Genomic DNA, 144,179 nt, shown 5'->3' with positions numbered 1-144,179 from the left:
TATATTTTATTATAAAGTTGTTCTATCCTCCTGTTCTTTTTCTGGGAGTAAACATCAATAACACGAGATATGAACTCCTGCCGTTTGATTGATGATTTCACGGTTCCCTTCTCTATAGCCAAAATCGCCAAGTTTGGCAGACTGTCACTGGTCATTGTGTTGCGAAAATGGGTTGTAACGCTTTTTAATGTACTCATACCTCTTTCACAAGACGTGGTGGTTGCTGGAACTGCAAGATACAACGACAGTAAGTTCAAACAATCAGACAACACGTTTCTTAATCTATTGTTTACAATAGATTTAACGAGGACCAGAGGCTGTGGATTTTATCCTCTCTCTGTAAATAAACAGAAGGTCTCCTTTCAGTTTTTCACTCTCAAAGAAAGGAAATATTTTAATTAGTTTCTCAACTTCACGTATCGTGAAATTGCTTGGCCTAATATAACCTGAAAAATTTGCTCGTTTACGAGTTCTGTAAAATCTGTGTACTGAAGGTCTTGCAATCTAGTTTCAATGTATACTACTACTGTGTCAATTATTTCGAATGCTCACCTTCTAAATCTCTTAATACTTGCTTCTGTTTCGTTAAAGTTAATTTCAGATACTCCTGGTGAGATTTTGAGGTCCTCAACTTCCACTACGCATTTCAGAATAATTTCTACACATCTAAATCTTTCGACAGCCTTAATGGTATTTTCAGTTGCTACCTTACATCGTCTTATTTCCACAGTTTTACTTCCAACATGTCAAACAAGGTAGTTCTGTGCCGCAAAATCGAATTGTACAGCTGTAATAGGGAAAGAAAGGTTTAACCATTCAGTTTACTATTGCGTAGTGAAGAATAATGGTTTATACAGCGCGTGAATGAAAATACCACCTCGTTTCACAAACCTTTTGTAATTTTAATTCCCTTTTCCTCCTAAGTTCACTTCTTTTACTTGAACGACTAAAAAACGCGTGATATCCTGGTCGTTTTGCCACAAAATTTTTTGCTTGCGTAATTGTTTTACAAGCATATACGGGGACTAGGTTCAATTCATGTGCGTAGCGGAGCACAAAGAGTGCATGAGGATATGCAACTAAAAATTCCACTCATTTGTTTTCTAGTCCAGACATCGGTTGTTTCGTCGGCTTGTACTGGCATAAAAGGACTATTTTTAACTGTGGATCAAATTTGTTCTTTAACAACATTCGTAATACCAGCTATTAATTCATTCTGTGTGTCAGACGATTACCTTTAATTACTCCACCCGATGCTAAATAGTCTTTCATGTACAGTTTGTCTTCGGTCACGAAATCCGGAAGTTCTAAATAATTTTCTTTATTTACTGACATCTTAGATTCGTATTGACCTCGAACAGCTAGCTCTTGCCACTTGGAAGCTCTGAAACATAACGAGAAGGTAGGTCGAAACAGACGTATAATGAAGAGACTCATTTCGACTATCTGCTTGGATAGTCCAAATAAGCCTCTTCATAATACTTCTGTCCCAACAAACCTTCTCGTTATATTTCAGAGCTTCCATGCGTGTTCCTTCTGAAAGAGCATGGTGAATTCTTACTGTACCTAGCTGATTGTATTTAACAGCTGCTGTGACATGTGAAATGGAACATTCGTGTATTTTAGTTTGCGAAAGGAAATTTTGATAACTCCCTTCGCCTACTCCCCACTTACACCATTCCAAACCGCCAAACCGTTATTACTCATTCCAAATAGTGCACAATAAGAACAAAAAGTTTTTTCTTTACAGCGCTGCCACTTAACCACTGGCTAGCGGCAACCGATTTAAACATTTCTCTTGCGGACATGGGAGCGGCGTATGACGCACCAAGTGCGGTCGACGAAGATAGATTCAGTACCGAAGTAGGTTTCTGCAAGTGATCTTACTTTCAATTCCATAATGAAAAAACGTTGGGTTGTGCACAGTTAGAGGTACTACACCAATGATAAGTGTAAAACATGTTAAAGAAATAATTACAAGGGTGGAAAATTAACGAATTATGGGTATCCATATCGACGAAAATTTAACCTGGAGAAACACATTTAGAAGTAGTAAAGCAGCTTAGTTCAGCCGCAGTTATGCTTATTGCACTTCGTATTATTATAAACCTTGGGCAGAGATAACTCAGTAAATGAATACATTTTACGTATTTTAATTCAGTGATGTCATGTGGTCTAATGTTCTGTGGCAACTAATCTTTAAGAAAAAAGCATGCTGTAAGGGTAGTATGTGGAGCTTGTTCAGCATCATCATGTACATATCTGTATAAGAAATTAAGCATTTTTGCTATTGATTCACTGTATACCTTCTCCCTCTTGGAGTTTGTGGTAAAGTTCGAAAGGGACAAAGATGTACATAATTACAATACCTGAACAAAAAATGACATTCGTTATTGCTCATTAAGGTTATCATTAGCACAAAAGGGATACACAATGTGGCCACAATAATCTATGATCACTAACCTAATAATATTAAATACTTCACAGTTAGGAAAGTTAATTTTGAAAACAAACTAAAAAACTTTCTTCTCAACAAATTGTTCTGCCCCATAGGAAAACTTCTATATATTTATTATGTAAAAGAGTGGGTAGGGTACATTATTTTATACTAACACACGTTTGTAAGTCGTCAACTTGTGGCCATGAGCAAATATGAATGTAAAATGAAGCGTTCCACATCATTACCATTAACTGTACAAATTATCCTTGAAACATAAAAGATACTAATTTCACCAACGATTTGCACTACTGATTTTTCGTTTTCGCTTACGTACTTTTCTCGTGTACCGACGTGTTTTAGATGAATTGTATGACGTATGATGGGCATTTGGGCGGATCAATATTTGAAACTTTATACGAAATTATAAGCTCACATTAAAGTCAATTAAAATTAATCTTGTAATATTTAAGTATGATGCACTGAAATCTGGAGTAATTACTTAAGATTAGCACATTTTATTTCTGTGGAAATTCCTTCATCAGGTAAATTTTTCTGTATTTAATTTGTCTACACAAAGCAATGTTTAAAAATGCAGTTAGTTTTTTTATTATGATACGTCTTAATCACAAAATATCTTTATGCACCCCTTATTAACTAAGAATGTTAAAACTCCAATGGTGTTTACTAAACTTTTCGAATGAAGTTTGTCATTGGCCCCAACTCCAGCGGTCATAAATTGCCCGTATTCCTGATTAATTTATCCTTCTATTTTGTGACATCAGGATTGTTTTATCGTGTGATATTTCCTGAAGAATGTGTCAGATTTTTGATACAAGCTAAGTGGTTGTTAGGGGCTGAGTAATCACAATGAAGGCAATTTATATCTTTACAGAAGTAGTTACGTGTCAGTAATGTGTAAGTAAGCATAATGAAGGCAATTTACAGCTTTACTGATTTAGTAATGGGTCATTATTCACCAGTTTTCAGAAACATTGTTATTTAGAGTTCATTAAATGCATTGTAAAAAAGACATAACTGTTATATATCTATTTATGTTGCATAGGTGAATCCGAATGCAGCCCACCGTGCGTAAAGCGTTCCTGCTAACTCTGGTGTCCTTTTTTTAATCTGATGTTCCCTGCTATTCTACGATGCACGCTAACCTTGCTTTTTCCACTACACAGCAAAGTAACTTGTGTTCTCTAAATATTTAAGTAGGTTATATCAGGCCACGTAACTTCAGCGTCAGTTACTCACAACAGAAATTTACATCGATGTCGAGTAAACACCTCATCCTCAAAGCTGTAAGTCAAGGTAGTGGTTAGTTCTTAAGATAATTAAGAGAACACTGAAGTATCCTGTGGGCGAATAGTTAGTATACTAAGGATCAGCAACCCTAGCTTTTGGGTTAATTCATAACTTTCAGGCATTATCGTATAACGCAGTTCATTACTATGGCATTACGCTACAGCCATAGTGCGTTACCCGACAAATTCCTATACAGGAGTGACCGTTGACTTAAAAGTTCCCATCAGCACTAGCATACTCGATGCTGAGTCGTCGTCACGCATTCTTAAATGACAGACATCACTAAGCGTCACCTAAAACACACAATACAGCAATCAGTGATTTTATTGATATTCCCACAGCGCTCACAAGATTCTTTCTCGAACCTTATTTGCCTTACACACAATTTACTTTATAGACATTGATATTTCCTGCCTGTGTTAAACATTGCATTAGCGTTTCCCATAAATGTGCTGTAATTTCAAACAAAGTTATGACATGCATGTAGTTACTAGATTATTAGAAGGAATAAATAAGCGTTTTATTAAAATGATGACTGTACAGCCTAGGTAAAAGTGTATTAACACAGACAACAAATGAAATTATATTTTCTGGTGCAGTCCTCACTGTGATCCACATGTGTCAGCTTCATTCAAGAACGCATGAAAGATTGCGTTTTGAGTGAAAAGTATGGTGCAGTTGTCCACTGCGAAGTTACTGTTTGCAATACATGACAATACATTAATCTGAAACCAGACATTTCAACAAAGTCTAACTACGTCAAAACTGGATTTAAATATGAAACAGACATACCTACGCTTTGTCTGGTCACAGCTTCTTTTTGCACATATAGCATCCTCATTCGGCAAAGCACTGAAGCGTATTTCTCCGCGCAGATATCTCTTCTGAATTTCAAATTATGACGCTTCCTGATTTCTCCCTTTTCTTTAGAGTATGTACAACTAATGAGGCCGTACTTGACGGCCGAATTTTTTACTGCAATAAACACGTGGCCACCATTGGCGACTAACCTATCCTTACGATAAATATTCCAGTCTGAACTTAGGATTTAGTTGTCATTGACGTCTGGCTTCAACCAGCTTTCTGTTCCCAATACTATCTGTGCATTGTAACCTTCAATAAGCGATACTAATTCTGTGACCTTTCCTTGGATGCTCCTTCAGTTTACTAAAATCATATTTAGCTTTTCTGTTTCTGATGTGCGAGGACCCAGATTTTTCTGAGGTTGCTTTGGCTGATTTAACAGGCAAATCGTGTTTTATCCCAAGGGAGGGGCCCTCTAACCTATAAAAGCCCCATGTGCACGCCACACGTACTCCGCTACCCTAGTATCTGCTTCCTGCGTGTAGTACACGCCTGACCTATTAAGGGGAACCCTATAATTCTGCACCCGACAGTGGAGGTGGAGAAATGCGCATCCGATACCGTCGCAGTGCCGTCTGAGCCTTTGGTTAGACCTTCCACTCTGCTCCAACCCAGAGGACCGCGATCAATCCTGGGTACGACACTACAAATACACTCCTGGAAATGGAAAAAAGAACACATTGACACCGGTGTGTCAGACCCACCATACTCGCTCCGGACACTGCGAGAGGGCTGTACAAGCAATGATCACACGCACGGCACAGCGGACACACCAGGAACCGCGGTGTTGGCCGTCGAATGGCGCTAGCTGCGCAGCATTTGTGCACCGCTGCCGTCAGTGTCAGAAAGTTTGCCGTGGCATACGGAGCTCCATCGCAGTCTTTAACACTGGTAGCATGCCGCGACAGCGTGGACGTGAACCGTATGTGCAGTTGACGGACTTTGAGCGAGGGCGTATAGTGGGCATGCGGGAGGCCGGGTGGACGTACCGCCGAATTGCTCAACACGTGGGGCGTGAGGTCTCCACAGTACATCGATGTTGTCGCCAGTGGTCGGCGGAAGGTGCACGTGCCCGTCGACCTGGGACCGGACCGCAGCGACGCACGGATGCACGCCAAGACCGTAGGATCCTACGCAGTGCCGTAGGGGACCGCACCGCCACTTACCAGCAAATTAGGGACACTGTTGCTCCTGGGGTATCGGCGAGGACCATTCGCAACCGTCTCCATGAAGCTGGGCTACGGTCCCGCACACCGTTAGGCCGTCTTCCGCTCACGCCCCAACATCGTGCAGCCCGCCTCCAGTGGTGTCGCGACAGGCGTGGATGGAGGGACGAATGGAGACGTGTCGTCTTCAGCGATGAGAGTCGCTTCTGCCTTGGTGCCAATGATGGTCGTATGCGTGTTTGGCGCCGTGCAGGTGAGCGCCACAATCAGGACTGCATACGACCGAGGCACACAGGGCCAACACCCGGCATCATGGTGTGGGGAGCGATCTCCTACACTGGCCGTACACCACTGGTGATCGTCGAGGGGACACTGAATAGTGCACGGTACATCCAAACCGTCATCGAACCCATCGTTCTACCATTCCTAGACCGGCAAGGGAACTTGCTGTTCCAACAGGACAATGCACGTCCGCATGTATCCCGTGCCACCTAACGTGCTCTAGAAGGTGTAAGTCAACTACCCTGGCCAGCAAGATCTCCGGATCTGTCCCCCATTGAGCATGTTTGGGACTGGATGAAGCGTCGTCTCACGCGGTCTGCACGTCCAGCACGAACGCTGGTCCAACTGAGGCGCCAGGTGGAAATGGCATGGCAAGCCATTCCACAGTACTACATCCAGCATCTCTACGATCGTCTCCATGGGAGAATAGCAGCCTACATTGCTGCGAAAGGTGGATATACACTGTACTAGTGCCGACATTGTGCATGCTCTGTTGCCTGTGTCTATGTGCCTGTGGTTCTGTCAGTGTGATCATGTGATGTATCTGACCCCAGGAATGTGTCAATAAAGTTTCCCCTTCCTGGGACAATGAATTCACGGTGTTCTTATTTCAATTTCCAGGAGTGTAGATACAAATAGACAGTTTAGCCTGCACCCCACGTGCGTTGCTAGTTGCCTTTACCAAATAAGCCAGCTGCCGAAAGGAGCCGAGGATGGCCTCAGAACCCAAGCGGCAGGCGTCATTCGTGCCGACATGTGCCACTACATGCAGCCGGTTGCACCCAGTGCGCTCGATAGCCGCCGACAGGGCCTCCTCCACATCACGGATGAGACCTCCCGGTAAACAAACCGAATGCACACGAATTCTTTCTCACCTTGCCTGATATCTCCCTGAGGGGCTCCATCACCCGCGTAACATTGGAGCTCCCATAGACTAGCATACCCACCTTCTGTACGTGTCCGTACTGGGCAGGAAAATCGAGCGCTGGCCCAACAGGAGAGGCATCCCGTGCTGGCTCAGAGTTATCATCAACACTGGGAAGGACCTAGTGCCTGTTACTAAGACGTAGGGAGCCAGCCGCACGGGCCGGCCGGTGTGGCCGAGCGGTTCTAGGCGCTTCAGTCTGGAATCGCGCGACCGCTACGGTCGCAGGTTCGAATCCTGCCTCGGGCATGGATGTGTGTGATGTCCTTAGATTAGTTAGGTTTAAGTAGTTCTAAGTTCTAGGGGACTGATGACCTCAGATGTTAAGTCTTATGGTGCTCAGAGCCACTTTAACCACTTGAAGCCAGCCGCACGGCCTGCTCCCTTTTTCGCCTTCCGCCCAGTGACACGAGAACCCATCACTGTCTGCCACCCACTCTGGAGTGAGGACGGACCGGTCAGATGTTGCGTATCGGAAGCCGCAGTGACGTCCGGTCCACCAGGGGATTCCAGTGACACCAAAGGTGTCGTAGGTCTCGTCACTGGCACCCCGATGTCTCCGCAACTTCGAGCATTAGCTAGAAGCTTATAGACTGTAGCCAACGGAGCTTCCAGCTGTTTACAGACAGCACCCAACTCGCCTTGTGTCCGCTCACAACAAGCACAGTCCCTAACCATATCGTACTGTGCATGAAATAGGTATAAGGTTTCAAATAATGCTACTGAGTTTGAAAATATTCCAAAGGAGAATAAAGTAACGCTAAAAGTTGGTGTGCAGATTTCTCACTGAACTCTGAGACCTGAAACTATTAAACAGAAATAAAGTTCTCTACACGGAAAATTTACACTAGGTAGCAGCCCTACACAACGTTATTCATAAGACTTACTCTAAAAAGAAAAACTATTAATTTTCTAACCACCAGTCCACACAGTAAAATACACACGAACAGTTCACTTCTTTGGAGAAGCACGTGAACAAGTAACAAAGACTAAATTAATTTACAGTTTATCACACGTTGCAGCTGCTGCTCAGCTGCGCGTGCTCTGGGCTCGGCGGTTGCCGCTACATATAGGCTATATCGGCAAATACCACACATAATGTAATGTTGTAAATTTCCCGTCTTACTCTCCTACCCCATTTTTTCCTTAACCTCAGTTGCTATCACTTCTTTTCTCGTTTAAAAAAATGCTTTCTATAGTCGCGGATGCTTCACTTACTTGCTTAATCACACTAGTATATATTAGCTGATTGTAATTTTGGGCTTGGTAAAGACACGATTATCTTGTTCAGCCACACTGTAGGACCATGTCACGTAGTTTTATTGTACAAGCTATTTTCTTCTATTAAGGGTCGTTTTAATTTGTTTTATAGTTCGTTAGATAACTAGTAACATATTTTGCCTTAGTTAAATACTCTTACATTGTATTTTCATTGAAATAATTCCTTTACTTTTATTCCTAAATCCAACATTAACATTTTTCACCCCTGGAAACTGAGATACTCTGTAGATGCACCAGTATGAAATCTTTAATCCGATAAAAATTTCACTACACTACATATTCACCTTTATAGCTCGTGATGACATAACAGTCGAAACCCGGTTTGTGAAATAAATAATAAATATTGTAGAATATTACGCGAGTGTCGTGTGTGTTTTAAATCATCAATCTGATTAATAACTGAGTCATGTGTATCCGCTTTGGTTGTTTTCACAATCTCTTGTGTATATATCATCAGTTGTCAAGAAATGTAGAAGTATAGACATAGTAAATCATTAACAGAAAGGGGTCTAGGATGTGACATCGTTCTCCAAGTGAAGATGAGTGACCAAATTCCCAAAATGCCTCTACTGGTACTTATGTGGACAGCTTTGTATTTGTCATTTGCTTTGTAATAGTTGTAGACTTAGCCGAAAATCCGGTGTGGTATGAATGTGTATCTGCAGTTTAAAGAAAGCTGGTTGCTATGCAATCCTTTATACCTGAAGTCAGTGAAAGAAGAAAAATGTACTTGGAATCTGGAGAGAACGCGTTTCTGAAGGCGGTGTCTGCAACAGCAGGGGCAGGAATCACTGAGGGCTGAGCTCTTCCCAGCGTGCCATCCGTTTATCGCAAGCTGTTGTACGACGGGCTCCAACGCGACGGCCTTGTCGGCTTTGAAGAATCGCGGTAAGTCGTGAGCGAACATTATCTCCGGAGGAGAGATCCGTGGGCGGAGGGACTGCAAAGCTGCTGCCCGGGCCGTGAGCTCCTGCTGCCGGCTGCCTGCTCCCTGTCCGTCTCTCTCGCTCACTTCCCAGTTTTCTCTCGCTACACCATAAACACGTATTTAGTGGAAAACTGGGACTGAAAAGCCTTAGCGTCGAAATTACACGGGTAGTAGAGAATTATAAACTGTTTTGTTGACATAAGTAATTGGTGGTCGCAAATAATTATTTGATTTCTCTTTCGCATAAACAGTGTAAATAGTCAAAGTAACGACTAACTATCTGAATGTATATCTAGCAACGGTACTTGAATCTTCTCCAGCCCCATTCTACTTACGAACGGGTTCTTGTCGAGAACATGGAGCAGCTCTATGGGACCTGAACGACCCAGTTTATCGTTAGTTTCTATCAATGGCGATAAGTATCTTTCATTTAATGTGAAGCCTTATATCAAACTTTCGTCTGAACATTCATTCGGCGTCTGCCCGCCATACTCTGCTTCAAGTCAATAACACGACTGTTGACCTCCGACCCTCGTGCAAGCAGTCATTCGGTTTGGCATTGATTGACAGAATTGTTGGATGTCTTCCTGAGGGATATTGTGCCAAATTCTGTACAACTGGCGGGTCTGATCGTCAAAACCTCGAGCTGGCTGGAGGGTCCTGCCCACAACGCTCCAAACGTTCTTAGCTGGAGAGAGATTCGGTGATCTTGTTGGCCAACGTACGGTTTGGAAAGCACGAAAACAAACAGTTGAAACGGTCACCGTATGCTGATGGGCATTATCTTGCCGAAATGTAAGCCCAGGATAGCCTGGCATGAAGGGCAACAAAAACTGGGCGTAGAATATCATTGACGTACTGCTGGTGCAGCGGATGAGAACCTGAGAGGTCCTGCTATGAAAAGAAATGGCACCCGAGACTATCGCTTCTGGTTGTCGGTCCACATGGAGGGCGACCTAATGTGTGTGGAGACGCCGCAGACAGTGGTGGGATGCCAACCGTCACCCGCCATAAGGCCTGATAGCCAGGACTGATGGTCTGGGATGTCATCTCTTTCATAGTAGAACGCCTTGGTTGTCAACTGCAGCACCCTTACTGCACATCGGTGGGTCGACTATTTGAAACAGTTTACGCAGAACAGGGAATCAGCGACCATAAAGCGGTTACTGCATCGATGATTTCAGCCGTAAATAGAAATACGTATTAAAAACAGGTAGGAAGATATTTCTGTTTAGCAAAAGTGACAAAAAGCAGATTTCAGAGTACTTGATGGCACAACACAAAAGTTTTGTCTCAAGTACAGATAGTGTTGCGGATCAATGGACAAAGTTCAAAACCATCGTACAATATGTGTTAGATGAGTATGTGCCAAGCAAGATCGTAAGAGATGGAAAAGAGCCACCGTGGTACAACAACCGAGTTAGAAAACTGCTGCGGAAGCAAAGGGAACTTCACAGCAAACATAAACATAGCCAAAGCCTTTCAGACAAACAAAAATTACGAGAAGCGAAATGTAGTGTGAGGAGGGCTATGCGAGAGGTGTTCAATGAATTCGGAAGTAAAGCTCTGTGTACTGACTTCGCAGAAAATCCTAAGAAATTTAGGTCTTATGTCAAAGCGGTAGGTGGATCAATACAAAATGTCCAGACACTCTGTGACCAAAATGGTACTGAAACAGAGGATGACAGACTAAAGACCGAAATACTAAATGTCTTTTTCCAAAGCTGTTTCACAGAGGAAGACGGCACTGTAGTTCCTTCTCTAGATTGTCGCACAGATGACAGAATGGTAGATATCGAAATAGACGACAGAGGGATAGAGAAACAATTATAATCGCTCAAAAGAGGAAAGGCCACAGGACCTGATGGGATACCAGTTCGATTTTACACAGAGTACGCGAAGGAACTTGCCCCCCTTCTTGCAGCAGTGTACCGTAGGTCTCTAGAAGAGCGTAGCGTTCCAAAGGATTGGAAAAGGGCACAGGTTATCCCCGTTTTCAAGAAGCGACGTCGAAAAGATGTGCAGAACTATAGACCTATATCTCCCACGTCTATCTCTTGTAGAATTTTGGAAAACGTATTATGTTCGAGTATAATGACTTTTCTGGAGACTAGAAATCTACTCTGCAGGAATCAGCATGGGTTTCGAAAAAGACGATCGTGTGAAACCCAGCTCGCGCTATTCGTCCACGAGACTCAGAGGGCCATAGACACGGGTTCCCAGGTAGATGCCGTGTTTCTTGACTTCCGCAAGGCATTCGATACAGTTCCCCACAGTCGTTTAATGAACAAAGTAAGAGCATATGGACTATCAGACCAATTGTGTGATGGGATTGAAGAGTTCCTAGATAACAGAACGCAGCATGTCATTCTCAATGGAGAGAAGTCTTCCCAAGTAAGAGTGGTTTCAGGTGTGCCGCAGGGGAGTGTCGTAGGACCGTTGCTATTCACAACATACATAAATGACCTTGTGGATGACATCGGAAGTTCACTGAGGCTTTTTGCGGATGATGCTGTGGTATATCGAGAGGCTGTAACAATGGGAAATTGTACTGAAATGCAGGAGGATGTGCAGCGAATTGACACATGGTGCAGGGAATGGCAATTGAATCTCAATGTGGACAAGTGTAATGTGCTGCGAATACGTAGAAAGAAAGATCTCTTTTCATTTACCTACAATATAGCAGGTCAGCAACTGGAAGCAGTTAATTCCGTAAATTATCTGGGAGTACGCATTAGGAGTGATTTAAAATGGAATGATCATATAAAGTTGATCGTCGGTAAAGCAGATGCCAGACTGAGATTCATTGGAGAATCCTAAGGAAATGCAATGCGAAAACAAAGGAAGTAGGTTACAGTACGCTTGTTCGCCCACTGCTTGAATACTGCTCAGCAGTGTGGGATCCGTACCAGATAGGGTTGACAGAAGAGATAGAGAAGATCAAACGGAGAGCAGGATCATTTAGTAAATTTAGCAATCGCGAAAGCGTTGCGGAGATGATAGATAAACTGCAGTGGAAGACTCTGCAGGAGAGACGCTCAGTAGCTCGGTACGGGCTTTTGTTGAAGTTTCGACAACATACCTTCACCGAGGAGTCAAGCAGTATATTGCTCCCTCCTACGTATATCTCGCGAAGAGACCATGAGGATAAAATCAGAGAGATTAGAGCCCACACAGAGGCATACCGACAATCTTTCTTTCCACGAACAATTCGAGACTGGAATAGAAGGGAGAACCGATAGAGGTACTCAAGGTACCCTCCGCCACACACCGTCAGGTGGCTTGCGGAGTATGTATGTAGATGTAGATGTAGACGATATTCTACGCTCCAATATTTTGCCCCTCATGGCAAGCCATCCTGGGCTGCAACATAAAGCCCGGATGCACACTGCTTGAGTTTCTACCGTTTCTCCTCGTGCTTGGCAAATCCTGCCTTGGTCACCAAGGTCACAGGATCTCTCCTCAATTGACTACGTTTGGAGCATTATCGGCAGGTTTCAGTAGGTATCTTGGAATTTTGACGATATGACGCTTCGGTTTGACAGAATTTGGCACGATATCCCTCAGGAGAACATGCAACATCTATATTAACCAGTGCCATGCCCAGTAACTGTTTGCATAAGGGCCAGAGATGCACCAATGCCGTCTCCTTGCCTCGAAAATTGGTGAGGTTGGTGGTGGTGGCTAAAAACGAGCGGTGGGCTTCCAGGAAGAGATACGTAGTTGAATTATATTTTTATTTCTGTTAGCCGTAGAAGTCTGGTCGCCACTGGAGGAGAGGCCATCGGCCCTGGGGTGACGCTGTGAGCCGAAGAGCTCAGTGAGCCATCGTCACCTACGCCTTGGCAGCAGGGAGTTACTTGTACAACTCATCAGCTTGGAGGAAGTTTCTTTCTCTCCTCCTCTGCAGCAGGACGTCAGAGAAGGGTGTCTAGTTTGTGAGTCGTAAGGAGCTTCTGACAATGAGTCTACACTACTTTCTTTGCGCTGGATGGTTATATTTAATGTGCAGCTACTGACACAAATCTAGTGTGGTCTGACAACTATCGTACGACAGCGACATTTGGTAGATATGCTAATGCGTTAATGAGAAATCGATTTACGCTGTAAAAAACATTAGTTTAATTTTTAGAAACCAAGTGCAAATCTAGTGCTGTCAATGCAAGAAAGACCTATAGCAGTGTTTCATATGTCACGAATTAGGAACGGGACGTGGGTAGAGAAGGTCAACCAAGAGAGAAAAGCATAATGTTGATTTTAGTATTAATCAGTGCTTACACAGTTTGTTCAATATGAGCACCGGAGACGCCGACGTGATGCTGCATCCGTAAAATGGCGTGATCAACAGTTGCTCGCAGCAGTTCCGGAGGAGTCTGAGCAACCTGTCCCTGCACCCTGGCCTTCAAATCAGATGAAGACCCAGAGCCTAAAGTCATATGGATTCAGATCAGCTGATCTTACCGGCTAATACATCTGGAAAACCTTTGGAGATAACACTTTCGTGGAAGGTTGCATTACACGGCTCTTTCTACTGGGCGAATAACATGAGGTGTTGACCCGTCTTGCATGTTGTACAAGTAGGTCTCGATAACATACATACGTCACGGAACACCTGACAGGCCCTCTGAGTCTGAGTGAAGAATGGACCGAGAAATATAGACGACTTTGAATTCTCACCACACAGTAGCATACGGCGATTGCAATAGCTCTGAGTGCACAACACACTGCTTAACAGTACACCAGATTTGACAGTTCTGTGTATTCACTTCACCCTGTAGTGTAGAATGTGACTCTTCACTCTATAGGATATTGTCAGGCCACAGTTTATCAACTCCGATCCGCGAGGGAAACGGAAAAGGAAATTGAGAACGTTGCTGCGGATCATGAGTTTTCAGTTGCTACATCGTCTGGATCGGGTATAGGTGCCACTATAAAATAGACTGTAATGTATTCCGTGCTGTTGACCATGGTGTGGGCAATTCTCGTGACACTGCAAGAGCACTAGCAACACTCGGGGCACGTGCTGCAGCAACAGCAACATCGCCAATAACCTCAACTAGAATAGGACGCCTTCTTCTTCCAGGTACCACCACAAGCTGTCCCGTGCTTTCGAATTTCATAGTCTGCAACAGTTTCCCAATGCAGCACTACAATTGCGGCGATTCACATAAAACAGTTTCACTGACAGCGCGCTGTCTCTCTTCTCGACAGCCATACTGTTCACTCACTTTATGGTTTGTAAAATGACAGCATGGATGTCAGACCATCATACAAACAGTTTACAGTTCCAGATTTACAACTGGTGCCCACAACTGGAACTCACTACTTTTCCAGTGTAAATCGGTTCCGCAGTAACGCATTAGTATATCTATCAAGTTTCGCATCCATACAATAGTAACAGCCCACACTGGATCTTCGTGAGCAGTTGAACTTTAATTATAACCGTCCGGTATTATTCAGCTCTCATACAGTTTTTTACACATTGCGATACGGATAGTGACAGTGTTTCTTGTGTGCGGAAGAGTGTGGATTTGGCCACCGGCCGTAAACAGCTGGAAGCTACGTTGACCACAGTAAATATGCTTCTGGTTATTGCTCAAAGCGGCGGTGACATCGGGGCACCAGAGACGAGACCTATGAAATCTGTGATACCTTTGAAGTTCATTGGTGACACGATTGTCGCTGCGACTTCCGGTAGCCAACATTCGGCAGGCCGGCCTCCGCTCGAGATTGAGTGGTGGATTTGCTTGTCTCTGGGAGAAATGTGCAAGTGGGACTGGCCTCACGACTGACTTCTTATGCCTTAGCACCAGGTACAAGGTGTTTGTAACACTTCTCAGGCAGCAGAGAATGCCTCTCCAGTTAAGGCAGTGCCTTTCTTTCCTAGCCAGTCCGGACACCAACAGAGGGCGAGTGTGCTAATCACTGGGAGCTCGAACGTTAGGCGGCCAAATAGCAGGCAGGTCGGGAAAGAATGCTGAAGTGCACTCGGTATGTTTGCCAGGGGTTTAGTCCGAGACGTGGAAGACGCTTTGCGATCGGCTGTCGAGCATAACAGGTGAAACGGCTGCACATCGTGGATCATGTCGACTAGTATGGCGCTAGGATTCTGAGGTCATCCTCAGTTCCTACTGGCAGAAGCCTGATTTGTTGAAGACGGCTATCATCGAATGCTCGGTGAAGATGCGAACTTCTCGACCTCCGTTATCGGGTGGGAAGTTTAGGGATCCCCTTCATAGGTCAGGGTGCACTACAGGCAGGAAGTGCCTACTGAGGCTACTAATGGTTTGTTAGGGTAGCGGAATACGTGTGGCCCGCACGTGGAGTTTTTTATAGGTTAGAAGACTCCTCCACCCCCTTGGGACCGTAGATAAATTACCTGACGAAATGTAGGATGCACCAGCCATATTATTCTCGGAGAATAATCATCCCCACAGATCGGAAATAGAAACGCTTAATACGTCATTAGCAATCTGTGAGCGTCCTAGGTAAGATCCCAGTATTAGTATCGCTTATTGAAGTTCATGATTCTCACATTGTATTAGGAAAAAAATGTGGTTGAACCCGGAAATGAACAGCAACAAAATCTTAAATTCTATCTGGAATATTTATCATAAGGCTGGTTTAGTCGACAATGGTAGCTGTGTATTTGAATGAAATGGCTGTTATTGAGATAACTGATCAAGGAATAGAGAAACACCTGTAATCACTTTGTAATGGATAGGCATCAGGACCAGATGAGACAAGAGTAAGATTCTACAGATATTAGGCGAACGACCTTGCTTCACATCTAGCAGCAGTTTACCGTAAGTCGTTGGAGCACGATGGGTACCTAGCGACAGGAAAACAGGGCAGTTGATTACCGTTTTCAAGAAGAGTCGCAGAACAGTTACAAATAATTGCAGACCTACAACGTTGACATTAGTCTGTTGCAGAATTATGGAACATGTTTCATGCTCAAGGAGTATCACTTTTTTGGAGAACGGAAACCTCCTCTATAAAGATCAACATGGATTTCTTGCGAAACTCAGTTTGCTCTGTTTCTCCATGAGAACCACAGCGCTATAAACATCGACGCTCAGGTTGATGCCGTGTTCACCGACTTCATGAAGGCATTTGACACTGTCCCTTACTGCCGTTTAGTGCAAAACATACGAGCCTAGCCGACCGGTGTGGCCGCGCGGTTCTAGGCGCTGCAGTCCGGAACTGCGCAACTGCTACGGTCGCAGGTTCGAATCCTGCCTTGGGGATGGATGTGTGTGATGTCCTTAGGTTAATTAGGTTTAAGTAGTTCTAAGTTCTAGGGGACTGATGACCTCAGATGTTAAGTCCCATAGTGCTCAGAGCCATTTGAGCCATACGAGCCTACTGAGTATAAGACAACATTTGCGATGGGGTTCAAAACTTACTTACACATAGAATTTAACACGTCGCTTTTAATGGAACAAAATAGGCTGATGTAGAGGTAATTTCTGATGTACCCCAAGGTAGTATGATAGGACCGTAACTATGTACAATGTATACAAATAATCTGTTAGAATGCGCCGGAAAATCTTAAAGTCCGTTTGCTGATGATGCGATAGTCTGTAAGAAGGTAGCAATGCCAAAAGGCAGTAACGTTTTGCTACGAGACCTACAGTGGACTGATGACTGGTGGAAGGAGTGACAGTTGATCCTGAACGTTAACAAATGTAGCATATTGGTTCCCTCTTGGAATTAGCCTGATCAGAAAGAAAACAACACATAACGAATTTGAGGCTGTGATGGCACTTGGCACAGAGGTGCTCAGAATGATCGTTATTTGCCGTTGCCTTCTCTATACTGAGCGACGAGTTGCACAAGCTGTTCGGCAGACATGCGCCCCTCTTGCTCTAAAATGAACTGGTTTACGGATCGCAACACACCTGGCTCCAGAATTTGATTTAACAAGGTCAAATTCTGCCTTGGCAAAAATTCTAAAGTGCCTTCTACAGCTGTGGCTGCGTAACATTCAATGGCATGACTCCTGAAATTGACGGTGGCTGGTGAAAATTTGGTCCTATTATGTTACACTTAGTCCCATTGATTAAAATTCCGCTCCCCTCCAGTTCTATACGTTTCGCTTCTGCAAACACTCCCCGCTCAAAACAACTTGCTACTACTACCAAATTCTTATAGGTGGAGAAGATCCAATGCACCCCGACCCGTTGCAAGCTCGATTTTGCCTCCGCGATGTCCCTGGACAGTCTATTCCTTTCCCCCTGGCTAAAAATAACTGCACCATGCACGTGTCCGAATTGGTACTTACCACCCTGGATGGACATACCATTACCTTCCCTCTATGGCAGCTTCGTAATTCCTCCCTTCCCATCTCGGCGTACCGGTTTCTAGTTGCCGAGATCAACAATACCTCTCTTGTTTTCACTTCCACAAACTTGCTCGACGCTCCCCACTTTACTGGATATGGGAGGACCGTGTAACACTGAAACCTCGCATTCTTCCCCCCAACCGAGAATTGGACCAAAATATGCACTAGTGTGTGGTCGGTTGTTATCCTTACTTTTGCGACATGGTAGAAAAACGGCAATTTTTCCTCGCTGGGCTCCATTATTAAATATAACCCTGACGGTAGTTCCTTCTGCACCTTGCGCAACCGCGTAAATATTGGTCCGGCGGTAACAAATCGGTACTTATCTGGCCTTGCAATCCGTGATTCAACGCTTTTTGCAGATTCGTTATTATGCCCTGCACATCCCGCACACAGCCAGCTACTCCTTGCAAAAGTCTGGTTAACAGCACCCTGCTATCTAGCACTTCTAGATGCCCCTGTAGGGTTCCAGGTTACGATTTATTACGCCTTCCGACGCCTTAGCGTATTCTACTACCTGCCCTGCTAATGCGCGGAGCAACCCTGTGTTATTCAGGACTTCCCCTTCCAATGTCCCTATCTGAGTTGCACGCCAAGCTTCCGTTGCCCTACTCTCCTCGGCGAGTTGCTTCACCACTTAGACCGTTTTGTTCAGTTCTTTTATATCGCTTTCGTCTCCGGTTCCAAAAACTGTCATTAAAAATTTTCCCCCGGTTTCAGCCATCCTCGTTTCCGTGTTACCCGTGGCACCGCTTCCTCCAGCCGTCCTACCTGCTTCCGTAGCGCCTGATAAGAATCATGCAATTTCTTACACTCCCCTGCAACTTCCTTCAGCATTCCCTTGCCCTCTGCACATTGCCTAAGCTCTTCGAACACTTTCTCAAGCCTCCTTACTTCATTCTGCATTTCCCACACGTTCCATACCAACCTTAATGACCACTGGTGACTCGACACCACCACATCTTCCTACCTCGAGTACAGCACACCCCCATCCAGGTGCTGCACCCGTAACGCGTCCACCCCGATAACAAGGAGGTGAATCACCACCAACGCTCCCCATTTCAGTAGCCTGAGGACAAGGATCACTATCACCCTTCCTCCTTCTTCAAAACGACTGCTGTCTGCAGCAGTCGCTATTCGAAAGTACATACAACATATGAAAATACAATGCGTAATTACTCTATACAAACCCGATGATACATGACATGAAAACAAAAAAAAATTACAAATTCTCTACTATTTTCTGAGTCGCAAAGCATACAGTACTTCATGTTGCACTACATCTTCCAGGTTTTCTATTTGCTTAGCGCCCCTCTTCACTCTCTCTTTCTTCCTCTTTACTTCCTGTGACACGCGTGGAATCACATCCGAGCAACCCTTAAATGGCCGTAGCCGTCCAATGCGTACTATCGTTGTTCTAGTTGGCAGCCGAAGCTTAACATTAATGGGGGATGTGGTTTCAACACCTTGGCATCGCCCTTGATACCTCGTGAGGAACTTCTTCGTTTCCCCTTTTTGCGTATAGGGGCTGGACAGTATTACCCATTGCCCCACTCTATACTGCGGTAAACTTCCTTTCCGCCTTACTGTGTCTTCCTGCCTTTCCAAAGCCTTTGTATTCGCCTTTTGTTCCCGTATCCAAACATCCCGAATTATCCTTGCAAATTGCCGTACAGATTCACCGGTCATTCCTTTCTGTAGCCTCACCAAATCAAACGCTGACGGCATTTGTCGCCCATATACTACCTAATATCGAGAGAAACCGGTATTTGTATGGACTTTTGCATTGTACGCGCTTACAATATCCTTCAAATACCCCTCCTACTGATGGTGATGAGAATCCACATAAAAACCCAGCATCTTCCCGATTGTTCTGTGTACCCGTTCTGTACTTCCGTTGGCCAGTGGACGCAACGCTCTCGTCCTCAACTTCTTTACATTCAAAAGTCCACGCAAGTTACTTCATTAAATCCGACATGAAGTTGGTCCCTTGGTCAGTAATTATTGTCTCCGGTACACCAAACTTCAAAATCCAGTTGTTTACTAACACTTGCGCGAACATTGCTGCCTGTTGATTTGGCATAGACACCATCTCCACATACCTCGAAAAAATGGTCTATTATTGTCAGAATGAATCTGTTCCCCGATAGTGTTTGCCTGAAAGTTCCTAAGACATCGATCCTCAGCATAGAGAATGGTCATGTCGCTTCCGGCAATCGTCGTAGCTATATTTGTTTCCGGATAAAATCTGCTCTCTGCGCACATGGTATACAATTCTTGACAAACTGATCCACATCTACTTTCCCACCTCTCCACCAGTACCTCTCCGCCACTCTTCTATTCGTCGCTCTGCACCTTCCGTGACCAGATAACACGTGATCATGTGCTTCCTTTAAAACCTCATCCCTCAACTTCGCTGGCACTACTACCCTAGGCCCTAACTTCGTTTCCCTGTACAGAAGACCGTCGTACACATTAAATTGTGGCTATGTCCGATACAATTTATAATCGTTGTCCGCATCCTGTAATTCTTGCCATACTGCTAGGTCATAACCTATGACTTCTACTTTTGTCACCTTCCTATTTAGTGCATCCGCATTACTGTGCCTCTTCCCAGGCTAGTGCACCACCTCGTAGTCGAATCCACCAAGCCTCACAGCCCAACAACCACTTCAATACAGCATGATCTGTCACTACCCGCTAAGCATCTTCCTCTCAGTTGTTAAGTAATTCCTCTCTGCTGCATTCAACTGCCTAGACGCATAGGCCACAGGGTGTCCTTTCCCGTCAATTTCCTGACTAAGAACACACCCTAATGCTTGATTCGATGCATCGCATGCTAGCATAACTCCTTTTCAAAATCTGGAAACACAAGAACCGAACTTGATGTTAACACTTCTTTCAGTTTGTCAAACGCTTTCTGACACTCTTCTGTCCACTCAAATTTCACACCCTGCCTTAACAATCGTGTCAACGGCTGTGGTAAATCTGCAAAACCCTTGACTAACTTTCGATAGCAATTGCAAATTCCGATGAATGACTACATCTCCGTAACTGTTTTCGGTTCCCTAAAATCCCTTACAGCCTATACCAACCTTGGATCTGTTCGCACTCCGTCCTTACTGATAATATGACCCAAACATTTTACTTCTTCTAATGCAAAATGACACTTCTCCAGACTCAACGTCAAATGAGCTGCTCTTAATCTCATAAAGACTTCCCTTAACCGCTGCCTATGTTGCTCCATACCACTTGAAAACATTATAATGTCATCCAAATGGAGAAGACACTGCCGTGGTTTCAAACCCCTCAAGACACTGTCTAGCAACCTCTGAAACGTTGCTGGGGCGTTTTTCAAACCGAATGGCATTCCAATGTACTGGTAATAGCCTCCAGCAGTAGAAAAAGCAGTTTTCGGACGATCCTCTGGAGCCACCTCTAACTGATTATAACCACTTGTGAAATCCATCGTAGAAAAATACTGGCACTGTCCTAAGTGATCTGAAGTCTTCGATATGTTTGAAATGGGGTATGCGTCCGTTACTGTCTTATTATTGAGGTATCGGTAGTCACAACAGAACCTGTATTTTTTAGATCCATCCACAGATTTTTTAGGCACAACGACAATGTACGCTCCCCAGCAACTATTACTGTGCTGTATAATACCGTCTGCAAGATGCTGATCAATTAAATCCTCCACAATCGGCTGCAAATACCTCAGTATTCTGTATGGTTTACGGTAAACAGGTGCTGCATTCCCTGTTGGTATCCTATGTGGAATTAATGGAGTTGCTGGTAGCGGCCCTTGTGGCAAAAACAAATCCTTAAGTTCCCACAATAATTGTTCCATATGCTATCTTTCTCCTCCTTTCAAATGCTTAATTTTGTCACGCTATGCAGTTCTATCGGCAGTTAGTGGTTGATCGCTACGCCTACCTCTCGAACACCAGTCTTCGTCATCTGGCACATCCAAATTTGCTACTAAAACTCCTTTCCTCAAATTCGTGTCTAGAGCGTTAAAATTATCCACGTTCACGGGAACTACTCGCCCGTCGTTCCCCTCCTGTACGCTTATAACACTACGTTTTACAAAACAACCCAATGGAACCAAAACTTCATTATCCTCCAATGGTTCAGTAACTCATACTGTATCCACAGGTAGATTTGACTCCACACTTACCCAAAGCGACTTCCCGGTGCCACTAGACACACACATATGCTCATCAGTATGGGACCCTTACCAGGTTGGATTAATAGAAGAGATAGACATGATCCAGCGAAAAGCAGCGCGATTCGTCATGGGGACATTTAGTCAGCGCGAGAGCGTTACGGAGATGCTGAACAAGCTCCAGTGGCGGACACTTCAAGAAAGGCGTTACGCAATACGGAGAGGTTTATTATCGAAATTACGAGAGAGCACATTCCGGGAAGAGATGGGCAACATATTACTACCGCCCACATATATCTCGCGTAATGATCACAACGAAAAGATCCGAGAAATTAGAGCAAATACGGAGACTTACAAGCAGTCGTTCTTCCCACGCACAATTCGTGAATGGAACAGGGAAGGGGGGATCAGATAGTGGTACAATAAGTACCCTCCGCCACACACCGTAAGGTGGCTCGCGGAGTATAGATGTAGATGTAGATATGCGACTTCCCGGTGCCACTAGACACACACACATGCGAATGAAGCATTAATGCTAATGTACGTGGTTCAATTGTTTTGTTCGTTACGTTGAACGCCCCTCGCGAGAGCTCTGCATTGACAACAGTTTCCCCTAGCTGAAATAACATTCCACCAAGTTCCACAGATGGTTATCCAAGGTAAATTTAGGCATGATGTTGATGCAAGAAATCTACTCTTAGGATAATGTCGTAGACCTCGCTTGCCCATGGTACTACCTCCATGCATGCATTAAATAGGACTTTCTCTATTCGAAAGTCAACTGTCACCGACCCCAAAGGCGTGACCACCTTATCCTCCACTCCATGCAACCTATAACGTGGAGGGTCTAGTTTCCTTCGTCCCATTATATTCCTAGTAGCACTGACACTTGCTCCCCTGTCTCCAACAAAATCTTAAACTTTTTAGTTCCTATGGATCCTGCCACTGAACAGTCCACCTCTGCATACGTATTCGTAGCATTGAAATTAAACAGGAACTCCCTTAGGTTGGTCTTGGGCCCCTCTACCGTTTAACGCTTGTCCACCTCTCCAGTCTCCACTTCTACATCCTCCCCGCTGCCGATTTCCACCTCTTCCATTACTCCTTGGTGACTGGGTATAGTGACTCTGCACATGTCCCGTACGACCACACTTAAGACATTTCACACCCGCTGTAAACACTGTTTGCCTCTCGGGTACCCCTGTTGCCACGTCTGTTTCCTAACTTTGAACTGCCAGCTGAATGGCCAAATACAAATCTTTCGGAGTCCCTTCACACACTTTCCGTGACATATGCGCCGGTAACCCTCTCAAAAATACATCAAGTGCCTTTTGCTCGGCCTCCTGCAACAGAACACTATTCGTTTCATCGTCCTGACCCAGCTGGTAAGTATACTCATTAATATCCCTTATCCTGTCGGTAAATTTTTCCATCGTCTCCGCCTGTCTCTTAGGCATTGTATTTAACCTCTCTCTAAAGTACCCAGCGCTATTCTGTTTTTTGTACCTTTGTAAAGGCCCTTCCTTTAACTGCTTAAACTGTCCTGTCTTCCTTAAGGCCTCAGAACACCTTACATATGCTTTCGCTTCACCCGTTAATCTAATCTTGGCTATACGCAACAACTCCTCATCAGACCAACCATTCATCACCGCTGAAGCCTCCAAGTCCTCCACAAACGAACGCACATCCTCAGATGCCTTGCCAGAAAACGGAATAGCCAAACTCATGGCAACTGGATCAATGTCCTGCATCCTAGGCAACAACAACTGATCAGATGCGATTTCCTACTCACTTCTTCTAGATAATTCATTTCTCAACTGTGTATTGTCTGCTGTCAACTGTGCTACTTTTTCCAACAAAATCCATACCGCTTCTGGTTCCGACACATCTCGCGTCCCTGACTCTGCCGTACTGTTGATTTCGTTCCCAGTTAGTCCCAAAACAAAACATTTAAGTACAAGAATAACCCAACTCCATACACCTCAGTATCATCATACTCGGTAACATCATACTCAAACCAATACACAGGTACAAAACTGAAGACCGGATTTCTTCAGAGAGGGAATGAGTATTGTGCCATTCCTTAGTCCTGAGCATAGAACTGACAAAGCAGCAAAAAATTATGAGGTAAGAAGACACATTTGGAGCGCAAGAGCACTTATTCAAGAAGCTGATGAAGCGGTAAAGCTATCCAGCGCCTCTGGAAGGTGAATTTGGACAATACTACAGCTGCGGCTGTGCTCCTACAGGAGCTGATCAAACAAAGGGAGCAGAACGAATGAATTCCCGGTGGGGCCAGGCACTTTCACCTGCCACGAGATGACTGGGTATTGTTGTGTCGTCATTATCATCATCATTCATCCCCATTGCGGTTGGAGGAAGGCAACGGCAGACCATCTCCATTAGGACCTTGCCTAGTATGGCGGTGAGGGTCTCCCACATCACTCCCCTACGTTATGTCCTACATTATCTGTGTAACACAATGGTAGCATAAAATTTCTAAATCTCTTCTTTCTCAACAAATTCCTTTAAAAAATCATTTAACTGAAAATATTTCTATTTAAAGTTTCTTCGTGCTTGGTATCCCTCCATTTTAACCAGGCGGTTCTTATTTAATTGTCGTTTAAAGGAGGAGGAGATTAGTGTTTAGCGTCCTGTGGACAACGACATCGCTAGAGACAGAACACAAGCCCGAATTAGGGAAGGATAAGGAGGAAATCGTTCGCCCTTTCAGAGGAACCCTCCCGGAATTTGCCCGAAGCGATTTAGAGAAATCACGGAGAACCTAAAGCAGGATGGAAGGACGCAGGTTTTAACCGTCGTCCTCTCGAATGCGATTCTCATTTAATTAGTCATTATTTGCTAAGGGTGCCCTAGTCCCATGGCGGTGGGCGGTTTATTATGGTTGACCCAGTGGTGGTAGCTGGGAGACAGAATGACATATCCACTATGTTATAGGTTGTACCATCAACGTATATTGCAGAGTTCTGTAATAGTAACTTCATCATTCCCACCGGTAATCCATGGCAGTAAACTGTTACAGTTTTTACCTCCAGGGTAATTTTTGGAAATTTATGGTAAGCTCCTATGGGACCAAACTGCTGAGGTCATAAGTCCATCGGCTCATACACTATTTAATCAAATTTAAACTAACTTACACTAAGGACAACAGACACAACCAAGGTCAAGGGAGGACTCGAACCTCCATGAGGTGAAGGGGGGGTTGGGGTGGGGGGGGGGGGGGGGCAAGGAATCGCGCGAACCGAGGCAAGGCGCCAAGTATTGCAACCATTTGAAAGAATGAGTTTGTCGTTAGCACCTCCCTCTGCTATCCTACCACTTCCGTTTTACCCGACAATAATTGTATTCCAGACGCTCTTGTTCCAACCTGAACCATCCAAGTTGGACACACCGTAATTCTCTTTCTTCTGCAGAAGCGCAGCTCGTCTGTGGACAACGATACTTACCTTCTCCTCTCCTTGGAGTCTAAAAATACCTACTGAACGTTCACCTGTAAAGATCTCTGCATGGTTTTCAATTTCACAGGGTAGAGTTGGATCGTGGAGCACTGGTAATGCTCATCCACGCATACCACAGGTAATCGAAGCAATACATGTAGCCTAGCTCTCTCGGTATTAATCTCGTTGGTTTCATGTGATAAAACAATGAAAAACTCTGTTTCGTTCGTTCTACTATGTGCTGCAGCTCTGTCGCTAAGGCCGGACGCGGTGGTCTCGCGGTTCTAGGCGCGCAGTCCGGAACCGCGCGACTGCTACGGTCGCAGGTTAGAATCCTGCCTCGCGCATGGATGTGTGTGATGTCCTTAGGTTAGTTAGGTTTAAGTAGTTCTAAGTTCTAGGGGACTGATGACCACAGCTGTTAAGTCCCATAGTGCTCAGAGCCATTTGAACAATCTGAAGCTAATTTTTGCTGCGCCTTCCTCAGGACAGCTCGGTACTGCTGTGGAGGTATCAACTTAGGACTTCCGCTGAGCAACAAAATTAAATGGTCACATTTTTGTAACCATATAATTGTCACCCATTGCGACACAGAGCTTACAAATTTGGCTCAAAAGTGATAACAATATTCCGCTTTAATGGTGCAAAAACCTGCTTTCCTTGCGGCGCCACCCTTGGGCTCGGGGATGCCTCAAAAATCAAGGTGTTGCCACGTGAGCAGAAAAAGGCCAGAGCTCAGAAGTTTATGTGGGATGTAAGGTGGTTGATGATGTCACATTGACGCCAGATTTCACCGAATTTCTGCCCAACGCCACTGCGGACGTCTCACTCAATGGGAAGGTCGTTTCACCCCCTCTTGTCCACATTCAACTCTGCGGTGGAGGTCAGAACCGCGGCGCCCAGTTCTGAAGTAACGTGGTTTCTTCGTGGGACACTGAAAAAAAAAAAAACACTTAAGACACACCGTCTCTGAGAATCGACACGGAAAGGCCTCATGGGGTGGCATAAAGGGAATCAATGAAACAACCACGTCCCTTGGAGCGTTGATTCCCACGCATTTCGCTGTCGAAGACGACAGTTCGCAGTGCGGTGGGCAACATGAAAACGTTCTTGACAACCTTGGACACTGCTGCCAGCCCCTGAATAATTCAACCCTTATCTAAAGAGATTTTGATTGTGCAACCACATTGAATGTGAACCGCAGGTTTGGCTCTGACACACAGGGTGGAACCACAAAAGACTTTTGAAGGCCATTCGACTAAAGATGGACGCGATCTGAAGCACTAAACTGCGTTTGTACTTTTTCAGCGCTCTTGCGGCGTAACCACGGGGTGTGTATGTGTGTGTAGAGGCGGGGGTTACGACACTGACACGTGCGTGAATAAAACCGCAAACGGTCCGTCTAGGATCCTTTCGTTTTGTAACACCCTCGATCTCGTTATGCACACATTGTTCGGTGATTTCATAAATGTTCCTCTGTGCAGGGTAGTCAGAAAGAGTCTGAAAAGCTTGCAAGAATATTGCAGGTTAGGTTGCGCAGCGAAAAAATACTTAACAATAATTCGATACGTTTCGCCGTTTTCGAGTTAATTAGCGTTGAAGTTCTCCAATCAGGCCGTTGCATGCGCGATTCAAGCGGCACGATAGATGCAATTAGTGTCAGCAGTGGTCATAGCGTGGAGGATAACGCGCGAGACTGCTTAGGCTTTGGCTCGGGTTCGATTCTTACTCCCATCCCAAGTCCTATTTTTGTATTGCTCACATGTTTGGTTTTACGAAACCAAATGAAGACCAAGTCGGGCGACACTGTCTCTGACGTTTCGCTTGACTCTGGGCGTGTAACGGTCTGATTGAGTGACTTCAACGTAAGTTAAATCGGAAACGGCGCCACGTATCTAATTCTTCTCTTAACAATTATTCATCGTACAACCCACCATGCAACAAATTTACAAGCTTTTCACACTGTTTCTATACACCCTGTTGAGATGGCCATTCATTGATTCCTGGGCGCCATTTCGACACTGCTTAGATTGGTTGTTTGCTTGATTTGGGGGAGGGGACTAAACAGCGAGGTTGTCGGTCACGTCGGGTTAATGAAGGATGGGGAAGGAATTTGGTCGTGACCTTTCAAAGGAACCATCCTGGAATTTGCCTGAAGCGATTTAGGGAAATCATGGAAAACCCAAATCAGGATGGCCGGACGCAGGTTTGAAACAACGTTCTCACGAATGCGAGCCCAGCGCGCCAGCCACTGCGTTACCTCACTCTGTACACCCTTTAGAATTCATATGCGGCCAGCAGACGCTAGCTCAATGACATAGAGCCAGTCAGATGAGGTTTTTTGAAGTGGTAGCCTGTCACACGCCTAGGAATCAGTGAATAGCTGTCGTGTGCAGGAAAATTTTTAAAGTGCTCAACAAAAGAGCACTCTTGAGGTCACACCAAACGAGGACTCTGAACAGGAGGGCTGAGAAAGCATAAACACTTCACTCCAAAGTGGTCAGATCACTTTTGGTGGGTTTGCAGCATCACAGTGTCCTTATAGAACGGTTGAATCGTCCAGGCAGGGAGCGGGTGGGTGGGGGTGGGGGTGGGGAACAGCAGTGTCGTCAAAGGTTGCCAGGACCATCATCCTGTTGCTCATAGAATTGGGAATTGCCGAATTCGACAGCGAAATGTGTGGGAAACGACAGAGGGGAAGGAGTGATTTCATTGGCGCCCTTTATGCCCCAGCCTCAGGTCTTCTCATGTCGATTCTGAGTCATGGTGAGTCTGAAACACATTTTCTCGCCCATCCATAAGAAAATCGCGTTATTTCAAGGCTGGGTATATCTGTTTTGACATCCATCACAAAAGTGCCAAAAGGAGGGATGAAGTGTGGTTATCAGAGGGTGTGATGAATTTCAATTCTACACTACTGGCCATTAAAATTACTACACCACAAAGATGACGTGCTACAGACGCGAAATTTAACTGACAGGATGAAGATGCTGTGATATCAAAAATGATTAGCTTTTCAGAGCATTCGCACAAGGTTGGCGCCGGTGGCGACACCTACAACGTGCTGACATGAGGAAAGTTTCCAACCGATTTCTCATACTCAAACAGCAGTTGACCGGCGTTGCCTGGTGAAACTTTGTTGTAATGCCTCGTGTAACGGGGAGAAATGCGTACCATCACGTTTCCGACTTTGATAAAGGTCGGATTGTAGCCTATCGCGATTACGGTTTATCGTATCGCGACATTGCTGCTCGCGTTGGTCGAGATCCAATGACTGTTAGCAGAATATGGAATCGGTGGGCTCAGGAGGGTAATACGGAACGTCGTGCTGGATCCCAACGGCCTCGTATCACTAGCAGCTGAGATGACAGGCAGCCGGCCGCGGTGGTCTAGCGGTTCTAGGCGCGCAGTCCGGAACCGCGCGACTGCTACGGTCGCAGGTTCGAATCCTGCCTCGGGCATGGATGTGTGTGATGTCCTTAGGTTAGTTAGGTTTAAGTAGTTCTAAGTTCTAGGGGACTGATGACCACAGTAGTTGAGTCCCATAGTGCTCAGAGCCATTTGAATGACAGGCATCTTGTCCACATGGCTGTAACGGATCGTGTAGCCACGTCTCGACCCCTGAGTCAACAGATGGGGACGTTTGCAAGACAACAACCATCTGCACGAACAGTCGACGACGTTTGCAGCAACATGGACTATCAGCTCGGAGACCATGGCTGCGGTTACCCTTGACGCTGCATCACAGACAGGAGCGCCTGCGATGGTGTACTCAACGACGAACCTGGGTGCACGAATGGCAAAACGTCATGTTTTCGGATGAATCCAGGTTCTGTTTACAGCATCATGATAGTCGCATCCGTGTTTGGCGACATCGCGGTGAACGCTCATGGGATGCGTGTATTCGTCATCGCCATACTGGCGTATCACCCGGCGTGATGGTTGCGGTGCCATTGGCTACACGTCTCGATCACCTCTTGTTCGCATTGTAGGCGCTTTGAACAGTGGACGTTACATTTTAGATGTGTTACGACCTGTGGCTCTACCCTTCATTCGATCCCTGCGAAATTCTACATTTCAGCAGGATAATGCACGACCGCATGTTGCAGGTCCTGTACGGGCCTTTCTGGATACAGAAAATGTGGATGTTGCAGCATTTACACAGAGACGATGAGGTTTTCACAAGATAGACAGGGGTGGAGCAATGCATCAAAGATCACTTATGCTGAATTATGTTTAATGCAGATATTAGGCCTCAGTTACTTGGTTGTCCACTAAGACAGGCCTTTTGCCTTGAGAGGAGATTCGTAATGAAATATTGATGTATGTGTACTAAAAGACTACACAGCTGCCTAGAATTATTATTAGGAAATTTAATAAAAGTATGTACCAAGTAACTGAACAAACGGCTACATGTTTGTACTTCAGCTCACGAAAAAATATAAAAGAAGAAACGTAATAGTAAATATCACGTAGTAACTACGGAGTACCTCACGAAAACCTACCCAGCTATCCTAGAAACTTTTTTAGCGTTAAATCTATGACTGTTTTTGTTCATTCTAAATACCGCCCCTGGGTGTTGTCGACATAAAGTAGGTGTAATAACAGTTCGCCTTTGCCCTACATTGATGTGACAGAAGTCATAGGATACCTCCTAACATGATGTCGGACCTTCTTTTGCCAAGCATAGTGCAGGAACTCGACGTGGCATGGACACAACAAGACGTTAGAAGTCCCCTGCAGAAATACTGACACATACTGCCGCTATAGCCGTCCATAATTTCGGAAGTGATATCCCTGCAGAATCTTGTTCACGAACTGACTTCTCGATTTTGTCCCTGAAAATGTTCGATGCGATTCATGTCGTGCGAGCTAGGCGTAAGCGGCCAATCCATTCGCTCTAATTGTCCAGTCACGAACAACTGTGGCCCAGTGACATAGTGCATTGCACCTATCAAAATTCCATCGTTGTTCTGGGTACTTGAAATCCATTAATAACAATGGATGGTCTCCAAGCAGCGGAACATATACATTCTACTCATCGGTTGCTTCAGTTTGCGGGCTTTCACACAGAAAATGTGATGAGTGGCTCTCAACTACGTACCCTCCGACTCAGAGTTGAAATATTAAACGTTTTGACTGGTTTCGTTCTCTAGGGGCTGGGATACGTAGTTGCCGCATTACAAGCCACATAATGCTGAGTCTACAGTATACAATATGAATATATACATGAATCGAACGGTCGAAGGTTCCCATCACTTGGCAAATGCGAATTTTGGATGTCACATAGAAATTCGCAAATGAAAGATTGCAACTAAATAAAATCTGTAGGTACTATTTCAACGACTTTAAATGATGAGTACGAAAGCAGAAGTACCTTTAACAATGACACTTATTACTGTAAAACACTTATTGGTGTCTATGGTCGAGCAATAAAATAAAAGTTGAATAACAGGGAAACAATAGATTCCTACTTCACGTAATTGGTTATGAACTACAACATAACTCGCGAGATATTCACTTCTAAACGCATACTACGTCTTCACTGCAGAATCCACAGAAGACTCACCATTGCACAAGTCGGCACTACGAAATATTTCTATCTCCCACGACCACTCGCAAACTGCTCCACTCTCCAAGTAGTTCCCGCGACCGACCGTCGCTGCGTCCCGTCCAGCACTCCCGAGTCCAGCACTTCCATCCAGTCTCCGCATTACCGAGCGCTGTGATTGGCTAGAGCGCTCCCGCCGTATCCTCAAGCCAACGCACACTCACAAACGTATTGAAACACACACGAAATACTGGATTTACATTTAAATAACTTGAAATTAAATAATTATCCCTGCAGCTGGACCATAAACACGCTGTAACACACATTATTAAATACATAAACACATCAAATAAACATACATCAAAGGAACCGCAACAAAATGTAGGACAGTAGCCTAATGTGTCTGTGCTTTTTAAAACACAGTAAATATTTAACCAATTTTTTCATGAATAGTATATATCGGATATAAACAAAGACAGAGACGAATAAAAGTTTTTGTAAGCATTTTGATGCATTTTTTTCGTGTAACTGTGGAGTATTTGTGGCCTGACGCTATCAGTAGTAATCGTCCACTTTGATCTCTAGTAACCCATGTACTATTCGAGTTACACGCCTGTGATTCATACCAGTTTAGGTTTATGCTAATAGCTTTCTAAAGACATGTCGATCGACAAACTCGTATCAACCGTTTAGATTTGAAAATTCGTTGCTGGGTGTTACTTGTACAATTTACGGCCAGATACTAAACTTTAAACTAATAATGATATTGAAAATCTGACTACATCATCAGAATCGTCGTGCAAATAATGGTAATGTCCATGTTTCTCTTTAAGGTATCATGATTCCTCTGGCTGTTATTAATTTGTAAATGAGTTGGGAAATTTCTGCTATTGTGGTTTCACAAAGTCCGCCATCTTTGGCTCTCCCGGCATACACATCTCCTTCATCGACACAACGCACAGTCCTCGACACCGCGGCAACATGCAATTCCCTGCCACGCGGTTGGCCTGGGGCTACCCCTCTTGCTACGGCCGATGCTGGGCACCACGCAGCCGCTGACGTGCCACGGCCTGCCGAGCTGCCCCGCACGGCCACGCCAACTCCGAACTTAGAAAATTTTCAGGGCGCCACAACTCGCTCGTTACCTCACACACCTTCGCTTATTAACATTCTGGCTTGCTAGAATGTTCAGAAATAGCACGCGTCAGTTCATAGAAGTACATATAAAACAAATTACAAAGGACTTAAACTAACACAAATTGTGAACGAAACGCTATATTAAATAAATGCCTGCATTTCAGTTTTGCATAAACAATTTTTTTTGAACAATAAATGAAATATTTTAAATGCACTTTCACTTATGTGCGATGTTGTGAGCACTTCTTGTGACACTCACTCAGCACTAAGGCGCCTCCTTGCACTAATTGTTTCCGTCGCACTACACTGGCTCACAACGATTTTATCACCAAGTATTGATCAACTCACATCAGTCTTTTGACCAAGTGCCACGCAGAAATCGTGTCTTCCTCTGAGTTTCGAGCTGCACCGTTTATCGTGGCAAATCTGTCTACAACGAAAACCATAAGCAGAAATCTGCCAACAAACCATTTCCTAAACCCAACCAGGATCGTCGCTAAAGTTTGCCTCCAACGGAAAACGATACTTTAGGAACAAAGTCACAAGGCAAACGACTGAATCGCAGTAAGCTTAAATTACCACAAGTTCTATTTTAATTGACTTTAATACATCCTTCCTACCTCTATGCACCAAAAAATGCCTGCAACATACAATTACAATTTTAATACCCTTCAAATTGGCCACTGAATTCTTTGCCCCACTCATATACAAAGTATAAATCAATACATATTTTAATAAAAACCACAAGGTCACTGACCTCCACAAACCCTCAGTGCCTAAACTTCCCCCTCTTGCACACGTGCAGTGGCAAAATGAACTCCCCTAGTAAAACATAAAATTATCCCTCCAAAATACTACCACTAATTATAAATTAGAACAGCTTTTCATTTCTCCCCTCTCTCTATATACTCTTGACTGCATCAGTCACCTCCTTCATTCTGTTTGCATATCGACGTCCTCACTCCAAACCTCAGTAACTATGGTATGAGCCATCTGATTTTCACCTGTTAAAAGTCTTTTAAATTTTAGTTGCCTTTTTTCATTCTGAAATTCAAATTCTAGGCATTTCCCTACACAATTAAGCGAAGTATTGTATTTGCACAGGAAGTCAGTACCTGGAACTACCTCTTTTACTAGACCACTCACTACAAAACATTCTATCTCGATTTTATGTTCTCCACATTTAAATTCTAAAAGAATTTGTTGTCTTATTGGCTTACTCATACCACCAACTGCCGTTTTAATTTGAACGCCAGTGACTAGGAAGATTGCTAGTTTCCTATTTTTGATCATGTTCATAAAACTTTCCGACGCCGCTGACACATTACTACCGGAATCTAGAAGTACACCTACCGTTTCTCTGCCCACTTTAATTTCGATAATTGGCTGTACATTCACCAAGTCCTTTTGTTCTAAATATTTCTCCCGTTATAAATCATTTTCTACGTCTCGTCCCTTCTCTTCCAATTCTAGCGCACACACATCCTGTTCTATCCATCCCTCAATCTCAGGTTCATTCCAAAATAATTCATTAAATATTTCCTTCGCCCCAAATTCATTCCTTCACTTTTCTAAACCTCTAGCAATTTTAAACTCCTCTCGTTTCCACAAATGCAACAGTAACGACCGTAACGTTCTACCGTACCAACGCCAACCAGTCACAGTAAAATCACACTCCTTCGTATACCAATTTGTACGAACATCATTACATAAACTATCCCCGTCCACACTATTTGCTTCAGCCCCCTCTAAATTTTCTGTTAGTTATTCCACACCTTTCGCCGATTCACTACCCACAGCATACCCAACTTCCCTCTTTTTCCCCTCCAAATATCGACACTTGCAGCTTCAACAAAGCTACACATCAATTCACTGTTAAATACTTTATCTTCCTTAAACAATACATCGATGCCTATGCCATCATAACCATGAACACTCATCTCAGCAACCTTATCTGCTGATACATCATTTAAATCACTACATAAATTCACATCAGAAACCTTACTTTTCTCCGTCGACAAATTAACTTAACGTGAATCGCACACAACTTTATGCTCCGCCGCTACATTACACAAATTGCTGCTACCTTGTCGTACAATTTTGGTACTTCCTGACTTTCTACATTCCGCTGTGATCGGACAAAAAGCAGTACACATTGCCCTTTCTACACACTTTTCATCCAGATTAACCCCCGATCCTACTCCACATACAGTCTCACATTCATACGCTGATAATCGTTTTAGATCCACACATTCATCAATAAGTTTCCTTTCGCCTTCGTTCGTGACTAGAAACGCGTAAATTTCTTCCTCCGAAGTATCAATACCAGAAGCTTTTACATCACTACATGATTTAACAGTACTCTGTTCCTTTAAACAGAAATCATCTTCCTCCGCCGATACGTTATTAACTTCAGCTGCTGGCGAGACCAATGCTAAGCCTCCCTGAGTAACACTGACGCTTTCCGCCGAAACACAATCACCCTCACTTGCAGCTGGCGAGACCAAAGCTACGCCGCCTTCACTAACATCGACGCTTTTCGCTGACTCACAAACACTTGATACTACAACACCTTCCTAAGTACAATTGCTACTATTTGCTAATACCTCTTCAAAACTTTCCACACAACTTGCTTTCACAAAATTCATCTGCTTTTTAACTTCCTTTTGAGCCACTGAATCTTTCCATTCATCACCATTCACACATTCATTCATTACACATTCATAACTTACATCATTCCCATTATAACTTACATTATTCCCATTATTTTTACTTAAATCTCTCGCAAATCTATGCTTCCGCCGTTCGCGGCTGCTTTTATTGAAAGAGGCACCTATATAGCCTTCGTCTTTAACATAGGCCATATTACATATCTGTTGCCTTTCTCCAAACCTGTTAACACTTCTACCATTACCATTATGTCCAGTCCTTTTCAGATCGCCACCCCCGGAACTGAGATACGGCGAACATCAGTTTCCCGACCGGTTGTTACGCGACTACACTTCGCGTGTTCTTTACTTGGGTCCCGTTCACGGAAGTTATCACTCCCGTTGCCTCTCCGACCATTCTGCTCCTTCCAGCTACTATATCCCTGAGAATTCCTTTGATTTCTCTTATGATTATTATTTTGGTGATGATTATTTGGATTCCCATTTAGATAACTACTAACCGGTTTGCTCTGAGGTATGAACTTCAAAGCCCTCTCTAATTTTTCCACAAATTCTAGAAATTCGTCCACGGAGTCACATGGACTATGGACAAGATCCCACCGCATATTTTCGGGTAATCGTCTCTAACGTGGTGATTTCCGTTAAAACCCCCAATGGATGTTTCACATGCATAAGCTCTTCAAGTTCGCGCTTGCAAAAATCGCTCAGCGTCCCATTACCGTACTTGTAAATCAGCCCGTTTAAGAATTCATTCTGGATCCGTGTCTGTTTTGCCTCGCTCCAAAATTTATTCAAAAAACACTTTTCGAACTCTTCGTACGATTGGCACGAACTACATTTAACATATGCCCAAGACTATGGGCCTCCCTCCAAATGTCGATTAACGTATTTTATTTTCGCTTCGTGCGACATGCCGTGAACAAAACCGTCCCTACATGCAGCCAAGAAATTTACTGGGTGATATCTTCCATCATCTGTGTAACATTTCACAGATCCGATATTTGCCCAAGGGATATTTATAACCGGTTTGGCCTGTTGGGAGGCTAACGAATTTAAATCACTCCTCATCTGCTGCATTTGCTTTTTAAATTCATTTTCACTAGTGATATTGGACTCTATTTTATCTTTAATTTTGACCACTTCTTTCTCCTCCTCCCCTACGCGACTGGCAATGTCACTAATTGCTAAATTTATATCGCATTTATGAGCATCTTGAACTTTTAGACAGTCGCTTACCTTGCCCTCAAGTTCCGTTTGTATCTTATCCATTTTTTCTCAAGTTCTTTTTCAAAAAAAAAAAAAAAAAAAAAGTCTCTGAGCACTATGGGACTTAACAGCTGAGGTCATCAGTCCCCTAGAACTTAGAACTACTTAAACCTAACTAACCTAAGGACATCACACACATCCATGCCCGAGGCAGGATTCGAACCTGCGACCGTAGCGGTCGCGCGGTTGCAGACTGAAACGCCTAGAACCACTCGGCCACCACCGGTCGGCGAGATCTTTTTTCACTGATTCGATATTAGATTTTAGTATTATAACTTCCACCGACCGGCGAGATCTTTTTCCACTGATTCGATTTTAGATTTTACTATTACAACTAATACTGTAATTTTCCCCATATCCACTCGGACATATTTTAATTTATCATCAATTGCTTTTTCAAGGTTTCCCATAATTTTTTCAACTTCCTCTTTCACAGAGGAACCTCTTTTAGTTCGCATTGTACCCATATCAGTCCGAATTGTATTTTTAACCGTTTGCAATGCGCCCATATCTGTTCGAAAGTTACTGGTATTATTTGCCATTGTATCCACCTCAGAGTTAAACACTATCTCACTATTTGCGCAGGCACTTATCTGATCTGAGATGGTTCCCTTTGCCATGGTGATGCCATCTGTTGTAGTGGAAGTCGACACTGAAGATTGCCCGGGAGTACTCGAAGCAGCTGCCGTCGTACTGCTGTTGATCTGCGTCCGCCACTGGAGAAGTCGCCTGATTTAACTGTAGCTACAGCCAGTTACCGCGTGTTCCAACCGTCTCCGATACCGCTGTCCATTAAACGCGCTAACCACTTCTGTTCCCTGCACTCAACTTACTTAGAATCTGAGGGCCCAAGCAAATAGTCTTTAACGTCATGGATTAGCAGCTCTATCGAGAGCTTGAGTTAGTTGTAAAGATTACTGCGTAACTTCACTATTTCCAGAAACCTACTTGAGAGAAAAAAAACCGATCTCACACTGTGTTTCATGAGAGGTTCACTCTACAGAAATCTCTACGCGTTTTGCAAAGATTTTACACTTCGCATAGTACCCTGAATAACAGAGAGCAAAGAAATTACCACTTTGCAGGGCACAAATCCCGGACGAGAAACCTGGAATTGCGAGCTTCCAAATAAAAAAATGTGATGAGTGGCTCTCAACTACGTACCCTCCGACTCAGAGTTGAAATATTAAATGTTTTGGCTGGTTTCGTTGTCTAGAGGCTAGCATACATAGTTGCCGCATTACAAGCCATATACTGCTGAGTCTACAGCATACAATATGAATATACACTTGAATCGAAGGTCGAAGGTTCATATCACTCGCCAACTGCGAATATTGAATGTGACATAGAAATTCATAAATGAACAATTGCAATGTAATAAAATCTGTAGGTACTATTTTAACGACTTTAAATGATGAGTACGAAAGCGGAAGTACCTTCAACAATGCCATTTATTACTGTATAAAACTTATTGGTGTCTATGGTCCAGCAATTAAATAAAATATAAGTAGAATAACAGGGAAACAATAGATTCCTACTTCACGTAATTAGTTATGAACTACAACATAACTCGCGAGATATTCACTTCTAAACGCATACTATGTCTTCACTGCAGAAGCCACGGAAATCTCACCAGTGCACAAGTCGGCACTACGAAATATTTCTATCTCCCACGACCACGCGCAAACTGCTCCACTCTCCAAGTAGTTCCCGCGACCGACCGTCGCTGCGTCCCGTCCAGCACTCCCGAGTCCAGCACTTCCATCCAGTCTTCGCATTACCAAACGCTGTGATTGGCTAGAACGCTCCCGCCATGTCTTCAAGCCAACGCACACTCAAACGTATTGAAACACATACAGAATACTGGATTTGCATTTAAATAACTTGAAATTAAATAAATATTTCTGTGGCTGGACCATAAACACGCCGTATCACACAAATGAAATATACATATATCAAAGGAATAGAAACAAAAGATAGGCCAGTGTCCTAATGTGTCTGTGCTTTCTAAAACACAGTAAATATTTAACCAATTTCCTCATGAATAGTAAATATCATATATAAACAAAGACATAGACGAATAAATATATATATAAGCATGCTGCAACCAATTTTTCGCGTAACTGTGGCGTACTTAGGGCTTGACGCGATCAATTGTAATCGGCCACTTTGACCTGTAATAACTCCTGTACTATTCAAGTTACATGTCTGTAATTCATACCAATTGAGGTTTACACTAATACCTTTCCAAAGACACGTCGATTGATCAAATCGGATGAACGGTTTAGATTTTGGAAATTCGTTGCTTGTATAATTTACAGTCAGATACTAAACTTTAAACTAATAAAGATATTAAAAATCTGATTACACCATTAGAATCGTCGTGCAAATAATGGTAATGTACATGTTTCTTTTTAAGGTGTCATGATTCCTCTAGCTATTATTAATTTCTAAATGAGCAGTGAAATGTCTGTTATTATGGTTTCACAAAGTCCGCCATCTTTGGCTCTTCCGCAATACTCATGTCGTTCATTGACACAAAGCACAGTTCTCGACACCGCGTCAGCACGTAAATCCCAGCCGTGCAGTCGGCCTGGACGACGCGCTGGGGCTACCCCTCATGTAAATATATATTTACACTGTGTACATCAAGGATAACAATTTGACTCAATGTGAAGGGGACAGTAACTAAAAATAGTAGTACTCTACTATACTATAAATTCGTGAAGCGTCGGAGTGCGTTACAAACCGCTGATTGAACAATAAATTTGAGGAAATGCCGTTTGTCCCTACCTATCTAGCACAGAACAGTGTAATGCAAAGACAGCATATATCTCCGGACAAAAGACTACCGATTTCTCTTAGTATTACACCAAAGCCACGAGGTTTCTCCCAGTACGACAGGGAAAACTAGATACTTAATATGGTACCAATGCGCCTGTATATTGCAAGCTGTTAGTCACATGAAAGTCTGTCTGTCCCGGACAGGTTGTATTACGATCAGGCTGCGGGTTCGCTGCAAAATTAATTGCAAAGCGAAGTATAGCGGCGTGGTCGTTCCTACTGCTTTCCTGCCCGGAATTATTTACTAAAGAATCACAACTTTCTTTCTAATCAGATTTGTCTCCTTGCTGTAAATTCCCTGCAAAACGAAGGTAATAACGTGGCACATAGTTTCACTAGCAATAATCGAGACGGACATGAGAAAACGAGTATTACAAGAAAGCTCTTTTGCCATTTCAACGCAACCTGATGGAATGAAAAGAATTTAAACTACTTAAAAATTTAATTGAACTCTTGCATGTGTTGTTGAACATATTTTAATGTTATTACTGCTAACAGTTGTGATTTATCAGAGCGATTCACTTTTAGTCAGATGCACGTGATGTTTGGAATTGAAAGTTCTTTGAAAGTTCATTATTTCTCCTCCAACTACGTTATGAAAGTACTTGCTCGAAATCATATTTCCAAATATAGATAGTATAGATTCGGTCACTTTTCCTAATCGCCATGATGCTGTCATATGTCGATTCATCGTTACAAAGAGGTAGGTTATAGTTCATGAAGTAGCAACTGCATAGATCGATGATCACTCTATGTTGTCGAGGAGACTATATACTGGACAAAAGTGCCTATAGGAATCTATGAACCATCGGCTCTTTAATGAACGTGCACAATCCCAGGAAGATGGAGAAAAGTTCATTATTTCTCTTCTAACTACGTTATGAAAGTACTTGCTCGAAATCATATTTCCAAATATAGATAGTACAGAGTCGGTCACTTTTCCTAAACACCATGATGCTGTCATATGTCGATTCATCGTTAAAAAGAGGTAGGTTACAGATCATGAAGTAGCAACTGCATAAATCGATGATCACGATGAGGACGCTTCACTCGGTTCATCAAAATTTCGGTTCGTAGCTTTCACTGTTTGAGTATTGTGCAAATCCCTGTTGTGATGTGGTAATGTCAGGCTTATTTTGTGAAATTATTTGGTTTCGATAGTGATATACAAAGAACCAATCACCTAGAAGTTTTAGGGGAACTAGATATACTTATCGATATAACGTACCAAAGACTAAGCTTCTCAGGATGACACTGTGCCGTGTGGTCAAGCATAAATAGTTCGTTCTTTGTTTGAACAAAGAAGTAAAATATTTCATTTAGTGATTAAGCCACTTGGATTATCAGACATAACTGCGATCCAGTGTCTTGGCAACATGGCACAATAGTCCACATGTGTCTGGAACATTCGTCCTGTATCAGCCACGCAATTATGCGAGCGACAGACACTCACAGGTTGGTACTAGACTCTACATATACAACTACATCCATACTCCGCAAGACACCTGACGGTGTGTGGCGGAGGGTACCTTGAGTACCTTTATCGGTTCTCCCATCTATTCCAGTCTCGTATTGTTCGTGGAAAGAAGGATTGTCGGTATGCCTCTGTGTGGGCTCTAATCTCTCTGATTTTATCCTCATGGTCTCTTCGCAAGATATACGTAGGAGGGAGCAATATACTGCTTGACTCCTCGGTGAAGGTATGTTGTCGAAACTTCAACAAAAACCCGTACCGAGCTACTGAGCGTGTCTCCTGCAGAGTCTTCCACTGGAGTTTATCTATCATCTCCGTAACGCCTTCGCGATTACTAAATGATCCTGTAACGAAGCGCGCTGCTCTCCGTTGTATCTTCTCTATCTCTTCTATCAACTCCTAGCGATAAATGGAGGCTCCTCACAATTTGAGGTACGTATCCAACAACGATGGTACGTCGTGAGTTTCTAATGTTGTCAGTGTATAGTATTGCTGTGTTTGGTTGTCGCTCATACTTAAGTGTCGGCTGCAAGTTGACACGGCAGTCTGACGCAGCAGTTACTGGCGGTGGTGGGAAACTTAAGAATCCCTGATGGTAGATAGCTGTGAATTCAAAAATGCGATATGTTAAAAGTGGCCATTGCGGTGCCAAGTTCAAAAATATTCTATAGATCAGAAATTAGTACCATGTTCAAAAATATTCTAGCGATAAATTTTTTTGCTCTGCGTTCAATATCATCTGAATACTTTGAAATTAGCACCATGCTGAAAAATATCTAAATGATCTGAAACCTGCAAAATGTTGAAAAACATCAAAATCATCTGCTTTTTTTGCCCCATATTCATAAGTATTTATCGAAAAATTACATAATGGTTGTAACTTTTAGTATTTCCACATCTAGAATACGTAACTAAACAGTCACACACACACACACACACACACACACACACACACACACACACACACACACAAACCTATACACATAAAATTGTTGCGTAAAACATGGCTGTGGACTGTCAAATTAAAAGCCCCACATGATTTTCCAAATCGATTATGACCACGCCCATAATTGCGCTAAGCACGGTTTGGCAGAAATAGTATGCTAAGCAGACAATCACGCAACATATAGCCAGTCTGAATTACTGTCAGCTCTTGGAGGAAAGAATTGAATGTGTGATGGCTTAAGGTGTCTATGAGCTCTCAAATTAATTGCCAAAACGTTAATTGCAGATCTCAATTGTTCTGCCAAACACATGATGCTAGTCAAGTGTCTCGATAGTGATTCAACACCTAAAATGTCTACAAAAATACATCAGATACTGGTATTAGAAAACAGTTTTAAGAACAAGCAGCTGACACCGTAAACCTCCATAGCTGAGTAATCAGCACAGCTGACTGCCATTTTTATTCCTTGTTCGATTCACAGTAGTGCCAGGGGTTTTCTTTGGGGGGGGGGGGGGGGGGGAGCGATGTGCACTCAGAGGAGTTACTTGACCAAGTAGTAGCGGCCGCAGGTCACGAAAACTGACAACAGCTGGGAACGTGATCTCTGGATTTCCGGAAGACTTTTGACATTGCACAACAGAAGCGGCTTGTAGTGAAATTGAGTGCTTGTGGACTATCGTCTCAGTAATGTGACTGGAGTCGTGATTTCCTGTCAGAGAGTTCAGAGCTCGTAGTTACTGACGGAAAGTCGTTGAGTAAAACAGAAGTGATATCTGTCGTTCCTCAAAGTAGTGTTATAGGCCCTTTGCTGTTCCTTATTTATAGAAACAACTAGGGAGACAATCTGAGCAGCCGTCTTAGGTTGATTGCAGACGACGCTGTCGTTTATCGACTAGTAAAGTCGTCAGAAGACGAAAACAAACTGCAAAACGATTTACAAAAGACATCTGTGTGGTACGAAAACTGGCAGTTGACCTTAAATAACGGAAAGTGTGAAGTCATCTACATGAGTGCTAAAAGGAATCCGTTAAACTTCCCTTACACGATAAATCAGTCAAATCTAAAGGCCGCAAATGCAAATAAATACCTAGGAATTACAATTACAAAGAAGTTAAATTGGAAGGAACACATACAAAATGTTATGGGGAAGGCTAACCAAAGCTTGCGTTTTATTGGCAGGACACTTAGAAAATGTAATATATCTACTAAGGAGACTGCCTACACTACGCCTGTCCGTCCTCTTTTAGAATACTGCTGCGCGGTATGGAATCCTTACCAGATAGGATTGACGGAGTACATCGGAAAAGCTCAATGATGGGCAGCACGTTTTGTACCATCGCGAAATAGATGAGAGAGTATCACTGAAATGATACAGGATTTGGGATGGACATAATTAAAACAAAGACTTTTTCGTTGTGGTGGAATTTTCTGACGAAATTACAATCACCAACATTCTCTTCCGAATGCGAGAATATTTTGTTGATGCCGATCTCCATAGGTAGAAACGATCACCATAATAAAATACGGAAAATCAGAGTTCTCACCAAAAGACATAGGTGTTCGTTTTTTCCGCGTGCTGTACGTGATTGGTATAACAGAGAATTGTGAAGGTGGTCTATGTACCTTCGGCTATGCTCTTAAATGTGATTTGCAGAGTATCCACGTTGATGTAGATGTAAATACTTGATAGACCCACTGCTGCTATGCCCAGTAGTTAACACACTCAAGCTGACACCCCCAGTATCTGACGACACTGTGAACTGACTATCGCTGCGCCCAACGATTTTTTGGGTAATGGTAGTCACCCTGATATTTAACTATCATTGCTCCTGTTCTTCCAACTGGGCTTGGACAATGATATTCACCATGTACTACAGGCGTACAAAGTAATGCAACACAGATTTTTCCTTGGTAAATTACAGTTGGAAAAATGGAGAACATGTTGTCGGACATCGTCGAAAATTCCCGCTTCAGTCCCTGTAGCTTCATGAAGTTCCGATATGTGGCGCCGCTATACGTTGCCTTCAAAATGGCTTCTGTAAAGAAGGTGCGCTCCAAGCACAGAGCTGTCATTGAGTTTCTTTGGCAGAAAACCAGAGCATCATAGATATTCATAGACGTTTGCAGGATATTTACCGAGCCTTGCCAGTTAACAAAAGCACAGCGAGTGGTTGGGAAATATTCTGTCATCATCGCAACGATATTGCGGAAACCTGTTCCATATCCCGCGTGCTAGCTGGCCGCACACAGCTGTGACTTGCGCTATGTGGGATAGTGAGGACACATTCATTCGAGGTACAGTCATGGCGACGGTGTTCTGGGACTCTGAAGGTGCAACGATCAACTCTGAATTGTATTGTGCTACTCTCACTAAACTGAAGAAACGCCTTCAGCGTGTTCGTCACCACAAAAATGCAAACTAGCTTCTCTGCGACAACGTACGGCCTTCTCCGTGACAAAGTAAGGCCTCACGCAAATCTGCGCATCCGAGAGGAGCTCACAAAACTTCATTGGAGCGTTCTTCCTCATCCACCCTACACCGTGGATCTAACACCTTCCGACTTCCGTCTGTTAGGCCCAGTGAGGGATCCACTCTACACGAAGCAGTAAGTGGACATAGGGGAGGTTATTGATGGAGTAAGACACTGGTCCTGACGTCGACCAGTAGAGTGCTACCATGTAGGCATATAGGCTCTCCCAGTAAGATTGTATAACGACGTTTTATTGAACGGATATTATGTTAAGAAATAGGGTTTTGTAGCCGACAGAGTGGGGCATAATCTGGTGCACTGGAACCCTGAATGAAACCAACCACATTCCACAAAAATAATGAGTTGTATTACATACTTAATGCCCCTCTCAAACTGTACAATACTGCTCCATCCTGCAAACTAACCATTATTGCTCTAGTACTAGTCACCTTTGCTGTCACATTTCGAGGTAAAGGACAATTTGTTATAATTTTGCTGTAACTTTATGTTGTACCTAAACTGACCATCACTGCCCCGGTTTTGCGCCCTGTGTAATGATAGTCATCCTGGATATTGACCGTCATAACACCCCCTCCTGAACTGCATTCAGGGGGATGATAGTCACCAAAAGTCAGCTGACCATTATTGCCGCTCCCAGTTGTGCTTTGAGTAACTGAAATCACATTCTAAATGGTGCATCATTGCCCCCAATTGTCTTCAGGGCAATGGAAATTACCCTGTAAATTAAGCATCATTGGCTCCATTTATGTTCAAGGCAATGGTAATCATGACATGTCACCTTACCATCACTGCCCTAATTATATTTGGGGCAATAGCAGTCACCGTATAAACTGACTGTGACTGCCCAAGGGGACAGTGGTGGTCACCCTGTAAATTTACCATCATTACTCATCAGGCGTAATTGTGGTCGCATGTAAACTGACCATCATTGTATGAGGGGTAATGCCCCCCACGGCATTATGGTGCTACCTCTGTAACCTGATTATCATTGCCCCAAGTTTGTTACAGTTTCGTCTAACAGTGTAGATGTGTGGGCTAAGTCTTGTTACAGTTTTGCTGTAACCATCAATGCTCCAGTTTCTTACAACATGAGAATGTTTCAAACAGTTCGTTACATTTTTGCTGTGAAATGATGATGTAAAAGGAGCGGGGGGAGACACATGAAGTGTCCACATTATGAGTATGGAGTTCCTATAACATTTGTCTGATTTTGACATTGGTTTTGGCTGAAGTAAGATGGGTAACCGAAAAATTTTGGTCAGTGAATAACATTGTTTACATTGGTAATTCTCGTCAACAAGTGCACTTTAAGTCTTAAGTTAAATCAGCAGTAGTGCCCATGTGTGTTTTGTGATGATATATAACCCATGTGTGTTTTGTGACGTTAGATAATAAAACTTTATGTGCATTTGTTTCTTTAATGGATTGTATGGGAATCAAATAAAACTCATTTCTTAGTTAATAAATTGTTTCAGTTATGTCAATAAGCCAACTCTGTGTATTTTGATAAGTAATACAGACAATCTAGGCGCGGACGTATTTAATTTGTGGGTCCATTGTGCTTGCAACATGTAGTACGCATACAGAACTTCGATCATCAACATGTGCTGCTTGACGTGTAAGTTATATCGATAGTGTACTCAGCAGCGTACTTGGAATTGCAAATTATAAAATGCCCTTAAAAGACATCTAGTACTCAAAGACCCAGAAGAATATAAAAAAAAATGTATATAAAGAACATCTTAACATTTTAGGCGGGACGAGAGGAAGAACAGTATGTAATTTGTAGATTTCGGGCTAGCCTCGAGCTCCCTCTCGATTAGTAGTCGACGTGTCCCAAAAGAAAGGATTAAGAGGTAAATAAGCGAAGATACTGCCAGTGGGCAAGAATTCTGTTGCCATCGTGACACAGTGGCCGGAGCGGACGGTGGGAAGTTAAAAGGAAGACGGGAGTTAAAGAGGCGATTGTTGTCCGGACTCTACGAGCGGCGCACGAGGCCGGCGGCGTCGGCGTCGGCGAACATTGTTGGCCGAGGCTGCGCGTGCGCCTGGGGCGGCGGGGCGGGGCGGCGGGGCGGCGGGGAGCGCGTGGCGGCGTGGCGCGGCGCGGCGCGGCGCGGCCGGCGGCCGGCAGTCGGTGTCGACATGCCGGCGCTGGTGGTGGTGGTGCTGCTGCTGCGGGCCGCGGCCAGCCCCGGCCGCGCCAGCGAGTTCCCCGAGCGCGAGTGCTGCGACCCCGTGTACCCGCTGGCGGCGCCGCCCGCCTCCACCACGCCCTACCCCTCCGCAGCCACCCCTACCGGACGATCAGGTACGGCCCGCCCCCCACCCCCCCACACACACACTATCACATGCGCGCCTCCGCCGTGCACGCTTATGTCCTTTACATTTTTCCCTCAAAGTAGGTGGGGAGTAGTGACGCACCTAGCTCAGCTTCCGCACTCGTTTTCCCGTCACCGGTACATTTTTCCCGCTCCAGTGCAGGGAAGGCGACGTAAACGCGACCGGTCCCCGATCTTATTTCTGACGCCTGCCGGCGTCGTCACCCGGCCCCACAGGACGCGACACACGCACGACTGCATCCTCGTCGCGACGTCGACGAGTCCCCCAGCCGCCCCGGAGGAGTCGTTCCCGCGGCTCGCGGATGCGCGACTAGCCCGCCTCGCGGCCGCAGCAGCCGCGACACGGAAATCGCGTTTAAAACTCGTTACCTGGCGTCGGCGCGCTCTTAATCCCGCCGCCAGCTCGTCGCTCGGCGATACCCACCGCGATACGTACCTCCTCCGACAGCCGGTGTTTGCGGGAGCGGCTTTCCCTTTTTAAAATGTAAATCGGAGCACCGGCGTCGATTCTTCCCGGATGGTGGTTCTGTCGAGGAAAATTCTTTGCGGTATTTTCGTGGTAAATAACGCGTCGGATCGATGGTACGAAAATGGAACTGGTAAATATTCCGGTGGCGCCGGCGGGTCCGCGACTGGCCCGTCCGCCGGCTGAAGCGCGCCGCGGGCCTCGCCGCCGCCGCTTCGCCGCCACCGGCCGCGGGACGGCCAATAATGGCTACGTCGTTACTGACACACGTAGTCTCTTGCGAACAGAGCTATTCAAACTAACCTTGCTACAAGTCTCGTAGTTGCCACTTTATTCGCATACGCTAAGCTATTAGAAAGATTGATAGATGTCAGGTAAAACTGTTAATCATCAAAATTGCTTCCCACTTGAGCTACTGAAATCTCATCGGCATCTCTAAACAGTCCAAAATGATTTTCCCTACTTTGAACTCTTAAAATAGCTTGTGCCTTTTAAGATACAGGAATACATCTGGTTTATATAACAGATGCAGGTACATAAGCTCCGGAGCTATCCAAAATATTTAATAGAAATTGTCAGCCTGAGACACAAATAACACAAAAGGCGAGAAAACTTGCGAGGTCCCCAGTACGTCCTCTCTCAAACAAGCAACATGGATGCATTGCAAAAGCGGCAGTGTCGACAAATATTTTTAATCGCAATTTCTTTTTATGGAGATGGCAGACATTAACATCAGGATGTCCGCGTATTATCCAGGATGAAAGTGTCCGGTATCGGGGCGCACAGGCCTCCGGAATCTGACATGCAGCTGTATAACTCATCATATGTTGCAGCCAGATTCAATTTAAGAAAGTAACTCAGCAAAGAGCTTCCGTTTAACACTGCACACATTTCAGTTACCTCATTGTCTGACAGGAAGTACGCGAACGAGCGTTTACTTATAACTGGATTGCACACATTAGTTAGATCTGTTTCTTCGTCAAGATCGCTGCAGCCATTGAGAGCATGCAGTTTGCAGGTCATATCCGAATAAAACGTGTGGCGATGTAGGTTGTGGATGTCACTTCGGTGTCGGAGGCAACGCGAGAGAAGAGATGCCAGCGGCTGTACTCCGCGCCCCGGTCATCCCCCCTCGCGAAATGAATTCATTACGGAACTTCTTGAGCTCTAAGCAAGTGCTAACGCCACTGCCCGAACTGTGCGCCTGACAAATGGACGCACAGAGTTTATAAAGGCTAATATGAATACATGTCCTTGGAGATAGCGCGGCGTGCATCGGCTTATTAAGATTACATGTATCGGTTGAGCCCAGGGGGGCGGTCAATTCTGCGTACAACTGTCGTGCCAGTACCTGCAGTGCGCCGGCTGTGTCGCCGCCAGCACACTACTGCTACCAGTTCCTTCATCTTCGCATTAAAATCTAAATTATGTTTTATTATTCAGAAATCGTCATAGACAGGCAACAAAAGTTAAAGTCTCAAATTCTGAACGTACAGTTTTCAACACCGTTTCGCAAAATTAAATTTTTAAGCGAGAAATGATTCTAACGAAAAGAATTCCTTTGGTTACAATTTTCAGTACAGCTACAAATCGTAACCAGTACGCTGTATGGTTAGAGCCGATAGCCTGTACGCAGTATATTATTAAATGCAAATAGGGCAGGCACTGTTACTATGGAGTCATGCGAGTTGTTAAACAGAGAAAGAAGATCAGTGATACGTCCCTTCCGTACTTTTGCGATTCTTACAAGAAGGACGATTTGCCCCTTTGAAATACCTCGAATTCACTCGATATCACTGTTATTATACTTTGGAAGTTTTATTCTCGATATGAAGTACGTAACTCCGCTTTTCTGTTGGAGGTTGTTTTGCATATTTCACACAATTCGAAGAGTATCTCCAGCATTCTATGAATACGTAGTTGGAGGTCTTTACCTTTCTATTATGACACAATTTTCTTCCTTAGTTTGTCTACTCTTTATCTACAATATCTGACAAGGTAATCGATTAAAAATTAATTCTTCCCGTACAAAAATGCTGTGAAAAACCATATAAACGGCTTCCTTCTAAATGTGCGTTATATTTTTAGGTGCAGGATGAAATGAAATTAGTTTAGCCTTGACGGTATATGCCCTTTTGTCTCTCAGAAGTTGCTTTTTGTAAATGCAATTACGGTGATGAGGAGTACCATCTCTTTCAGGGGTGATGGTAACTTTTACCGTAACAACGTATTTTCTATTTCTCGAAAATTTATATTCAACTTTTTGAGAAAGAATATATATTATTTTATCCACAGATATTTTATCTTCATGCTAAACGTCAAACTGTGCTGCCCTTTAAATGTCGATTTGATTTTGTGTATGGTCTCGTTTACGCAGTTCGATTGTTTAGGCACGTATCCCAAAATTTAGTGCAATTTCCCCAATCGGCAATTTTTCACTGTTAACCTGAGGAACATTGTCATAACCCGTGCCGCTTTCTAACATTCAGTTGTTTATCAGTTTCTTTAATTGCTGTACGTATTCTCGTCTGAACTATAGACTTCTGTGCTTAAGATGGAAATGGCAAAAATATGTCTGAGCCACACAAAACAAGAACTAAGTTAATAGTCTGTGTTTAGTTTACAATGACAGAAGCAACAAGAATGAAAATACGTGTAGTCAGCAATTGCCAGTGAATAACGTTTCAGGTTTTACCTCCAAAAAATAAATACTACGCAGCACTACTCGGACACACTTAATAGTGCCAGGTATGGTAATGCGCGGCAGCTCATCCTTAATCATTTGGCCAGGCGTACAGATAATGCGGTGAATAAATCATGTTAAGAGTACAGGCTCTTCCTTTGACGGCAAGATGAAAGAAGCCTCGCGTGTTGATTACAGATTGGTGGCTATTAGCTTAGACCCTAGTCGCTCAAAGGGAATGGGAAGAGACCAGCCTCGCGCATACATAACCAAATGCTCACTCACAATGAGCACCGACTCCGCCCCTCAGCCACTTCCCTCTGCATTATCAAAAAAAGTCGCACACCCGCAGCATGCATACCAAGTTGCGGGAGGCTTCTCGCAAACGCCTTCGGAATTCTTATTTATGCGGCCAGCGGCCAGTGACCATTCTGTGTGTGTGTGTGTGTGTGTGTGTGTGTGTGTGTGTGTGTGTATTCGAAAAGAGGAGAGCAGGGCGAGAAACGGTTATTTATGACGATCGAGAGGACTTGTCACACGCTAAGTTTGTTGTATTCCAGTAGGAGCCAAAACCGGTAGCATACGTAGTCTTAATTCTCTATGCATCTGTATTAAAACAATTCGCATTTGGGCTTTTGCGAGGGAATCAGACGAAAAACTTTTCGTAGATACTACGATATATTAATTTTTCATTATTTCAATAATAATGTTTCGTTTAAATCAGCATTTTGCTGTAAGTTGCTCGACCACACTAACTGCACACTACAAAGATTTAGCGGCACTTTATTTTATCACTTAAACAGGAAATAGTGAAACTTGTTTAAAAGCTCTCATACAGTTTGCAGCATTCTTTCCCGTCTCCCACAAACAAACTATTAAAGGTATTTCGTTACTGGTTATGACAACAGGAGAAAGGTGCACTACACGTAGTTTACACACTGACAATGACTATTCACTTCTCAACATCAGTGTTCATTTATTTTAAGTAGTACGTAAATTTAAATGTAATTAGAACTAGTTTTGAGTTTCATCCTTTCTTCTGCTACTACCAAGATAATTACCAGTGGCTATTAGACCTGAAAATAAATACAAAGAAAGAAAGAAATGGAATAACGTAATGTGACAAGACAGACGTGTGTTGATTTCAGAAATATAAGAAAACTCTCAATTCATTCCAGTCAGCTTTAAGAATTGCGTATACGATATACAGCAACGCCTATGATGCAGTGCGTCAGCGTGAGGTTTAATAGGAGGATTAGGACGTTTGGAAGAAGAGTGCCATTTCGGACCGTAGGCAGCAGGAGATAGCTCGAAGAGAGCAGGTTAAGTGGGCGTCGGCCAGATGACCGGTTCAGGACACGCGCATGCAAAAAATAAGTCGGCCGTCCACTTCATTTATATTCCGCGAGCACGCGTCATTCGTCCTTTTCGGAGTAATGTTTAACTCCCCCGTTCCCGGCACAGGCACCTGCACCGAAACAAATCCGCGTTTCGACACTCTCATTTCGCATCGCTCTCTCCGCATCTCTTCAGGAAGCACTTACCAAATACCGTGGACGTTACCTTTGCAACATTTTTATTCGCAAATAATATCTGTTCATTGCTTTCCTCGAATAATTTTTTCTGCAGCCACAGTAGGTCTAGAGCACGCCTTAATTACTAGCGCGGTAAATAGCAAACCACATCTGCACACGGAACAGCTAACGTTTATACGAGTAAATATGGAACTGTTTTACAAACTTGACCTTCATAACAAGTAAGTTTATCGGAAACGAATAATATAAAGCTGCGGGATATGTCACTGCAATTAACAGAATTTCTGTAGTTGTAAGTCGTATAGAAAGTATTCCCCTGAAAACGCGAACAGACGTTATGCCCGATCTACATATGGCGGTTGACGTAGAGGTTGTTTATTAGAGCAGTAACATAGAAATATACAATGTGTGTTTGAAGAGGATAACTACTTCATGCATTTTTGGCTACTCAGTGTTTTCAGTAAATTCATGACATGAATTTGAAGAGTGCTTGATACCTGTTTTGGGTTTTCTACTACACGTAAGCTGTCCACTTCTGCAGTACTGTTTCATATATAAACCTCAGCAAAACATTTGAACACACGATTTTTTTAAAGTGTCTGTTAACTCTGAAATACGTAGCACACCTTAATTCAAAATGGTTCAAATGGCTCTGAGCACTATGGGACTCAACTGGCCACTTCGGCCGGCACACCTTAATTCAGAATACTGTTCAAATCGAACGTTACTGTAGTCTTAGATAACTGTGCTACGTTTGTTCATCACACATGCAGTACTTACGATGGTGTCAGAAAATGCGAAATGCAAGCTCTATATAAGGTACCACTTTACTTGACGAAAATGCACTCAATTTCGTTTTATTTGTACTTCTTTTTTTACTTTAATAATGAACAACAGTAAAGAGGAGAGAAGCGCTGGTTTTTACATATAGGTTGAATAATGGCAGTAAGAGATCGAGTGGAAATTCGTTATGGATATTTATCTTATATTTTCATCTGACTTCAATGCGCGTAAAGAACTAAGGAGGAAGACATTTTCCTGTTCTCACGTAGTTTAATGTACGTAACATTTAGGTACTGAGATATCCTAAGGCGAGGCATTTGTGTCTGTTTACACACTAGTCCCGGTTCGTTACATGCCTTGTTGTCAGGATAGGAAAATCCTCTGTGTCAAGATGATAGATGAGTGAAAGATAGATGACAGCGCTCAAGCATCGTAAGTTAGCACTTCCCTTCACTAAATACTCTGAGACCAATAATGTCAAAAAACGAACAATTAATTCATTATATGCAGCACTTAAATTTGATCATTTTCACAAACACGCCAGCTTTTAATTTTCTTATATTTAAACTCACCCAGAGGTGCTTTCTGTGACAACAGTTTGACACAGTGTATTGTTAATAGCGTTAGTGGACCATGCCAGATTTATTCTGTTGTTCAAATTTTATAAGAGGCTAAACGGAAGAAAATTTAACAGAGGGCAACGAATGCAATGGAAAAAAGTATATCTTCAAATAGGGAGTAAGTTGTCCACGGTAGAGTCTTTGTTAACTGTCCCACGACCTAATCGAAACATACGGAAGGCTGAAATAGTCTGAAAGGAAGTATTCATAACATAATGCAGGATACACAGAAAAATCCATTAGGTATAGTTATGTACCGAAGATAAACATTCTTAGAAGAGGTATAACTGTCCGCGTCTTGCCTGAGGAAGTGAGAAAGTAGTGAGATAAGCTAATAATACATCCCCAATTAGCTTCGAAGTAAAAGACACAATGAAGTGACTCCATCTAGACGAACTGTTTGATTACTGCAATTCTTTAGTTAATTTTTTTCTTCGGTCCAATACAAGCTGTGTCAAAAATCTTGAATCAAAGTCTGTGACGTACGTTCATTCCCGTTTCTTTGGCTGTCGCCTGCTGGTACCGTGGTTAATTTCTGATAGTAATCAAAACGAATATTTACAAATAGTTATCTTTAAAAACAACTTTTTTGCCGTCTCTGTCCTTTAGAGAGCATTCCAAATGATGATTCTAGCGTATGATCCACAATATTTTATGCAAACGATACGTAAACAAAAATTAGGTAATTGTTTTTCATATGCTAATCGACATTGCCATTAATAATCCATCTGCCGAACTTTATTCAAACTGGCGACCATAATTCTACATGAACGGAATCTATACAATGAAGGGCAATGTACCGAACTTGCGAAACGCTTCCGGGCTTTGCAATCTGTTTTTAGGGGCTAGATATGTTCTTTCTGTCAACTTTGACGGATCGTTTAATGAGGCTAGATGATAATATTAAAAAGGAATGTACTGTTGGTTAGCCTGTGAAAACTAAATTCCAAGTTAATATAAATTATTTAAATAGAAGACAATCAAACTGTAAATTAAAACTCTATATTAGAATTTGAAATCCTATCTCTGAATGTGTATTTCATCATCTGTACCATATGAGCTAATGATTTATACAGTACATAATGAAACTGCAACAAATATACCTGCAGAATAGCTACTGTTTAACCAACTGCATCTTCATGTAATAAATAGTCGTCATGAACTCTAGTATAGTTTTATCGCTGTGCAGGGAATATTTCCATAATTTATGTAACTATTCACACTGCGATTAAAGAAAGCCTCCAAGAGAGTGATCTAATAAAGTAACGAAAATGATTTTCTGAAACATGTGCGTAAGAAGAGCAATGCGGTGTTATGACGGTATTTGACGGTACGAGTGAAGTATTGTGTGGTGCTTTCATGTTCCGATATTAAATGGGGGAGAGGCACCGATTGAAGACGTTTAGTGATTAAGGTACTAGACTCACATTCACGTTTAGCTCCTCGACCGGCGAGTTTTATTTCGTATTTGCGTAGTTTTTCCAAATTTGTTAGACCAAAATTGCGATGGTTTCTATGAAGACCACACAGTTGTTCCTCATCCCTCATGCATCCGGACCTGTGCTCCGTCTCTGCTGTCTTTGTCGTTCATGTGAGACTAAAAGGTACCTACCTACGTAATGCGTAGTCAATCGTTCCATATTTACATCTATTCTCTCAAAATCGTTGTGAAATGCGTACTAAATTAGACGTCATATTGCACCAACTTTGTCGGGAATTCATAGATTTGCACTAAATAACAAACGTAGTATTGATTTTAGAGACTCTATTACAATAATATTTCTCATTAGTGGTATCCTTTACATATTTTACTAGCTTAGAGAATAAAAATCTATCCTTATTTTCTTTGTGGTGGTGTCGGATATTATTCAGTGTTAAATCCCAGTGCACTAATCACCAGTTTTAGTATCCATAATGGGTTTTGAGAGCCCGGAAAATAGTACTTTTGAAGGCACGGATGCACTTATCACTTAAAAAACTGATGTAATATGAAGTACGAAATCGGTTGCCCACCGTCAACGGCAACGACAGACTTTTCCTCGCTTCGATATTTTACAGCAACTTGTTAATCCCAGAAGGCGATGGCAACTACTGTTTACACTGTATAACCCGAGGGGTTTGAACCGTGGCGGCTTCTTAAGCCGCGTACACACATCAAAGAAGTTCCGCATTTGAGAAGCAACGATTCTAAAGAGGATGCGAGCGCGTCGCCCGTGGGCGGCCTCTCTACACACTCAGACATCGCAAAGTTTGTCGAGACTCCTGGTCGGCGCCCAGCTATAGATTTTTACCGGGCGGTAGCTGCGAAAATAAGAAAAGCCCGTGAATAGCGTTTAATCTGAACGGCCGGTGCGCGCACCTCAATGCGCCGCGTGCGTGCTCGTACAATGAACAGACTTCGACAGCCGACACCGAGCTTTGTTTTCACTTGTGAAAGCATATGCGCCGTGACATTTTTAATTCATGCAGTCCTCCTGTATTGGTGGGCGCAATCGATAGCAAAGATTGCTGCGGAATGGGACTCATGATTATTCAACGAGTCGTTGGCCAGGCTGGCACTTGGCTGTCGAGCTGGCCACGCGCGCATCATGCGCGCATCTTACTCAGCACTAAAGCCGCTCCCTTTGTTTCTGCTTCTCTCCGAGCGTCCCTGGACAACGGATGCCGCCACGTCCTCTGACTAGGCAGAGTACTCCGTGTAGCAGTTTGCCAACTGGGATTGCGCCCCACAGCTCTTCTTAAATCCTCTAGGATTCTGATGTAACACTTACCGTGTTACTGATTTTAGTAGACATTTTACACCTGTTGTATAGCATTTAAAATTCTCTCTTAATCATAGTGAAGCATTATCACCCATTTGTTTCACCCCGGGTCGAGGAAATAGAAAGTAAACATCTGAACGACTCGGAAACACATCTGGCCGCATTTACTTTTCGTCCTTAAGCTCCAGTGGAGCATTTTGTTAAACTAATGTTACAGTTCTCATCCGGTAATCGAAATTTGTGTTTACCGTGGTTTCCCAAATCGAAAAGGTGACTATCGAGATGGTTCCTTTGGCAAACACACGGCTGGTTCCCTTTCTAAATCTGAATCATCTTACGCCAACGTCGTCATACTCTTCATTCCTTAAGCTTCGGATAGGGTAATGAAACGAAGCCATGTCAGTTAGTCAAGTCAGTATTTACCTCCTATCTTATTTCCGACAACCTGCGTCCCGCTCTATACAGAGTGTATCTTTGCACGACCGGCATGTCTCGTACTTCATTTTTCTGTGCGCCTGACAAGCCGCGTACGGCTCTGCGCGAGGGCTAAAAGTGAAGAAATCACCGTGCAGTAATATCAGTAATCGTCGGCCACATCGCTCGGTGAGTGAAATAATAATTATCCTTCAATTTAACTCAGATTACAAGTACATATTTACATCGTGTGCATTTCAAGTCTTGATATGAGTTTTGCCCACACTAAAACGCATATAAATCAGGCTGTTCCTCGCTTCTGTAAGCATGTCCGTTACTCAGTACGCTAGTTCGTGCTAAATATCTCCATTAAAATTAAAAACGTAGTATGCTAATGCTACTAATGAAAAAGTTCAGCAAAGGTGTTGCCTTACCTATCAGCAGCATAAATAGTCAATGGATGAACGTAATTTAGGAATCTAAAGCACTTCGAGTGTACTATTCGGAAATAGTCCTCACTTGTCTTACAATAAGCAGTTATTGAGATACGAGATTTATTTAATGATGACTTGTAACTAATTTCAGTCGCTTTCGTCTCACTATCCGGGATAGGTACAAACAAAAGAGATTCTGAAACTGAACGAAACAAACCAAAAAACCATGCATTAGAGCAGCAGGAGATCGAATAAGACATGTTATCTGCGTGTCAGCAAAGGATACGCTTTGTGCAGTAGAAGTAACGCTGTAAAATGTTTAAGGTAATCTGCGCTCAGCCCAATATAAAGCGTAAGCCTTTTAGTTATGATCCAAACTTTTGCAGATCATTATAAATACATGCTAACTTTTATTTAAAGGTAATATATTTTTTTGCCAGATACTAGTTCTGAACAACTATAAAGAGTAGCAGAGTCGCGAAATGTAGTAGACAGATACATTGCTCATACAATATTTAATGAATTCTTGCCGATTTTAAATACATATATGAATCACTGGTAGTCAGTGAGAGTTTCTTCTAGTTCACTGAAATACGCCAAGCGTATTAGGTGACATATAAAGTAGTACATGCGAATGTGCTAAAATTATTACAGTGTAGTATTACAGCTGTATAGATTGCCTAATCTGGACACACGGTTACTTATAAGCAAGGACAATTGCAATGTTCAGCACCGCTACCATCACACCATCTTCATGATCGTAATTATCGTATCATCATTATCATCATATCGGACGTGTTCCAAGTAACTGCATTGGGTTAGGTATTCGGCTATGGTAGTAAGCTTGCGACTTAAATTTTTTAATTTATGAAAGATATATACGAGAGAAGAACTGCAGCTTTAAATGGCTAGTACCGTTTCAGCCAACAATGATTTGGAAGAACCTAGCTATGCTTGCCAGAGTGATACGTGAGTGACGGATTTAGGACGATGACGCGATTGATTTATGGATATTCAGATTATAAAAATTTCAGAAAATCGTGTAATCCACCTGTGTGTATATTACCTGTTTGCTGTTGTTTACTATGTGACGATCCTAGCAGTAGTTATATTATTTCCACCCGTAAAATTTTAGATGTCTCCACCACTGGTTATCCTATGGGATGAAAGATTTACATCTGTTTGGTATTATATGAATGCGTGGTGTCTGTTCTTTCAGACATGTCCTAATGTCATGTAACTGATTCACCTCGATGGGCAATTAATCCACAATCTTCGGTGCGCATGCGCATTAACGTTCGATCTCCTGCGGGAATCTACAATTATCGAGCATGGACGACATGGAGGAGAGTGCCGATAGGTGGCGTTAGGTGTGAGTCGGCCAGGGAGCTCGTCGAGATACTCCATGCATTCGCGCTAAACACAGTGTCCGGATGGCGCGTTGGTTAACGCAACTACGTGGTAAATAGGAGATCCCTGTTTCTAGTCCCGGTCCAGCACACACATTCGCTCCTCACTGCGAATTCCGCGTTAAGTCATGATCCAGCTGCTATCGTTAGTTCTTTTCCTATAGTCTGCTCTCTTCGCCCTCCACCTTAAGTTAACGTAGTATGTATTTTGTAGGTGGATACAACTACCAGCCAATGAAAATTTTGTATTCAGTTAATGATACTAAAGCAAAATAAGAGTTTGTACAAAGGATATTTGTGTCATCAACTGTAGAATTTTATGTTTATTCTCGACCGGTTTCGGTTGTTACACCGAGCGAGGTGGCGCAGTGGTTAGCACACTGGACTCGCATTCGGGAGGACGACGATTCAATCCCGTCTCCGGCCATCCTGATTTAGGTTTTCCGTGATTTCCCTAAATCGCTTCAGGCAAATGCCGGGATGGTTCCCTTGAAAGGGCACGGCCGATTTCCTTCCCCATCCTTCCCTCACCCGAGCTTGCGCTCCGTCTCTAATGACCTCGTTGTCGATGGGACGTTAAACACTAACATCCTCCTCCTCCTCGGTTGTTACAATCATCTCCAAGGAGGAAAACATTGTACATCTATGGATCAACCATACATTTCCGTCATATATGAGCCATACAAATCTATAACATACACTCCTGGAAATTGGAATAAGAACACCGTGAATTCATTGTCCCAGGAAGGGGAAACTTTATTGACACATTCCTGGGGTCAGATACATCACATGATCACACTGACAGAACCACAGGCACATAGACACAGGCAACAGAGCATGCACAATGTCGGCACTAGTACAGTGTATATCCACCTTTCGCAGCAATGCAGGCTGCTATTCTCCCATGGAGACGATCGTAGAGATGCTGGATGTAGTCCTGTGGAACGGCTTGCCATGCCATTTCCACCTGGCGCCTCAGTTGGACCAGCGTTCGTGCTGGACGTGCAGACCGGGTGAGACGACGCTTCATCCAGTCCCAAACATGCTCAATGGGGGACAGATCCGGAGATCTTGCTGGCCAGGGTAGTTGACTTACACCTTCTAGAGCACGTTGGGTGGCACGGGATACATGCGGACGTGCATTGTCCTGTTGGAACAGCAAGTTCCCTTGCCGGTCTAGGAATGGTAGAACGATGGGTTCGATGACGGTTTGGATGTACCGTGCACTATTCAGTGTCCCCTCGACGATCACCAGTGGTGTACGGCCAGTATAGGAGATCGCTCCCCACACCATGATGCCGGGTGTTGGCCCTGTGTGCCTCGGTCGTATGCAGTCCTGATTGTGGCGCTCACCTGCACGGCGCCAAACACGCATACGACCATCATTGGCACCAAGGCAGAAGCGACTCTCATCGCTGAAGACGACACGTCTCCATTCGTCCCTCCATTCACGCCTGTCGCGACACCACTGGAGGCGGGCTGCACGATGTTGGGGCGTGAGCGGAAGACGGCCTAACGGTGTGCGGGATCGTAGCCCAGCTTCATGGAGACGGTTGCGAATGGTCCTCGCCGATACCCCAGGAGCAACAGTGTCCCTAATTTGCTGGGAAGTGGCGGTGCGGTCCCCTACGGCACTGCGTAGGATCCTACGGTCTTGGCGTGCATCCGTGCGTCGCTGCGGTCCGGTCCCAGGTCGACGGGCACGTGCACCTTCCGCCGACCACTGGCGACAACATCGATGTACTGTGGAGACCTCACGCCCCACGTGTTGAGCAACTCGGCGGTACGTCCACCCGGCCTCCCGCATGCCCACTATACGCCCTCGCTCAAAGTCCGTCAACTGCACATACGGTTCACGTCCACGCTGTCGCGGCATGCTACCAGTGTTAAAGACTGCGATGGAGCTCCGTATGCCACGGCAAACTGGCTGACACTGACGGCGGCGGTGCACAAATGCTGCGCAGCTAGCGCCATTCGACGGCCAACACCGCGGTTCCTGGTGTGTCCGCTGTGCCGTGCGTGTGATCATTGCTTGTACAGCCCTCTCGCAGTGTCCGGAGCAAGTATGGTGGGTCTGACACACCGGTGTCAATGTATTCTTTTTTCCATTTCCAGGAGTGTATGTAATTTCCATAACAGTCTGTCTTAAGACAGCCTATATAAATTGTAATTCTGCCGAGGTACAGTGTGTTTATATGGACTGTGTTAAGACAGACTATTATGACAATTATGTATGAGTAATTTCTACATTTGTGTAGCGCGTATATGACGGAAAGGTATGTCTGTTACATTGATGTACAATGTTAAATTGTATAACTGATGGCATAAATATGTTATTTCCTAGCCGGCCGCTATGGCTGAGCGGTTCTAGGGGCTTCAGTCCGGAACGGCGCAACTGCTATGGTCGCAGGTTCGAATCCTGCCTCGGGCATGGATGTGTGTGATGTCCTTAGCTTAGTTAGGTTTAAGTAGTTCTAAGTCTAGGGGACTGATGACCTCAGTTTTTAAGTTCCATAGTGCGTACAGCCATAATTTTTTAAGACCTGCGGAAAATCATCTACGTAAAGCTCCTTCCTTAAAGGCTAACTCTTGTCTCTATTTGTGAGATAGTCAGACAGTCGAATAGTCACATCGACTAATGTTATAATTGTCAATTATTTGCGGATTATTTAACACGAAGCACTTATGACTGTGGCTAGTGGCTAGGTGGGTCTATGGGTAATTTCAAGACTGCAAAGCCAAAGATACAGGGTTTGGGGCCCAGAGGCTCATAGGGTTCAGAACAACTACAATGCATACAGTTATGACTTTTCATTGTATTATTTCGTTTTAAATCGTGGACTTTTTTTAAAGATTGCTTCTGTTTGCTCTAAAAGAAAAGATGTTACAACATAAATATTAGACAGTTGTTAAAATTGTCAATTTGTGCTTGGTTTGATTCGTGACAATGTTACAATGCACACGGAATTTTTCAGTGCAATAAGTGTATAATTCATAGAAGGTGGAGTAGTAGTTTTATAAGATGAGCCTGAAAAACTCGTAACATTTGACCATTGCACTTAAGATGTGAACGTTGTATTCAGCACTTTCTCTCTCCTCCCCCCCCCCCCCCACACACACCCTTCTTCCCTCTTTCTCTCTCTCTCGCTCACGCACACAGACACACACACACACACACACACACACACACACACACACACACACACACACACACGCACGCACGCACGCACACGCACACACACGAGAGAGAGAGAGAAGGAGAGAGAGAGAGTGAGAGAGAGATAAGAGGGCGGCACTGTACGGTGGTCCTTGTACTTAAATATAATCTTTGACGTACGACTCAGAATCATGTTCTATATTGATTTTACCGTATAACTATGTTTGATACATACATATATACTCTACGAGCCAATATAGTACGTGTGGAGGTGGATTCGACAAAACAATGATGGCAGTTCTCTATCCTGTTCAATCTGCGTATAAAGAGAGGAAAAAGACTCGTAACACGTCGTAATCTCTATTCACTTACAACGGGAGCCGCCAAATCTTCATCGCCGATTACGTTCAAATGTGTGCGAATTCCTAATGGACCAAACTGCTGAGGTCATCGGTCCCTAGACTTACACACTACTTAATCTAACTTAAGAACAACACACCCACCCATGCCCGAGGGAGGACTCGAAGCTCCGGCGGGAGGGGCCACTCAGTCCGTGACATGACGCCTTAAACCGCGCGGCCACTCCACGCGGCTATCGCCGATTACGTTCGAATTTATGATATATGCAGGGCTTAACAATAAATGAAAGTGACATACGTGGGAGTTCCAGATGACCAAGCGTTTAGAAAAAAATTGCATTTTTAGAGTGGTTCGGGTAAGGAATGAGCCATTTATGTTATCTTAGTTTCCAGGAAGCAGTTGGCGTAGCTGAAAGCTGTTGTTGTTGTTGGTTGTTTTTGGGGAAGCGAGGTCATCGGTCTCATCGGATTGGGGAAGGATGGGGAAGGAAGTCGGCCGTGCCATTTCAGAGGAACCATCCCGGCATTTACCTGGAGGGATTTAGGGAAATCACGGAAAACCTAAATCAGGATAGCCGGACGCGGGATTGAACCGTCGTCCTCCCGAATGCGAGTCCAGTGTCTAACCACTGCGCCACCTCGCTCGGTGTAGCTGAAAGCGTACAGGTCAGTAATCCGAGGGTCGTGAGGTCGAGTCTGTATGTGGAATCTTCTTCTCTTACTTTCTGTTTTTGTGTTACTTACACTGCAAATAATGCTCATTATTTTGTATTTAGTAATATTTTCACAAAATGCAACCCACGTAGGTAATCCTGATTTAGGTTTTGCATAATTTCCATAAATCACTTCAAGCAAATGCCAGGATGGTTCCTTTGAAAGTGCATGACCGAGTTCCTTCCCCATCCTTTCCTAATCCGATGGGACCGATGACCTCTCTTCTGGTCCCAACCCAAAACCAACCAACCATAAAATGCATGAAAAGGAAAGGCACAGGATAATTTGAGATTCCAAATCAATTTCCAGGGATGGATTGTAAGGCGTACACGAGAACTTCGTTTATAAAATCAGATAGTTTTGTTATTTTACAATTGATGATATACTCGTGCTGGGTTGATAGTCATCGTAAAAACAGGGGAGCAGTAATTTTATCGACGTATTGCATGCGCACGCCTTAATTTTGCACTTACTAGGTTGTTTTAAAGTTTCCGGCAAACCACCTCCATTAGGAGGAGGAGGAGGAGATTAGGGTTTAACGTCCCGTCGACAACGAGGTCATTAGAGACGGAGCGCAAGCTCGGGTGAGGGAAGGATGGGGAAGGAAATCGGCCGTGCCCTTTCAAAGGAACCATCCCGGCATTTGCCTGAAGCGATTTAGGGAAATTACGGAAAACCTAAATCAGGATGGCCGGAGACGGGATTGAACCGTCGTCCTCCCGAATGCGATTCCAGTGTGCTAACCATTGCGCCACCTCGCTAGGTGCACCTCCATTAGCACCTTGCCTAGTGCGGTGGTGCGGTCTCCCGCATTGTTCCCCTACGCTCCGCCAAGAAGCATGGGACTACATTTCCTTTTTAAAGTTTTCTCTCATTGCTTAATTTGACAGCAAACCACTCATAATGTGTCACTTTGCCAAATATTGCCGATGATTTCTGATGATGTACAGTGGAATGTTTTTGATGCAGTCTACTCGGGATGTCATTACTTTTTGTCTCTCGATAAGATGAAAGTGGTCTCGCAGCTTCTTCATTATAGTCTTTCGCTGATGACAAAATCAGATGTAACAGGGTTGCACTAGCGGATCTCACTTGGGGGAATCACTTTATACTGCACAATGGCCATCCATCTTTATCTTGAAAAATCTCCTCGTGTAATTGCGGATTTGTTTGTCCTCCCCGCGAGTCAGTTAACAAGAAGCAATTTTATCTCCTGCACTTAGATCTTCATCACATCGGTGAAAAAGCATTTTGTATACCACTTTTGTTAAGTTTCCCAGATTTTGACGAAATAATGACGACATTCCTATATTTTGACGGTTTTTTCAGTCCTCGTCTAAAATTACTCTCTTATAAGTACACGTAGGCTCTTGGTAACCATTTTCCGGAAAGTGTTATAGGATATCGTGCTGTATACGAGTGAGTTGCTTTGTTCGTCGAAACAATTTTGCTCCTTGTTAGTCCACGATCCACTTATAAGCCAAATAGTACTGAAAATCTGGAAAAAGAATATATGAATCTATATATTGTAATATACGTGACGTTAAAAACCGTATTTCGATACACGTCGACGAGTAAGATATCTCGATTTACCTCACACTTGAGTTACTAATTCTTGGAAAGTTATTTTCAGAGCCCTCGTGGACGCTGTAGGTACTATCCCTTCTTGGAAATTTATTAGTAGTTCCAAATTTTCCTTCGTCTCCTTTGCATACCTTTTATAAAATATTAATAAAATTAAAATACTGACCATTATTTCCTTTCATTTGGAGCGTAAGTAACGTAAGAATTGAAAATAAATAAAACATCACCGAATAGGGACTCGAACTCACGACCCCCAATTACTGTAATGTACTCCGCCGCGCCAAACGCTGCCTAGAAATTTCGACCGATCCGCGCCAGAAATGCTATTTTTATAAACGTTTGTCCATCTGTAGCCTCTAACTTTTGTCCTTTTCATTTCTTGCCAAGCTCTGCATACAGCATAAATCTGAACGAACTCGGTGATGAGGAGTGGCGCGCTCTCCTTGTTAGTCTCATGATGCCTACTCGAGATACGCGATGGAACTGAGAATCGATAGACACTGATGTTGGTAGATGTCCTATCACTGGATACAATCACCATGTGACACTCATGTTAATGGTACTGGTCTGTTGTATAAAGTTGTTGTTACAAAACCTCACCGTGCATACTGCGCGCAATAAAATGCGAACCATGTGTCTGTCTCATCCTGCGAAAGGTCAGATATATATTCGTGGCCAACATCGTAAATGCAAGTCAAGTGAAAATTTTCAACGGAGGGCCGCATATTTTGTAGTCGTATAAAAAGTATGCGTATGTTAGAAAATTTATGCGTACTGGTGCCTGAATGTTGAATAAAAATACAGTGAGTGTCCCATATGTGTTTAAGCACGACAACCTTGAAATTTCGCTCGAAACTTCGATATGGGTCGTAATCATGAGACAAAATATGATCAGTAACGGGAGGGAGAATCAGCGTTAATTCGGTCCTAACTATATCTATATCTCGGTCTACTTGCACACACTGCGAAACCTCTGAGGAGCATGACAGAGGACACATCCCACTGTGCCACATATTCTATTATCGTACGCTATGTAAGTAGTCTCCTTTCCAGAATGGCTACATTATCCCAGAACCCTACCAAACAACCATTGTCTGCCACTGGACTGATGTACGACTGATCCTGTCTGAGCAAATAATGTCATACCGCCACTAACTACTACAAGATGAGTTTTTCTGAGTCGATTGATACTGAATGTGACTAATTGGTATTTGAGTCATAGGATACAATGTTTTAACGTTTTTTAATTACATTTTTTACATAGTACTTCATCACAGAGCTTCCGCGTCATCTGCAGAGTTTGAGATTACTATTAATATTATTTGTGAAGTCATTAACATACGACATGTAAAGCATAAGTCACAACACCCTTTCCTAGGGTAAATCTAACATTACTTCTAGAACCGTCGATGCTTTTCTAAGCAAGCTAACATACGGCGTATTCTCTACCAAGGAATCCTTAAGCAAATAGCGCAATTTATTTGTCATAAAACTTGTTCAGGAACCCATAAGATCTTTTGATCTTTTCGTTGATAACGGTTCGTGTGCTACTGAGTCAACTTTTTTTTAAAGAAAAGAAATACTGCATCTATCTCATTGTCGTGGTCCATGACTTTCAGTATGTCATATGAGAAAAGCAGGAGTTGAGTTTCATTTGACAGATGTTTTTCAAATTCATTCTGATTGGCATGGAGGAGGACATTCTGTTCGAAACACTTCATTACGTTAGAGCTCATAATTTTTTGTAGGTTTCTACAAAAAAATGATGGAGGCCAACTACAGCAGACTGTAGTTTTGTGGATCATACTGCACTAGTGAGCTATATTGCGTTTCCGTGCTAGCTGCATTATGGATAACTGAAAAGTGACATTTAAAGTATAAATAGTTTTTAAATGTATTTAATTGATAAATGTTGTCGGAATCGAGAACCCATGTGAGCGTTCTCCTAGCATAGTTTTAGATCATCTACAGCCAAGCATTGAATATGTTAATTTGCGGTACCCGATAAATTCACATATAGTTTCACACCATCTCTTTACGGTCTGTTCGCCCATTAAGCAAGAGTGACCAGTTTATATGGTGTTTGTATTACTGTTTTACACGATTACAATGAAGAATGCCTTCCTGCTGGATGTGTTAAGCAAATGTGCGACAGAAAGAGAAAGGGAGGAGGGTTGCGAAGGCGTGGCACGCATTAGAGTAGCTGGCGACGCGTGTACCGGGCCGTGATTACGGCCGAGCGCTTCTTCGCATTTATGCACGCTCTGGGAGCAGTCCCAGGCCCGAACGACGCCGTAACCCGCCGCCTGCTCAAACTCGCTGCTAAAATTGTTAAGGAACGTATAAAAATGCCCTAGCTATATTTTACGTCGTTGTTTTTAACAGTTTTCGCCGACACGGACAACGCAACCTGCGGAAGTTCTTAAGGGCCGCAGTGCGGAGCGACAAGCTTGTAGGCAACTTGTATCAACGTTGCTTATAAGTGGAGCGGCAACCTTGATAGCCGCTGACTATTGACTATCGGCATCGAACAGTAACATTTAGTTGCATATTAAATGAAAGCAAAACTTTTCCATCTTTTTCTTTAAAATATACACCTATTTGTTAATTCGTAACGTATTTCCAGTGCATTCGAGAAGATCCAAGTCCTGTTCCCCCCGCTTCTCTAATATGCTTAAAGAAAATACCGGAATGGTTCACTTGGTCAGGAGACATAAAATCTCCTTCGAAATCCTTGTCCAGTGTTTGAGCTTTAACTTCGTCTTCATTGACATTGCCGTCGAAGATACATTAAGTTTTCATCTTCTTTCCTTCCTTTTTTACTATGCGTGTAATCGGTAAACAATCAATAGGGCGAAAATATTTGTAAAATTTATGAATAATGAACGCGCATTTCCATTTCATAATAATAACGTAAGTGGCACCTGTTTGCGAAACATTCGTTTGTGCATCGAATAGAGACTTCTCTCAAGTATCGTTGGACCACCTCTTACAACAAGAAATCATGCAGGTCATTTCTTAGCACCGTAATCGTAAAATATAAATTTTAGTGTGATACGCTAGAGCATAGACTCTAGTCGAGTTTTACGTTTCTGATTTTAAAGTGTTTTAAGATAATGTTACTCTTCATGAAAACAGAATACAGTGTTGATGCGTTGCTCTGAGGTCATAACACGATTAAGTGTAAGGCGGAAAAATATTATGAGGATTACAGAAATATATATCTATGACTCTGAAAGTGTATTTGATGAGAAGTCGCTCCGTGTTGCAGTCATTACCTACAATCATTGCCGCAAGGAATCAGGTCTGGATTGTTCCTGTCGAAGTTCTCCCTACACTGTTTACTGACGAAATGCCGAAACATCGACAGTGCATGTTGTAGGACTATGACGAATAAGTTTCTGACGAACGATATTACCCATATGTTCAGTTAGTTCCATTACAGGCTTGTATGCTAGATAGAAAACAGACCAGCTCGTGTAACATAACGCGCAGCGTGATAGTTTGCGAGACAGGGAAATAAACCAGAAACAGATCGAGTCCGCGCGGCAGATTAAGGAGAGTGTGCCACTACCATGGAGAGCCTGAACGTGGTTATCAGGCAGTTTTCCACGCTGATTTAAGTAAACGCTGTGTTGGTTCCTACATTTCTCTTCCACAAATATGATCCACAAATAACTAAAATACGATAGCTCACAGCATGAACTATTCATACACAGGTGCCACACAACTTCCCACTCTTGGGATACCTTGACAACTATGGCGTCAGGAACAGCGTCTGGTCACAGGGTTAAATTTTAAATAAATGGTAAATCTGTACTAGACGAGATAAACATTAGGGAGAAGAAGAAGAAAAGTGGATGCAAGATAGAGCGGCTTTAGTTGCCGCTTTTCTCCGTCATAGGCTTCTAGGTATTGTGAGGCTATAATACGGGTTGAAAGGGAGGGGGTGGGAGCGAGCCGTCTCCCAGAGTCAAACACCTTACTTACGTAGGGGTTGCAGTGCACACCTTCCTCACTCAGAAGGAGTCTTGATCAAATGTAAGCTGTCATCACAGTGGGACTGGCAGAAACAGGCCCCGATGCACAACAAATTCTGACATCGCGGCGTTTATGTGCCCTATACAATGTGAGGCGGTTTTGATTTCTGGACACAAGAAATCGAGGCAATGTCTTGCATATCACCAGTCCATTCTGTAACATAACTCCTTGAAAAGTCGATGCAGGCAGGTTCCGCAGTGCTCCAACACTGTGAAAGAATTACGCCAACGTGGGAAGGATACGGCAAATTCCGTGCTGAAGTCTCATCGTGAGGTTTAGCAACTGCTTATTTGCTGAGCATGGCCCTCTTCTGTTCATTGATTCCACTATCGCACTGCTGTAGTAATAGCAACCCCTTTTGATGTTACAAGCAAATCACTACCCAGATACCGACTATTGTATGTACGAAAGCATGCTGAAAAATAAAGCCTCTGAATTTTTTATACTAAAAATCTTAACGCTTTTTAAATAAACACAGTTTATTAACATTCTACATCTTTATTCTTCATGTCTACAAATTTATTTCTCAGCCGGCCGCTGTGACAGAGCGGTTCTAGGCGTTTCAGTCCGGAATCGCGCTGCTGCTACGGTCGCAGGTTCGAATCCTGCCTCGGGCATGGAGGTGTGTGATGTCCTTAGGTTGTTTAGGTTTAAGTAGTTCTAAGTCTAGGGGACTGATGACCTCAGATGTTAAGTCCGATAGTGCTTAGAGCCATCTGAACCATTTATCTCTCAACATGGTCACCCTGATGAAGACCACAGTTATCCCAACAAGAGATGAGTTTGTTGATAACGTAACTTTAGAATATTTGATTTATTTGGTGGACCCACAGCCTCACTTCTGCTTGCACCACTCCATAGCTATCAAACCGAAGCCCTCGAAGATGTTCTTTAAGTTCTGGAAACAGATGAAAATCTAATGGGGCCAAGTCGCGACTGTATGGAGGACGATCGATGACAGTGAACCCAAGGCTTCGGATTGCTGCGGGTGTCTCAGCGTTTGTGTACGGTCTGGCATCGTCATGCTGAAGGAGAGGGTGCTCTCTGTGTGGACAAACTCACCGAATTTGCAACTGGATTACAGCACGCTGTTTCTCACGCTCCGACGTAGTTACGCCACACACCGCCATGTTACACGCTAATTCGGAGCCCTCTAGCGACAGACATGAAGAATAAATATATAGTTGGAACTTAATGGCACAGTTTCACGTCGTCGGGAGACAGTGGCTTCGTCTTTCATTTTTGCCCTACTTTGGCGTAACACTGATTGTTTCGTTGACACAAGAGAGGACGCTGCTGGATCGTTGTGTGTCTCATTTCTATTCAGCTTTGCACGTACATTAGGACGCTGTTACGCCAATACTCCGAGTTGTTATTAAATTTCAGATTTAATAACAATGCTAGCACTGAAAACTGTTCTTCCAACTAATGATCAGCTTTCTGCAATTAGTAACGCAGAAATTACTAGCGTGTATCCAACTTTCCACAGCGAGAAGTGGATAACAGTGCTAAAACATTTATTATAACGACTAGTTTTCATTTTAACTCATTGTGAGTGACAGCTGTGATATTTCCATACGCACTAAGCTTAATGTTATTTACTGGAGCTACTACATTATTCAAACATTTTCGATATCTGAGCGAAAATTAAAATACTAAATTAAAAATTGAACCTTTAACCATGTGATATTTCATGGTTCACTCTCGTCATTGTTTTCAGGACTTCCGTAAACTATAGGAACTGTACTTTAATTAACTATGTAGCAATAAACTGGAACAAAGTATCCACACTAAAGGTTAAAATAATTCAGAACCGAGAACGAACTCTCCAGAAGATTCCAAACTCAGTGGTACCTTCAATAGAATAGTGTCCAGAAATATATGTTCAATACTGCAGAGAAATGTACTCGTCGGTCAAGCATCACCTTCTCTAGTATGACCAGAATGAACTATCTTACCTCAACATTAGTTCAGTGAAGAACGGTCAAGCAAAGTGGAAACAATGAGACCAGTGTCAGTATGGCAATTCGACGACAATATGCGTAACATCTGCACCTGAGTTCCACTGGTATCATTATTTTTGACCTCCGTGAATTACATTATTGTGGGTTTTGTAATTCCGTTGGCCATAGAAGTATTGTTTGGTTACCCGTCTTGCATACGAATGACAGTGATTGATAACTCTCCATTCTTTGAGATAAAAGTTTTATACACCTTGTTCTCACTGATTGCCAGTTAAATTCTCACCAATTATCTTATTATGGAGTCAGTGTAGCTGAGCCACTACCAAATATTCTAGTGCTACCTTAGTGCTTAGAATTAGTACAGAGCGCTCTCTCCGATAGGAGACAAGATGTAATCGTAATACCACTGAAGTGCGATGTAACTATGACTCATCCTTAACTGAATAGAGCTAATTGTCAGGTCCGTGAAATATGACCTGTGCGTTTAATTAAATGATTCTGAAGTGGTCAATAGAAGAACTCGGTAATGTGATGTCTTCTACCTTCGCTAGTTGTCTGAGGACGTTTTATTTAGTAATTTTTTGCTTCAATGCTGTTGATAAGAACTTTTGTTTTTATGCACATATTTCAGTGGGTTGTAACTACAACTACTGCTTTGACGTGTGCTATATGAACTAGTGTGCAAATGACATGTTCGGGGAGATACAGGCAACCATAAATGCCAAATCTAAAACTGCCGGTTACTGCGGCTGGAAGGCTCTGTCCTTTCCCTAGCCGCACCTCATTTTACTTCACACAGTATCAGGATTCGATTCACATTGCTGACAACGATTTTTCCTGACAGAGGAAGTTAAGTAGGATTACACAACATCCATGAAAATATCTGTGTTAATAATTGTCTGAGATGTAACTATTCCGGGTTCAAAAATGTACAGTAAGTACTGAGAGAGCGGCATGAGTAACAGTATGCACAGTATGCGGGAAGCGAGAGCGCCACCGCACGACCACGAAATTAATTCGATTACTGCAAATTCCCCGACATCAGCTGTATTAGGTATAGATACCATACCCAGTACCGACATACGAAAATCTGTGCCGGACCGGGACTCGAAATTCGAGAGACTACATGGAGCATCCGACAACGCATTGGGTCCACCGACTATCTGACCTGTTCAACGTTAATATAGTGTTAATAGTTCCACATGTGAATTTTGTCGTTAAATATGTATGACAATTTTATTATTTGAATTCAAGCGTGTGATAACAATAACAATAACTAATGAAAAAATATAAGATGTGTTCACGATACATGAGAATCTAGCATGTTTACTGATTTTTATTTTGTGCTTTATAGATCTATGCATGTAATTAAAATTTCTTTGGTTAATTTTTGTTAATACTTCTCACTTCATGAAACAGTGTACTCTGTACAACATTTCGACAGATTTGACTCCTTATGAGCTCCATTTCGATGATAAATGCAAATACGGCACTAACTGTTAAACACCTAAGCACCTTTTTAGAAGTTAAAACTGTGCGAAAGTATTGATATGTGACCATAAAGAAATGGCTTTGTATAGGGTGGTCAGAAACAGTTTGAGAAGCTCGTAACGGTGTGGCAGGATAGGTTGTGCTGAGAAATATTTGTGAAGAAAAAAATGTCGATACGTTGCGCTGTTTCTGAGTTCATTAGCACTGAAGTTAGCCAATAACGTCATTGTGGGAGCAAATTTAAGCGGCCCTCCAGATTCAAGTAGTGTCAGTTGTTCTCTTACCGCAGAGCGCTTTTGGCTGGTGTTATATCATTACTACCGTCCCATATCCAATTTTTGTATCTCCTTCTTGTTCGGTTTCTGGAAACCAAGCGAAGAATACGTCTAGGGACGCCGTCTTTGGCGGGTCGCTTGAACTTTCGTGTGCAACGGCCTGATTGGCTAACTTCAATGATATTGAAATCGCAAAGCACGCAGCAGCTAGCATTTTTTTCGTAACAGTTATTTCTCAGCACAACCTATCCTGCAACATCCTTAAAATCTTTTAAGACTGTTTCTGACCACCCTGTATATTGAAACGCGTTTTCTTGCTGTAAGATAAAGATGTTTCAGTTTTTAAAACAAATATTTATAGTCTTCCCGCAAGAAATGTGCCCACGAACAAACTGAAAACAGATGGTATGTGATATAAATACGGCTCATCAGATATCTGATCGCATAATAAGAGGATTCTTTTTCAAAGTACAGAATTTATCCGTGTAAAGTATCCGGCAGCATGTAGTAAAACTAATAAAAATTCTCAGAGATATTGAACGCAAAAAGTCGATGATGACTATGTCAAGGAATCTAAGGCCCACTACGACGTATATGGCTTCATATCTCGATTATCTTCTCAGAGACTTTCATGTTTTTGACGGATTTAAGCCCTACACATGAAGAGTGAAATACATCTAGAATTAATTTACGAGTACTGTGCATAGGTTGTGGTACAGATCTCTGGTAAATATTAAGACAAACGTGATACAAGGTCGTGTTACTCAGGGTGGGATCACTCTTTGCTTTTTTTTATACCTGATATTTTTTATACCTGTTAGTGATGAGTGCAGTTTAATCAAACATTATGTCTGTGTCGCTCTGAATGATCATGGAAGATGAAAGGAAGCATAGATTCTCAAAGGAAGGGAGTTGGTTAAATGTTTTGTTGTTGTTCGCGTAACTTTTCTCAAAGGGAATCAAAATAGTTGCCGGGGTTGACGTTTCTATCGCGCAGATCTGTTAATAAACAATTGCCTCGTATTTTGAGTAAACAACGCATTGGCTGTTTTCTTCAATGTAAGGCAGACATCTAGGACAAAATTTACTACCATAGGGCATTGTTCTGATACATGTCATTCACTAGCGATAAAGTCCCATAATAACTTTTTCGACAAAGAGAATCGAATTTGTTATCAGTTTTTTGAACTACGACTAACGCTTACATGCAGGTCTGAAAGAGCAGACACTGTTGACAACTCAATGCTTAGAAATTAATTCGCTTACTGCGAATTCCTTGATATTAGCTATATCAGGAATAAATCTGTTACCCAATATTGGCATATGAAAATATCTGCTGGGCCGGGTTCGAGCCCCAAGAGGGCCAGACCCAGGCTGATCGTTACTGATGCTAGGCTATTAGAGAGTTGGAGAAAACAAACTTCGTTTTTAAAAACATTATGTTTAAGTATCCACGTCTTAAAACATTCATAAAGTTAAAGAGGCTGTTTGTTAGGTGTTCTCACATTCAGAAATATCTTCACTCTGACATGAAATTGTAAGGTTAAATACGCACTGGAATATCCGCCAGGTCAAGGTCGGCCGTATACTGTGTAGAGACTGAATAGCACAGAAACCATGCCAGAGTCCTGTGACAAACCATCACTGAGTACATGCCATCCGGTCTTCATTTCATCTTGGTGTACTTAAAAATGCCGATTGGTCAACATGATGTTTAGGTTACCTAGAATCTTACAAGATATTGTTTTAAGAAATTTCAATATTCGACCTTGCACCATACTGTGTCATAAGCTGCTTGCAGTTAAACTAAATCTACACCGGTCTTGATTTTCTTCTCGTAGCCAGTTTTATGTGAATAGCCGAGGAGAGCACTTGCTAACAGTAGCTTCTAAGAGGTGTATATCCTACTTCATCAGATGGTACCACAGAATAAATTTGATCTTTTATTCGGTGTAAGACCATTCTTTCCCACGGTTTGTGAGCACAGCTAAGTAGAGATACTCGACGAAAGTGTTCTACATCTCTTCCTTTATATTTTGGATTTTTGATCTCTATAACTTTAGCTCATTTAAATTTTGCTGGTAACGTTTCTGAGCGAAGAATTTCCTTAAAACTGCGAGCTAATCATTTACACGTTGTTGAGCCACTGTGCACCAAACTTCTGGGTAGAGCCCTTTTGCATTTGTAGCTTTATTTACATTTCGTATGGTTAAGGGGTCTCTACAGTTTAGTGATGGAAATTAGCGTTTGGCGTCATTGGCCGGGATGCTCCTTGCGGGGCAGGTCCGGCCGCCTTGGTGCTGATCTTATTACATTCGACGCCACATTTGGCCGGATGGGGATCAAACGATGATGAAGACGGCACAACACTCAGTCCCTGTCTATGCGACTGTCACATGAGGCTGTTGGCTTCTATGTCATGTGGGAAGGGTCGTCTCCCAGCTCCTGAAACAGTGTCCAGGCTTTGCTACCGGCGTGTGTCAAGTCAAAGTTTTTGGTTTCTTTCTGCCATTTTCTCTCCTTCGTTCGTTAGAGGATTCATAAGATCCTTAGCTGTTGCTTAGTCTCCACTTCTCTTGAATTTATTATATAGCTGATTGACCTCTTCGTTCTATCCATGATTAATCTCTTTACGGCACCCTCTGGGTATGCTGATTTTGGCAATACATATCACCGCCCTCAGAAGCTTTGAGTATGAGTGCGGTGCGTTGGAAATCCGTTCTATCGACTCATCCAACGCTTTTGAGTACTTATGCCTTTCTGCTATTTGGAAGTGGTAACGTGATACAGGACGGGATCGTACTGACGGAAGATGTTGGCCGCACGAAATGAGAATGGGATGGTATTGATATCTAGAATAATCACGAAGGGCCTTTCTGATGTTAGTTCCTGAACTGCGCCCCGAAGAATCCGTAGATGAAGTGCGTAGGTCAGGTATGCTCTCTGTACCCCATTCACTACACTTCAGTGAGCTCTTTCTTTTTGCATTGTTTGCTTCCACCCACTGTACTAGCATTCTTCCTCTTTCATCCTCCTTACATGGCTGTGGCTGTGAAAGTCGCCTGCATATACTGCGAGATATTCAAATACTGGAATTTGTTTTGGTTAAGTAGTGGTTTGTAGATATTTGTTACTTTTATGTTTCCAGTGTGTGACAATCAAGTCTCCTTCTTCGGCTCTATCTTCGAGAATGACTGAGACATTCTTTAAGCCGTTACATTAAAGGTGACAGTCCCATATTCAGGGTAGTTAATACTGGAGATAAGTTTATATTCAAAGAGACGACCTGGCCTTGACAGAACGTTGTCATCTTCTGAGTGAGTCTCCTGTGTGGGTATGGCGCCCACCTTTTACTGACGTAAGATTTATGAGAGTACTTTGCTCTTATTTCAGGAGAGTTCCTCGACATTCAGTTGTCAAATTCTGAGTACGTTTACACGTTGACTCTGAAAAGTGACCTTCACATAGGAAATCATATTGTTTTATATTTTGTTTTCGATGTTGAAATTATATCTGAAACACCTGCGTGAGTCAGCGTAATTGGAACTGTCCAGTGAGTTGCCCAGGGAGCACCGACAGTAATCAAAGAACACGGACACGAATTTTAAGGCGAACATAGTGACTGAACACATAGAGATCTGTTGTTTGCTCTCCGTACGCGACCGTGAAAGTCTCGAAAGAAGTTCTTCGACATGTCAGGACACTGAAAAGTCATGTGTTTTTCAGCACACATAGCGTTTATAACTATTTTTCATCAATCGAGGTACTGACACGACATGTCCACTGTAATGGAACGTTGAATTTTTATAATGGTCATTCGGGAGATCTTGGAAAATGAAGCAGTAGAGAATTGAAATATCTACTGTTAAATCTTTCTATCCTCACGTTACAGGTCTCTACCTGAACTGATATACAGCCTCACATCGTCAGCGTATTGCACGACACATATTACATATTCGTAATTGTGTATTGTTCGTGTATCATTGTTGATGTTTTCTGAACGTAGATTTTGGATTAAGACCTACACTACTTTTAAGCAAACGCTTTCAGGAACCATGTTATTATTCTTACTAACGATTGTTATCATCGTTTCCTGGAGATCAAAAGCTATATGCACAGACCTAGTCCATGACTTTGATCACTGGCAGCACTGAAAATTCTGTGCGTAAGTTCGTCCACATTACTTACCTGCTGAGCACATACAAGTTCCTTCATATGGGCCCAAAAGTAGAACTCCAGTGCATTTGAATCGAGACTGCGTGCTGACCATCAACGTGGACCGAAACGTCCTATCCATCTTCCTGGAAGTCCTCTTTTCAAAAACCTCGTACTTTGTGACCAATGTGGGGTGGAGCACCACTATAGGCGAACTACATGTTATGACGTATGGCTAGTGAAATATCTTCCAATAAAGTTGTTAGCAATGTTTCCTGTAGAAAGGTTTAGTAATTGTTACCAATCATAGATAAAACATAAGGCCTGATAATGTAATCGTCGATTATACCAGCCCATAAATTTACGGAAAAGTGGCACTGTAAATGTGTTGCTACTACTTGGCGCATATTGTGTACACTCCAAGTGTAGATGTTATGGAAATTAGTTATTCCGTCGCGAATGAAAAACGCTTCATCTGTAACGAGTATTTTGTTTACAAAATCCTGCTGCGCACTTTCTTACAAAAACCACTCCTAGAATTCTCATCGCGGATGAAAATGTAGCTCTTCAAATGCTTACACGCTTTGAATGTGCTAAGGGCGCAGACACTTCTCTTTCAGAATGTGATGAACGCCAATGTGCTATACACCTACTTGGCGGGCGATGCTTCTAGTACTCAGAGTAGGATCTTCGTGGATGCGGTCCAGAATTTCTTTCCCAGCTTCCAATGCTCATTTTTTGCACTGTGGCTCTCTACCTTCTGCTTGGGGCAGATAAGAGCCAGTATCTCTCAATCTATGCAAATTAAATACGTACTCGTAAGTTGTATTCTATCATGATTTATTTAATAACAAAATGAAAGCGTATAAGAACAGACAATATGTTTCGCATATATAATTAAATGGAAAAAGTTAACGATAACTACAGTGTTTCGTTACGAATGTATTTCAGAGTAATCGAGTAAAAGAAGAAGATTATGTTGATACAGACCTCTGGCGAACAGCAACAAATGTTAATTGATCAGGAATTCTTCGTTGTGGGAAGTGTTCTCGATAAATTCATACAGCTGCCCTCGGAACACATTTTGCCTCGCTGTGAATGAAATGAATGTCGCATAGTTTACCGATAGTGAATCCTCCTTCCATCATAACGTTCAACAGACTTGCAATAACGTCTTCAAAGGTAACTCTGTAACTGTCGACGATAGGCATATTACAGTCATTCAACCACGCAGGCCGTAGTCGCCAATGTGTTTGCGACTCACGTTCGCAAAGTCAATACGCGCAGCGATAAGTAATACGAACCGATTGTTTACATAAGTTTACCTGTGTTGGGGAAGGGACAAAGCAGACACGCCGTAGTGTTTTGATCTTGTTTAACGAATTCTCCTGGTCTACCGAGCAAAATGTTTACACAAGTCAATCTAATCTCAGTGCTCTCTCTAGTGTCTACTTGTCCAAAAACATTCTCCCAAGATAAATTGTGTTTTTCTGGGACAACAGTAGGAAATGGACAAATTGTTACAAAACATTTAATATCAGTTGTCTGTGTTCTGCTACGGGATGTTTTTGGCAGCTTATACTGTTTGCACCCTGTATGTATGGATAGTACTTCACGAGTCATTGACTACTACACAGAGACGGCAGACAACTAACGGCACGGATTGCTAATATCATTCTATTTGTCAGTGCTTTTATCTGTTCATTCCAAAAATAAAAGGCGAGAAGGGAAGGTGGTGCATAAGTTCAGATTGGATAAACGTGTCGCAGCAGTTCGGTCTCAGCGTATTCTAAATAATTTTCCCGGCATTAGCGTCAAGTGATATAGCGAAACCATGCAATCTGTAAACTGACCGAACTGTGATTTCAACCCTCGCCTTTCCGAATGTGTATCCATTTTATGAACCAGTTGTTCATACCGCTTCATCTCACGAACGTTATTCTTACTCAAGAAAATTTGTTGAAGTTTTTGTTCGTGCTGTTGATGTTTTTTTATTTTTAAGATTACTTTATTGTTAGTTAGTCAATTGTAAACATCCCTGAGGAATATGTTTTGATATTACTACCAGGAGTTCTGAATTTATTTGAATGAATACAACACGCGAGTGTACCATGGACGTACTTTATGGTCTCTTCTTTGGCTTGTAATGTCCCACAACCATTCCAGAAACCAGACTCTGCTTCACTGACGATACTGCGTTTTATATTGGTATACTATTTTTCATATGTCATGTATTATATTTCCTCGATAAAAAAACAACCTTTCCATATTTCAGATACTCTACGAACCGACTTGACGTGGACAACTCATTTATTGTGCTTGCTAACGTGTCTTTCGTTCTTGAAGGTTTCGACGTTAAAGTAGTACTGCTGACTTTTTGAATTCTACAATCTGCGACGTAAATGGGGTGGGAAAGAGAGGTCGTGATTCTTAACAAATCTCGTTTTACAGCCTTTGATTGTGAACTGCAATAAATGATGACCGATTTGAGTCGACGATGACCATCCTCACACTTCGTATTCTTTTCAGCTAACTGAGAAGCACGTTTAAAAAAAATCTGCTGAAATAGCACCAACAGTTGGCATAATACTGTACCAAAAATCATTGACTGTGATGTACTGTCAGCATAGTCTAGGCCAATTGATGTTCGTATCTGGTCATCATCGACGGAAAAAAATCTTGATATAACGTAATTTATGGCCAAACATTGAAATAAAAAGCTTTGCCTTTACTTTTATATATGTTTATGGCGTCATCTGATGAACGTTATTCTACTTATCGCATGCATCTTTACAGATGTTAAAAACTCTTTAGCAGTTTTTTTGTAATCTCACGGCAAATTTGTAAATATTGTTCGAAGTACGTCAGTTTTCAGTACAAAGTTTTTTTTTACATATTCTCACTTGCAGAAATATGAAAGTACGAAGTCTTTCGATATCAAGATGTATAAGGTTCGTTTTCTGTTTTCCTGTCTCTTTTTGCTACTTTCTGTTGTTTACTGCAGTTTTGAAGGCTGTGCTATCTAGTAAACTGTGTCTCTAAATTCAACAATATATTCATTTCAATTTTTCATGTAGCTACTGTCATAAATTTTCACTGAGTTATGAATATCGTATTTCCGCGAATAATTATTCGCCTTGAGGCATCCAATACACCTAGGACGGTTTGCATACTGAGCTGCGAAATGATTCCCATCAAAACGTAACGATGGGCGGAAACTATCTTCTTTTTCTGTCGACCCGAAAGAAACCGCCAGCAGTGAGGAAGAAAATGTGCAAACGGAAGAAAAAGAAACCCCTCCCGTTTAATGGATGGCTGTGAATATCGAACGAGAGGCCACACGAAAGCGACGCCGTGTCGCACCCAGCAAAAGGCTTATTATATATTCATCTGCAATCACTTCTTGCTCGACAAGTAAGCTAAGATGTTTATTTGACTGCGTTATAGAGAAAAACGCAGGTTCACGATGCCATGAAAGTTCTAAACATACATAGATATCTAATCATGTTATCCACCTTCGATTATTTATGTACTTGTCAGCTGCAGGGCATCATTTAGCTGATGTTCTACGAGAATGTACTTATTTGTAAAGCTTCTTTCTCCTCCACGACGTACGTGGTCATCGGCGATACTGTATGAGTGCTAATAGATCTTTACGACTATAAGTACAATGGGTACATTGCGCGATCACCTCAGGTTAGGAAATAATACGAAAGTTCGTATTCTGTCATCCAGCAGTCGGAACTACATTATAGCTCACCACAAGGAAAGTTGACTCTTTCCAATTCCAAACGACTATTCTAGATGAAAGACAGAATCACTTTAAATATATGTGTTCATATTTCATATACGAGGAGGACACGGCAAGTTGCGTAACCCGATTTCCCGGAAACTTCGCTCAGTGGGAGAGACGTCAAAACAAGCAGTACGTGTCTCGGGTTATTCATAGATACTCGACCGTTTCTAAGAGAATGACAGTCAAGATTTTCAAATTATTGTATTTCCCTTTAAGCGCACAGCAAAATCAAGCAAAGCGGTGGCGCAGGTGCTATCGTCGAGGCTTCACACTTTTTCGGCCAGCGTTCGAAAACCGATAATTGTTTTTAGTTTATTTTTATGTCTCCGTTTATCTACCCATGTTCGTAACAGATTACTACATGAATGTGTAAAACAATAAATGAATGCAGGAAATGTTCGTGAAGGAAAAACGTAAGAATTAATACACGAATTGACGTAAGAATGAAATATGAGACTATGAGAACTTAAAAAGATTTTAACCGCTGCAAATGCCATACGCACATACATTATATAATAAATATATAACACTTCTTCTGAAACCATCCAGTAATTTTACAATTAATTTGGCGTTTTTCTATCCGCTAATTTGATAAGAAACATTTGTCTATTAATTTTCTACCGACATGGGAAGATAAATGAAAGAAAAAAAAGTCGGTTTTCGAACACAGGGTCTAAAAGCGGGAAGCCGCGAGGCTTGCCGAAGTGCTACCAGTTCGGCTGAACTGACTGCACACTAAAAGGCATCTAAAGTACCTTCAAAATCTCGACAGCAATTTTCTCAGAAGTGGTCGAGTATCTAGAAATTGGTCGATACACGTGTTCGGCACTTCCACTGGCAAAGCTTTTGGGAAATCAGGTTACTGCCCTTGCCGTGTTCTCCGCGCTAGTAATCCGGTTATGGTTCTCCAGTTCATCATGCAAAATTAAAAATCACGTACACTTTAATTGGAGACATTTAGGTTCATAGATTTTCTTACATACTAACAATTGTGAATAATGGTTTCTGCAGTAATTACCAATGTTATTTTTGATGTTTACAACTGACCGGTAAATGTATTCACACGGAGCAGTAACAATCCCTAGTGTTTTGATCAGATCTTTACAATGAGCTCGACTACCACGTAGGTTACTATCATTTATCCGGAAGCTACAAAACAGTTGTATGATACTCTTCCTGCACTGACAGTATCCTATGGACTAATAGCTTAACGCTAGATAGTGATTCGTGTCCTTATCACAGGAATAACAACAGACCAATAGTGCAGCTTCGGCATTTCAGTGGGATAGCACACCATAAATCTGAGTTGAGCTGCATCAAAACATATTTAATAGCGTAATTTACGTTAACAAATAGGGTACAGGATTAATATATCTGAAAAAGATGCAAATACATAAGAAAAAAAATCGTCAAAATTGAAGATGTATTTGCAATATAAAAAACGGCACTTTAGAGACCAGTATGATGTTAATAAGCGTTGTTTAACGTCGCGTGGTAAAGCTTTTACCTTAGTTCCTAAATCTCAATCACATAAAACTAAAAAATAAATTAATTAGTTTCGGCATGTGGTTTTATTCAAAACTTTAACGGTGTTTGATACAGTAGTTGCTTCATTTTTATGCTTTCGCTCACTTTTTGCCCCAAAAACACTAAGACTCGAACGGAAACCTCTGGGATTGCTAGAGCGGCGCAGTACCAGGAATATGCCAGTATACGTTGTTGATCTAGGAAATATGATAGATAAGCAAAGAGATTCTGGTCGTATGTAAAGTACACTAGTGGCATAAAACAGTCAATATCGTCACTGCGCAGTATCGATGGAAACGTTACCGATGATGGTGCCACTAAAGCGTAGTTTCTAAATACAGTTTTCCGTAATTCCTTCACGAAAGAAGACTAAGTAAATATTTCATAATTCGAAACCAGAACAGCTGCTAGCATGAGTGACATAAAGGTAGATGTCTTAGGTGTTTCGAAACAACTCAAATCGCTTAAGAAAGGCAAGTCTTCCGGTCCAGATGGTATACCAATCAGGTTGCTTTCAGAATATGCAGACACAATGGCGCCTTTCTTAGCAATCATATACAACCGCTCACTGGACTAAAGGTCTGTTGCTAAGGACTGGAAGTAGCACAGGTCACACCAATATTCAAGAAAGGAAATAGGAGTTAAACCCATTGAATTATTGACCCATATCACTGACCTGAATTTGCAGTAGGATTATGGAGAAATACTGTACTCGTACATTATGAATCACCTTGAAGAAAAGACTTATTGATACATAACCAACACGGATTCAGAAATTATCGTTCTTGTGCAACACAGCTAGCTCTTTATTCCCATGAAGTAATGAGTGCTGTCGGCAGGGGATCTCAGATCGATTCCATATTCCTAAATTTCCAGAAGGCTTTTGACACCGTTCCTCACAAGCGATTATTAATCAAATCGCGTGCTTATGGAGTATCGTCTCAGTTGTGTGATTGGATTCGTGATTTCCTCTCAGAGAGGTAACAGTTCTTAGTGATAGACAGTAAATCATCGAGGAGAGCAGAAGTGATATCTGATGTTCCGCAAGGTAGTTCCATAGGCCCTCTGCTGTTCCTGATTTACATAAATGATCTAGGTGATAATCTGAGCAACTCACTTAGATTGTCTGCAGATGACGCTGTAATTTACCGTCTAGTAAAATCATCAGACGATCAATTCTAATTACATAATGATCTAGAGAGAGTTTCTGTATGGTGCAAAAAGTGGCAGTTGGCACTAAACAAAGAAAAGAGCGAGGTCATCCACATGGGTATTAAAAGAAATCCGATAAATTTTGGGTATACGATAAATCTCACAAATCTAAGCGCTGTCAATTCGACTTAACACCTAGGAATTACAATTACGAGCAACTTAAATTGGAAAGTTCACATAGATAATATTGTGGAGAAGTCGAAACAAAGACTGCGTTTTGTTGGCAGAACGCTTAGAAGACGCGACAAACGCACTAAAGAGACAGCCTGCATTACAGCTGTCCATCCTCTGCTGGAATATTGCTGCACTTTATGGGATCCTTACGAGGTAGGATTGACGGAGGACATCGAAAAAGTGCAAAGAAGGGCCGCTAGTTTCGTGATACCGCGCAATAGAGGTAAGAGTGTCACTGATATGATGGGGTGGCAGTCACTGAAACAAAGGCGGTTTTCTTTGCGGCGAGATCTATTTACGAAATTTGAATCGCCAACTTTCTCTTCCGAGTGCGAAAATATTTTGTTGACACCCACGTACGTAGGGAAAAATGATCATCATAATAAAATAAGAGACATTATAGCTCTAACGGAAAGATTTAGGTGTTCCTTTTTCCCACGTGCCATTCGAGAGTGGAATGGCAGAGAAGTAGTATGAAAATGGTTGGATGTGCCCTCTGCCATGCACTTAAATGTGAATTGCAGAGTAAACATGTAGATGTAGATGTACAAATCAAACACTGCTGTTGAAATTCATTTTATGAAGCTAGGAAAATTTTGGAAAATTGGTTCGTACTATAGAAATACTGTTTATTATATTTTCTATGGTTTCTTCAAATCCATCGGCCGTAAGTCTGTCAAACTTGAGGCATCACTTTGTAATTATAAACTGATACATTCTGACTTGAACCTTCTATCAGATACCAAGGTGTCTTATGCTGTGCTAGCCGACTGATACTGCCGCAAAAAATGCGGCCTGTATGATGTAGGGCACTTGATCGCGCACACATCACACCAACAAAATGGAGTTTTGCTCGCTGTAGACTTCGCAGAAAAAAACTAAAGGCGTCGATGCAGGTGAAGATGTAAGAGGTTTCATTCTTTCGCACACCATCTCTCTGACACAGATTCTGTAGGACTTCCCTTGTTCAATCAGATTTTGTAAGTTTCTGCTAACATGAGATATGAAATCTTCGATAAATATGAGTAGTATACAAAACATATCATTCACAATGCAGATTGAGTCCAAACTGAACAGTTAATATCGGGACCGTTAAAACGATGCAATAACTATGATGTATGAAAATTTTACTCTTTAAAAATGGAATCTATTTACATATCAAAAATTATATTATTCTTGAAGATTCAAGTTTGCCATGGTCGCTAATAGTTCTGTGTATTACTATTACCGGTTTTGACAGATCATCATCGGAACTTGTAACATTATTGGGTGTGGTGTGCGTACTGTAAGACCTTCGGTAAACGCACCATCAGATTATTTGACTTGTCGCTCTAGCGAGGTAGGCGAGTGTCAGCAATATGTTTCGTGGTCTTATCGTGGCGTGTTTATCGTCTGCCGTTAGGTCAGACGATAGAAATGCCACTTTCACGCTTAAAGTAGCAGATTGACGGTGACCAACTTTAAGCAGAATCTGATTAATTTTCACACACGTTTATTAAGATAATAATAAGCACAAAAATATCTTAACTCGGTTCTGGATGCTATTTACAATCGACAATCTGAAGTTCCTTTGGTCTTGGTACGTTAATCTTATTCTCACATATCTCTGATACTTGACAAAGTGTCTATACATTTCTCTTCATGGCTATGTGCAGGAATATGGTAATCTTATTAGGCGCAGACTGAAACTTAACTATGGACTGGTACAGACTAATGCAGACTAATACAGACTGACCAATCGGAGTTCTGTACACTCGTTATAATACCACGCGCGTTCGGGTATCACTGCGCAAGTGTGATCCGCGAGGAGAAAAGGTTCTACGTTAGTAGCAATCTCATTGGCTGCGAGACATATTAATAGGCGGATCGGCGGAAGCAGAATTTGGTCCGTCCTTAAGACAGCGCCATCTTGTAGTGTGGAGACGGACGAGCGCTGTGCCTGTGCTATTGTGTGCTTAGCGGGGCGCGCTCTAGTGGGAAAGTTGTGTACGCGCTGACTAGGCGAACTATGTACACAACATTAGGTGTACATGCTTTTTACAACACTGAAAGTCGCGTAGTGATGTTGCATCAGACTTAATAAAAGGTGACACGGAACACTACCATGTCCCAAATAAAATACCACACAATTAAAACCTACAACACATTGTGCTGATGTCCCAGCATACACTCTAGTGTGTTCATCCGTAGATCTCTTTTTACAAGGATATAGGACATGTCAAAGTATTTCCAAGTTTAGACAAATTTAAAATAAGCTACTTCGTATATACATACATTTACAGATTTCTAGTTAGAGACAATCATTAGATTTACTCCTGGTATACAATACATTTTTACAAATAACTCATTAAATAGTGTAATGCCACACTGCTTACTCGTATCTCACTATCAGTCACTGCACACACTATACACACATTGTTTCATAACACTTCACTCACTACACACACATACACACACACACACACACACACACACACACACACACACACACACACACACACACTGATTATCTCTGGGTCATTTTCTGCACCACAACTTCCCATTGGCTATCCTGAAAAACTGAGTCAGGATCCCTTTATAATGAGTGAGATGTTGAGCTCAGAAAGAGGAAGAGGTGTTAGTATTGCGCAATGCATAGCTTGGGGGTACGTTTTTCTAGAAAAGGAAACAAACATAGTGGGAAGGTGTTATGTGGAATGTTGGATGTATTATAATAATTATTTGTATAACTTTTTTTACCAAACCTCAACTCTGTTTTATCTAAGTAATCATTCGTTGTATAAAATGTACTCCATAACAAGCACTTTTTAGCTACCTTTTTAAATAAGTGTATTTTTGCAATGTCTTTTATCTCTTTTGGTACTTTGTTGTACAGTTTTATTCCTTGGTAGTAAATGCTGTTTTGAGTTTCATGTTTATTTTTTCTTGGCAATGTAAGTTGAATCTAGCTCTTGTTCCATGGTCATGGACAAAACTGTTTCTGCACTAATTACCAATGTTATTTTTGATGTGTACAACTGACTGGTAAATGTATTCACATGGAGCAGCTAAGATCCCCAGTGTTTTGAACAGATCTTTGCAAGCAGCTCGACTACCATTTTTGGTTATGATTCTTACGGCTCTTTTATGGAGTTTGAAAATTGTGTTCCAATTTTGTGAATTTTTTCTCCAATAAAGAATGCCATAGCTAGGAACTGAGTGTATATATGAATAGTATGTGACTAAAAGACACTGCATGTTATATACTGATGACAGAAATCTAAGGGCATAACATGCTGATGACATTCTGTTTGCAAGTACATTTGTGTGTTCACATCACTTCAACTGAGAATCAATATTCATTCCTAATAATGTTACCACATCTGATGATGACAGCGCATACTTGTCGGAACTAGTAATAATAATAAAAAGAAGATGGGACGTTACAATCTAGAACTAATAGTAATAAAGAGAATTAGCTAACGTGACAAACCTGATTCTTCTTCAAGAAAAATATAACCCTCAGATCGACCCCAACGAGTGACTCAATGTCAAACACACTTAATATCAGGAATTCACGGAAGATATAGTCAGAATTTATTAAATTATGTGTTTTGAAATTTTTCTTCCTATCCTACGTTAGGACTCAGAGACAATGGTAAGTGTTCGTGACAGTGAATTACTAGCAGTAATAAAATCATTATTAAAATTGTTTTTGAAAATATCATTGTACGTATGGAGGGCTATGTATCCATTGAAAATCTGTCGCTGCACTTAACAAAGAAAAACTAAAGGCTTCGAAGGAATTTCAGTGGTGACTTAAGTCCTATAATAAACACAGGGAATCACATGGCGAAATTTAGCATATTTTCTGAGTTAATAAATCCGAAGATTTACAGCTCTAACGATAGCTACATCGACGATACAGATTTTCCATTGACGCCTGCTTTCAAGGGTCGTTATTTACGTTTTCGGTCAAATACGTGAGATCTTCCTGTTTTTTATGTTATCAATATTTTCCTGTAACAACAACTGAATCAAAGATATAAATAACAGTTGGTGCCGTCATGATTTTCTCATTCTGAAAATCAAGATATTCGGGCATATGGCACGTACTTCGTTCCATACAAGCCTGTACAAAATTCTCCATTACCCTAAACATCCGAAAGTAAACTGTAGTAATGTTCTGTATGGAAGTATTTGTATTCTTAAAAAGTGACAGCTTTTATGTCAGTGAAATATTCTCTCACAAAAATGGTGAGGATGGAGTACAGTTTTCCCCATAAACACTAACTCACATGTTTTTGAAGTGGTGTTTTGGTTTCTTGTTGAATTAATATGATTTCAGTGTGATGCAAGAAACTGAAAAGAATACATTTACGCACGTGTGGTCGTGTGTGTGTGTGTGTGTGTGTGTGTGTGTGTGTGTGTGTGTGTGTGTGTGTGTGTCTGTGTGTGTGTGTGTGTGTGTGGGTGGGTGGGTGCGTGCGTGTGGGTGTGTGGCCGAACGATTTGAATTTCTACAGATGTTCGTGCTTCTCGTTATTGTACCTAACTTGACCGTTTTGTCGTAGAATTGTCACTCTCTGACCACAGAGAAGTCCTCGTGGTGTCCGCTCGGCGCAACTTTACGGCCGTATCAACTCACAATGCCAACTTCACGTGTCCATCCGATTACAAATTCCGGTCACGTGCGTTTATCCAAGAATGCACTCATCAGAACGGTAGACTTATAAAACTGTCTGTTAAAGTTTTGGTTGCAGTTGTGGAGACGCAGCGTGCGTAGAAACTCTCATATGCTGCCACTATATCTCTCTCATCTCCACAAAACTCTTCGCGACTATGCATCACCTTCTTTGAGTGAAGTTATTGCGGGTAGTGACAGCTCATCGGAAAACTTTCATCTTTTTTCTACGTTAAGTAGCAGATACACTACAGGTTAGTAAATAGAACCAGTCAGACAACTGGAAAGAAGAAAAAGGTATAAGATATTCTGAAACTCTTCTCAAGAAACGTAATGCAGTCCTTAACTGTTCAAGTAGTTTTAAATGCTAACGTATGTGTGTCGAGGTTAACGACTGCAAGGAGTGAACCTCTATAACCCCTAAACGCATTTTACTTTTTATTGTTGAATAAATTGATCGCGCAATTTAAAATTTTTCTTTTATCCTTAATTTTTGCGGAATTTTTTAATTAAAATTCATGTAGTCCGGAAAATGAAGAGTGTAGTGCGTACAACTAATGACAGACACATTCTCACGCGGTTCACTGCATCGGCTTCCAATATTGAGGTGTGAGATTGGCTTCTTCACATCGCCCCTCTGTATCCATTAGAGGTTCCCTGAATTTTAGAGAGTCTCCCTATACTCTCCATTAATAACTTTAAGTGAGCAGGACACGAAAAGAGTACCAGAATGAAATTATTTCCTAGCTTTATGTTAATGATCGTAAGGCAATAGACTCTTCATTCGACTCACACGTCGATTGATGGTAATGTATATACTGCAGTCAACGAAACAGGCCAGTTTTAAGAGCAGTGAATTGAAGGCAATAGCCGTGGTTTTACACTTCCATCAGCAGTAGTCATCAAAATCTGCTACATAAGATGTTCCTTTTGACTTTTATATATTCAAATTTAATTAAATTTTTGCATGGACGTTGTTATCTCGAAACGGACACGCCTAACTGTACGCTTACAATAATTTCAGATTTAGGTCAATTCTGAATTAATACATTTCTTTAAAAAATCGATAAATCCTTTTCCAAAAGCCCTTCTTGCTAAAGTTTTGTTTCCAGTGTATAGACTAGAACTTCAAGATAAAAAATTAAGCCTAATCTGCGTGTAAGTGATGATACCCAAAAGAAAACTTTTGTGTAAAATTCATTACATAGGTCTTGTAGAGATAAGCTATATTTTGTCCATAGATTCCTTAGCTTTTCACATTTCGTTCCCTTCCTGCAAATTAGAGTACGTTAAATTACCGTTACATTATACTGAAAATATGTTAAAGTAAAGGAGTAATATTATTAATTCTTCAATATTGAGGATGAATACTTGATTATCTTACGACTTCAGAATTTCGAGTCTAAAAGGCTGATTGAAAGTATTCAACTACTGTTTTCTTAAACAGATAATGGTTGTTTGATGATGATCTAGAGTAGATCCGTTTAGTTTCCCTTATCGATGTTTTTCTTATATACAACTTTAACAAAACAAAACATTAACACCTGGAGTGCATTCACTTAAAAGGAATCAAATGAATTTTGAAACGACGACATTTAATGCCTATTCGATGTTTTTTTCGGAAACTGCATTGACGGCAAATTGCAGAACGTAATGATTCGAAAGATAAATCAGACTAATTTCAGTAAAATTTGAATAAAGTGCAAGTTCCAATAAAAAAAAGCATTACCTAGCTGAAAACCCGTGTGGTACTAAGACAGCTGATGCGTCATGACGCGTGCCTGACATGACTATTACACATTGGAAGCGGTATTAAGAATGGAAATTATTAAGAGCTTCGTTCATTATCGTCATCCACGTGGTGCTTCCCTGGAGTGCTCCCTTCATTGGGTCAAACAGATGGAAGTGGGAGGGTTCAAATGGCTCTGAGCACTATGGGACTTAACTTCTAACGTCATCAGTCCCCTAGAACTTAGAACTACTTAAACCTAACTATCCTAAGGACATCACACACATACATGCCCGAGGCAGGATTCGAACCTGTGACCGTAGCGGCCGCGCGGTTCCAGACTGTAGCGCCTAGAACCGCTCGGCCACCACGGACGGTCGAGGGTGGGAGATCCAGGATGTAGGGTGGCTGAGGAAGAACAGTCCCAAGAAGATTTCTGAGCTCATTTCGGGTGCGCAGACTTGTATGAGACTTATTTTCTCATGGAGAAGGACAAGATAATTTGCATTTTTGTAGCGATAAACTCGCTGAACTCGTTTCTTGAATTTGCTGAGGGTAGCACAATACACAGCAAAGTTGATCGTTATACCGCGGCGAAGCACATGAGAAATGAAACAGAATGACCCCATCTGAGTCCCATAAGACCGTCGACATTACCTCACCGGCTGTGGGGGCGACTTTGAAGTTTTTCTTCGGAGGAGAGGTGGTGTTCCGCCGCTCGATGGACTGACGTTTCCTTTCCGAAGCAAAGCGATGAATCCATGTTTCATCGCCTGAGACGATGTTCGACAAATAATTTGACTATCAGCCTCGTAATGCGCAAGTAATTACACACAGGTAATCCTTTATCTTCTTCTGTTAGGCGGCGAGGAACCTTGCGGGCACACACCTTTGAGTATCTTTATAGTAATTCATTTACTATTGTATACACTTGTTATGATATTCATTTATATCTTGTCTACACATTATCCTACAACCATGTTTTGCATATTTCTGTGAAGTAAAATTACTAATTGACTTCTCGGTTTTGCAATATTTACACAGTTTAGATTGGGTGGCTTCCAGTTATAAAAAAATTATTAAGAAAAAGTAAATTTTTTTCATTCTACCTTTTAGTATATTTATTACATTGGGAACAAATGCTAATGCTTTACTGAAATCAATACCAAATAAAGGTAATGTTATAATGAATTCATTATATTCATAGAATGTATTATCCTTGAAAAAATACAACAATCCAATAATCTACCTAAACGAAGACTTTATTCCCATAGGCACTCCTAGAAATTCTCTAGTTATAACACCTCATCTTTTATATTTAAAATTACATTAATCTATCGCCACATGGAGAGGTTTGTTACAGAGTAAAACTGCCCTTCCTGTATATGTGTCTATTACATCATTTAATTTAAAATCTAGACATATTCCTATACTAGGTATTGGCCTAGGATATCTAGGTATGAATTGTAATGTATACATATTTTTCAGATATATCATATTGTCAACAAATAAAACAATATCACTGCCTGGTCTTTGATATATTCCCCCTATTATTTGTATATCTTGCGTTAAAAATATTACCTATCCACATCCACTTATGATAAAAAGTATATATCAAATTCCATATATGAATTTTAAGTTATCGAACTACTTTATTTGGCAGGAAGATTGAATTGGTTTAGATGAAACAACTAGAATTCATTTTGGTGCAGATGGCAATATATTTTTATCATGCAACCTTTGAATAGCATACTTATCATCTTTAGGTAATTCTAAATGTGAACCATTATAGTATCACACACATTATTGCTCCATCAACGTCAATGTGTTCTAAATCTAATACATGACCAATTTCATGAGCCACAGCTCCAAATAAATTTTTTTATCCTTTGGTGAATTTCCAATAATCTCCAATTACCACAACTTTTGATGATCCATACGTATTTCCACTGGGTCATTACTCATATTTGGAAAAAACTGCATGACTTAATACATCACCATGTCCATTTATATCCTATGGACAACAGTGACCACATAATTCATAACGAGGTACTCCTCTTTTGCTTATTTAAAATATTAGCATTATTGTTATCTTGATCAAATTGAATGTCAATATACTTTTGCCATTAATTAAATGTTTCCTTTATTACTTGTAATACATTTTTAGCTACACCTTCACAATACCATTTTATATTTTCCTTCTTCCATTATAATACTAATTCTGTAGTCAATATTTGTATCTTTTATGTTGCTTCTAGGTTTATTCATGGAATTTTAATTCACCATTTATTTCAATACTGTGTGTGTCCTTAAATGTCAGCAATGTCTCTCTAAACACAAGATCACTCACTTGAGTAAGTTTTGTATCGTACTGAATATCTAAATAACCATAATCATTAAAATATGGCTTTACTCCTTTCATCAGCGACTGCTATTTTCAATAACAACAACAGTATGAGTAATTTCATTTATACATATGTAAAGCACTATAAATTAAAAGATATATATTTCTAATAAACACCATTCTTATTAAGTGGAGTCACTCACTGATGTCATCAAGAACGAGCTACATTTAACAATAAGCAAATGTATATGGTTACTGATAAAGAAAATAGTCCCCAAATTAAAGTTAAGGATGTTTGGCGTATATTGGAACATACAGATAATAAGAGAGCTAGAGGAGACCATGTGTTTTCGATAACTATAGAAAAGAAAAATTGTTAAATGATATGTCCTCTCTTCATCCGGCATAAATTATGTAACATCACTTCTATACATTGGACAAGTAGAATGATCTGGATCCTTTAACCATTTATAAATACATTCATTATGAAAAACATAATGGCATTTAGTTTTTACAATTTGATAACCTCGGTCAGTTAAGCATATAGAACAGTCTTCTTCAGTACTAGATAATATTTAACAAGGTTTAATTACTTTTCTATGAATGATTTACGTAATTTTTGACTGCTCAAAATATTTTCCAGTTAACTTATCTTTAAATTCTCTTATAAAATTTTCAGATAATTTGATAATATTTGTTTCTTAGAGATATAAGAACAATCTAATTTATCCTGATATTCTCTAATGTATCTATTAGTTATATTTCGAAATGATATTGCTCTTCATCTTCATCTTGATCTTCTCTTCAGGTATTAGGCATGAATTGCCTGTTACAGTACCCACCTCTGTCTTGGCCTTCCTCTGTCTCTTCTCCCATAACTTTTTGCCATTAAGGGAAATCTCTCTCTGTCCCTTATTTGCAGATGTTCATTCCATTTTCTTCTGTAATCTCGAATTTTATCATTGAGGCTAAATATTTGCAGTTCTTCTCTAATATCTTGATTTATTAGACTGTCTTCTCTTGTGCAACGTTTAACACCTCTAGGGAACTTCATTTCTTGTGCCTGAAAGCTGCTTTCTCGCTTCTTGGTAATCACCCATGTCTCACTTCCATAGAGCAGTGTGGGAACTGCAACAGGTTTGTAAAATTTAATTTGAGTGTCTTTCCTGGTTTTGTTTTTTAGGTTGCTGTTGATTGTTGCATATACCTGACTGAATTTACTAAGCTTAATTTCAATATCTCTGCTGTAGCCATCTGTAATTTCACATCAGAGCTAAATGAAATGGTTTACTTCTAATCTATCACTATTTTGGCTCTAATTGGTTCTTTCCCCATGAAGGCCATTTTCTTAGTTTTTTTCTTTTGGGATTTCCATGTTAAATTTTGCACTTATTTGTTTTAGCAAGTAGCTTCCTTTCTGAAGGTCATCTTCTACATCTGCTAGGACCACTGCATCATCAGCATATAGCAAATTATTTAAAAGAATGTTCCTATTTAGGTACATGCCTTTCTGAAATTCTGATTTCCATATATGTATTATTTCATTAATGTAGATGTTGAACAGTATCGATGTTGAACAAACTTGGAGAGATGCAGCAGCCTTGTCGTACCACTTTGTTAGTTGGTACCTCATTAGTTGTTTTGCCATTGGGGTATAGAGTGATATTTGTGTACTGATATAAACTTTTAATTGCATTTACTAGACGCTTTGGATATCTGAGATTCGTCATTATTTCCCAAAGTTTCTGTCTATAGACACTGTCAAAAGCTTTTTTAAAGTCAATAAACGCAATGTGCGTGTTTTATTGCTCTCCAGTCTAATTTGTCTGGAAATCCTCTCATAAAATCTGCAAATACATTTTGTGTCTGCGATTAACTATGACAATTAATTTTAACTTTAACTTCTGTATCAAAATCTTCAGATGAATCATGGTTTAGTATTTACATAAATTCCCAGTCCTTGTAATTCTTGCATGATCTCATTAGTTAACGCAAAATCTCCTGAGATAATTTCATTGTTTATTATTACACAGATATCCTATTTAATATAATGAATAATTTTTTTCTATATGTTCCAGTTTTTGATAAATATAATATATATAATTCCTCAAAACACAAATTTTCAAAATTATAATAAATCAGTTCAGTAGTTTATAATAGACTTTAAAGCCAACTGCTGTGGCTTTAGCTTTTTGTTACTTTATATTAGAAGCAGTCCCCACATTGCATGCAGTCTATGGAGTGTTGTTAATAAGACAATAAGTTGTTGTTTCCTAGGTTTGGAATAATCTCCTATTCCTAATTCTTTTGCTCTAGCTTTTAATATCCTTGCTTTTAGGCCTTCATTTATAAAACATTTTTTTGTCACAAAGCTATAAAACTGTGTATTTCCAAAAAAAAAGATATATTGGGCTCACTGTTATTATGAACATTTACATACCTCGAATAATAAACATTTTCTTAACCAAAGAATTATAAAAAAATCTTGTAAAATATTTTTCTATTAAATGGAGTCATTTCTAGATGTTGTAAACAACAGGGTTTCATAAAATGGCCTGCAGGTGTTAATAATTACTGATGAAAATAATAATCATTGGTTCAAAGCTAAAGCTGTATCTAAGGTACTACATTACAGAAAGGCTGCACTTATCAATATTTTTATGCTAAAGATAAGAAACATTATAGTGGATTGAAAAAATATCATCTAAAGATAAATATATACAGCTTCATGCAGTATTCCTTAACAAAAGCCACTTAACTAAATTATCACAAAGATATAGAACAGCTCCTTTAGAAAGTGAATTAGGAAAGCTAATATATGACTTTGATTTGAAAATAAACTTAATGTCATGATCAAAGGAACAAGAATTTATTGGTATCATTGTCATCTGCTTCAAGAAAGAAAAATTTGAAACACAGTTGTCTACTGCAAAGATTGATATGTTGTTGTTGTGGTCTTCAGTTTAGAGACTATCCTGTGCAAGCTTCTTCATGTCACAGTACCTACTGCAACCTACATCCTTCTGAATCTGTTTAGTGTATTCATCTCTTGGTCTCCCTCTACGATTCTTACCCTTCACGCTGCCTTCCAGTACTAAATTGGTGATCCCTTGATACCTCAAAATATGACCTACCAACCAATCCCTTCTTCTAGTCAAGTTCTGCCACAAGTTTCTATTCTCTTCAATTCTATTCTATACCTCCTCCTTAGTTATGTGATCTACCTATCTAATCTTCAGCATTCTTCTGTACCACTACATTTCGAAAGCTTCTATTCTCTTCTTGTCTAAACTATTTATCGTCCATGATTCACTTCCATACATGGCTACACTCCATACAATTACTTTCAGAAACGACTTCCTGACACTGAAATCTATACTCGGTGGTAACAAATTTCTCTTCTACAGAAACGCTTTCCTTGCCATTGATCTAAATTTCAATAAAAGTAGAACTGCAGTTGAATGTGATGAAAATTATCATATTGACATAGATATAACAAATCTGAAAGGTAGAAATTCATAGATGAGCAATTGCAGTGTAAATTTATTTACTTTAATTCTGAAGAAAATTTAATATTTAGGATGCCATTAATAGAATACATAAAAGGATTTTAAAATTAGTGAAGAAGAATAATTAAGTTGTAGATGGAAAAAATGACCACTATAATATTAATGTAAAAATAAAATTTATGTATAACTTAAATTAACTAACAGTTGTTTTTTAAAGTATTGATAAATAATACAAATTTCTTTTCCACTTAGATTGTACAAGTGGTTCACATTCTCATTAGTTAACTGATTTATGAATGTAGAGACTATATCTTCATCATCAGGATAGTATATGTATAGAATATGTGAAACTGTTAATTTTGTCTTTCATTGTGAGTGACATACTTCTAAACAACACTTTTTATAAAACAATTTTTTCGTCAAGGTGGACAAATCGTCCCCCCTTAAGGAGGTACAAATATTTTAAAACCACTGAAGAAGAATAACTGATCGATGCCTTCCCCTAAATTTTAATGAAAATATGTCTTGGCCCACTGCTTCACTAGGTCTAAGTCATAACGATAAAAAATATAAATAATATTTATGAATTTGCAACAGCTTTCGTTTTAAAATCAAACCGTAAACAAAGTAACATTATCCATGCTAACCTAACTATTATGTGAATTATCATATCGCAACCATTTACCTAAAACCTTATCTCCTTTCGTTCATAAAACTTTCTCAACAAGATATGAATCATGATATTATTTCCTGTTATGTTTTCTCCATCCAACGCCTTTAACTTATATGTGATGGCATCAATTTCAGAAATTTCTATTGAGCATTTAGCTGTATAACATTTTTACAACATTCCTTCAAGTTGGTTGATTCTAATTTTGTCTCCAACTTTCTATTTAGGATTATAATTAAATACAAATCGGGTGGGCTTGTAATTTTTTTATTAACTGTCTATTGGCTTAATTTTTATTCTTGAATGATTTGTATCATTGTATTCATCAACTAACTTTTCAACTAACTGAGTTCATTTACAATTATATTGGAGAGCTAATTTTCTTCACATCTTTTCTTTAAGCATTCTATCAAATCTTTCTACAACAGATGATTTCAGTTCAGTAAAAGCTGAATAGTGTTTAATACTATATTTCTTCATAAGTTATAGAAAATCCTTACTACAGAATTTTTTACTATTGTCTGTTTGTAAATTTGTGGGATATCTTTGCTTTAAATTTTTTCCAAAGTTCCTGAAATAATTATATTAGTTTTACCTTTAACTGTAACAGATCTAGCACATGTTAAAGAAAAGTCAATAACAGTTAATAATACTTACATCCTTTATTTGCTTTTGAAACCTCTTTCAATTTACCAGAATCCATTTCTACACAATCATTTTGCCATAAAGCAACTATACTGAGAGAAATGACATTAATGATTTCCTCATGAATATTAGGAGTTAGATTTTTGATAACTGTTGTAGTGATGTAGTTACTAAGTTGTTTTAGAATACTTGTCTTGTGTGTTTTTGTAACATATCCTTTTTCCAAGTATTGTTTAGTAAATGCACCATAACGATTTGCAGGATCTCTTATATTTACCGATCTTCCGATTTTAAAAGCAATACAAATTTTATTTTATGTTCCTTAATTCCATCAGAATAAGTTTAATTAAGTTATCTATTTTTGGATTAATGTTACCTAATTTGTTAAGAATTTTTCTGTTTTTGATTCTAAAGATTGTAATTCCACAGACTTTATTTTGATTTTTCAGTTTATTTTTTCAATGCTGTGCTTATTTATCTTATTTCCACAAGTGTCAGTTTCCTATATTCAAAATTTCTTTAAACAAAATTATCCAACATGAGATTCAAAATAGATGTCAAAAACAGCCATAAATTATTTAATTAAAATTTTTTATTCGTTGTCTATCTTAGTGCAGCTCACTTGAGCCAAGATAATTAACTACTTCCTTAAAAATATTTCCTCCAAATGCAGCAAACACGTTTTTTTCTTTGTTATAATAAAAGATCTATTGTGAGCCAACATGATGAGATGTATTTAAATTAACTATTCCAGATTCATATTCTCTAGGATGATTAGGTAATTCATCAGTCATAAAAACACCATGAAATATTAGATTTTTAATTGTTTAGCAAGTTTCTCTATATTACAATAACTTAATGCATTATGATACATATAAATTATTTCTTCACAATTTTTTAGTCCAGGGCCTCTTTCTTTGTCCATTGCTAAATTATATCTTTTTTCTAATTCTGTATCACCTTTTTTCTCGTCCATTGTTGCTTTTGCAAAACCTTCTGTCCCACCAACTTGTGAAACAGCTGTTGCTAGATATGGTAACATTGCCAATAATACAGGAAGAAATTCTGAATCTTCTTACATTTTTGTTAGGTATTTGATATTTTTTTCACAACAGGTATACCTAATGCTATCAGAAAATTACCACCAGCTATAATCTCTTTTTTTATCCATCAGTTGAACAAATATCAGTAATATGTAACTGATCAGTCCTGAATTTAATTTGAATTGGTTTTGCTTTAGTTTTACCACTAAGTAGTAAAGTATGTTCAAAGTCGAAGTTTTACATTTATATAGATTAAAATTTATATATGGATAAATATTTTTATAGTCCACAGCCATTACATCAACATCTACACCCATAACTAAATTTCTCTTTCCACACATTATCCCTATAACTACAATTGCTGCTATTTTTTCTCCAGTTGAAGCATAAGAAGCATGCATTCTTCCTTTTGCAGCTATCTGAAATTCTTTATCTGCTTTGTGTCTTTTTTGAAGATCTTTTTTTATCTCTGTACCCAATATCATGTTTTTTGTAAACTTCGTCTTGTGGATTTATGCCTTGTTTGCTTTGAGCCAATCTTTCTTCAACTTTTGTTCCTGGTGCACAATACTTACAACTATGGGGATGCATCTGTAATGGTAATTTGTTAATTGAAATATTTTCTTAACCTTTTCCGTATTTTACATTTTTCCAAAATGTGTGTGGGAAATTACTCAAAAATTTTGTCAAATGTGGGATTCCTTTCGGATCTTTCATAGTAAAAGCACTAAATTTATTTGTTAACAAGTGTATAATTCCCCCTTTTCGAGAATGATAGTTTTTATTTCCATGAATAAGAGCTAATCTATCGATTAAATCTCTAAATTCAGTCTTCTGAATATATTCAGTTGGTTTATATGTACATTTTTTTAAGCCTTCACCTAGTTTCTTATCTTCACTTGACTCTAAATATACTTCTGAAGAATTTGTACATTTATATATCATATAACCAACTATTAATTTATCTCCATCAAATTTACTGAAGATAAAGATCATTATGTAATTTATTTTTAACCGAGCGAGGTGGCGCAGTGGTTAGACACTGGACTCGCATTCGGAAGGACGACGGTTCAATCCCGCGTCCAGCCATCCTGATTTAGGTTTTCCGTGATTTCCCTAAATCACTCCAGGCAAATGCCGGGATGGTTCCTCTGAAAGGGCACGGCCGACTTCCTTCCCCATCCTTCCCTATTCCGATGAGACCGATGACCACGCTGTCTGGTCTCCTTCCCCAAACCAACCAACCAACCAACCTAATTTATTTTTAATGTATAGACTTATAAAAAATAACAAGATAATGCACTCTGCACTTCCATTTACCGAGATATATAGCAATCACATATATATGGCCCACATTTAGCTTCTTCAGTAGCCTACGAACAATTAGTATAATGTTGTCTAAATTCTTATTTTTTATATTCTATGATATAGTCAAGAGTATCTTGAAATTCATTTGCATATCCATGTAAAATACGATCAGCATGGTTTTCTAATAGATATGCAATATCGTTTCTTAGGGAACTCATTTGATAAGGAAATCTATTATATGGTGCCTTTTTCCCCTTCATTAAGTTTCCCTGTCATATCTACTGTAAAAAAGAATCAATTTCATCACTCCAAAATTTGCTACAAATTTATTTAAAATCATCAAATTTTAAACCACCACTGACAAACTCATGCTTGTTATGATTTAAATTTGTATCACCTTGTCTAATATATTTAAAAAAATTAAATAATTGCTTACTAATTGTTTTGCTATTTTTAATATCTCTGAGATAAATAAAAACAATACATTCTTTATGTGTTCCTCTAGTCAACTATTCACTAAGTACATCCTGGTTTTCATGAATGAAATAATTGAATACTACAAATGAATTGTCTTGGCATTGATCTAGTGGTGTAATTTCATCATTGTTTGCAATAAATGTAGTACTCTTATTATTATTTTTATCTGCAACTGCTTTAAATATTTTTATAAGTTCTTGATATTTTTGTTGATCTGAACGTTTGAAATCTACTTGCAAGTGGTTTATCTTATTCCAGTTTAGCCATCCTGGAGCTAGAATGTAATTGTCAATTATTAATGTTGTTATTCCACAGCCACTTGAACCCATTATAGCACATTGAGTAGAATTAGGTAAAAGCTTACTGTGTTTATTTTTTTGATTTCCTGTACAGAATTCATTGTTTTGGTTCCCAATGCGTTTTCATTTAATCAAATAAAATTTTGTTAACATTTAATGAGCCACCTACTTCAAATGAGTTGTACGTAAGCCATCTGTTCTCAAAAAACGATTGGCTGTACCTATACAAGAAAGTTATAGCAGTGTTGCACTGTTTGGTTCTTTTACAACAGTCGCATTCCCAATTTTGTGCAAAAACTAATAAATTATATTGTGATTGAGAAACAACAGAAATTCCTGGTGGCCAATATGGTTTGAAAATCTTGGAAAAAGTTAATCATTCAAAAATCCTACTATACACATTACAACAGTTTAAACTTTAAATAGATTTATTATTGAGAGAGATGTTAAATTATTTGTGGACGTAGAATGTAATATTGGAAGTGTGCTAGGATTTAAGGGTCCAGCTATTAAAGCTAATGAAAAGTCAATTGCTCATGATGTTACTAAATTTCTTCTTTCAAGTTAATCAACATAAATTTTAATGTACCTGAATGAATGTATGTGAAGCGTACTGATCATTTTCATTGAGAAACTAATAGTACTACTTCATTCAAACCTAATGGTAAAATTGATCGTCCAGTAATTCTTGAAAAACAATATGCTGTACATATTCCAGTTTTTAATACTATATAGGAATTAAAAATAACTGTAACTGGTGGAAATAATAACTTGGTTGACTTCAATGGTGCTACTGTAACTGTTATTTTAGAAATGCTTTAATTTATTTATATCTTTAATAAATAATGAACAAAATGGAGAACTGTCTGCTGAAATTTTTACAGAGGTGCAAACCATTTCAGAAAGGATGGATTAAATACAGTAGGTGGTGGTGTGTTTGTGTCTGTTGATAGTAGTTTATCTTGTAGTGGAGTTGAAATAGATAGTTCCTGCAAATTACTATGGGTAGAGGCTGTGCTCAACAGCCATACCAAAATAATAATTGGCTCCTTCTACCGAGCCCCCTCTCAGATGATATAATAGCTGAAAGGTTGAAGGAAAACTTGAATCTCACCACAAATAAGTACCCCACTCATACAGCTATAATTGGTGAAGACTTCAATTTACCCTCGATTTGTTGGCGAAAACACATGTTCAGAGCCAGTGGAAGACAGAAAACATCTTCCGAAATTGTACTAAGTGCTTTCTTTGAGAATTACTTGGAATAATTAGTTCATGAGCCCACACGAATTGTAAATGATTGCGATAACACACTTGACCTCTTACCCACAAATAATCCTGGTCTAATAGAGAGCGTCATAACGGATACAGGGATTAGTGAACACAAGGTCACTGTAGCGAGACTCAAAACCATTAAAAATAAACGCAAAATATATCTATTTAAACAGCAGATAAAAATTCGCTTCATGCCTTCCTAAGACAGAGTCTTCATTCTTTCCAAGCTAATTATGTATGTGTAGACCACATATGACTCAAATTCAGAGATACAGTATCGACAGCAATAGATAGATTCATACCGGAAAAGTTAATAAGAGATGGGACTGATCCACCACGATACACAAAACACATCAGAACACAGTTGCACAAGCAACGAAAAAAGCATGCCAAATTCAGAAGAAACCAAAGTCCCCAAGACTGGCTGTTTCACGGAAGCTCGAAATTTAGAGCAGACATCAATGCGAGATGCCTTTAATAGTTTCCACAATGAAACATGTCTCAAAATATGGTAGAAAACCCAAAGAGATTCTGGTCGTATGTAAAGTACTCCAGTGGCAAAAAAAAAAAAAAAAAAAAAAAAAAACAGTCAATACCGTCACTGCACGATAGTGATGGAAATGTTACAGATGATGGTGCCACTAAAGCGGAGTTACTAAATACAGTTTTCCGTAATTCCTTCACTAAAGAAGACGAAGTAAGTATCTCAGAATTCGAAACCAGAACAGCTACTAGCATGAGTGACATAAAGGTAGATACCTCAGGTGTTGCAAAACAACTCAAATCACTTAAGAAGTCTTCCGGTACAGATGTTATACCAATCAGGTTCCTTTCAGGATATGCAGACACAACAGCGCCTTTCTTAGCAATCATATACAACCGCTCACTTGACGAAAGGTCTATTCTAAAGGCTGGAAAGTGGCACAGGTCACACCAATATTCAAGAAAGGAAATAGGAGTAACCCATTGAATTACAGACCTATATCACTGACCTCAATTTGCAGTAGGATTTTGGAGCATATGCTGTACTCGAACATTATGAATCACCTTGAAGAAAAGATGGATTGATACATAACCAACAAGGATTCTGATAATATCGTTTTCATGAAACAGAGCTAGGTCTTTATTCCCATGAAGTAATGAGTGCTGTCGACAAGGGATCTCAGATCGATTCCATATCCCTAGATTTCCAGAAGGCTTTTGATACCGTTCCTCACAAGCGACTATTAATCAAATCGCGTGCATATGGAGTGTCGTCTCAGTTGTGTGATTGGATTCGTGATTTCCTCTCAGAGAGGTGACAGTTCGTAGTGATAGACGGTAAATCATCGAGTAGAACAAAAGAGATATCTGGCGTTCGATCCGAAAGTTAGTGCCGTAGGCCCTCTGCTGTTCCTGATTTATGTAAATGATCTAGGAGATAATCTGAACAGGCCCCCTTAGATTGTTTGCAGATGACACTGTAATTTACCGTCTAGTAAAATCATCAGACGATCAATTCCAATTACAAAATGATCTAGAGAGAATTTCTGTATGGTGCGAAAAGTGGTAACTGCTGCTCCAACGCGAGTTGGGGTGGCAGTCAATGAAACACAGGCGGTGTTCTTGAGGCGAGATCTATTTACGAAATTTCAATCACCTACATTCTCTTCCGAATGCGAAAACATTTTGTTGACACCCACGTACGTAGGGAGAAATGATCATCATAATAAAATACGTGAAATCCGAGCTCTAACGGAAAGATTTAGGTGTTCCTTTTTCCCACCTGCCATTAGAGAGTGGAATGGTAGAGAAGTAGTATGAAAATGGTTCGATAAACCCTCAGCCAGGCCCATAAGTGTGAATTGCGGAGTAACCATGTAGATGCAGAAGTGGATGTAGATAAATGTGTGAGATGCGTGGCTTGATCCTAGTCAAGCTCAGTTGTACATGAGCTTCAGATTTTGGAGCTGATGGTGCAGATTATCCAACTTATAATGGAAAATGTAATAAAATCTAATAAAAGAACAATTAATAATTATTTGGCAAAGCTATATGATTTTGTAGCCATACAGAAATGAATTAGAACTATATCTAGAACTGAGAATCCTTTTGTTTCATCTTTAGTGTTGTTGTATTTGATTTCATCTTTTAATGATAAAATAAGTTTGGAAGGACATATATTTAATAATGGTAAAGTAAAGATAAAGAAAAATGAAGTACTTTATCCACTGAATATGCTTTGTGATTTCCTTTGGGACTATAAAGAAATATTATGGGAAGGGGTCTACTGTAACTTATACTTGGAGTTCCAGTGCTGGAGATGCTCTTCTTAGATAGCTTGACTACGATAATGCTGTAGTTGAACTAACTGACACACTCCCAACATAAGGTAAAATTGTAGAGAGAATCTATGGATGTTCGTGTACCTACTCTTATATATAAACCAAATTATGAGCTTGAACAATGAGAAAATGTACTGAAAAATCCTAAAATTCCAATATCTTTCTATGAATTACAGACAGTTGAGGTAGCAGGATTAAGTGGGAAGAAAAATTTAAGGCTACAGCTCACATACTGGTATGACTCATTGGAATGTGACATGCCTTATTTTATTTTTATCGTGTTTCAAACTAACTCAATAACAAACCAACTGGTTGATTCATCACTGTTTGATCATATAAAGCTACGTAATCTATATTTGAAAAACGAAAGAAACCAAGTATTTCTTCAAGTAGCATGACATTTAGAACCACCAGATAATTATTTGAAAACTTAAGATGCTTTTATCGATTTTAAACAAGTTACTCAACTGAAAGGAGATGTTCATATAAACCTTAAAGTTTCATAAAAATTTTCCTGTGTATGTGGTTAACATGACATGTTTCAAGACAAAAGACAACAGTAAAACTGATGGGTACATTTAATGATAATGTACCGACATACACACTTCTCTAAATAGTCATGTACAGTAAGAAGAAAATGACGTGGGATTCTTAAAACAGAACATCAACTGAGAAGTTTTAAAGTGAAAAAAATGTGTTCATTTTCATTCATTGTTATTTTTCTGAGTATCACTTTTAGTGTAGATTATGTTAGCATTTTGAATTTTTAAATCGGTTGAAATTTGGCTCAGAAATGAACGAAAATTGATCTACTCAGTAGGCCAGCACGCGGGAAATACTGCATAGCTCCTGTTTCTAGAGCGCCTCGCCACTGACTGAATTTTTTATTGCTGCCCAGCATGGCAAAAGTTCGCGCCGTGCTATCAAGCAACAGTTCCCTGGATGGCCTAAGCAGCTGGAGATGGTTCAGGAAACTGCTAAGAGATATTTCATTTTTGTTCTTGAATCAACTGCATTCCTCAAATACGAACTATATATACGATTTGTGAACGTTATTTTCTTCTCCTGCTGGACCCAGTTGAATAGCTATTGGAATGGTTCGCCAAGACAATACTATTGCTATTTGCTATCATCGTCAACTGCTCGACCACATATGGAAGAAGAAGAAGAACATCAGCTGTCAACAGCTCTTCTGTGTACATGCCAGTGTGTAACTAACCAAGACGCAGCTATAAGAAAGAAGGTGGGTTGTCAGCATCCAAGTTGCAGCCCAACGATGACGTTCAGCAAAAAACCCGGTGGGGTGAAATGAAATAAAGAGAGTACCACCAGAAAAAAAACCGCTGGGTTTCCTTTCAAAAGGCGCTGAACGGATTTGCTGAAATTTTGTATAATTTTGTGTCCCAAATTATTTTTAAATTTTATAGTACGCTGAAAAAACTCATCATTTTCAACTAAACTTTTATTTCACTTAAGTGCGCTCACAACTGGCTTAGATTTTTATATACATTGAGAACACTTGGCGTGTTTTTAATGCATAACTTTTTTATGTATTACGTTATATTATATTATATTTATTATAATTATAAAGACTTTAATATAATTTAATTTAATATAATATAATTAATTTAATTAATTCGTAAAAAAGTTATGCATTAAAACACCCCAGTGCGCTCAGTGTACCCATTTACTACTCCCATATCACTAACGTCGATTTGCAATAGGATTTTGGAATGTATACTGTGCTCGAACATTATCAATTGCGTCGAAGAAAACGATTTATTGACAAGTAGCCAATATAGTTTCAGAAAATACCATTCTTGAGAAACAGAACTAGCTCTTTATTCTCATGAAATTTTTCCCGCTCGCTGTTTGTGAGTAGAGAAGTAGCTTAAAGTTAGTTCGATGAACTCTTCACCAGGCACTTAATTGCTGATTGCAGAGTAATCCTGTAGGTGTGGATGTAGATGTATATTTAGATTTAGATGAGGTCTTCACTTAGACAGTGATGAAGCGGTGCAAGCAGAAGTTAGGTTGTTGCTCCGTCAACGAAGTCCAACATGCCACAGCGATAGCATGAACAAACTGGTCTCTCGTTGGGGGAAATGTGTTCGTCACCAGGGTGATTATGTTGAGAAATAAATAAGTAGACTTGAAGAATGTTAATGAAACTTACATTATTTAAGAAGCTTCCAAGGGTTTCCTCATAAAAAATTCGGAGGCACGCCCCGTTACATTTCGAAACGAATATCACTTGATGTAGCCTTTAACTTACTGGTCATTGAGAGCTCTAACACCAAATAATCAACATCATTATTGTCGTAATCTTCAACTTCTTCACACAAAGATTTATCTGTCTTTATTTGCCTTTGTAGCCTACAGTTGACGTGTAAGTTAGCGGTGAGAAGGCGATTGACTTTGTAATTATCACAGCATGCCACTTTTCTAGATCTCACGGTAAGGAGACAATAATGAACTATGAAGATGGAGAATGGATGAGCAAATCGTTGATTATAAAATTTATTGACAAAATGAAAGATTATTGGGAACTATCGGTTCCCTGGGAGAATACTCAATAATGTAATTCTTAGCGATATTCACACATTTTAGTGGACAGTCGAGGGGGTGTTCCGGTCTTGGAGCCTTATTTTATATTCACTTTCAACATTTTTGCTGCAAAAGGTAATTTCCTCGTACAAATATTTATTAAAAAACATATCTTAAATGCTACGTAAAATGCTTTCGCCCGTTAAATTGATGAACCTTTGTAGCACAAAATCTGCGTCAAAATACCTCTGCAGGGACTATTGAAGTAAGCGGTTCGCACGATTGAGGGTGAAATATAGGTCTGCGATCAGTATCAAACATATGTTCATTACCCGATTTAATCCCCTACGGCGTGAACCTCAAAAATCAATTTTTCTGATGTGCATTTTAAAATGGCGGCAACTTAAAACGTACCTTGTATTGCGTCTAAATGCAAATAAATAACGAACATGATGAGAAATGTAATATTTCTTGAGGTTAATGCCAAAATTACAAGTGTCTGTTTTATTAGATCCAACAAGGTATCCAACTGTAGTGAGCAGCTATTTTTGTATGTCATGAGCAACCAGTTTGCAAAACGTTGTCTAGAGAAATACGAATTTAATTTTTTGAGTTCGACTTTTGTGTATATAACTTTAAAATTTTTCAACATACCATTAATATGCTATTCTTGGACCATACAGCAAAACTTCCCCGCCTTCGAAGATCTCATTTTCTAAAGAAGAAACGTCTCTAGCCGAGTTTATGCCTCAGCGTTGCTCTGGAACGAGCGCCGGTCCGAACGCTTTAGGCGATTCTCTTCTCTTTTCGTGGGGAATGAGCAAGCCTTGCTGCCGATAACGACTCCCATGGCTTTTACATTATGCAAGACATCCTTAAATCCGTCGTTACAATGACGCATACCTGATTGTTAGCAATTTGGTGCCTTTTGCGCTCGAAAACAAAGGTCCAAATAATGAATTGAGTGCATTGTTGTTCCACGTATAGGCTCCAAGGCATCTCTCCATAAAATTGTCGTCAGTGAGATGTTTGCACACGACAGCAATAGCTTCAATAACTCCACTCTTCAGTGATGGCTTATGATCGAACATATCCAGTCGCCCTTTCATCACAGCTTACTTCCATTCACGCGAAATTTCAGAACAGTAATCCTTCAGCGGATTGTCATTCGTACACCACCTGCGATAAAGTGTCGTCATAAACATTTATTCGTCTCACTTTTGCCGAAAGCATACACTTGAGACAACTGGTGGGCAAGTACAACACCAATACCGATATTGTCTTCACCGCAGAATGGTACAATTATCTTTACAGGGAAATAGATGTCGACCGGAGTCGCATCCGTGAGCGGATGGAGTGAGCCTTTGTGCGCTTCCATTGAATGGTAATTTTCAGGTACGAAGAATAATTTCCCGAAAAAATCTTTTTCATCATATTTTCGTAAGACTATAAGGAATCAAAATATTTAAAACAAAAACAATGATTTTTTGAAACCTCGTGACCGGAAAACGCCTTAAGTGTATTTTCCTAAGGGGATATTTATAGTTCGAGCATAACAGCCAAATTCTAGGTTAGCAAATAGTTAGCAACTTAAAAGTGAGTGGACTTTGCCGTAAAGCAGACTGAACAATGCTTATAGTTTATCCATTCTGCATTCACCGATTAATCCTTATCCCTCTCATCCAAATGTTGTATTACCTGTGTAAACTAGTTATCTTAGTGTGGTTGTCGTACCGTTGACCGCCGTTTGATGTTTTCATTTTACATGAGGCAGCACACGAAATGTATTTTTAATTCCTTGTATGCTGATCTCCTGATGAAAGCAAGTAACGAGAAATGTTTCAGCTGCTCTGAATATTTACTTACTGCCTCCTCGGAGAATAATGTTTCTTCTGAGACGTTTAGTTATAGGTTTTCTTCCCTTCCCTTGCCCCTCAATGGCAAATTATCTGACAGTCTGACGAATTCCCACCTTAGCTCTGTGTATTACAATCTAAGGTCATTTAAGGCTCTGGAAATATATAAGGGACAGTCAAATGAAAACGAAACAAATGGTAAAAAAACTGACGCACAGTTGTAGGTGGACATTTATCAAATACGTTTAATCAAGTCCAGCCGCGCAGCAACGTTGACGGACGGAATCATTCTGTTGCAGGATAATACCAGCTCAGAAACTACGAAGGTTATTTGACTCCGCGGCAGAAGATTCGTTGTGAAGCCCTTGCACATCCTCCCTGCAGTCCCGACCTCTCCCCATGCAATATCCATATTTTTTGTGCCAAAAGAAAGAGATTCTCCGTTGTAGATTTGCTTCGGACGAGAAGTTCACGCCTCGTTACGATCATGGTTCCTTCGGTAACCGCAGACATTTTTCGACGAAGGCATTGACCGCCTTGTCTCACAGTGCTATAAATGTAGTAACAGCTATAATGATTGCTTTGAAATAGGAAACAATTTCCTTACTTTCTACTATCTGTCTGGTTTTCATTTGACTGCGTCTTATTGTAATACAGGTAATCTAGTTATTGAGTGTGGATGTGTTTGCCAAGGATAGTGAAAAAGTACTTCGGTGATACGTGTTCGGGTTTCGCTATAGACGTTAGCAGAATTTTCTTCTGCACATTTGCTGCGGGCACATTGACTTTTGTGACATGTCGACGGCAGCTGTGTATGATACTGACCGTATAACCATGTCGTGTTTATTCATTGACAAGGAGAGATTGATGCATACGTAAATTACATCAAATGGAAATAACTTGAACACCTCGTACGTTACAGAGTTGTAATGTACATTACAGCATTGGCCTTGCGTCCGGGAGACTCGGAGTTCAAATGCCCCTCCTGTTGTCACGTCATACAGTTTCAAAGGTTCCCTTAAATCACAGAAGGTGAATATCGGAGGGTTCCTTCGCTAACATCACGGTAATATTCCTGTCAGACCCGAGCTTGTTCTGAACTCGTCATCGGTGTGACGCCGCTAAGCTTCAAACTACCTTCGTTTAATATGACTGTAACTCGCATTTATGCTCAAGAGATGTCCATAATACTTTCTAAATGAGTTTCTCTTCTTTTCATGTTTTGTTTATGTTACATCGGAATGCTAGTTACTTTTAGTGTTCGGTCCAGAGGTAGCCAGATCGAAAGTTGGGAGTTTATGACTGTTTATCTTCTAACTTATCGAGAAAGGGAAGCTCAGAAGGCGGAATACACAACCGGATCACCAAGTTTCGCTTCAATATGTTAGATTAAGTTAAAAAACTTGCCTGTATTGCGGTGTATTATCTAGCGGAGGTAAAGCTATGTCTGTTACGTCTACGTTTTTGCCAAGTATCTGTGCAGCAGTCTCACATTCTCATATCGTGGTTGTTGTTTTGAGGTCATTGTGTCAAGAACCATGGAAGGTACGAATATCGTTCTCTACTAAATAATGCTTATTTTGGGCACATTTTCTCTACAGTATTTACTTTTTCTCTCAATGTTGTCAGAATCTATAGTGAAAACAACATGTCATAACTGAATTATTAGAAAGAAACATTGTTTGAATTTTAAAAATCGGTGACTTGTGAGAAACAGTTGCCATAGTATTTGTAATGATAGTAACAATGCGCGGAAAAATACCTTATTGCTCACCCTTATCTACGACAATGCTTTGAATGTCACTAAGAAATTTAACAGAACCGCTGACAAGTTGTTCAAGGATTACAATGTCAGACTGTTAAAACTAGAAGATTGGTGAAAGTGGCTGAAACTCATAGTGGTGAATAGCGAAACATCACGAAGGAAAACATGAACAACAGATGTGTATATTAACGTAACGTTACTGGCAGAGACAAAATTGACTCCATTTTGTGATAAAAATAAAAAGAAGGAGAAATACAATGTGGGAGGAAAGTCACATCACGTAGTTGGATTCTATAGCCGTCCACAACGAAAAGGAAGCATAAGTTTCTTACGAGAACCTGTGCCATATGACAAGAGTTTTGTTAATCGATAAGTCGTAATTTGTATGTAGCGGCCGCACATTGCTTAGTGACGATGTCGTTAGGACTAATTACCGCATGCAGGCCGGCGCAACTGGGAAGCAACTTGTGCCAGGCCAACTATTTATCCGCTCATAACGTGCCCCAGGAATATACAGCAGCCTACTCGGCAAATTTCTGCTTCAGCAAAACAGCCATTAAGCGCGCCGGTTTTTAAGCGATTGCCCGAAGCGGATTCAGCGCTGCTTATGTGCTCCGAGAGTTCGATACCCATCGTCCGTAACATAAATAAACACGATTGACGGCCGCGGTGCAACCTGTCTGTCGTATTGATCTAGTTGCGGGGGCGTCTATTTTTATTTTCGCACCGAGGACTAAATAGGTCGGTGTTAACACCGTAACTCCCGTAAATTGCTTTCGAACTTCGTGCCCTGCGGGATAAAAGTACATTATAGTGAACTGTCTACTTTTCACCAGAAGGGCACAATCTTCCCACTTACTCGGTTGGCCTTAGTCTGCAACTCATTTTCTGTTAATTTTAGGCTTCTGAATATAGCTCTAACAGCATTATTTGAAGTAACAACACAATATTTAAAAAAAAACTGAATGTATATACTAGAAAAAGGAACGTCGTCTCTAACAATGAAGCAGGTTCCGCACACACAAAAGTGCATTCTTTGTTCATGTAGATTCCTTACGATGAGTTGACGATTTTTTGGAAATTTATGGTAAGTTCCTGTGTGACCAATCTGCTGAGGTCATCGGTCCCTAGGCTTGATGATGATGATGAAGTCCCATACTCCGCGATGGAGCGTAGGGGAACGATTCGGGAGACCCGCACTGCCGTACTAGGCAAGGTCCTAGCGGGGGTGGTTTGCCATTGCCTTCCTCCGACCGTAATGGGAATGAATGATGATGATGAAGACGACACAACACCCAGTCATCTCGAGGCAGGAAAAATCCTTGACCCCGCCGGGAATCGAACCCGGGAAGCGAGAACGCTACCGCGAGACCACGAGCAGCGGACTCCCTAGGCATACACACTACTTAATCTAACTTAAACTATCTTACTCTAAGGACAACACACACACTCATTCTTGAGGGAGCCGAGGGAGGACTCGAACCTCCGACGGGGGAGCCGCGCGGACCGTGACAACGTGCCTCTAACCACGCTGCTACTCCGCACGGCTTGACGATTTTGTCTTGCTGTATTCCACTGCAATTAAGTATGACTTAGCGTATGCTGTCGTAGTCGTAGACATTGCTTTGGTGCATACATCAACGGAAAAGCTGTTATGTAAACTTGCAAAATATACTCAGTTTCTTATCACATGTTCCGGATGGAATGTTCAGTTCCATTGCATCCTCGGTTTCAACAAAATAATGATTTGTCTGACGTACAGTCTGATTTTGTGTCGTCGTCCTGCAACCTCTCGCTAAGATCATCTTCGATTTACTGAAATATTTCACAACGTATGTGTATATTTTCAGCAGATTTGAAGTATCTCGCCATCTATATATTATATTAAAAAGTTTGTTTGCACGGTCATTATCCTCAGCAAGCACAGAACATTCGTTTTGTAAATAAAAACCGCCATTTTCTTGCTCCAGTGTATTTTACCTATTCCAGATACGTTTCGCTTTGTTAATTTTAAGGCACCCTCAGTGGAATAGTTATTCGGGTTTCTGGCTGAAATCTCTTCTGGTCACATGCTGCAAGTCGCACTAGAACTTCATTTACGAAACATAAGTACACTTTCGCGTTACGAACATTTTTCTTTGCAGTTTTCATGTTCTTTGCGCTAGTTGCTGTGGAGCGCTATTACTCTTCTGTCTTATCTACAGCTAGTGACTGAAGAATAGTAGTGCTCCACAGGAATTAGCGCAAAGAACATGAAAATTGTGAAGAAAAATGTTCGTAACGTGAAAGTGTGTTATGTTTTGCAAGTGAAGTTGTAGTGCAATCTCCAGCACGTGATTAGATGAGAGGAAACGCAGATGCCAGCTAAAACTCGACTATTTCACTGAAGATGTCTTAAAGTAAAAACGCGAAAAGCGTCTGGTACGAATTAAAACATTTCAGCAAGAGAAAGGCTGTTCTTATATACAAAATGAATGTATATTATATTGTATGTTTTACATGAACAACAATGTGACCATGAGACTTCCATGAAACAATGTTGTGGACATAGGTCTTACTTATTGTTTAGCTGACTGAAAGACATTATAGGACAGATCGAGAATCATAAATCCTTTTATTAAAAGCTTTACATATTGGTATACATCTGAAAGTATATTATTTTTCTGATTTTATTTACTTCGTATACCGTAATTTTGTACTGCTTACACAGGTTTTCCATCTGAACGATTTTGTCGCTGTCAATTTATCTGTCACGGAGTATTCATGCAATTAAATCTACTAATTCAACCACTGAACATCACCCAGTCTTTTTTTCTTTGTTACTGATAATGCTAAACGAAACCCTAAACCGTTAACACTAACTTTAGGATGATAGGTACTAAATCAATTGTCAACTTGTGGGGAGAATCTCGCACTCTTCAGCAGAAACGAGAGAGTGGTATCTTACATACCTAAATGGGGTGACAAGATGAATTTTGCTCTTGTAGTTCAAATTTCTATGCCTAAACTATCTTTATATATGAAATGATGCTGCAGGACAGCATACACAACGAATATCTTTCTACAGTCACAATTTATATAGCTTTATGTGAGAAAAGTGCAAAGTTTAACTAACTGCGATTGGTACGTGAGGGATATAATATCTAAGTAGAGTTTTAACATACGTTGAAGTACCATTCGTTTAAATGTTGTCTGCAATATTTATAATCAAAATCTATTGTCCTTGTGTAGAAGATATAATGAAATTGTATGTTGTATGAATTAGCTCCTGCAGAACGATTGCTACCAATCGAACAAGTGGTGTTTAGTGTTTCCTTTTCCAGACATTCCCTGCACCAAAATACTTGAATGAGAAGCCGGTAGGGTAGAAAGTTGGGTAGAACGACTCTGCCCCGTATAAAACTGCAGATCACAGTTTACCTGCGAATTATTTCTGAGCAGCAGGTCAATACGGGAAAAGCTTGTAGTAGAGACGTAAGATGCATAACTCACGCACAGTTTGATGGAAATATCTTCAAACATAATCGTCTCGGATGAAAACTTACATTATATTCAGAAATGTAAAGTATCAGAGATTGTCCAACATTATGAAAACTGATGTAAAAATTCAATTCCAATCGCTCGGTTCACCGAAAAATTGAATTTAAGAATGTGTTATGTTTGTCGAAAGAACAATGAATTGCCAGTCTATACGCCATGGTTATATGTCAGCTTCAGTGTTGTCGCTAGTTGACAATGAGAACTATTTCACGTCAGGAAATACTTTCACTCAACCTGTTACAGGTGCCTTAATCGCCCAGTAACGCTACAATATTGAAACATGTAGCCAAACCGATATTTGATTTTGCTGTAATTGTCAACTAATACCGTGCTCGCTACAATTTGCTGTATTTGCAAAATTTTAGAGTACCATTACCTTAAAGACGTTTGGAATGTTTCTTTTCTTTTAATTCCATTATTATGATAAACAAAGAATTCAATCGCTATTACCTCCTACCTTCGTAGCAAGGGCTACGTTACTACTAGGTAAACAGTTTAACAGTGGCTGTTAGAGAAACAAATGCCAGAATTACTAATTTGTGATTGTTGTAACATACTCATGCTAGAAAGGTGTTTTCATCTCGGCAGCAACCTTTCAAAACGAACTACCAAGACATGACTTGCTAACAGGCGGACATTTGTTTCAGTAGGGTGTTGTTGTTGTTGTGGTCTTCAGTCCTGAGACTGGTTTGATGCAGCTCTCCATGCTACTCTATCCTGCGCAAGCTTCTTCATCTCCCAGTACCTATTGCAACCTACATCCTTCTGATTCTACTTAGTGTATTCATCACTTCGTCTCCCTCTACGATTTTTACCCTCCACGCTGCCCCCCAATGCTAAATTTGTGATCCCTTGATGCCTCAAAACCTGTCCTACCAACCGATCCCTTCTTCTAGTCAAGTTGTGCCACAAACTTCTCTTCGCCCCAATCCTATTCAATACCTCCTCATTAGTTACGTGATCTACCCACCTAATATTCAGCATTCTTCTGTAGCACCACATTTCGAAAGCTTCTATTCACTTCTTGTCCAAACTGGTTATCGTCCATGTTTCACTTCCATACATGGCTACACTCCATACAAATACTTTCAGAAACGACTTCCTGACACTTAAATCTATACTCGATGCTAACAAATTTCTCTTCTTCAGAAACGATTTGCCCGCATCTCGTGGTCGTGCGGTAGCGTTCTCGCTTCCCACGCTCGGGTTCCCGGGTTCGATTCCCGGCGGGGTCAGGGATTTTCTCTGCCTCGTGATGGCTGGGTGTTGTGTGCTGTCCTTAGGTTACTTAGGTTTAAGTAGTTCTAAGTTCTAGGGGACTTATGACCACAGCAGTTGAGTCCCATAGTGCTCAGAGCAATTTGAACCATTTTTTAGAAACGATTTCCTTGCCATTGCCAGTCTACATTTTATATCCTCTCTACATCGACCATCATCAATTATTTTACTCCCTAAATAGCAAAACTCCTTTACTACTTTAAGTGTCTCATTTCCTAATGTAATCCCCTCAGCATCACTCGATTTAATTTGACTACATTCCATTATCCTCGTTTTGCTTTTGTTGATGTTCATCTTACATCCTCCTTTCAAGACACTGTCCATTCCGTTCAACTGCTCTTCCAAGTCCTTTGCTGTCTCTGACAGAATTACAATGTCATCGGCGAACCTCAAAGTTTTTACTTCTTCTCCATGAATTTTAATACCTACTCCGAATTTTTCTTTTGTTTCCTTTACTGCTTGCTCAATATACAGATTGAATAACATCGGGGAGAGGCTACAACCCTGTCTCACTCCTTTCCCAACCACTGCTTCCCTTTCATGCCCCTCGACTCTTATAACTGCCATCTGGTTTCTGTACAAATTGTAAATAGCCTTTCGCTCCCTGTATTTGACCCCTGTCACCTTCAGAATTTGAAAGAGAGTATTCCAGTTAACGTTGTCAAAAGCTTTCTCTAAGTCTACAAATGCTAGAAACGTAGGTTTGCCTTTCCTTAATCTTTCTTCTAAAATAAGTCGTAAGGTTAGTATTGCCTCACGTGTTCCAACATTTCTACGGAATCCAAACTGATCATCCCCGAGGTTGGCTTCTACTAGTTTTTCCATTCGTCTGTAAAGAATTCGCGTTAGTATTTTGCAGCTGTGACTTATTAAACTGATAGTTCGGTAATTTTCACATCTGTCAACACCTGCTTTCTTTGGGATTGGAATTATTATATTCTTCTTGAAGTCTGTGGGTATTTCGCCTGTCTCATACATCTTGCTCACCAGATGGTAGAGTTTTGTCATGACTGGCTCTCCCAAGGCCATCAGTAGTTCTAATGGAATATTGTCTACTCCCGGGGCCTTGTTTCGACTCAGGTCTTTCAGTGCTCTGTCAAACTCTTCACGCAGTATCGTATCTCCCATTTCATCTTCATCTACATCCTCTTCCATTTTCATAATATTGTCCTCAAGTACAACGCCCTTGTATAAACCCTCTATATACTCCTTCCACCTTTCTGCGTTCCCTTCTTTGCTTAGAACTGGGTTGCCATCTGAGCTCTTGATATTCATACAAGTGGTTCTCTTCTCTCCATTGGGTAAGAGGGAAAAACATTTACACCACTGAACATTGATGTTTGACTGTGTTAACAAAATAAGTTGCCAATATAGTGTACATAACTAATATCTAAACCATTTTTTATAGCTTTACTAAATTACAGACCGTCTAGCACCAAACATAGGAAACTGTCAGTACCATATGCTTAACACAGCTGTACAGTATTACCGAATTAAAAGTATAAACTTAAAAAGTTTCTCGTCCATTTCTCTTCACTTTGTCACTTTCAAATGTACACGCATCAAAAAAAAGTTTTCCATCAGCGCGGTTCCCATAACACTTGAAGGTAAACGTTGACTGTTGATATTGTATCACAGACGCAGTCCCTTTGACTGTTCAAAGATGTCTCTAAACCCGCCAAAAGATGTAAAAAACCATGCATCAGGAGCGCCTATTAGACGGAGGCGTTCCGACAGCCGATCAGTTCCAATCATTCCACCAGGAAAGAGGTACACGGCTCGTGTTGTTTGTAGTTCAACCATTCCTAGACGGTCAATATCGCGGTTCGGTCGCATCCGCATTGTTACTTTGTGCCAGGAACGGCTCTCAACAAGCGAAATGTCTGAGCGTCCCGGAGTGAACCAAAGCGATGTTGTTCGGACATGGAGGAGATACAGAGTGACAGGAACTGTCGATGACATAGCTCGCTCTCGCCGCCAAAGGGCTACTATGGCAGTGGATGACCGCTACCTACGGATAATGGCTTGGAAGAACCCTGACAGCAACGCCTCTATGTTGAATAATGCTTTTCGTGCAGCCACAGAACGTCATGTTATGACTCAAACTGTGCACAATAGGCTGCATGATGCTCAACGTCACTCCCGAAGTCCATGGCGAGGTCCATCTTTGCAACCACGACACCATGCAGTGCTGTACAGATGAGCGCAACAACGTGCCGTATGGACCGCTCAGGATTGACACCACATTCTCTTCACTGATGATTGTCGCATATGCCTTCAACCAGACAATTGTCGGAGACGTGTTTGGAGGCAACCCGGTCAGGTTGAACGCCTTAGCCTTAATGTCCAACGAATGCAGCAAGGTGGAAGTTCCCTGCTGTTGTGGGGTGTCATTATGTTGAGCCGACGTACGCCGCTGGTGGTCACGGAAGGCGCCGTAACTGCTGTACGATACGTGAATGCCATCCTCCGATCGATAGTGCAGCCATATGGGCAGCATATTGGGAGGCATTTGTCTTCATGGTCGACAGCTCCCGCCCCCATCGTGCACATCTTGTGAATGACTTCCTTCAGGATAACGACATCGCTCGACCAGAGTGGTCAGCATGTTCTCCAGACATGAACCCTATCGAACATGACTGGGATAGATTGAAAAGGGCTGTTTATGGGCGACGTGACCCACCAACCACTCTGAGTGGTCTACGTCGAATTGCCATTGAGGAGTAGGACAATCTGGACCAACAGTGCCTTGATGAATATGTGAATAGTATACCACGACGAATACAGCCATGCATTAATGCTAGAGGACATGCTACTGGATATTAGAGGTACCGGTGTGTACAGCAATCTGGACCACCACCTCTGAAGTTCTCGTTGTATTGTGGTACGACATGCGCTGTGTGGTTCTCACGGGCAATAAAAAGGGCGGAAATGACGTTTATGTTGATGTCTATTCCAGTTTCCTGTACAGATTCCGAAACCCTCGGAACCGAGGTGATGCAAAACATTTTTTGATGTGTGTATTTGATATTTTTCGCGTTATATTCAGTAAATAAGTGTGAAGTAATACCTAATCAGGAATAACTTGGTGAAACATAAATCAGTTCATATGAAAGTTGACTGTTGTAGTGAAAATAGTGCAGTACAAAAATACATGGATGCTCATTGTATGCTTGGATGGAGATCATACTGAGACAGAGGTTGTGAGATGGAAACCTGTTCGCCCTTTTGTTGTCCGCAGAGCGAAGCAACATTTTATAACCACAGGTTACACATCCAGAAGGTTGAGCTAAAGGCTATGATAAGCGACGACGATGGATGTTTATGAACGACACAATCTAAGGGCCGCAGGGTGAGCCCCAATACGGCTTGCCTCTGCTGCAGAGACCGAAGTTGTGATATCTCCAGACACTGCGTGAAGAAGGATTCAAGAGGTGTATGCCTCTCAGGGCCCGACACTACAGAGCATATCAGGTACAAGGCAATGTAGCGTGCTATGTCACAGGAGAGATTTGTCTGTGGGGGGTGATATTTATCTCGAGTTTCGTACACATATCTTCATGTCTTTCAACGTAAAACTTAAATGGCAGAAATCTATAATGATGATACCCTTCACTCATACGTAGCTCTTTTGGTCGGTGCAATATGTGATGATTTCATCCTGTGAGGCAAAAACGTTCAAAGGGTCTTGTTGATGAATATCTTCAAACGGCAAACCGTTAGTCGTGACGAGTGGACGATATTCAGTCTTCCACAGACCCTTGCCGTGAGAGGTTCTACCGTGGCGTATTAGTCACTTTCTCTTTCTGTCCAGCTCAAAGACACCAGCAGCAAATCACTCATGACTGTATGTGATATATAGGCTCTCAGGGTACTGAATCTATTTTCCAAACATGCACTGCAGTGCTCCTACAGGTAGTGAAATCATGTTTCAAAACTATTCTAAATTATAAAGTAAATTCTTGGGCTGGAATTTTGTGTTTATATTGTATGTTACGTCCCTATAATACGATACATTAGGTTAAGTACGAAACACGATCTTTTTATAGTTATTTTTGATTTACCGAAACCATCGTACATGATTTAGGATTACGATTTATACAAAATGCAAACGGAAGATTTTCGATTGAAAATATATCCTGTTTTGGTACTCAAAGAATACCTTACCAGTTTCCAGTCTTTGGATCACAACTGAAACTTTGCGCTAATTGCTAAATTACAATATTTTGCTCCTAGGCTGTATTTATGTCTTCCTACAAGGAAGCCTTTTTGCTCATATACCTCGACTCAGCTACTACTTTGAGAACGAAAGCGCTACTGTAGGCAAGCTCTTACAACGAGAGAGTGAAGTTTAGGGTTAGTTGTAGCTGCTTAGCGTATATGCTATCGATCGTAAGGAACTGCACCACGTAAAGTCATCCAGTAGCTACTCACGCAGAAGAAAAGTACAGGCGACACGCAGCCTATAAAGCAGGTTATGTGCTGACTGGGGGCCGCTCTATTTTCACACCACAAAAAGCATTTCGAGAAGATGAATAATTCTTATAATTTTATTTGCAATTCCTCATATCAACAATCGTGCGCTGTGTATGTATTGCAGTTTGTCAGAACATTCTACGGTAGGCAGCGATATGTTTTCTCTCATTTCTTGTAACAAAAAAAAAAAAAAAAATGGTTCTGAGCACTATGGAACTCAACTTCTGAGGTCATCAGTCCCCTAGAACTTAGAACTACTGAAACCTAACTAACCTAAGGACATCACACACATCCATGCCCGTGGCAGGATTCGAACCTGCGACCGTAGCGGTCGCGCGGTTCCAGACTCTAGCGCCTAGAACCGCTCGGCCACTTCGGCCGGCTCTTGTAACGTGGCATGATGTGTATCCTGTATTCCCTATCAGAGACCAATAACATTGAATGATACGCAGCATTATTGTCAGTGAAGAAGAAACCTTCAACTTGTCAGTAAAACCAGTCCCCAACAAATCTTTTGTATTCACTTAACTCAATTTTATCGCTCTCGATCATTCCTTACAAAAGTACTCCCTCAAATGTGAAGCTGTTATGTACACTCAAATGCTGGTCAGATTGTTGTCGGTGCACTGTGTTTGATTAACGGAAGGAATATCAGTTCTGAGAATTAGGATATGATCCAAGTAGGCTGTAATCTGTTCGTTATCCACGCAAGTGGCAAGATTCAACCGCTGGTCGTTTCCAAGCGCGTATTTTAAGCTTCACATTTCATTGGATATTCTAATATGTTGCTGGTACATGTGGACAGGTATGTATCGAATTTCTGTGCGTATGTGTCACAAAAACAATGCAACAGAGGACACGATTACGTAATCGTATACATTACTGTATTGGTTTTGTGCCACTACGCACAGAAACACAACGTATACCTGTCCACATGGACCAGCAATGTATTAGTATATGAAATGAAGCGTGAAACTTAAAATATGTGCTTGAAAATGACCCATGGTTAACATTAGCCAGTTCTACGGATAATAAAGAGATTACAGCCTACCTGGTCAATATTTTTCATTCTCAAACCACGTTGGGTCCCACAAAAAATAAAATTTTGGAAAGAATATCAGTTGGTTGCTTCTTTATAAGAATTTGACACGGATATACCAGCAACAAGAAACTATGTGGTCAGAAAAATAACATTCTGTAACAGAATCCAGACTAAACTGTACTAGCCTTAAAGACAATATAACTGATAGGTCAGATATTACTGCTTCTGAACATTGTTCCAATAACTGGGCGCAAAGTAAAACAACGTTTAGTGTCATGTCCTCCACCTCGCGGGTTGATGCATTTCTTTACATGTTCGAGTTTAGAATAAGACAAATTTCCTATAGTATTCGGAGCGAGATTGGACAGCAACTGTTGCAAGTCGCAAATGCCGAGGGGGACGAACTCCCCAACTGCCCCAGAAATGCTAGAATGTCTAAAAATGTATGCCACAGTAGAGTAGGAGTACAGAGTAACCAGACTGATAACCCCGTCCCGTATGCTGGTCTATTTCAAAGAAGGATGGAAGGATGAGCAACCGTGATATTGTGAAGGAGGTATCCATCGAATCACTTTTAGTGGCAAGCCTTGATGACAATTAATGGCTTTCCGAGCCATTATGCAATGCAATGTCTGGGAATAGAGTTATACTATCAGGAGCGTATGGTCGATTGTCAGAGATAGACGAAAGGTCAAAAAGTGAACGACAATACAGCTGCGTCATCTTATTGACGTAAGTGTGGAATCCAAATTGTCACCGTTGTTTATGTGTTGATTTTTGCATAACGTTCGTTCTCCAAGTCATGTCTTCGCTCGAATCGGCAGTAACTGCGCTCATTACAGATGAAGTAGAGTCACAATTCACACGGTAATTAACAACAGGTGCCTACAGAACTAACTTGCATGAATCAGAGAATATAAATCTGAAAACACAACCCGTTACTTCTGACTGCAATGCTTGCTTGTTGCCTCCGTCTGCGCTTCCACCTGTAGACTCTGCCCCGTCATTAGTGTTTATGTGTTTGATCAACAACGAAACAAGATTCCGCTTGTTTACAAGTCGTATCTCAAGTCATCCATAAGTATTTGCAAACTTTTCGTTTGATTTCATTTGCTTCCGTGCGTTTCAAAACAGAGTGTGAAGTACTTGATTGAAGAAATCCATGCTGAAAACTTGTCCAGTAAACAGGGACTGATCTTAAGTTGCGAAAAATGTTACAGCATCCATCACGGTGACGAGGTCGTTAGCAGAGTGCTGCAGCGCTGTGTGTTTGACCGGTTACGGCTCGCCTGCTGACGGGGGGACAGAGCCGCTCGTGTCGGAGCCCTCATGACTGCTCGGCCAAGCACTCGCCCCATGTCTGATGTCCGGACTACGGGCATGCGAAAAAGAGAGCATGACCGGTCATCGCTGACGTCTCACTTCATCTTGCCTCGCCGGACTGTACAAATCAAACCCCTCGCTCTGTCTACCTTTTCCCTCTCTCGTTCTTTTCTCTCTCATATCTTGACACGAAAGTAACGGTTTCAAGAACTCTTATGTAACGCGGTTAACTTCATACAACATGTAGAAAATAATCTGATATTCGCTACTAGCAAAGATAAAAAGACTTATTTCCAAACAGACGATTTAATATGCTTCTCAGTAATAGGAAACTCTGCCACTACATACTATCCCTCAAATCTAGGAGACGGCTGTCTGTATAAAGACCACATCTACATCTACGTGATCACTCTGCTAATCACAATAAAGTGCCTGGCAGAGGGTTCAATGAACCACCTTCATGCTGTCTCTCTACCGTTCCACTTTCGAACGGCACGCGGGAAAAACGAGCACTTAAATACCGAAGAAATTCTATATTCACGACTGTAATTATTCACACTTATCACCTGAAGTAAATTTATAGCTACTGTGGCTCTGAGCACTATGGGACTTAATATCTGTGGTCATCAGATCAGTCCCCTAGAACTTAGAACTACTTAAACCTAACTAACCTAAGGACATCACACACATCCATGCCCGAGGCAGGATTCGAACCTGCGACCGTAGCACTCGCACGGTTCCGGACTGAGCGCCTAGAACCGCTAGACCACCGCGGCCGGCAGCTACTGTTGATCATCAGCACATCATTAACGCAGAATGGATTTAATTGATATCGGCGATTGGTTAATAGCCCGTTAGCTTTGCCAAAGCACCGTTCACAAGGTGCGCTTGCTGCTGGGATACATAAAATACGTTTTGTAACTGCAGCCATCGCTGGTACATCCTGTTCTTGTCTGTCCCACCACTTTAATGTGTAATCGTCATTTCCAGCGTGTGTTAAAATATAGAGCTTTACTTTATGTACAGCAGAGAATTTGTTATTTTCCCATTTGTTCAAACGATCTCTCTTTCTGGTTGGCGACGATATTGCACGTGACGGCCCTGTCTTAATAAACAACAGAGAGAGAAGTAACACAGTACTGCGTGAAGGTGTACCTTGGAATGTATTGTACAAATTATAATATTTCCGGTTGGCTATAATGCAAGACGTACTAACTATGCAAGAACGATTACGTGAACGTTTGCATATAGTACCTGTAGAACTAGCAGACTTTAGTCACACTTTCCTAATAATTTCCGGCTTACCATTTGTGTCAAGCATCTTGATATCACGGAAAGAGAAGCAAAAGAAAGTAGCAGTTTTATGGTTGGAGGTAATTACTATCTTCCTACATACAAAATTCAGTGCTCAATTTCTTAACCCTTGTATTTCGTATTAAAAAAAAGCATCTGGTATTATCCATCAATTAAGCTAGTTAATTACTAATCTATCCTTTCTATTTACCACAATGATAAGCTACTTGCAACTGCAGTAATAAAACACACCTCACAGTATTTGACAGTCACTTTCATTGACATGACAGATTTGTTGACAAGCCAAAGAAAAATTAATTAGATTGCAGGTTCTTTCTCGCTTTCTATATCATCAGCCCCCTCTGAAAATGGTTTCAGAAAATCCATAGTTAATCCTGTAAACTCATTATTATATCCCTGTGACAGGATTTTTTTTGTCATTAAAGCAGCAAATTCGTTATAATGAGTATGTATGGACTTCAGAGTAGTGTACTAGCTTTCCGGTGTGTACTGACCTCTTCTTTCGAAGATTATTTCAAATACACTATGCAATCAAAAGTATCCGGACATACCCAGAAACATACTTTTTCATATTAGGTGCACTGTGCTGCCACCTACTGCCAGGTACTCCGTATCAGCGACGTCAGTGGTCATTATACATCGTGAGCGAGCAAAATGGGGCGCTCCGCGGAGCTCACGGACTTGGAACATGGTTAGGTGATTGGGTGTCAATTTTTTCATACGTCTGTACGCGAGATTTACACACTCCTAAATATCTCTAGGTCCACTGTTTCCAATGTGATAGTATTAGTGGTAGTAGTAGTAGTAGTAGTAGTAGTAGTAGTAGTAGTAGCTTTATTCATCTGTAGATCTCTTTTTAAAATGATATAGGACATGTCAAAGTATTTACAAGTTTAGACCAATTAAAAATAAGCTAATTCGTATATACATACTTTTACAGATTTCTAGTTAGAGACAATCATTAGATTTACTCCTGGTATACAATACTTTTTTTACAAATAACTTATTAAATAATGTAATGCCACGCTGGTGACTCATATCTCACCATCAGTCACTGCACGCACTATACACACATTGTTTCATAACACTTCACTCACAACACACACAAACACACACACACTGGTGATCTCTGGACGATTTTCTGTACCACAACTTCCCATTTGCTATCCTGAAAAACTGATTCAGCGTCCATTTACAATGAGTGAGATATTCAGCTCAGAAAGAGGAAGAGGTGTCAGTATCCTGCAATGCATAGCTTGGGGATAAGAGCTTCTAGAAAAGGAAAAAAGAAAAAAAAAACATAGTGTGAAGGTGTTATGTGGAATATTGGATGTTATACAATCATTATTATTTATCTGTATAACTTTTTTTTTACGAAACCCCTACTCTTTTTTATCTAAGTAATCCTTCAATTTATAAAATGTGTTGCATAATAGGTAGTTTTTAGCTGCCTTTTAAATAATTTGTGCAAATTCTTTTATCTCTTTTAGTAATTTATTGCTCAGTTTTATTCCTGGTATAAAATGCTGTTTTCAGTTTTATGTTTATTTTTTCTTCCCCAATGTAAGTTCAGTGTGAAGTGGAAACGTGAAGGGACACGTACAGCATAAAAACATACAGGCCGACCTCGTCTGTTGACTGACAGAGACCGCTGACAGATAAAGAGAGTCGTAATGTGTAATAGGCAGACATCTATCCAGACCATAACACGATCGAGCACCTGTTCCTAATGCACCACCTGTGGCGGAGTCGTTACAGGACAATAAAATCCCTGTAATGGAGTGGCTTGCACAGAGTTCTGGGCTGAATCCTATAGAACACCTTTGGGATGTTTTGGATCGCCGACTTCGTGCGAGGCCTCCCCGACCGACATCGATACCTCTCGTCAGTGCAGCACTCCGTGAACAATGGACTGCGATTCCCCAAGAAACCTTCCGGAACCTTACTGAAGTACGCCTGCGAGAGTGAAAGCCGTCATCAAGGCTAAGGGTTGCCAACACCATATTGAATTCCAGCATTACCGATGGAAGGCGCCACGAACATTTAAGTCATTTTCACCCATGTGTCCGTATACGTTTGATCACATAGTGTACTTCCATACTCAGCAAACCAGTGTGGATTGCATGGCAGACGGTTACTTCCTATAATTCAATGTATTACGGTCTCTTCTTGTTCCATTCACGAACGGAGTCGGGAACAATGACCGAATAAATGCGTCTGTCCATGATTTGACTTGTCCAGTCTTGTCTTCTTAGGTCCCTATGTGAACTATACGAAAGGGACCTTAGTATGTTCCTAAAGTCTTTGCTTAGTGATGTTTCCTGGCACTTCGTAAGTAGACTTTGGCGGAATAGTTGGTAGCTATTCAAGAGTTTGCAGTTCACATACTACAGAATTTCTGTGATACTCACCTAAAGATCAAATAAACCTGCGACCAATGGTTCTAACGTTCTTTGTAATCGTTCAGTATCCCCTGTTAGACCTACTTGATATGCGTCCCGCACACTTCAGCACTATTCTGTGATGGGTCATACGAGAGTTTGTAAGTAGTCTGTTTTCTAGACTGATTACATTTTGCCGGCCGGTGTGGCCATGCGGTTCTAGGCGCTTCTGTTTGGAACCGCGTGAACGCTACGGTCGCAGGTTCGAATCATGCCTCGGGCATGGATGTGTGTGATGTCCTTAGGTTAGTTAGGTTTAAGTAGTTCTAAGTTCTAGGGTACTGATGACCACAGATCTGAGGTCATCAGTCCCCTAGACTTAGAACTACTTCAACCTAATTAACCTAAGGACATCACACACATCCATGCCCGGGGCAGGATTCGAATCTGCGACCGTAGCATCAGCGCGGTTTCGGACTGAAGCACCTAGAACCGGTCGGCCACAGCGACCGGCGACTGATTGACAGAGCTATTGGTTGTCCTCCTGAGGGATATAGTGCCAAATTCTGTCAGCGTTAGATCGCCAAAATCTCGAGATGTTTGTAGGGCCCTGCCCATAATGCTCCAAACGTTCTCAGCTGCGGAGAGATCCGGTGACCTTGCTGGCCAAGCACGAAGACAAGCAGTAGGAGCTCTCGCTGCGCGCGGGTGAACATTAGTTTGCTGAAACGTAACCCGCGGATAGCTTGCCATGAAGGGAACCAAAACGAGACCTGAATATCCTCAAACCAGTCATAAAATATCGTTCCTATTTCGTTCCTATTTTCATTAACGATCGTTGTTTTGGAATTGGGTCAGCAGCTTTACTGACGCAAATATACACTGGCGAGCCAAACATTATTACCACCGGCTCAATAGCTTTTTTTGTCCGTCTTTGGAGCGAAGTACATCTGTGATTTTGCGTATCACGGATCCGACAGTTTGTTGGTAGGTTTTCGGAGTTATGTGGCATTAGATTTCTACACACAGGTCATGTAATTCGCGTAAATAACGGGCCCCTGATTTGAGTATGCGGTGATGGCGTCCTATAGAGACCAAGATGGGTTTCGTAAAATTTATATCAGGTGAATTTCGTCGCCGAGATATCAACGTGAGTTCACTGTAATCCTCCTCAAACCACTGCAGCATGGCTCTGGTCCGAGACACGGACAATTATACGGCTGAAAGATGACATCGCCTTCGGGAACGACATCAAGTGTGAAGGGATGCAGGTGGTTTACAGCTGTCAACGTGAGCACAGGTACCGTGCAAGAGCAGGAGAATGTGTCTCATAGCAAAATATTGCTCCCAGCAGCTTGCGTCTGTGGCGCGCTGCACGTTTCGAGCCGCCATTCACCTCCATGACGACGTTTGTGGAGACGGCCCGCGATCTATTGTAGGAAAAATGTGATTCACCTGAAGAGCCGATTAATAGCATGCATTTAAATGGCACCAAACAGTGTGACTTAATGAAAGGAAACATTTAACCTAATTGCATAACCAGAGCCACGTGTTATTAATTATTTGTTAGTGTTGCATTAGAATCGTGGCAGTAGTGTTTAATGCAAGATCTCACAAGTGGCAAAAACCCGTTAAAATATGTATTTTGTTTAGCTTGAAAAACAACTATTGATAGACGGAGCACAAGGTTTTCAGCATCTTCTACATACATCACACGTAAGTCTTCTGTACGTGACTCTCCTTGCGTCGTTAGAAATTTAGGTGGTAAAAGTTACAGCTGGTTTTAACCGCATCGTGCCCGTTTGCTGTTCGTACAAGTATGCGTTTTAGAGGCCACTGAGCATAAATATTGCGCACAATCCTCGCAAATCTCTAGCTAATATAATTTAAGCCGTGAGGAGTGTTTACTACCTCCATAACAGCCACTACTTTCATTATCCTGAATGCAGTTCCCCACCGCCCCAAAATGAACAAGATACGCTTGTACAGAATATCAGTCCAGCTGTGCGAATTGACTGAAGAGTCTGTAGCAGACAGAGCACAGTATGTCGTTGTTAGTGGAGAGAAGCCTTCAGACGGAAACGTAACATCGGGCGTGTCCCATTACTTTTCACAACCAACAGGATGGTTTTAATTAAACTTTCGCTACTTCAGACGACCTCCATGAAATATGAGTGATCGTAGGTCAAAGAAACGTCGTAGAAACATTTTAACGACATGCGGAAGAGAAACAACGAATAAACCATTGAAAGAAACACATTTTCATTTTCACAAGAGAGTGCAACGTTTGTTAGCTCTGTGCCATGTTTACGTCCCAGCTTACAAAAGTTGCCCAATTTGACGACCATCTGCATCCACGACAGCCTGGAACACCACTGGAGATGCGATTTCACAATTGCCAAGAGCACTTTTCGAACTGTGGACCATGGAATGTCCAGCTGTCATGCCACAGCTCGTGCATTGGGTGTCCAGCGTTCTCAGCCATGGCAACAGTAACTTCTTCATCAATGTATGACGCAGTTGGCTATCGGAGCCTCCCAGGAGCGATTCCCGAATCATGTTCCTGAACGCCAAGGCGGAAAGAGGACCCCTCCGTAATCGTTTAAAGCGTCGATACTCGCGAAAAGCAGCAGCACTGTTGCTGTTGTTTTGGTAAAACATATTTACAAGTAAAGCCACGCTCACTTTGTCCATACCCGTGTTGACTGCCTGCACCTGTAAAGCACACTCATGCTAGTGTTGCAACCCGACGTCGCCCTACCAGTGCCGGATGGTAACGGCAAGTCATGACATTAATAGTATGAACAATGCAAATTCTGCAACGCAGAATCTGAATATTATTCCTATGAAGTGGGGTACCCACACGATATAGTGTTTTCCGTCCAACCTGGCTCAAGCTCCGAAAATTTAGTTATAACGACCCTGTATGTAAAAGAGCCAGAAGATGACGTCGTAAGTTCCACGAAGCTTTTCGCGAATGATGCAGCTGTAAACAGAGACGTCGGAACGCTATAAAATTGTAGAAACATGCAGGCAGAGCAGCAGGGAATGACAACAGACTCCCAACATATACAAATGTAATGTATTGCGAATAGGTAGACAGAAAGACCGTTTATTGTATGATTACACTATCGCAGAACAACCACAGGAGGCAGTTAGTTAGAATATCTGGGAGTGTGCGTACAGAGAGATGTGAAGTGGAGCGGCCACAAAGTATCAATCACGGGTAAGGTAGACGCCGAAGAGTTATTAGGAAATGTATTCCTTCAGGAAAGGAAGCTTAAAAACACTCGTTCGACCAATACCTGAATACTGCTCGGCAGTCAAGGATCAGCATCAGATATAATTGATCAAGGAAAATCTACAGAATGATGAGAAAGAGTTCATCTGTTTCTTCACGCAGTATTACGTGTTTCCTGTCAGTCCCATCCAACCGAATCAGCCCCTTCAAAAGATCATAATACAAAGGAAAGAGACTCTCATATAAGTAATTCGATCTTCACGAAGATTACGTTGTTCTTTGTTCTCTTTTCGTAACTTGTAATCGGCAGAACACAAGCAACATAATCACAAACGAAGAAGACGCATATACACTCCTGGAAATTGAAATAAGAACACCGTGAATTCGTTGTCCCAGGAAGGGGAAACTTTATTCACACATTCCTGGGGTCAGATACATCACATGATCACACTGACAGAACCACAGGCACATAGACACAGGCAACAGAGCATGCACAATGTCGGCACTAGTACAGTGTATATCCACCTTTCGCAGCAATGCAGGCTGCTATTCTCCCATGGAGACGATCGTAGAGATGCTGGATGTAGTCCTGTGGAACGGCTTGCCATGCCATTTCCACCTGGCGCCTCAGTTGGACCAGCGTTCGTGCTGGACGTGCAGACCGCGTGAGACGACGCTTCATCCAGTCCCAAACATGCTCAGTGGGGGACAGATCCGGAGATCTTGCTGGCCAGGGTAGTTGACTTACACCTTCTAGAGCACGTTGGGTGGCACGGGATACATGCGGACGTGCATTGTCCTGTTGGAACAGCACGATCCCTTGCCGGTCTAGGAATGGTAGAACGATGGGTTCGATGACGGTTTGGATGTACCGTGCACTATTCAGTGTCCCCTCGACGATCACCAGTGGTGTACGGCCAGTGTAGGAGATCGCTCCCCACACCATGATGCCGGGTGTTGGCCCTGTGTGGCTCGGTCGTATGCAGTCCTGATTGTGGCGCTCACCTGCACGGCGCCAAACACGCATACGACCATCATTGGCACCAAGGCAGAAGCGACTCTCATCGCTGAAGACGACACGTCTCCATTCGTCCCTCCATTCACGCCTGTCGCGACACCACTGGAGGCGGGCTGCACGATGTTGGGGCGTGAGCGGAAAACGGCCTAACGGTGTGCGGGACCGTAGCCCGGCTTCATGGAGACGGTTGCGAATGGTCCTCGCCGATACCCCAGGAGCAACAGTGTCCCTAATTTGCTGGGAAGTGGCGGTGCGGTCCCCTACGGCACTGCGTAGGATCCTACGGTCTTGGCGTGCAATCGTGCGTCGCTGCGGTCCGGTCCCAGGTCGACGGGCACGTGCACCTTCCGCCGACCACTGGCGACAACATCGATGTACTGTGGAGACCTCACGCCCCACGTGTTGAGCTATTCGGCGGTACGTCCACCCGGCCTCCCGCATGCCCACTATACGCCCTCGCTCAAAGTCCGTCAACTGCACATACGGTTCACGTCCACGCTGTCGCGGCATGCTACCAGTGTTAAAGACTGCGATGGAGCTCCGTATGCCACGGCAAACTGGCTGACACTGACGGCGGAGGTGCACAAATGCTGCGCAGCTAGCGCCATTCGACGGCCAACACCGCGGTTCCTGGTGTGTCCGCTGTGCCGTGCGTGTGATCATTGCTTGTACAGCCCTCTCGCAGTGTCCGGAGCAAGTATGGTGGGTCTGACACACCGGTGTCAATGTGTTCTTTTTTCCATTTCCAGGAGTGTATTTGTTGTGTTTTTGCATTCAGTGTATCGGAAATGGTTTATATTCGTCCACAATATTTAAGTTACTGTACATCTTGGTGTGTACGAATGAAACAAACTACTGCATGTTATAAACAATAACTCATACGGACAGCAAAGGCATCACATTTCATAGAAGAGAGTACTACATAAAACGACGTATTGGCCATTTGAAGATGATAGCGTGCTGCCGATAACACCATTGGAAAAAAAAGTATAAAAGAAACAGTTCGAATTCTGTATTAAGAACAAAATTTTTATCCAACTATCGAAGAACTACAAAGTATCATTTAGCTTTATATAGTGAAAAATTATAACTTTCGCCTGTTCTTCGAGAAAATTGTGAGGATGTAATGTAGTTAGGTATTGACAGAATTCTGAAGCTTTTCTGTTCGTCTGTGTTGAGAGAGAAAAACTGAAAGTTGTCAGTAATTCTTCTTGGAGAGTAATAAACATCAAGTACAATGGTGGGTGGTTGGCGCTGCTCCTGATTTGTGTCACAATGCTGTTGCCCTGCATAGTCACACACCATCACTCTCGTCTACAATTCAGATGAACCTCCTGTGTTAGGTCGGTACTTCGAAGCATCTTCGATCGCATTTACACTTACAAATTTAAAAAAAGAAAAGAACATAGTTTTCCCTGGGTGCGCAAAATTAATCACAGAGGTACCTCGACCAGGCACGTAAGGTGTTCGAAGAGATGGAAGCTATGTCTTGATTACTCAATCTGTATAATATTGAGACACAGCTTATATCACTATAATACTATTTTTTATGCGTAGCTGTGGATAATTGTTGTACACGATTGATAACAGCAGTTTATTTCCTTAGGAACAAAGAGCGCAAAGCTGCGTATCTAAGAGATATCTGTATAGAATGACACAAAGTACTACTGATTAGTGTTTGTTAGAAACGAAGTGTATAGTTGTAAACCAAAGTATGGCCTAAAATCTTCCTCGTCCAAGAATCCCAAATTTGTATGTCACTTGACATACATTAGCGTAGACAGAAAAGTAGTCATGAGAGGAAATCCTGATATTGGACATTTCTCTAATGTCATTTGCTTTAGACAGACGTAATGTGAGAGAAATGTTCCTCCCTCCGCCATGTCACGTTTTTAGATAAAATGGGGAATAAATATGCAATGATCATTGAGTAAGAGCCTTTGTGTAGTCAAGATTACTTCACTTTTACAGTCTTTAGTAGGATATCCTTGGAATTCATCTACTTACTGATTGGTTGTTGGATATAGTATACATATTTCGGTTTAACCCTAAACTACATGTACTTGTGGTGTAAGGATAGGACGGGAAGTAGTTCAGACTCGGCTACCTCTCAGCCCTCTGACTGCTGCCTAATCTATCTTCGCTGAGTGCCGTACGTTCGGTTAGATAACAGGTGCTGAGTTACCCGAGTGGGCTGCTGAATATTTCGGGAGCGCATGCAGTGACGGTTCCTGTGCCTGAAGTTTTGTCACCACCAGGACTAGCAAAATGCAGTAACCATTATAAAGTCATTATTGTAATTACGAAACCACAGACGTATTAGAAGTGATTTTCCATTAAGAACTACATGTTTATCGACATGTTCTACATGGTTTCCCTGTGACGAAACCGACTTCTTGTTTGCGATTCATTTCAGCTGTTCATTACTCCTTCTTTCCTGTCTGACAATAAGGCGCGTGCATGGTCCAAGTATGTATTTATATAAAAATATATGAACTAAATTCATACCTCCAGAATGAATTTCCGTCCTCTGGTGGAGTGTGTGCTAGTTTGAAAATTCCTGGAATGGCTCTATTAAAACTGTGTGCTGGATGGAGACTCAAATCTAGGACATTTTCCTTTCGTGGGCTAGTGCTCTACCGACTGAGGTATTGAAATTTGTGTTTCATTCATACTTGTTGCTATTTCTTTCCACATTGTCGCCTTTTTCGACACTTCTGTATTCAGTAAAGCGTGTATAGCACAAAAATACGTCTATTTGTGTGCACCAAGTCAATTATTATTTCGGTTTCCTCCGGTATTTCTCACACTCTCCTGTCGCAGTCTCTTCAGAATATCACAACTAGCAGAGGGAGGTCACGGGCAAGAACGGTCTAGCGCGGACGCGTACATGTGAGTAGCTGGGCAAGGTGAGAACAGGCATCCACTGCATTATCACCAGATTTACAATGACGTCATGCATCCATGGCTCATTGCCCTATGTATAAAATAGCAGCAAACTCAAACATGGGTGGAAAACTTAAAAACTAGCCCAGTTTTTCCAGTTGGTTTTTCCCCTCCACTCGTATGATATTACTGACGAAGTTGGGCTGTTGTCCTCAGTATGAATTGGAGAGAAATTAAAAAATCCAAGTTGTCACATTGTCATGCAGGTAGTAGTATGTCACTTGCACTATGTGTAAAATTCAAGATAAGTGGCCTGGAATACCGGTACTGCTCTATCACTTCACAATCTAAGATGATGGGCGTGGGATGCTCACACAGACTTACCATGACATCAGTATCCAATATGCGTGGACAAAAGGAAGCACCTTGTCTTGTAGAAAGCGGCCAGTCCTGTACAGACCTGTTGGGCTATTTATAGCAGACAAGTCACTTGTTCTATGTGCGTAATTCCATACTGCCTCACCGGAGTTAAGAAATGCCTCTCTGACATCACTATTTAAACAACTGTTTTAGTTTGGTGGGAATTCAAAATGACGAGCAGTTATGTCATAGAGCATTGTGTTACTTCAGCTCAAAAATCGTAGACGTAGCTATTACCCTAAGTTAAAGTCCTAATTTTAAAACTGTGTGCTGTGTAGTAGCACCTCCGCAGTCATAAACTTCGACTGCTCTGCCGAAGCATGCAGGGGCCGTGTTTAGCACTGAGCCATACTGGAGGGGCCCGTAAAACCCCTGCGCCGCTGCTCCTACTGGTAATGCCTCGTAGCAGGTATAAGAGTCCAACACAACACCAGCAAGGTAACCGGGAATCACGTCAATATCGGCCCTTCACAACTAAGCATGTAGGGATATTGGACACATGCAACCGATTCGATAGCCTGACGCAAAGTGTTGAATAGTAGTCCCGATTTTCTCTAGTAGAGAAGTGTTTGTGTTGGCGTTACAAACACAACCCAGTGTTACCTAAGGTAAAATGGCGGGGATAATTTGAAACGCAAGCTTCACAGCTTCACACATATGTTTTAACCCACGTTGACTTAGAAGTTGAGCCACTCCATGAAAAACGCATCCAGGTGGCGCAGTGGTTAGACACTGGACTCGCATTCGGGAGGACGACGGTTCAATCCCGCGTCCGGCCATCCTGATTTAGGTTTTCCGTGATTTCCCTAAATCGCTCCAGGCAAATGCCGGGATGGTTCCTTTCAAAGGGCACGGCCGACTTCCTTCCCCGTCCTTCCCTAATCCGATGAGACCGATGACCTTGCTGTCTGGTCTCCTTCCCCGAAACAACCAACCAACAAAAACGCAACCACATCATAACACCACCGTCTCCGAATATTACTGTTGGTACTACACACGCTGGCAGATGACGTCCACCGGGCATTCGCCATATCCACACCCTGCCAGCGGATCACCACATTCTGTACCGTGATTCGTAACTCCACACATCGTTCTTCCACTCTTCAGTCATCCAGTGTTTACGCTCCTTACACCAAGCGAGGCGTCGTTTGGCATTTACCGGCGTGATGTGTGGCTTATGAGCAGCCGCTCGACCATGAAATCCAAGTTTTCTCATCTCCCGCTTAGCTGTCATAGTACTTGGAGTGGATCCTGATTCAGATTGGAATCCCTGTGTGATGGTCTGGATAGATGTCTGCTTACTACACATGAAGAACCTCTGTCAGTCATCAGACGAGGTCGGCCTGTATCCTTTTGTGCTGTACGTGTCCCTTCATGTTTCCATTTCACTATCACATCGGAAGCAGTGGACCTAGGGATGTTTAGGAGTGCGGAAATCTTGCGTACAGACGCGTGACACAAGTGGCACCCCATCACCTGACCACGTTGCAAGTCCGTGAGTTCCGCGGAGAGCCCCATTCTGCTCTCGCATGATGTCTAATGACTACTGAGGTCGCTGATGTGGAATACCTGACAGCAGGTGGCGTCACAATGCACCTAACATGAAACACGTATGTATTTGGGGGTTCGGGATACTTTTGATCACATAGTTTTTGAATTCAAGAGCCTCCAGCAACAGCCATTTGCCCTCAAACGGGAATTATGCGAGAATGTGCTAGTTGGCTGCATATCGAGCGTATGATTGATGCGCCAGCAACACAACAATCCGACGCCAGCTGTAGCCTCCAGGCTCATCGGGTAACGCGCGCCTTCCGTGACCATGAGTCACCACGGTCCTGCCCATAGCCAGGTCCGATATGTCGAATATTTTTCTTGCCGTAACCGGCCGGTGGTGGCTGATACTCTAAGTATCGAAGTTTCACATACGTTTTATGCTGAAATCAATGAATATTCCACCTAAAGAAATGAAATTTTTACCTAAAGAAGCGTAAAGTCCCTTCGCAACTCTAGTCTTATACTTTACATTGAATATTGTAACGACAACACTGAATCCTGTGTTCAAATCAACTAATTTACTAAAAATATTAAATTTTCTACGTAAATCAGACAATGTTAAGGTCAAATCTATCCCCCCGCCGTTGGACATATACATTGAAGGATCGAATGTAGTTACCCACTCAGCAAATGGCACATGATAGCAACCACGTAGCAGAAAGTCACAACTAAGGGTTCCCACCTCACCATGTGTTCCACGCTGCACACAAACATCACACGTCTCTAGAGGATTTGTAAATGGAGGCAGCTGACATACATACAGAAAAACATTGAATGTACGTCAGAATTGACTAGTTTTGTGCTGAAATCCATGAATAGTGTACCCAAAGAAGTGAATGTTGCATCATTTTACTATACCTTCGTCAGGGCTATACATAACTGTTATGATCCTTGCAGAGTATCTCCGATTTCGTTTCATATCAGTTATCATCCTCTCTAAAATTGATCGCAGTAGCGTCTTCCTTTACCGAGTATCCCTCCTCTTTTCACACTGTCTTCACCATGCAGGAGAAATGGTTTGCAGCCTTGACAGAGATGAACTTGAGAAGTGTACCAAGCAGATAGGTGTTAAATGTACCATGCACATTTAAAAGTGTTTGTCAGTTGAACACGTTGTCCTATCAAGAAGTTATGGGCTGCTAGACACTTTAGAGCAGAAGAAGCATACGTGATGGGTCACAGTGGCGTGTAACTGTTATAATATGTATCGAACGGACTGGAATTAACGTATGAACAGGTGAAACACAAAATGAGCTTGTGGCAGGGAGGAAGACTGTTCCCACGAGTGTTACTGTTATGTATGGATACTACAGTGCATTAGCCGGACAGTATAGTATGGTGCTCTCGTCGAACGTGGTTTTGGACGAGGTAGTACAGAGCAGTCGGCCGACGGTATGGTACTCGAACGCGATTCGGGATGCAGTAGTGCAGTGCATTAGCCGGATAGTGTAGTATAGCAGTGTTTACGAACGTAATGGAGGGATTTTGTGGTACGGGATAGGCTGACGTTCGCGAGGAGAAGTCTCCACCCCTGCGCCAAACACCTTGTGCGAATGACGTCTGCCACTGTCTCATGCACTAGCCGAGGGGGCGTTGGCTGTGGCGGCAATCACTACAAATCATGTTGCAGCTCAGTCAGTCTGCGACTGCTAGTCACGTACACGCACGATCGCGGCAGTCCCGCGAATGCACATCGATGAATGTTCCGGTCTGTTCATGTCCCCTACAGTTGTTTAAATATATAAAAAACGTTTATACCACAGGGTAAAACAGCTTCAGCGGGACTTTGCAGCATTCGGGGTGGATGGTGTAGTGATCCGTACATGAGGCATTTGTTTAGATAAATAAACGTTTCTGCTGTGTCTGTCCTACAACATACACACACATACACACTTCGGTAATAACATGTACTGTAAAGGAAAACGCTAGTACAATTAGTTCTGTGGTGAATGACGACAGATATCGAACGAAATCAGAGACACTCTGCTAGGATCACAACGGTTATGTATATCCCTGACGAAGTTGTAGTGGTATGACGCATAATTCAATTATTTACGCAGAATATTCATAGATTTTAGCACAGAGTTGGCCAGTTTCGATGTACGTTCAATGGTTTTCTGTAAGTATGTCAGCTGCCTCCATTTAGAGAGCTGGATTCTTTCATGTGTCGTTTTCTGAGTCGGCAGCTACATTGGATTCTTCGATGTATATGTCCAACGGTAGAGGAGTAGATCTGAAATCAAAATTCTCTGATTTGCTTTGAAAAGTGATTATTTTGTAGTATATTCACAGATTTCAACGCAGGATTCAGTGTTGTCGGTACAATATCCGTCGTAAAATGCGTGAGACTACATCTGAAAGGGAACGTTGCTATTCTTCACGAACATATTTCATTTATTTAGGAACAATATGCGTTGATTTCAGCATAAAATTGACGAGAAACTACGGTTGTTTGAATAATCACACACCACTAGTCGATTACAGCCACGGAAATATTCCACAAATCGAACCCGGCTAATAGCAGCGCAGCTGTAAACCCTGGCCGTAGTCAGTACGTGTGACCCAGTGAGGCTCGCAGAGGGGCTCGCGGCTACATACTATGTCCAATATGTTACGTGGTGTTCTGCTGGTGAAGGCAGTGCAGTTTTGTTTTCCGTTTTTAAATGTGGTGCAACGCAGGATAGTAACAATTATTGTCACACGAAATATTATACGTTCCGGTCAGACGTATCTACCACGTTTTCTTGTGCCTATGATTTGGCTTGTAAGTAAGTATAAGCGTGTTTCATTCTCAAATGTGTTTCAGGCATAAGTGCATATAAGGAAAATTACTTCATGCCAGAGCTGGGTGTTTGTTGTGAAGAGTGCACCCCACTGCTTGTTTTAATGGCTGGTAACCCATCCCACACAATCACGCTTTGTGATGAATTTTGCAAACATTGCACCTAACTTTGCATTGCTGAAGTTCTGCTCACTGGCCTAGTGCGCATGACCCCCTGATTTTTAATTTCCCCTGCAGGTCATGTGTGTGTCATTTTGAGTTACCTACCAGTTTTCAGTATGTTTGCGAACAGTATACTAGTGTCGAAAATCAGGACTCATGTTTCACGCTCGGTGTAAGGCTATCGAATCGGTGGTGTGTATGGAGTGTACCACTATCATGGGATGACGTTGATGTGAGTCTCAGTTACTTGGATGGTGTTGTATCAGAATATTATGTCTGTAGCAGCGGCGGCGCAGGGGTCTTACTGGCCACCCCAGTATGGCTCAGCACCTAATGCGGACCTAGCAAGGCTCAGCGCAGCTATCAGCAAAGTTTACGACAGCTGAGGAAGGCAGGAAGGAAAGAAGAAAGATTAGGACTAACGTCCCGTCGACATCTAGATCATTGGACCACAAGATCGGATTGTGTCAAGGATGGGAAGGAAATCGGCCATGCCCGGTCATAGGAATCATCCCGGCATTTGCCTGAAGCAGTTAAGCGAAATCACGGGAAACCTAAATCTGGATTACCAGAAGTGGGGTCGAAACATTGTCCTTTCGAATGCGAGTCCAGTGTGCTAACCTCTGTTCCACTTAGCTCGGGGACTGCAGAGGCATGAGCAGCGGATGGCCCTTCACGCCAGTATAGGTCCCAATAAAAAAAGTCGCAGCTGCTCTTACTACACAGCATACACTGTAACTTAAGGGAATAATTAGGTTTACGAGTTTAGAAGTGAAGTAATACGATGCTGTATGACATACGTGCTGGCCGTTTTAACATCTCGCTAAGCTTTCCGTGTTTAAATGGCGACGTCAGAGGGGAATTTCTTAACTCTGGAGAGATAGTATGGAATTACACAATTACAACAAGTGACATGGCTACTATAAGCAGCCCTACAGATCTTCACAGGACTCAGCACATTCTAGCAGGCAAGGTAGTCCCCTCTGTACTAGTACAGCTGTGCCCGTAAACCATTCAGTCGTCTTGCCTTCTGATGTCGTAGTAAGGCTCACCAGTATCCCAGGTCAGTTATCTGGGGTTCTGAACTTAAAGAGCTGCACCAATATTCCAGGTCGGCTGTTTTGAATTCTATACTTAGCACAAGTGGCATATTTTCACTCACATGACTATGTGCCATCTTTATTTTTTGTATTTGCTGGAAATTTGCAGTTAAGACAACAGCCCTACTTCCACAATGATGTCACAAGAGTCTGATTGTGTGTGTGTGTGTGGGGGGGGGGGGGGGGGAATCCGACCAGCAATAACTATATTCGAATTTCGTGCCAATACTTGAATTTCCATAACGCAATGGGGTGTGGGCGCTGCCAGCATGGACTGCCTGCTCCCTGTCTGATGGCCCTTAGAGGTTTCTTTTTGACACTGCAAATCTGTCAGAGATGACAAAGCACTTGTAAGTTGAACTCAATCGGTAGTGCATGGAGAACAGTTACTCATAATGATTTCAATTCACCTCAAAAGATAAATTTGTGTAAGGTTTTTCGTTTATTTGCAGATACGCGTCTACATACTTAAATCCCTGCGCCAAAGTACTCTTGCACGCCACCAAATAAAATGAAACCATATGACTGGCTCACATCCACTTTATCAATGGTCTGCACCATTTTGTTTTAGCTCCTATAGCAAAGTACTACGGGGCTGTAAGGGTTGTATTTTAATGACTAGCGGGACTATATTTATTTATGTATTTATTTATTCAACGTGACTAGATTATGGCCTTCCGCTCATCTCTTATATCAGACGAGTGTTTAAGACATATAGTACCTTTTTAACATCATAGTTACTTAAGTAATGATTTGAGTGTCTGCATAGATAATGTGATTAAATAGTGTTGACTAAGAACCACCAAAGTTAATATTGGCAGTACTTCAACTACTGCCACTGCTGCTGCCACTAATAATATTAATAATAATAATAATAACAATAGTGGAAGACAAAAAGAATTTATAGACCTAGAAAATAGATATTTTCTGAAATAACGAGTTCTGGGGAAGGAAAAATTAAGGAGACTGCACCAGCTAAGAGCGCTGGAAAATGAGTAAGATATTGATGGAAAGAAGGATGTAACGAGGGAACGAGTGTGGAGAGGGACAATAGTAGTCATTATTGTTCTTCGGTATATATGTCATTAACTGTCTTCCGTAACTGGAGATGATATTCCAGAGTACGGTTCCATCAACTGAAAAGGCCTTTGAGGAAGTGGGTTAGCGATGGAGTGGGATAGAAAGGATTTTGCTCTGCTAGCAACAGGTGTTTCTGCCATGTTGTGCAGACAAGAGCGTTAAGTTCGAAGAGAGATATGAGGGACAGTATATGTTAATACTACATTAAAGGAGCAGAGTGTAGGGAAATCTCAGCCAGGATAGCTGTGCATATTTTGGTGAACTATGATCAAAGAGTTAAACGTCACATATATATCGGACACAGACGTTCGCAACCAGTTGCAGGTGTCATAACCTTTCCTGAGTAAGACTTTGCAGGATAACATCGCTGTAATCGGAAATATCTGTTTGTGCAAGTTTCTATTTTAGGTTTAGAGGGGAGAGTTTTTAATATTTTTGTGGGCCCTGGAGAGATGCTGAAGCCTTCTTGCACATAGCAGTTATGTGCTCAGTCTAATTAAGATTATTACTCCTAGATCCTTTTCTGAGGATGAGAAGTTGATATTTCTCCCATTTAGGGTTAAAGATGGTATGGATTCCCGATATTTTGGGCTAATGAGCCTAGGATGGTCAATCATTACCGCTTGGCTTTTGGATAGGTTGAGCTTTAACTCTATATTCAGTGCACACAGATCAGTATTGAAATTATCGACAACTGTCTTCAGGTTTATTGGTTTTGCACTTAGATACAACTGGAGATCATCTGCATACATGTTGTATTTGAGGTAGGACAAAACTGATGACACGTCAGGACTGTATACACATACCTGCAAACAAAACAAAGAAAAATGCGTAACTTTATACTTTCCTGTTGATAATTAAAACCTTATGACTATTCCTTGTAGGCTAAAAGATAAATGTCAACAAACGTAAAACACAGTGGTTAGCACACTGGACTCTCATTCTAGAGGACGACGGTTCAAACACGCGTCCGGTCACCCTGACTTAGGTTTTCCGTAATTTCCCTAAATTGCTTCAGGCACATGTCGGTGTGATTCCTTTGGAAGAGCACGGCTTACTTACTTCCCCATTCTTCTCTAATACGACGGGACCGATGAACTTGCTGTTTGGTCCCCTGCCTCAAATCAGCCAGCCAGCCATCGATCGTGAAACAAGGGTAATGGATTACAGCAGAATTAAATCATATGATGGTAAGGGAAATGAGACACTAACAGTGGTAGACGAGTATTGCTATTTAGACACCGAGATAACAGACGATATCCGAAGTAGAAAAGATATGAAATGCAGATTGCCAATAGCAAGAAAAGCTTTTCTCAAAAATAACAAATTCTTTCTAACTTCCTAAGTTTAATTGTTGACAATTCTTTGCTGAAAGTGAATCTGGGGTTTAGCATTATGTGGAAGTGAAACGTCGATGATACGCAGTAAAGACAAGTAGAGAATACATGCTTTTGAAATGTGACACTGCAGAAGATTAGATGGCCAGATCGAATAAGTAGTGAGCGGACACTGAATCGAACTGAGTAGAAAAATTTTAAGACACAACTTGACGAAAAGAAGAGATCGGTTTATAGGATACATCCATAGTCAACACAGGATAGCCATTTTAGTTATGGAGGGAAGTATTGGAGGGGAAGGGTAAACACTGTAGAGAGGTTGCACGGCTTGACTACAGTAAGCAGGTTCAAGTGACGCAGGCTGCAATAGTCATGCAAAGATGAAGATGACTGCAAGGGTGAAACGCAATTCGTTCTTCGTGCTGAAGTCTACGACAGCAACACATTTACTATGTAATAGCTTTGTTCGTTCTTCATAGTGGCTTATTAAAGGTCTTCTTAACTTTCGAATAATTTTTTTGTATTGGGTACTGACAACTGACTATACCGAGCACCGCCTCAGCCTGCGCCTATTATTTCTGAAGCTCTAGATATGATGCCCCCCCCCCCCCTTAAGAACCATGGACCTTGCCGTTGGTGGGGAGGCTTGCGTGCCTCAACGATACAGATAGCCGTACCGTAGGTGTAACCACAACGTAGGGGTATCTGTTGAGAGGCCAGACAAACGTGTGGTTCCTGAAGAGAGACAGCAGCCTTTTCAGAAGTTGCAGGGGCAACAGTGTGGATGATTGACTGATCTGGCCTTGTAACACTAACCAAAACGGCCTTGCTGTTGTGGTACTGCGAACGGCTGAAAGCAAGGGGAAACTACAGCCGTAATTTTTCCCGAGGGCATGCAGCTTTACTGTATCGTTAAATGATGATGGCGTGCTCTTGGGTAAAATATTCCGGAGGTAAAATAGTCCCCCATTCGGATCTCCGGGCGGGGACTACTCAAGAGGACGTCGTTATCAGGAGAAAGAAACGTGGCATTCTACGGATCGGAGCGTGGAATGTCAGATCCCTTAATCGGGCAGGTAGGTTAGAAAATTTAAAAAGGGAAATGGATAGGTTAAAGTTAGATATAGTGGGAATTAGTGAAGTTCGGTGGCAGGAAGAACAAGAATTCTGGTCAGATGAATACAGGGTTATAAATACAGAATCAAATAGGGGTAATGCAGGAGTAGGTTTAATAATGAATAAAAAAATAGGAGTGCGGGTAAGCTACTACAAACAGCACAGTGAACATATTATAGTGGCCAAGATAGACACGAAGCCCATGCCTACTACAGTAGTACAAGTTTATATGCAGATGACGAAAAAATTGAAAAACTGTATGATGAGATAAAAGAAATTATTCAGGTAGTGAACGGAGACGAAAATTTAATAGTCATGGGTGACCGGAATTCGAGAGTAGGAAAAGGGAGAGAAGGAAACATAGTAGGTGAATATAGATTGGGGCTAAGAAATGAAAGAGGAAGCCGTCTGGTAGAATTTTGCACAGAGCATAACTTAATCATAGCTAACACTTGGTTCAAGAATCATAAAAGAAGGTTGTATACATCGAAGAATCCTGGCGATACTAAAAGGTATCAGATAGATTATATAATAGTAAGACAGAGATTTAGGAACCAGGTTTTAAATTGTAGGACATTTCCAGGGGCAGATGTGGACTCTCACCACAATCTATTCGTTATGAACTGTAGATTAAAACTGAAGAAATTGCAAAAAGGTGAGAATTTAAGGAGATGGGACATGGATAAACTGACTAAACCAGAGGTTGTACAGAGTTTCAGGGACAGTATAAGGGAACAATTGACAGGAATGGGGGAATGAAATACGGTAGAAGACGAACGGGTAGCTCTGACGGATGAAGTAGTGAAGGCTGCAGAAGATCAAGTAGGTAAAAAGACGAGGCCTAATAGAAATCCTTGGGTAACAGAAGACATATTGAGTTTAATTGATGAAAGGAGAAAATATAAAAATGCAGTAAATGAAGCAGGCAAAAAGGAATACAAACGTCTCAAAAATGAGATCGACAGGAAGTGCAAAACGGCTAAGCAGGCATGGCTAGAGGACAAATGTAAGGATGTAGAGGCTTATCTCACTAGGGGTAAGATAGATACAGCATACAGGAAAATTAAAGAGACATTTGGAGACAAGAGAGCCACTTGTATGAATATCAAGAGCTCAGATAGAAACCCAGTTCTAAGCAAAGAGGGGAAAGCAGAAAGGTGGAAGGAGTATATAGAGGGTCTATACAAGGGCGATGTACTTGAGGACAATATTATGAAAATGGAAGAGGATGTAGATGAAGAAGAAATGGGAGATACGATACTGCGTGAAGAGTTTGACAGAGCACTGAAAGACCTGAGTCGAAACAAGGCCCCCGGAGTAGACAACATTCCATTGGAACTACTGACGGCCTGGGGAGAGCCAGTCCTGACAAAACTATACCATCTGGGGAGCAAGATGTACGAGACAGGCGAAATACCCTCAGAGTTCAAGAAGAATATAATAATTCCAATCCCAAAGAAAGCAGGTGTTGACAAATGTGAAAATTACCGAACTATCAGTTTAATAAGTCACAGCTGCAAAATACTAACGCGAATTCTTCACAGACGAATGGAAAAACTGGTTGAAGCCGACCTCGGGGAAGATCAGTTTGGATTCCGTAGAAATGTTGGAGCACGTGAGGCAATACTGACCTTACGACGTATCTTAGAAGAAAGATTAAGAAAATGCAAACCTACGTTTCTAGCATTTGTAGACTTAGACAAAGCTTTTGACAATGTTGACTGGAATACTCTCTTTCAAATTCTAAAGGTGGCAGGGGTAAAACACAGGTAGCGAAAGGCTATTTACAATTTGTACAAAAACCAAAGGCAGTTATAAGGTTCGAGGGGCATGAAAGGGTTCAAAGTGGTTCAAATGGCTCTGAACACTATGGGACTCAACTGCTGAGGTCATTAGTCCCCTAGAACTTAGAACTAGTTAAACCTAACTAACCTAAGGACATCACAAACATCCATGCCCGAGGCAGGATTCGAACCTGCGACCGTAGCGGTCTTGCGGTTCCAGACTGCAGCGCCTTTAACCGCACGGCCACTTCGGCCGGCGCATGAAAGGGAAGCAGTGGTTGGGAAGGGAGTGAGACAGGTTTGTAGCCTCTGCCGATGTTATTCAATCCGTATATTGAGCAAGCAGTAAAGGAAACAAAAGAAAAATTTGGAGTAGGTATTAAAATCCAGGGAGAAGAAATAAAAACTTTGAGGTTCGCTGATGACATTGTAATTCTGTCAGAGACAGCAAAGGACTTGGAAGAGCAGTTGAACAGAATGGACAGTGTCTTTAAAGGAGGAAATAAGATGAACATCAACAAAAGCAAAACGAGGATAATGGAATGTAGTCGAATTAAGTCGGGTGATGCTGAGGGAATTAGATTAGGAAATGAGACACTTAAAGTAGTAAAGGAGTTTAGCTATTTGGGGAGCAAAATAACTGATGATGGTCGAAGTAGAGAGGATATAAAATGTAGACTGGCAATGGGAAGGAAAGCGTTTCTGAAGAAGAGAAACTTGTTAACATCGAGTATAGGTTTGTCAGGAAGTCGTTTCTGAAAGTATTTGTATGGAGTGTAGCCATGTATGGAAGTGAAACATGGACAATAAATAGTTTGGACAGGAAGAGAATAGAAGCTTTCGAAATGTGGTGCTACAGAAGAATGCTGAAGATTAGGTGGGTAGATCACGTAACTAATGAGGAGGTATTGAATAGGGTTGGGGAGAAGAGAAGTGTGTGACACAACTTGACTAGAAGAAGGGATCGGTTGGTAGGACAAGTCCTGAGGCATCAAGGGATCACATATTTAGCTTTGGAGGGCAGCGTGGAGGATAAAAATCGTAGAGGGAGACCAAGAGATGAATACACTAAGCAGATTCAGAAGGATGTAGGTTGCAGTAGGTACTGGGAGATGGAGGAGCTTGCACAGGATAGATTAGCATGGAGAGCTGCATCAAACCAATCTCAGGACTGAAGACCACAACAACAACAACAACAGATATGATGCTTTCTTTTTACATTTACTCAACTTATGAAATAAGTGCTGCATTATCCGAAATATTCAATCTCTTCTATTCTTCTGTGAGCACAAGAATACATTCATAGACGGTATTAAGAACTAAGATGTATGATTCTCTGGCCAGAAAATGCCCATAGATTTTGAGTGGATGAACATAAGTAACTTTACAAAGCCAAAATGTAAACATTTCTCACTACTTTATGCAGATATAAAATCAATTTCGAATCGGGCTTCGACATTAGCTTGTTTAATTTTAACTAAATGTTGTTTACTTGATTTATTTTATTTCACGGATGAAATATATAGCAGCTCAGACGTCCAGTCTGAGAGTTGTTCACGGGAGAAATTCATCTAGAGACAAATTCAAGTAGAAAAACTCTAAGTATCCTATTACAGTTTACACGCACAATACAGTATACACCGAAGCGCCAAAGAAACTCGCATAGGCAAGCGTATTCAAATACAGAGATAGGTAAACAGGCAGACTAAGGCGTTCGTGGTTGAAGACACACAAACATGTCGACGGTTGTATGCCAGTCTTCAGCATTAAAAAATCGTAATTTTAACCCAATAAAATGTTTGTAAGGTAACAAACTGTGAACAGTAATAAGAATTTCGTCAATGAATAGCTTTCAATGCGGAGAACTGTTAAAACTTCAGTGTTGACATTCCTAATTTTGAAATGACCTTCTCCTCCGATACTGGCAGAATTGTGCCTGATATGAAGCATTCTCACCAGCAACGTAAAACACAGTCCGAACATAGTTCTTTGATAACTGAAGTGTTCAAAGATACATCTCTCGAGCAGTGATCACTAACTTATCGGCAAAGGCCTGATAAGACAATCATATATATTTCCACTTTGGCATCTGCGAGTTACTGATTTTAGCTTGCTCGCCATGGTGTAAGAATAAAACCGACTGTTTTCTTTTACTATAAACATCGTCAGTTGTTGCGTAAGAAATGTCATGAAAGATGACCATTACCTGAGTGACACTTGTGAGTGGAAGTTAAGTCATAAAACGTGCACGTAGATCGACGAAACTTTGTGACCACGACTTCATACTCTCCTGAAAGTTTTTATCATATCTTTCACAGTCACGGATCCCTAAAAACTGCTAACTCATCTGCTGTAGAATGAATAATGTGTTGTAGTACAACTGCTGACGTATACAGTTCAGGCCCGTTAGTCCGGGATCTGTGAAGAAGTCTTCAGAAACTATGATGC

The sequence above is a fragment of the Schistocerca serialis genome, chromosome 3 (genome assembly GCF_023864345.2).
Source record: "Schistocerca serialis cubense isolate TAMUIC-IGC-003099 chromosome 3, iqSchSeri2.2, whole genome shotgun sequence".
Classification (NCBI taxonomy): Eukaryota; Metazoa; Arthropoda; class Insecta; order Orthoptera; family Acrididae; genus Schistocerca; species Schistocerca serialis.
The sequence above is the reverse complement of the archived record's forward strand: the minus strand, read 5'-3'. Positions refer to the sequence as shown.